This window comes from Lytechinus pictus, unplaced genomic scaffold (genome assembly GCF_037042905.1).
Source record: "Lytechinus pictus isolate F3 Inbred unplaced genomic scaffold, Lp3.0 scaffold_20, whole genome shotgun sequence".
Taxonomy (NCBI): domain Eukaryota; kingdom Metazoa; phylum Echinodermata; class Echinoidea; order Temnopleuroida; family Toxopneustidae; genus Lytechinus; species Lytechinus pictus.
The window spans coordinates 15894300-16022765 of NW_026974141.1; the positions used below are offsets into that span (position 1 = coordinate 15894300).

The window sequence follows — 128466 nt, forward strand, 5'->3', positions numbered from 1 at the left end:
GGGGGAGAGTAAAAGAGAGAGGAGAGAGAGTGAGAGGGTGAGGGCTGGTGGGAGAGAGAGGGGGTGTGAGAGAGAAAGAAAAACAACATGTGACTTCCAGGGCATTACATAAATTCAAATGATTGCACATAATATACCCCGACACAGGCAAATGACCAGATTACGTTTCTGTCTTCATTGGATACATATAAATGGATATTTGTTTCCCTCCACACATCATACACTCTCAGAAAGAAGAAAGAAAAAGCATTGGGCTGGTCAACACATGAATCCACCAACCGCTGGGCAAAGGAAATTGCACACGAAACGAATGCATTTTATCAATCAACAGTCGGAAGGCCCTTACGCCCACCAACGGCAATACATTGAACAAAATATCCCCGAGAGTGTATGCTATGGGGGGGGGGTCACATTTTGGAAATCCTCACAATAAGTCGTAGTAATTTTTTTTTGTTAAAATTATTTTTTTGTCTTACGGTATTTGGTTATTATTACATTATTACATTAGTGCATGGGTCATGACATTCCCATACGGGTTCCTCCTTGGCCGAATATATTACAAATGAAGAAGTGATGGCAAGTGACGCAAGTTTATCCCGAAAGGTCTTGAAAGGCACTGGTTTCCCACATAACGAGAGAAATTTCTTCAGCTTTTGTGAATTGTCGCTATTGATATAGCCCCTGGAACCTATTTCTATAGGAAAGAAAAGCACATCGAAACCATTGGCTTCTATGTCCGAAATCATAGGTGCATATTTATTTGATTTTCGTTCATTTGCCCTGATCAGATTTGTTTCGAAAGGAGCCGTGAGTTCAATAATAGTCCAGGATAGGCCCCATAGACAAGGGGTCGAACCTTGTTTTTTTAGATATACAATGTTTTTTTATGGTTTCTTGTCAATTCGAGGGTGCTGATTCCGAATCTGAATGATGCCACTCTTGTAACCTTGAGCATTTTCCGCAAATTGGCAAAATCCAATATGGCCGCCAAAATATGCAAATTACCCATGAAAATCATAAAATTGCCCACACATTAGCTATAAAATGCATGTAGTTGTTGTGCAGAAGTGAAATACCAATTGGAAAAGCGATATTTGACAAAATATTTATTTCATTGATATTCAAAATGGCCACCATAACCCCTGTATACTTTATTATGTAGAATATGAATGGGGAAAAATATTTTTTCAAACAAGAGCACTATTATTGCAGGTGATTGTGACCCGCGAGTGGACTACTGTCTGAAAACATGACTATTAACAAAACTATGTCATTTGTATACTATCTAATGTGATAAATGCTGTATTATGATATTCAAAATGGCTGTCATAGATCCCTTATACTGTGTACAATATATAAAAGGGGACAAATAATTTTCACAACCTTTGAATTTGTTTGACTTTAAAATGCCAATAACTGCGAAATATTGGTGTAACACTGTCTGACAAAAAGGATTTCTAACGAAACATATCATTTCCCTTGCAATTTCGGTAATTATGCTGCATGTTGACATTCAAAATGGCTGCCATAGGCCCTATCTGTATGATGACCAAAGCGAATGAAGAAACTAATTTTCACAAGAGTAAAAACAATAAAATGAATGTAATTGTAATCTACGAGTGAAATATTGTCTAAAAACATGTTTTCTGGCGAAACATATCATTTCCTTTTTCATGCATGAGATAAATGCTGTATTGTAAAATTCAAAATGGCCCCTATGGGCCCTTACAGTATTATCTAAAATGTAAATGGGGACAAATACTTTTGAAAGAATTAGGATTTGCCTGACTATGAAATCCATATAATTCTGTTGTATAAGGAAAATATTGTTTGAAAACGTGATTTTTTTTAATGAAATATAACATTTCCTCTTCCATGTAGGTGACAAATACTGTATTTTGACTTTCAAAACGGCCGCACAAGCCCCTACAAATTCTGTAACATGCATATAGGGAAACTAATCATCACCAGAATGAGAACCAAAAACGCACGTAACTATGTGATGTATAGGTAAAATTTGGTCTTGAACATGATTTCTGACTAAATACATCACATAATGGTTGAGAAGGTAATAAAGGCCTTACTTTGAAATTCAAAATTGCTGCCATAGCCCAAAGTAGTATGTACATTGTAACTGGGGACAGATAATTTTGACAAAATTTTTACTATGAAAATGGCTTAATTTTGATGTAAGTGTTAAGTATTGTCTAAACCCAATGATTTCTAACGAAATATATCATAGCTTGTGTCATAAAGGTGATGAATACAGCCTTTTAAAAATGAAAAATGGCCGCCATAGTCCCTTATCTTAATATGTAAAATTTGAATGGGGAAAGATAATTTCCACAAAGAAACATATTGCAGCCATTTTGAAATGTAAATATAGCATTTATCACCTAAATAACATAAAAAATGATCTATTTGGTTAGAAATCATATTTTCAGACGATATTTCACTCATACATGCAACACCATTTAGTCAAGCTAAGCCAAATTCTGTTAAAATTATATGTTCCCATTCACAAAGTACATAATAAGCCTACCGTTAGGGCCTGTAGCGGCCATTTTGACTTTCAAAATACATTATTTATCACCTACCTGGCAGAATGAATGATATATCTTGTTAGAAATTATGTTTTCAGACAATATTTTACTCTTAAATCACAATTATAGGCATGTTATGGTGCTGACTCCTGTGAAAATTGGTTTCCCAGATCGATTGTACATAATACAGTCAATGTCTTTTGGCGGCCATTTTGAAAGTCAAAATACAATATTTAACACAAATATGAAATCCGAATAATATATTTCGTTGCAAATTATATTTGAAGACAGTATTCCACTAATTTACCACAAAAAAATACGTTTTAGTGCTCACCTTGTGATTGTTTTTGTCCTCTCTCACATCGTAGATCATAATTTTAGGGCCTTTGGCGGCCATATTAAATATCAAAATACAGGGTTTATCACATACATGGCATGTTAAATAATAAATTTCGTTAACAATAATGTTTTTTAGTCAGTATTCCACTCGTTTATCTTAACAAAATGCATTTTAGTGCTCACTCTTGTGATTTTTGTGTGTCACCATTCACATTGTACATAATAGTGTTAGGGCTTTTGGAGGCCATTTTGAATATCAAAATACAGGATTTATCACATAACTGACATAACAAATGATATATATCGTTAGCAATCATGTTTTCAGACATTGCTTCACTCATAGATCATAATTACTTGCATTTCAGTGCTCAATTTTGTAAAAATTAATTTTCCCCATTCATATTGTACAGGGGTCTATGATGGCGGCCATTTTGATATCAAGAAAATAAATATTTTGACAAAAATCATTTTTTCAGATATTATTTCACTCCGGCAGCACAATTGCATGTACTTTATAGCCAATGTGTGGACATTTTTATGATTTTCATGGGTAATTTGAATATTTTGGCGGCCATATTGGATTTTGCCAATTTGCAGAAAATGCTCAAGGTTACACGAGTGGCATCATTCAGATTCGGAATCAGCACCCTCTAATTGACAAGAAACCATCAAAAAACATTGTATATATAAAAAAACAAGGTTCGACCCCTTCTATCCTGGACTATAATTGCAAGTTTCTTATCCCGTTTCCAAAATATGCACATATCTGGGATTAAGTCTGTTTGGGTGCATTCAAGAGGTACAGTAGACCGGACAGACCGTGCGTCACCTGCGAGATCACTTTGGTTATAAGAGTAACAATGGGCATTTGCCTATACGAGCGACATGAAAGCCATTCATAAATTCATGATGAAGGCTTAAAGTGCATTATAGGCATCTTTCTCAGATACATGCAGGAATCGTGATTAGACGTTCTTGCTGAATCCAGTTGCTGCTTCATGATGAAGCATCCATTTTCTGTTCTTTCCTCTTTGATAAATCTCCTATGGCAACCATCTCCAAATATTAAAGCTATAGTTTCTAAGTAAGTCGTATGCAAATAATAATATTAATGTCCTGATATTTATGGTAAACAGAAATTCCTCAGTGACACAATGAACAAACCAGATGGAGGACTAAGCCAGATTATTGCCTTTCCAAGAAGAGGACACAACACAATGGAACACCCTTAACATCACCATCAAATACCATCCAACATTGATTAGACAGTGTGTACCACTTCCAGGATTTATTTGCCACAATGTGTTACTCATCGGTATACTGTGAGGTTATCAAGAGGAATAAACCTTTTAGCAATTATGGTACAACTAAGGATGTTCTTCTGGAGGAATGCTGACTTTATAATAGTGTCATGTAGATGTACTTTGGACAATCATACAACTCTCTGTACTGAAATCCGACAAGTCGAGCATAGGAGACTGAATGCCAATCAAGAGGACTTTAACAAGAACACATCGTTAACCATGTCTTCTTCCGACACAAGTTGCCTCAATGGACAATGGACATAAGTTGTGTCGGAAGATGTCAAGAGTTTTAGAGAAAGGCTAGGAAGGCTTGCACATTTTAGTGCTCCAAAAGCATCAGTAAGGTAAAGCTCAGAATTGCTAAGAGGACCATAAGAGGGTTTGTAGACAAGCCTATAATACATAATTTGTTGACCGGATTGACAATGATCCAGGCTGTAACAATTAGCATGTTGGGAGCCCATAATATCAATAGCTATGACTACATTGGAATAGCATTATTAAAGGAAGGCAACGATTTTTAGTCTTAGTATTCACCACTGATCCGGCACTGATCATGATGACGATGATGATGACGCTGCTCTACAAGTCCTGGGACCCAGTCCTGACCCAGATATGGCCAGATAACATATTGTTTAGTCAAACAGGTGTAGCCAGACTACTGAAGAAATTGTAAAAAAAACATCCTGCTCTGCTACACTTCTTAATGAGACTACTCATCATATATTACCTGCCATAAGTTTGCTTTTCCTGGCCTCCCTTTATCATGTTTTTTACGGTGAATTTTCAACAAAGTATAAGTCGTTCCCATCCATATAAGAAAGGGTTGTCAACTCTAACAAACTACACACCAGTTCAAATACTGTGCTTTGTTCTTGCTGATCCCATCATCTTGTCAGACTAACAACGCGGCTTAGGAAGCGAAGAACATATTTCCAGTATATTTCCTTCAATAAAAATTATATTAGGATAGATTTGAATGCTTAGTGATAGCAGCATATTAATTTGAAAAACTGATATGTTTACACTGCAGTCAATGTGATAAAAATCAAAATTTCTTGACATTTTCCATATAAGGATACTTATTTGCATAATATGCAAATGAGGCAGATTTGCTAGCTTTTTTTAATAAAGACATTGAACTTATTTATTCATCATGAACTTTTGTTCAAAATTACTTGCTGTGGACATTTAATTTGTAATCTTTGGATTAATTTCTGCATTTTTTATTTTTTTTAAATGGCTTATTTGCATAATATGCAAATTAATTTTCAGGCATTGGGATGAATTCTCATGCTTAGTGATATAGTAGCATGTTAATGTCAACATTAATGAAATTTTTTCAAGCAGTCTATATGAGAAAAATCACAATATCTTGACATTTTTTCCATATAAGGATGCTCATTTGCATAATATGCAAATGAGGTAGAAATTTTTACACTTTTGATCAAAAACAGTTATTTATCATGAATTTCCATTCAAATTAAATTGTTTTGAACCTTTAATTTGTAATCTTTGGATTATTTCCCTTCTTTTTCTAATTTTTCATGGCTAATTTGCATAATATGCAAATTTCATAAATTTCCACTGCTTGGATTTCTTGGGACTTTTAGTATGTTGTTTAGGGGACCTTCCTGGAAAGCATTTCAGTGGAATATCTCGTGTTGCAATTAGTGGTGGGTTACCCCCCTATTCTGGCTAGATTGACTGGACTAATGGCCTAGCGTCCTTTGGCAAGGCGTCAATCCACACTTTGCCACTCTCACCCAGGTGCTAATTGGGTACTGGTAGGAAACAACCGTCATAATTTCATTGTGGTTGGTTTAGCAATGTTGCGCCTAACAGGCTGCTTGAAATGCTATGAATCCAGTGAACGGGTAATAATAATTGTGAAGCGCTTTGAGCAGTCGTAGATTGATAAAGCGCTATATAAATGCCAATTATTATTATTATCTTTGATATGCGATTCTTTTTATTTGGTTTTTCAAAATATAAGTCTCATAAATAAACATTTCAAATTTGAATATTACACACACATAATATGGCACAATGAAACATAAAACCGCGATTTCCTCAAAATAAAAGTTTGTGAAAACTATCAATAGTTTGAAGTTTTTTACACAACTTAAATTCTTCGATTTAAATTCTTTCATCCATCGAATGTATAGTAAATGTCCGAATGCCACAAATATTAAAAGAATTTTCAAATAAGATGGAAGATATCTCATTTCATGTTATCCGAAAGGAGACAATGTGTATTTTACAATGTGCGCATTTTGAATCATAATTACATGTGTAAGTACATACTAAGAGTGTTTATACTTTGGATAGCAAAATTTGCAATTTCTTGGCATCCCAGCTTAAAGCAGATACGAACCAATAGCGCCATCTCGAGTCCTCAACTATTCACACCTGGCCTGTTTCCTGACCCATAAAAGCTAGTTTAGTCTAGTAATATAGACCAACTTGAATGATAACATGCTAATTAACTACTCAATACATCATACCGCAGTAGTTATAGTAGAACAATTACCCTTCCTCTCAAAACATTTTAGTTTCTCCATACAAATACAATTATAGTTCAATTTATTATTATGATGATGATGATGATGATGATGATGATGATGCACAGCATTTGTATAGCGCCATATAGACATTCAAAGGCGCATTGGAGGTCTGGAGCCAGCCAATCTCGGTCGCCTCGAAGGGCGCGCACACAGAACTGTGACCCGCAGGTCTCTTAACGTTGCCAGATATTATGCTTTCTGGCATAATTTCGACCTTTTCAGCATAATTCATTATGCCTGGCATAATTTTGGCATAATTAGACTTTTTTCTGGCATAATTTCGACCCTTTCAGCATAATTTAGCATAATTTTGATCGATTTTTTTCCCCCCATATGTTGTTTTTCCATTTTTCACACATTTCATCGAAGATTGAAGGCCTTTTTTTTTTTTTTTTTTTTTTTTTTTTTGCTTGTCAAATTTTTGGGCGGACGGTTTTGTCCCCCTGTGGAAAATCCTAGGTCCGTGTTAAGGGTCCAAAATGGTTTGGCATAAATTTTCGCGATTTAGCATAATTTCGCTGCTCCTCTGGCATAATTGGATATTTTTCACTGGCCACACTGGATCTCCTCCCGATAACTGGTCGGGGAATGCAGGTGGACCACTATAGGATACACCGGGGTTTCCCCCTACTCTTATTCGAATAGTGTCATAGGCTAGTCTGCTGGGCATACCCTTCACTCGAGATAAAGGTCTGAATGTGCAGCCTACTCATGCCTTGTGTACTGAAGGTCTGGAACAGCAAGTTTTGCATTTGCTAGTCTTTGCGCGGAGGCACACTTGTTGATCAAAGTTCCAATCAGGGTCTGTGCCTGCAGACTAGTCATAGGCGGCGGAAGTGCCCCCCCCTAAATTTGAGGTGGGGGACAATTTTTTTTTTGCTTGTCAATTTTTTTCCTGCGTCCCCCCTAAAAATTTTTGTTTGATAACTTTTTTTTTCTTTTTTGCTTGTCAACAAATTTTGGTGGTCTCCACTCCCCCTCAAATTTTTGCCTTCCACCGCCAATGAATAGTGCAGTGGTTTCTTAACGTGCAAAGGTCGTGATTTTCCTCTACACGGGGCCTCCATTTAACGTCCTATCCGAGGGACGGAGTGTTTTCCGCTGCAACATAGCCTGCGCATCTCTGAAACAGGGGACAGACGTTTAATTACACACAACGCACTGGCTTCAGTCATCCGCCGGGGTGGACTCGAACCCACGATCTTTGGTTCGATGGGCAGACGCTTTACCTTAACAGAAGCGGATCTAGAGGGGGGGTTGGGGGGTTGCAACCCCCCCCAAAAAAAAAATCCGGGGACCATTTTTTTAAATCTTATCTTTTTTTTTAAACTTGTAATTTTAGAAAACGCCATTTTCACACACAGATTTTCAAAAATTTTCCCTACTGTGGGAGGGGGGGGGACACCCCCCTCCCACACCCTCCCCCCTCGCTCGCTCCGCTCGCTTGGACTCGGTCGCTACGCTCCCTCGCATACCACCCCAACCCCCCCCTTTATAAAAAGCTGGATCCGCCCCTGCTTAATTAGAATCTCAAAAGACAGGACTGGATTCTTCCGATCATTTCCGTACAGCCAAAACGTAAAACCAAAAGATGGCGCTATATAACCAATAACTCGTTTTGCATTTTGCCGGAATCGCTATTTATACGGGGAAAATTACCCTATTTTAGAGTGCGATGAGGTTTTCAAATTACCAATTGTATGATTTTATCCCCCAAAGATAAAGATATATATTTACACAAGTAAATCATAATCTCACTCAAATAACTTAGATCTTAGGGGGGGGGGTCACCTGGGGCGACTCCATTGACGAGTGGATACCATGTGTGACCATGCAGGGATTTCGAAAAGCACCCTAAACATGCTAAACAAGTATTTTCCATATTCTGAAAATGCACCCTTTAACAAGTATTGGCGTGTGAAACCCTATACACTTAACAAGTATTGGCAAAAAAAAAATTTGGGACAAAAAGTACAAGTATTTTAGTCTTTTTATACCCGTTGCAAATTGGATCGTAAACACGTAGCTTGCCTAGCGAAATAGACACATTTTTTCATTATTTTTGTGTTTTTGATACCCTCATTACGTTACGTACGTAACGTGTCCTATCTTGAAAAAGAGATCCCTTTTATGTGGTTTTTTTGGTCACGCGTATCCACTCGTCAATGGAAGTGCCCCCTCCCGGAACCATTTTTAGGATTTTCTACCATGCCGAGGTAAGACATGAACCTGAATTACCTTTCAGGTAATAATTAGGGCTTATTTCATTTCGTTTATTTTCAGTTCTCGTAAAAAAAAGATACGATATGGTCTCGGAATAGGCGCATAGTAAATGCTGTGTTTATTATTGCTATTCGAATATATACCTACCCCCCCCCCCCCCATTAAGAGAGTGAGAGGGGGGGGGGTAATAAATGTGTAAAATTTTTACGTACATGATTCTTTCATGAAATGTTTTTATTTTTGTTTCGTTAAATTTAGTTGTAAAACTTCATCCTCGAAATAATATGCTATTATTATAATCCCTTAATCATTTAATAATCGGTGCATATAGTTTACTTTATCTGAAAAGTATATGGTCTGTAATATATGGACACCGAAAATACTCCCGTCAGAGACCATATTGCATAATATTCACACCAAATTATGATAGAAATGAATTCACAAAAATCTGATCTATCACGTGTGAGTTTATTATTAATTATGACAGGTACAATTTTTGTGCAATGTATCTAGCAATCGTAAAAACATGCGTAAATGTATAAAATGAAGAGATTATTACTTACGGGATATAATTATGATTCAGAAAATTGAAAGATCTTGATTTATTGATTATTTCAGGATATGCCTTTTCAATTTGTAAAAGTGGAACACTTGGCATATAAGTGAGGGCGGGGGGGGGGGGTCGTGCAGCTTGGTGGATCGAAAAAGGCGTATAGCCCCAGGCCGACACACCCCTTCAGTGGCGTAACTACGGGGGGCATGGGGGGCACGTGCCCCCCCCCCAATCGGCTGACACAAAAAAAAAAAAAAAAAAAAAAAAAGAGGGAGAAAGGAAGAGAAACGAAGTGGGAAAGAGGAACTTCTTATTCATTATAATTTTATATTATAACTATGTTATGTTACAATACACAATAACCATTTTTATCATATCTTTATGAAACATATTTTTCTCAGGGCCTATGTCTTCACTATTCTTGGTGCTTGCATTGTCTGTTTAATGAGATATATAATCCTGTTGTACTAAAACCTCCCGTTTTCAAGTCAATATACACCAAATATATTTCCTCGCACTTCGAGTTATTATTGTTTTATGTATAGTGACATACGCTTCTTATCCATGACTATTTAAAATGATTGCCCCATGTTAAGGTCTTAATATAAATTATTTCCTGTCCGTGATTACGTTCGCATTAGTGGATAGATGAGATATGCCTGCTCTCCATGAATACGGATCAGTCCTTAAAATGTCCCTTTTTTCTGATGTGAATATCAAACATTTTCAGCTCGATCGGGCTTCGCGCTCGCATCACTTGATTAGTGAAATATGTATGGTCTTCGTGAATTCCTACAAACAAGCCTTAGAATGCCCCTCTTCAGGTCTGAATTATCTAAATTTTCAGCTCGCGCTTCGCGCTCGAAATGTTTGATTAGTGAGATGCGTATTCATGATTACTATGACTACAAGTGCTTAATGTGCTTAGATGTAATTCTAACAAAATCAGCAAGCGCTTGGCACTCGCATTAGATGACTATGGTTAGATATGTATACTCTAAATAGATTCCTAAATTATAGTCCTTTAAATCTTCTTGTTTGGGGTCAATATATACAAAAATGTCAGCTCTCGCTTCGCGCTCGCCGCGTTCGCATTGTTTAGCGAAACAGGTACGTATCATGATTACAAAAAATTTATTATAATGTCCTTTTTTAGGTCTGAATATTTTTTCAGCTCGCGCTTCGTGCTCGCATTATTTGATTAGTGAAATATATATCCGTTTAATGGCGTTGTCTTTAAAATGTCTCTATTAGGTTAGTATACCTGGCAACTATGAGCGCGCTTCGCGCGCTCATGAAGTGACTCAAATTTTTTGCTGGTGCCCCCCCCCCCCCCAATGCCGTGAACCACGCCCACGGTACGCCACTGCACCCCTTTCCTGATGATCCACCCCTCCAAATGAATATTTGATTGATGTCATTTAATTGTATGTAGCCCTTTTCCATTTTCCGTATTTTACGAAAGATCCAAGATTATTTAGCCCGCATTTTTGCTTTTTTTTACCCCGGACATCATTTCACAACCATTGACCTTTTTGGCGTTCAATGGCATCTGACAAAGGGCAAGGCCAATCATCGACTGGTAAAAAGAAAACATGGTCAGCTGCACGTACTCTTTACTGGTATCAGACACATCTTTTGAACTACTGTACACGTAAAGCGAATATCTTTGTGATAAAAGAACGGAGTACAATCTAGGTCAATTCATTATAAACAATCCAGGGATCGCTAGCTTGCTGCATAATAATCAGCGCAGATATGCACGCGTCCTCCCCCTGCGCTTCCCCGAGCGACGTGACCGATTACCCTATTCGCCCTAGCCTGCTGTGTGTGTGGTGTTGTTAATGTTCCTCACAGTTGCTTCTACCAGAAAATCGCCGATTTACTAGGCTCACGGTTCTTGTACGTATTTGATCAGTGAATTTTGATATTGTTTGTGACGATGCTTAATGTCAGTGAGCCAAGAATGGTTGTATAATTCTAGCAAGAACTTATTTTATTGTGTTTCATGTTGGTCTCGACTATCGCCTTTTTTCTGTCGTGTGTCTGGATGTGCACGCACTACGAATACGATGGTGTGGTCCCAAAAACCTGCGCACCTTACAATTTGAGATGAGATTTAACATGAATTTCTTTTTATTTCACAAACTTTTTCAGATAATAATGTTCCTTCTTATGAGTAAGTGTACCAAATATCTCTTAAAAAATTGAAAGAAATATATGATTTTCTTGGAAAAAACCTTGGGCACTGCAGTGCAGGTTTTGCACACGATTCGGGGATTTTGATGAGATAATCAGAAACTAAAAAAACTGCATTTTGAGTCCGTCACATGGAATGCCCAAAATTCATTATTTTCCAAAATTTTTGAGTAAGATTTTTTAATGAATATCTGTCTATCATGTCTATGTTAATGTATTGCATGTGTAAAGTTTGTGTTTGTTGCATAGAATAGAATCGCGCAGACAAGTCAAGGGGGACTGCGCAGATTAGGGGAACTTGCCATACAATACTCGTCATATCACATCCCATCAGGTACAGAAACGAAGGACTTCTCCTCTAGCCTTGTAGATTTTCCGGTCTTTACTTCTGGTAATTGATGATTATCTAGACAGCTTTAACTTGTGAAACTTTACGTGCATTGAGAAATGGAGGTTTTAAATCTCCCCCCTCCCAACCAGAATTTGTCCAACCATGCCAACAGATGTATAAACCTTTCCTTTTTTTTTTTTTTTTTTTTTGCCAGCCGATTGGGGGGGGGGGTAACGTGCCCCCATCCCCCCCCCCCCCCCGTAGTTATGCCACTGCTGACAATAGCTGTCCAGCCCTCTTTCATCCATGGACAATGGTCAAGCAGGAAGTTGTGAGGTGTTGCTCTATTCTATTGAAAGTCTTAAATTGGATTTTAAAGAACATTGTACTGAACATAATGAACTGTGTGTTTTGCATGGAATTTTCAACGAGGAAATTTAGTCTTCACCTGAAGAATGAGATGTTCTTCCTATTTTAAACAATATGAGTTAACCATATTTATGAATTTTTATGCCCCTGCAGACAAAGTCCGGAGGGTGCATTGCCCCTGTCCATACATCCGTCCCCCCACTTGGTTCCTGCGCAATAAATCAAAAAGTATTTAATGGATTTAAAAGAAATTTTGGCGTGTAGGTAGATGTCACCAAAATACAGGCTAAGTTCGAATTCAGAGTCCGCAGGTCAAAGGTCACAGCTCATTAAATATGCGAGTTGGTTTCCTCGCAATAACTCAAAAAATATTTTATGGAATTTAAAATTTTTTGTTGTGTAGGTAGATGACACCAAAATACAGGCTTAGCTTGAATTCAGCGTCTAAAGGTCAAAGGTCACAGCTCATTAAATATGCGAGTTGGTTTCCGCGCAATAATTCAAAAAAATATTTAGTGGAATTTAAGCGTTTTTGGTGTGTAGGTAGATGACACCATAATACAGACTAAGTTCGAATTCTAAGTCGGCAGTTCAAAGGTCACAGCTCATTGAATATGCGAGTTGGTTTCCGCATGATAACTTATGAAATATTCAACAGATTTAAAAACATTTTTTTGATGTGTAGGTAGATGACACCAAAATAAAGGCAAGTTCAAATTCGGAGTCTGCAGGTCAAAGGTCACAGCTCATGATATACATGTACATGCAAGTTGGATCAAAGGTCTAAATTTGTTCATTATATGCATATTGGTTTCTGCACGATATTAAGTTCAATAATGTTGAATGAATTTCTGATTGCGTTAAGTCGAGGCATCTGTGTCCTTTGGACGCATCAAATTTCTACTTGTAAAACCACTGTATTGTATGGGAGGGCATAACTGCGCACGGCGCTCCTACATGTAACTATTTAAGTTATGATTTAAAATGAATTTCTTTTTATTTCACAAAAAAATCAGTTGATAATGTTCCTTATTATTCTATGAGTATGTGTGCCAAAAATCTCGTTAAAAAAATTTAAAGAAACATATGTATTTTTTAGAAAAAGCCTCAACCATTTTCAGGGACTACTCACTTTCCTACATGTACATAAATTACCCAAAAATGTCACTTTCCACCAACGCTATTGAAAATAATATTCTTCATGAAGACAGAAGACATAAACCAATGTGTTATATTTTGATTAACTTTACCTTGTATTAAAGAGAATTACAATCCCTGATAATCAAGTATACAGCCTACATGTATATTAGAGAGTTGACTCTACCACTTGTCAATTTTTTAAAACAAATCACCAATTTGAAATTTAAATGATGCTATAGTATTTGTAATCCAGCCATAACCCTTGTCTTATTTATTTTAATCTCTCACCATTCTGTTTTGCTTATTTTTCTGCTCTCTCACACACAACATTTTATGACCAAGGTTGATTCAACAGGCCAATAATAAACACCATCTTTTGGATGCAGGGAATAATTTTGCTTTACAAATTTGAGTAGCATTTTTGGTCATAAAAGAAAAGCTCTCAAATATAAAGTTATGTACAATCCTGTGTAAAAGTATGCTATATACAAAAGACTTTAATACACATACATGTAGCAGTTTTTCAAATAAGTGGAGCAAATTGCAATTTGATACCAGGAAAATTATTCCCTGGGATGTATCAAAACATTGAAATGTAGGTTTTTTGTTTATTGTCTTAGATCTGAGGAAGGAAGATGGCAACTCTCACTAATAAGTTGATGGACATGGTCGTTGACCAGTTGGACGAGATATCACCAACCAAAGTGACCATCGTTGGTGTTGGTCAAGTGGGCATGGCTTGTGCATACAGTATAATGACACAGGTAAATGTAAAATGGGAAGGTAATAAATATTTTGTACTATTGCAGTAGATGGGAGGGGAAAGTCTGTTGAAAGCTGTACACTGGCCTACATACATGTACTCATCAAATCATATTCTGAAGAACTACATGTACATTTATGTTAAGATGAAAACCAACAGTCTGAACATTTTGTTGTTTTTTCCTTAATTTGTTGTGTTTCCACATGCTTTCCTTTTGGAGTATACTACTTTAGTAATTATTCTTATTCATTTGTTTGTTAATTTGTTTTATAATTCTGTCATTTATTTCATTGATAATAATTTCATATTTCATTCATTCAGGCGTGTGTGTGTGTGGGGGGGGGGGGGCTAATTACTTTTTCCAGGAGGGAACATACACAACATGAAAAATTGGTGCCCCTTTTCATGTGCATTCATGAAAATAACATTCTTTTATCAATATCAAATTTTGTTTTGTTTCATGGTTCAGAATATAGCTAGTGAGATAGCGCTTGTTGATGTGATTGCTGATAAGTTAAAAGGTGAAGTATATGACATGCAGCACGGTCTTGCGTTCGTCAAGGGATGCTGTGTAAAAGGAGATACAGGTATGATGATTGTTTTTAAAATGCAATAAACATTTTAAGTGGATCCAAATCCAGGGGGAGGGAGGGGTGTTCCACAAATATTTAAGTGTGACTACTGACTATAAAAATTGCACTGTTAAATTCATATTTGCATTCTTTATGAAATCCATCACCACATTGGTGAAAGCATAGAGGTAGATCTCTCTTCTACTATTTAATTTAGGGTCTCACACTAAGTTATAAAACAGACCTGCCAACCAGTACGTTTTTGGCGTATTTAGTACGTTTTTGCAACCAAAATACGGCAGTACGTTTTTTATTTTAAAAATAAGTTTTTTGTATAATAATTTTTTTTTTTTTTCAAAATCGGAATTTATTGAAAAAAATAATCTCTACATGTATATGTCTCAATTTCATAACACAAATATGGTTATTAGATTAATGTAATTTCAGGTGACTTGTTTTTTTTTTTTAATCATTTTGTTAAAACCAGGGTGAGATATACACATTTTTAATTTTTTTTTCATCTGCAAGAGCAGTGCGCATTTTAGCTTGCATGCAGCTTGAGCGCTGCGATGAGCAAGTGCGCCACGCATTTTATTATGAAATACACTTTTTTTGGGAAAATTACACTTTTTTATCACAGAATACACTTTTTCATTCCCAGAGGTTGGCAGGTCTGCTAAAATGATTTGGATTGCACATGAATTATCATACGCACATGTCAGCGTGGCTTTATGTCACACCTAAATCTTTGTGAAGCACCCCCTCACCCCCTGAATTAATTAAAGGCTATTGAATGCCGGGTCCTCAAATTCATTTATGTTAGAAATGCCTTGCCCTGAAAATATAAGTCCTGTGAATCCAATAACTGGATGAGAGCATGGACTAAAGGCGTTCAGTGTGCTTCAAGTCATTGGTCTTACCTTGTATCAGGGGATGCGCTGGGGTATTTTAATTGGGGAGGGGGGAGGGTGCAAGATGATATGGAAATATCCTGTTGGGTACCCAATAACGCCTGAGGGCCTTTACATGATAAAGCTGTTTGTAAGTTCAGAATGACTATACGCCCGACTGGTGACCCTTGTGCTAGATGATGCATCCATATGTAGCTTACTTGGCACTTAAAGGACAAGTCCACCCAAACAAAACGTTGATTTGGATAAATAGAGAAAAATCCAACAAGCATAACACTTAAAATTTCATCAAAATCGGATGTAAAATAAGGGAGTTAGGACATTTTTAAGTTTCACTTAATTTCACAAAACACCATATGCACATCCTGGTCCGTATACAAATGAGGAGACTGATGACGTCATTCACTCACTATTTCTTTTGCATTTTATTATATGAGATATGAAATATTCTAATAATCTTATTGTCAAGTGAAACAACATTTAATTCTGCCCTGAACATTTGGAATTAGCATTGTTTAATACTATATGGTTCAGTCAACTTGGTCCTTATTGTCAAATCTGTAAAAAAAGAAATATTGTATAATTCAAACAATAAAAACAAAAGAAATAGTGAGTGATGGACATCATTGACTGACTCATTTGCATGCCACTTAGTTGTGCATATCACTGTTTTGTGAAAAATAAGCAACATTTTAAAATGCCATAACTTTCTTATTTTATATCCGATTTTGATGAAATTATCAGTGTTATGCTAGTTTGATTTTTCTCTATTCATTCAAATCAAAATTTTCGGGGTTGGACTTGACTTTTAAGAACATGTTCCAGTCAAGTGTGAAATTACTTTACGAACAGCTCCACCTGGGTGGAGAGCAGCAAAGTGTGAATTAATATGTGGTGGGGTTCAACGGCAAGAACCTCTGATTATTAAGGCGATTAAAGCCAATGATCATTCCCCACTAAATGGCCTCCCGCAAAAGTTTGACTATCACCTTTAAGTTTATCTTCTCACATGTAGATGATCTTAGAATGCGAGCCATGTCACATTCTCTTAAGGTGATACTGTAGATTGATGTCTTTACCATGCCTTCTCAAGTGTTGTCTAGTAGAGATGCAATCATCTTACAAGCTGCCTGAAAAAATAACAGAAAGGAACAAGTGCCAATCTCCAAGTTTTAAGAATCTAGTATTAACATTTTACATTTTTAGTTACATATGCACATGTATGAGAAACAAATTCTCAAGATCTATATTAAAAAACTGGCATGATTGCCAATGGAAGTGTGACAAGTATTTACACAAGAGTTCTAATTCAATTTTTAGGAAATCCAAAAATTTAAGATGGGACATGTCCTTTTGTCAGATACACTCGGCTATTAGGATGGGATATTTAGAAGATGTTTATATAGGCTATAGGCTATAGGTATTCATAGAGGATGGGGGTTAGAGAGAGAGAGAGAGGGGGGGGGGAGGATGGAAGGGAGGAAGAAACAGTAAATTGAGGGGAGTTTAGGACAGAGGGGGGGGGGGGGAGAATGAACAGAGGTGGTTAAAGTGAGTAGCAAAGATATTATTTGTGAGAGTGGATTAAGGTAAAGGAACAACGTAAACACACACGCATGAGAGGGGTTGAGGGTATATAGATAGATTGAGAAAACTTAAAATACATGTATACCTATTTTTCAAACAGTATTTTTAATGAAATTTTTGAAATATTTGAAGCTCTGGATAAAGACATCACTTGAATACAGCTCCAAGTGTGTACAGCATTTTCTGTTTTGCCGGAGGTTGTAATGATACACTTATTACACATAGTTGGACATGTACATGTAACTTAAGTTAGATGGTGAAAGAGGTCTCTGTTTCTAGCTGAGATCTATGCATTATCCTATTACTATAGATATTATCTGTGAATGCTCATCTTTGGGTGTGATGACATTAACAAAAATGTCCCTTTACCAATCAAAGCTGTTAATTACTATGACATACCATTGGCAGACCTGCCAACCAGTACGTTTTTGGCGTATTTAATACGTTTTTGCAACCAAAATACGGCAGCACGTTTTTTCTTTTAAAATTTTTTTTTTTTTTTACAAAATCGTAATTTATTGAGAAAAATCATCTCTATTTCATAAAACTTACACAAATATGGTTATTAGACCAATGTAACTTCAGGTAAATTGTTTTTTTTTTCAATCATTTTGTTGAAACCAGGGTGAGATATACACTTTTTTAAATGTTTTTTTTTTTTCATCTGCAAGAGCAGTGCGCATTTTAGCTTGCATGCAGCTTGAGCGCCGCGATCATTTTCATTCCCAGAGGTTGGCAGGTCTGCATTGGTTGGTGTGGACTGTGGAGTATGTTTAATTGATGTGGCTGGAGCATTAAAGTTAATCTAAGGTTATTGAAATTCATCATGGTTGTTGATTGACCTTGATGCACCCCCCCCCTCATTGATTGGCCTTTGGGGGTGCCCTTTTTTATTTTTCTACTTGTTTCGAACAGGGATTTGTGAGTCGTATCAAAACATGTCTTTGTCTCAATTTTTGTTTTCATTTTTAGGCTGGCTCATTCAATTTTAGATTTAGATTTGTGAGGTGCTTTGTTATTATTACCATGATTTAGCTCAAGTTTCCACCTCCTGCACTGACTGCATGGAAGGAATAGATCCATTTTATCTTCAGGATCATGTTAGCTTGGAAGTGAATAAAAGTTTTCATGATATGAAATACATGTAGATTTATTGCAATTAACATGTACAAAATGTACAACATATTACATTTATAATAAAAGTACCCTGTAAATTTACAGGGAAGTTTGAAGAAGTTTACTGCCCTTGATTCACAAAAGAAATATGCTGGTACATTACACCGAGATTTCCTTCTTTATCATAATACATGTAGTAGAAAATAAATGAGGAAAACAAAAAATATAACTATGACACATTACAAATAACAACCACCCAAAATATAAGTAACCAAATTTACAATTTAAGATAAAAATTAAATGAGCAAATAATTGCATCATAATGCATTTGTCCGGTCATACATGTATATTGATACATGTAGAGTTTCTTGACTGTACAATCCACAAGGAAGTTACCTTCATTCTGTTGCATTATTCCAAGGCCAAAGAAAAAAATTATATCTGAAAGTGTTTAATTTAAAAAAAAGTGTATGTGTAACCTATAATTCTGACAGAAAGACATAGCTAAAAGTGCAAGTATCGATGTATTGTTGAGAATCTAATTTAGCAACATAGAAAAGGATGTGATATTGTGCATTTAAAGATAAATACCTGTTGTGGTAACGATCTCAAAATGAGTTTGAACAGAATCCAATCAATCTCCCACCAAAGTATTTGTATTTAAAAAATATGTGCCAAATAGCTCTGGAAGAAAATGCGTAAATTGCTGAGAAGTGAGCAAAATAAGCACGGAATTCCATCAAATGTTGGGTATTTTTTAAAGCAATATTAATACACTGTCCAACTCATGCTTTTCTGTGTTTGTGATCATCAAATTTATCAATTTTGAGTTAAGATTTAATGATTTTACAAAGATAGGTTTACATTAATGTACCAGATCTAGAATATTTGTACAATTAACCTTGATTTTAAATACTTTCTCATGAAATAATTGTTTGCTGCAACTTCTTTTACCTTTAACCCAACAGCATTTTTACGAAACAGTCCTTGTTATTTTCTTTTCAGATTACAAAGTAACGGCTGGATCAAGACTATGTATCATTACTGCTGGAGCTAGACAGAGAGATGGAGAAAGCAGACTTAATCTTGTTCAAAGAAATGTAAAAATATTTGAAGGTAATATTGACAATATCTATGTCAAAGTGTTTTTAAGATTGGTTTCAATTATATTCAGTTCTGAGAGACTTTTAATTGTACATAGTACCATTTTTGAAGTGTTTTTTTTCAAGTTTTCAAATGAGCCTTTCATTTGTAAACTAGAAAATTAGATCTATGCTCATTAATGGTTTTATTGCTTTTTTTGCCTCGGCAAAAAAAGGGGGAATGGGAAATGAAAGTTGTTGAATAAAAAGTACAAAGAGTAATTAAAACACAATTTCCAGGCTGAAGAGGCTATATAATAAAAAATGAAGTTAAAAATCATGTATATGAAGTCCCAAACTATGCCTCAGTGAGAAATTTGCTGATCAAACTTGTTTGTATTGCCTGTACAGGAAACTTGCATTTTTATAAGATTTCAGTTCATTTATAAGAACTTCATTATGTTTTGTACATCTCACAGAAGAAAACAAAATTTGATGATTAGAACATTGAAAATATAATTAATTTGCATTTTAGAAAACATAAAACGGGGGACATTTAACATGATATATTTGAATGGTACCATTCAGCATTGTTCCTCTATAATCATTTTGGGGTTCAATTCTTTGAACAAACATAACCTTTAATATTTTGAGGTAAAAGGCTTTGAATGCTGCCCTCACATGTCATGAACAAGGTAGATAATGAAGAAGAATGGTAAATGTATTTCAGAATGTTATCAATTCTCGCTATGGGTATCAATGTTGGATTACATGAAAATCTCTTAATGCATACAACAACTAAAAAACCAACCAAATATGTTTTGGCTGATTTGCCTGATGGACATTTAATTCCTCAAAAGATTAAGAGATATTGCTCTAAAAAGAGGTAGACCTTGACTGAATCCAAAGTAAACATCATGTTGAGAGCTTCCTCCATTATACTTAATTAAATGCAAGCTGATACAAGTTAAATTAAAATCATGTCATGGGATACAAATAAGGTTTTGAAAAGCCTCTACAAGTTTGTATCCCCAATAAAGATATAAAAAGAAAACAAGATATCAAGCATTGCAAATTATTTGCACATTAGAATTTGAGCATGATTTGAAATGTACTATATTTATAGATTTATGTTAGATTGAAAATAATTTATGATATAAACAATGGTAAAATAATAGAACAAACATAATGATATAAGAAAATATGATAAATTAAAATAATCCTGAGATATGGTAACAAAAACTGAATATGATATGACAAGATGTTATGAAGTGATTAATAAACAAATATTTTGGAGTATATTTATGGATATGGGAGATTGTAGAATCATTTGATATGACTGATTGAGAAGAAGGTGAGTCTTGAGTAATGTTTTGATAGTAGATACGTTTATGAGGTAGCATGATTCAATCTTTTTGAAGTTCTATAAAAAAAAATGTCATGATCTGATTTTACAAGGGATATGATCACCTTAGTATGTGTTTTATCATGGTCATTCCTACATGTACCTACCCCCTTGGCTGGTAAATTAAATTGACTTTCATTTCTAGTGCTTATAAAACATTAACATGTCTATGATAATATGTCTAGCTTTCAATGATAACCATATATGTAGTAATACATGTATGATCACTTTATAGTGTTTATTAGGGTTAATCTTTTTAATTTTTTTTTTTACAGGTATTGTTCCGAATCTGGTTCGCTACAGTCCAAACACAGTACTTCTAGTAGTGTCCAATCCTGTTGATATTCTTACATACGTTGCATGGAAACTGAGTGGTTTGCCTGCTAATAGGGTCATAGGTGCAGGGACAAACCTCGACACGGCTCGCTTCCGTTTCCTCCTCGGAGAAAAATTGGGTATTGCGCCCTCTAGTGTTCATGGGTATATCATTGGAGAGCACGGTGATTCTAGTGGTAAGTATTACACATGGGTGCTTCTTTTAACGTTAGAAAGTCTGACATTTTCTGTTTAAAAGATATTTTCAGTCATCTCAAAATGCCAATAATTTGACACTTTAGTGAATTATATGTAAAGTGTATTTTGGGGGTATTCCTGGTGGGTGTTTCATAAAACTGTTCTTAAGTTAAGAGTGACTTTAAGAATGACTGGTGAAGGTATACAGTGATTAATCACCAATAAACATTTAATGGTGAATATCATTAACCACAAGAAATGATCACCAGTCATTCTTAAAGTCTCTCTTAACTTTAATAACAACAGCTTTATGAAACAGCCCCCAGTTTCAGGATCTAATCCTAGTTTGTCTATTTAAGTTTGTCTAACAATCATTTGGTCTAATTGCTCTTTCAGTTTCCATTTTAGGCCCTACCTATTTCATCTAACATGTTCTCTAACACCAATTAGTCTGTATGTGCTTAGATGTAACTTTTACAGAGCTGCCAAGTAGTACGATTTTCCCGTATTTCATACGGAAATCAATTTAAAATACGGCAGTACGCTTTTTCATGATAAAATACGGGAAAAAACAAATTAGAGAAGAAAAGGTATTGTTCGCCCCACTAAGCATCCGGGTGGAGATTAATAAATGGCAGCCGTGTGTTGCTGGTCTATGTTCAATGACTTGTGCTTTCATCAAGGCTTTCCGATTAGAATTTTCGATATCCTGGCGAATCAATGCAGGTGATAAGTTCCGAGCACACGCACATAGATTACAAGCGCAAAGCAGCGGCTCAAATCGCGATATATAACGACTGGTAAATACGTCTGTAAGGATGATGACGTCATCCAACGAAAGGATCGAAGATGACGATGTTTCGATCATCATTTGAAAGGAATTAGCGGTAACTGCGGTCTAAGGTACGATATTTCTTAATTTCATAGATTTTTCCGTAAATATGGATGCAATTTCTTTTTCATAATGTGACATTTTATGTACAAAAAAACGATCGGAAAATCAGGTTTCCGTCGGATGTTAGATCTAACGTTACTGCTAATTTAGTACGTTGTCTGTATGTACGGGCCTCCAAGCTCTTCAGTCTATGTATTGGTGAGTGAGCCAACGCAGTTCAGCGGAACAACCAAAATACAGAGACTGAAGCTTTTGGTCTCGTGTGGGGCGCAAATGTAAGAAGTGATCGAACATGCATGCATATTTATCTCACACAGTAAAAATACGGATTTTTTTGTCAAAATACTGATTTTGGAGGATAAGAATACTGAAAATGCAAAATACAACTTGGCAGCTCTGCTTTTATGAACCAAAGTTTCATTTTTCAAATTTGAATTTAATAAGCTATTGAAGTGAAAATTAGACCAACTGGGCATTAGACTAAATTGAAATTAGACTAAAAGGGTATTAATAATCCAATGTGGTATTAAAGGAGAATGAAACCTTTGGAACAAGATAGCCTGTGTGAAAACAGAAAAATCAAAGAAACAGATCAACAAAAGTTTGAGAAAATAGGACAAATAATGATAATAATAATAATTGGCATTTATATAGTGCTTTATCAATCTGCGACTGCTCAAAGCGCTTCACAATTATTATTACCCGGTTACTGGATTCATAGCATTTCAAGCAGCCTGTTGGGTGCACACTTGCTAAACCAACCACAATGATGGTTGTTTCCTACCGGTACCCAATTAGCACCTGGGTGAGAGTGGCAAAGTGTGGATTGACGCCTTGCCAAAGGACGCTAGGCCATGGTGGGATTCAAACACACGACCCTCTGATTACAAGGCGAGAGTCAGAACCAAATAATGAGGAAGTTATGAGTGTTTGAAAATTGTGATCACTAATGCTATGGAGATCCTCACATTGGCAATGTGACAAAGATGTGTGATGTCACTTTTGAACAACCCTACTTAAGTATATATTTCACTTAAACTGCCTCTTTTATCACATCTATCAGTAGATCATGTGTTCTTTCTATAGGAGGGCATGTAATACAAATTTTTAAAGAATACATCATATATAAAGAGTTCGTATCACCATAAGAAAAAGCAAAAAAAAGACATTTTGGGTGTATTTTATAGTCCAAAGGGATAGTTGTTCACATGTGACATCACACATCCTTGTCGCATTGCCAATGGGAGGATCTCCATAGCATTAGCGATTGCAATATTCAAATGCTCATAACTTTCTCATTATTTGTCTGATTTTTCTCAAACTTTCTTAGTTCTTATTTTTTTATTTTTCTGTTTCGACACAAGCCTACTTGTTCCAAAGTTTTCATTCCCCTTTAACCCTTTGCGTGCGACGGGCTTCCACAGAAGCCCAGCGAGTCGTTCACTTAGCTACGACGGGCTTCTACAGAAGCCGAGATTTTTTTGGTCTAATTCGAAGAAGTTTTTTAGCTTTTTCGTAATTGTAATGTACTAAAACCTCTGCCACTATTTCCTTTATAAACCTATTTCGATAATAAAATGAAAAAAATATACAGCTACGTGGGGAAAAATCCCGAAAATAGGAAATCATTTCAACTTTACTCGATTTTTTCGTTGGATTCAGACGGGGACGAATAAATTTGGTGACGAGCACGTACGCGCGCGCAAAAGGCCTGATCACGTGATTTGTTCGGATCACGTGATTTGATCCACATCGTACACTAACATCTTTTCTGCAAGAACGTCACGTAATAAGCTACGCGTTTATTCACCATTTTCGTCTTATTATTTGTTTCATCAAGGAGATTTCACTCTAGAATGATATCTCCTCGGTTTCATCGATCGATTGTATTTTCAGAAAAACAAAAAAGCTTGTACGAGAGTAATGTCTTAGTACTTTGAGCTGATCTCGGTGCACTTTTGAACTTTTTCACTCCCCATGATATAATCATCTCTCTTCTTCTCATTATTTTTGTCTACTATTCTGTAAAAAAAAAGAGAAAAGGAAGCAGTTTAGCGCACCATTCATCTTATGCTCTTTTCAAAAGGGAAACGTCCATGTTTTTCATGATATCCACACTACCCGAACAAAAGAATGTCAGGGCGGCCACTCAAACAAATTCTTCCGAAAAGAGCAGGATACAGATGGTCAACACCCCGAACAAAAGGAAGATTAGTGTTTATCGAGAGGATGACTTATTGAATGCTTTTCGCACTTAGCAATACAAAAAGCTTTTATGAATACTTTTTATTTTATTTCGATTAACATACCGGAACTAAAAGCAACAAACTTTGTCTCATTTACCAACAACACGTAGGTGCTTATGACATCCGTCAGTGATTCAAAGCGCTTCCCCTTGGTGATGATGCATATAAGGATGAAAGAAGAACCATTTTGGGAAATTATAGAAAAAAAATGTTCAGATGTCACGGAGAATGAGAGAGAATGAGAGACAGAGATAAAAGGGTTAATAGACAAGTGCGCTTTGCTAAAATCCATGAATATCCACTTAAACGAATAACAACATGACTTTATTTTTGGTTATAGATTACTAAAAAAAATCCCACAACGTTTGTTTGTCGCAACTCGGTCCTCAGACCCTTGTCAAACTGGTGACTTTTTATTATTATTCTTCTTTGACATACCCCTTCCCCCTCCAGATAGAAATGTTCTGACCTGCACTCTAATATTACTTGTTTGTCTCCTCTCTCCGATTTTCTGTTTTTTTTCTTCCAATTTCTTTTTTTTTTAACCGGCGAAAAGCGTGGTAGAATAGATTCATTTAGAAAAAAAAATCCGACCCACCCGTTTTTGTTCCCGTTACTGCAAACAAACATTTGGGTCACTTACCCTGGTTAGCATCAAAACCAAAATATCTGATTTCTTACATAAAAAAAACAGGGGCCGCTGAGCGTTTTTGATAATGGAGGGGTTGAGCGGATAGTTGGAGGGAGTAGACCGGCCAAAAGAAAAATTACAAATTTATATAGACTTCGGATTTTTTGTACATGTTGCTGAAGGGGTGAGGATTGAAACTTCCTACCAACTCCGCCGCTTCTGTACTATTAGATTGAACGATTACAACGATAGAGGCAAAAATGAATTCTATTATAATAATAATAATATGCAACATTTATATAGCGCTTAATACAAATGTTTCTAAGCGCTGCATACTATTACTATTATGATTTGTTTTAATGATTTATTTATTACCATGATTACTGCATGTGTTTTTGGTTGTGAAATCAAGGAGACAAATAAAAAATAGATCAAAACGAAAGAACAAATAAAAAACACTTTTAATTGCAGATGTTATAATTTATTCAAGAAAAAATTATTTCTCTTACTTTTAGTAGTTGCTAGCATGGCTCTTTTTGAGGGAAAAGTAAGATAAAGAAAGAAACGTAGAAAGTGACAAGGAGAGAGTCGGGAGGTATGATTTCAGACTTACAATTTTAGTCACTCTTACTCGTGTAACTTTGAAATAATTTCAGGATATTACAAATCGAATACTGGTGAGCAAACTTCAGAAAGAAAATTATTTTACTATTACAATAGCTGCGTGGCAAATCAAATTAAATGAGACATATAATTTACGAAAAAATCTTTTTAAAAATGACTTTTAGTGAAAGATGGAGGCCTCTGTCTTGCCATATCCCTAAGCCCCAAGTTCACAAAAAATAGATTAGTCGTGCATTTTCTTTTGCGATAGATATCTACCCACGTTATTGAAAATGGAAGATGATATAGAATTTATTGTGAAATGACAGTTACAATAGTAGTAATGTAATGTAAAATGACAGGATACCGAGAAGAAATAAATCAGAGAGAATGGATAGAGGGGGATGGGGCGGGTATATACCTCGTAATCCAAATCGGGGAGAAGGAAGACGATACATATAAATGAGAAGAACTAAGAGGGAAAAAGGTGTAGACGGGAGGGGATATAGAAATACTTTAGATATAGGAAAGGGAATGAAAGCGGTAGATAATACATTCTGTTACAGGTTAGAAACCAGGGAAAGGAAAAACGAAAAAAAAAATGCCTTGGTACCGTTTTTCAATACATGTAGCCTACACTTTATATTGACAAATGCGCAATAACCCCCCCCCCAAAAAAAAAAAAAAAAACATCCGCCAGTCACATAAAATGATTTCAGTAGCTTTCCAGTGCCCCTGGTGCACTTTGAAACCCCCCCCCCCCCACGTTCTTTCATTCTCTCATCTTATTGCTATTATTTTTGTCTTCTTTATATTTCAAAGGAAATAAACAGAGAATAAAATCTTTTTAAAAATGACTTTTAGTGAAAGATGGAGGCCTCTGTCTTGCCATATCCCTAAGCCCCAAGTTCACAAAAAATAGATTAGTCGTGCATTTTCTTTTGCGATAGATATCTACCCACGTTATTGAAAATGGAAGATGATATAGAATTTATTGTGAAATGACAGTTACAATAGTAGTTTTAAAAGGTTTTTTGGGACTTTTTTTGAGAATCTGGGAGAAACCCCCCCCCCTCCCCTAAATTTTCGACATGATGGCCACGATGCAATAGGATGAGAGGCTCACAAATGCAACAATCTCCGATCAATACAAGTTGGCAAAATGGAGGCATATTCTCGGAACAATTTCCGATGAAGAGAGAGAAAGAGAGAGAGAGAGAGGAGGGGGGGGGGTTAGAAGTAATGTAAAATGACAGGATACCGAGAAGAAATAAATCAGAGAGAATGGATAGAGGGGGATGGGGCGGGTATATACCTCGTAATCCAAATCGGGGAGAAGGAAGACGATACATATAAATGAGAAGAACTAAGAGGAAAAAAGGTGTAGACGGGAGGGGATATAGAAATACTTTAGATATAGGAAAGGGAATGAAAGCGGTAGATAATACATTCTGTTACAGGTTAGAAACCAGGGAAAGGAAAAACGAAAAAAAAAATGCCTTGGTACCGTTTTTCAATACATGTAGCCTACACTTTATATTGACAAATGCGCAATAACCCCCCCCCCCAAAAAAAAAAAAAAAAAACATCCGCCAGTCACATAAAATGATTTCAGTAGCTTTCCAGTGCCCCTGGTGCACTTTGAAACCCCCCCCCCCCACGTTCTTTCATTCTCTCATCTTATTGCTATTATTTTTGTCTTCTTTATATTTCAAAGGAAATAAACAGAGAATAAAGCAATTTAGAACACCGTTTATCCTCTACTCTTTCGAAAATGAAAACGTCCTTGTAGTTCTTGATCTCGGCACTCCCCAAACAAAAGAAAGTAATGGCGGACGCTCAAACAAATCCCTTATAAAAAGAGCAGGGAACAAATAGCCAACGCCCTGAATAAAATGAAGATTAGTGATTTCGTCAGGATGACCTACTGCTTTTCGTATTTAGCAGTACAAAAAGCTCTTAGGAATACTGCTTTTCATATTACGACAGTAACATTTAAACAATGTAAATGTCTACTTGTTTATTGACAAAACATGCAGGCGCTTAAGAAATGGCAAGAACGTTTTCTTCTTGAGCATGACAGCACTTTATCAAAAAAGAAATACTTCGCCTTTTTGTATACGTTTCCTGAAGGGGGGGGGGGTGTATACTGCCGCCTCCTACCGACTCCAACACCCCTGTTCTGTTTTAATTGAACGATTAAAAAGAAAGAGACAAAACGGGATACAAATCTTTCATGATTTATTTATTAATTTTGTTTTCGACTGAAAAAACCCAGAACGGTTAAAAAAATGAATAAAATGGAGGAACATAATAAAACACTTTTAATTTAGATGTTACAATTTCATTTGATGGAAATAATTTACTTTCTCTCATTGTGACGAACAGTAGTCGGTAGCATGGTTATTTTGGAGGGAAAAAGAAGATAAAGAAAAATGAAACGTAGAACGAGACGAGGAGAGCGTTGGGAGGTATGATTTCAGACCCACTATATAATTTGAAACTTATTTACACCCTCACTCTTTGAAATTGCAACGGAAAACATATCGAATACTGGTATGTAATCTTCAGGAACAATTTTTTTTTAAAAATACAAACCATAATTTATGAAAAGATACCAAAGACGATATTTAGTGAAACGTTGAGGCCACCGTCTTGAAGGCCCCCCAAAAATCACAAAATAGTTTCGGACTTTCGTTGCGCGGTGTTAAATCATCATCATCGCACTTGCAAGGGAAAATTCGCGCTTTTTTATTCATTCTGGAAAATAAAGTTATTTGGTATGCTGTGATTTCACCCAAAACGGATTATCGTTGTAATTATACACTTTGCAAATGATCTCTCTACAAGGAGGTAAAGAGACAATTCATGAGTAGCAGGACAATAGGCAATGAAAAAAAGCACTAGAGCAGACAACAAAGCGGTATCGATCGAACCCGACCTGTCCGCGCGTGCTGATTGCCCTTACGCATTTTTGTACACAGCGCCTATTGACTTGGGGGAAAGCGAAGATTTTACAAAATAACACGACTTTTTCCTCATAAATTTCTTAACTATTCTGTTGATTTGAGAAGCGAAACCTGTATTTCTAGAAAGAAAAATGTCTGATCTTTCATCTTTACATTTACTAAAAATCCTGAAAATACATCAGTTTGGCGCAATTAGCAATTGATTGGGAAAATACCGCCACAGATCCAAATACCAGCAATGTACCAAAACGGCTCCGCCGCAGGGAGAGGTAACGGGATTCGCGGGTCCGCACGCAAAGGGTTAAACTATCTGAGAAGTATACTGATGTTTGTAGACCATTTGAACATAAAACATTTCAGATCCAATTTTTGCCAAATGAATGCTCAGTTGCTGAATTCACACGATTTCTTGAAATATTTCACAGATTGCCCCCGAAGGTGTGCGTAGTCTTCAAAACCCTTCTATCGATCTTTCACATGTCAATGGAACTTCCCTTGTTACAATAAATCTTTGATTCATAACTACATATACCAACCCACGCAAACGTTACGATCCTCAACATAAGTTCTTGTTTTAAAGAAATCCAGGGGGAATGGGCTTTTGCTCATATATGGCAGACCCTGTGGAATTCTCTTCCACATGCAGGGTTTAAAATTTCCAGCTATCAGCGACAACCTTCAGGGGCAACCTACCTGTATAATGGTGCTTTTAACAGACAATCATTTATTATCTATTGTTAGAGCTTGAACATGTATTGTATTTTTTCTTCATTTGCGTGTATTTTCTCTGAACTGCCTTGAGCATCCAATTAAGATGGTAAGTGTGCATTATAATTATTATTATCCACTTTCTGTTTAGTTGCTGTCTGGTCAGCTACCACAGTAGCTGGAGTAAGTCTTCAGAACCTACACCCTGAGATAGGAACTCCTAAAGATCCTGAAAATATGAACCAAGTTCATAAAGAGGTCATAGATAGGTAGGTATACACCTGGGCCCTGTCTTACAAAGAGTTACGATTGATCCAATCAACCTCAAGTATATGAAAATCCATCAATGTCATATTTTTTTTCTTTAGGAAATTTGCACAATGTCCTTTTAAAACAAAGAGAAGCACACTGAATTGTCAAGAAAAACAGTGAATGTATGAATATACATCATATCTAGAAAATATTTTGAAGAAACATGTATTATAGATGTTGACATTGTTTGCTTTCCATAGTTGATGTTGATTGGATCAATTAAAACTCTTTGTAAGTTGGGACCCAGGATAGTGTTCAATAAAGCTTATCCATTGGTCATAGGACTGATTTTAACAATTATCCTTTATAGGCGATGCAATCAATCATACAATCATGTCCTTTATAGGCGATGCAATCAATCATACAATCATGTCCTTTATAGGCAATGCAATCAATCATACAATCATGTCCTTTATATGCGATGCAATCAATCATACAATCATGTCCTTTATAGGCAATGCAATCAATCATACATTCATGTCCTTTATAGGCAATGCAATCAATCATACAATCATGTCCTTTATATGCGATGCAATCAATCATACAATCATGTCCTTTATAGGCGATGAAATCAATCATACAATCATGTCCTTTATATGCGATGCAATCAATCATACAATCATGTCCTTTATAGGCGATGCGATCAATCATACAATCATGTCCTTTATAGGCGATGCGATCAATCATACAATCATGTCCTTTATAGGCGATGCAATCAATCATACAATCATGTCCTTTATATGCGATGTGATCAATCATACAATCATGTCCTTTATATACGATGCAATCAATCATACAATCATGTCCTTTATAGGCGATGTGATCAATCATACAATCATTTCCTTTATAGGCGATGCGATCAATCATACAATCATGTCCTTTATAGGCGATGCAATCAATCATACAATCATGTCCTTTATAGGCGATGCGATCAATCATACAATCATGTCCTTTATAGGCGATGCAATCAATCATACAATCATGTCCTTTATAGGCGATGCGATCAATCATACAATCATGTCCTTTATATGCAATGTGATCAATCATACAATCATGTCCTTTATAGGCAATGCAATCAATCATACAATCATGTCCTTTATATGCGATGCAATCAATCATACAATCATGTCCTTTATATGCGATGCAATCAATCATACAATCATGTCCTTTATATGCGATGTGATCAATCATACAATTATGTCCTTTATATGCGATGCGATCAATCATACAAAAATGTTCTATGGTGATTGCTAAGCTTTGTGTTACGGGCTTCGGGATGCTGTTTTATAAAACTTAGATGAGATCCCTCAGTTTTCAATTCAATTCAGTTCAATTTTATTCATATCACTTAATAAACACAAAAAATATTGGCAACATCAAGTTTACAAATCAACACAAATTACATTATACATAACGTAGAAAAGAAATACATGTACATGTAGTAAAGATGAAGTGTGGAGGATGTGGGGGATAAACAAGAGGTCATTGACCTGTCAAGGTTAACCCCCGATATAGACAATAGCATATTTACAAACATATAGAGGAACACAGCTTGCATATTGATCTTGTTTAGCTCCTCAAATTGGCAACAATTGACTTTCTTTTCATTTTCATACTTTAAAAAAATAAATGGCATTTACCTCCACTCATTTGAATTTACATTACCTATTTAATACAAACTTGTTTTATTCTTGTGACAATACAATGAGTGAACATTGTTTTTCTTGACAGTGCATATGAGATCATCAAGCTTAAAGGCTATACCTCATGGGCTATTGGATTGAGCTGTGCGACATTAGCTTCTGCTGTGTTAAGGAATCAGAAAGGAGCATATGCTGTTTCTACAGTTGCTAAAGTAAGTTATCACTGATAAGGGGTATAAGACCTTCAATACATGCTGGAGTAATTGTTAGCAAATATTTTTATTTCATCTATTTCATTGAAAAAAAAAATGGCTGTAGCAAATTGCAATGAAGATTGCATTTTTGCTCTAAGCATTGAAGCCAGTGACCTATATTTTTTTTAAATACAAAAAGTGGTTATTTTTTATTTGCCCATATTATTATATTTTGTTGTTCTCTGGTGATTTAAGGTAATAAATACTATGAATACACAGGGGGGCAATTGAGGTACTAGATTTCATACATTTGATTACATAGTGATATTAAATGACTTCTTAGACTAGAAACAGTCAGTCAGCAAGCCCCTGCGTTAATGAGCAAATGAGCAAGATTTATCCAAGTCCTCTCTTGGCTGAATTCATATCCCTGCAAAATCTCGTGAATTGTGAGACTTTTTTCTCAAAGAATTTAACCATTTTCTCTTTGAGTAAAATTGATTATTCTTGTACCATGGGAAAGAGTAAACGTTACTCTTTTGTATTGCTTATTTCTTTTGAATAAAATATTATGATAAATGAGTGAATTTCAGGCCTGAAAAGATGCCTCAAAGAGAGTTTTCTTCCTCTGTTTTCTCTTGCAAATTGTGCAAAATTTTGTTTTGTGTTTTAGGCACAAACATTATTTAGATCATCAGAAAGCTCAAACTCTCTACTTTCATACAATGTGACTCTTGATATGTGACACCTTTTAGATGGGTCAGCAGTTAGCTTTTTCCATCAAGATGCAAGACGAGATTTCTGAAATTTCTGAGTAGCATAAAATCTAGAGTTCTGATTGGCTGAATAAGGTTTTCAAAACAACAGGCGTGGGTAATTTGAAGAGATTACCACATGGTGAGTGTGACCTTGTTGAGGCCCAGTGTGGGGAACATCGGAATTTGAGTGGGTGTGAGGTCTCTATGACCAATCAGAGTGCAGTATTTTTGTTTTTGAGCTGCTAAATGTACTTGGCCTATGCAAAGCTGGCTGCTGACCCATCTAAAATATCTCTTGTTATAAAAATTATATCATATTAAAGCTTGGATCTTCAGCTTTATCATGATCTAAAAATCATTTGGGCCCAAACAGAAATTAAGTGTAAAAACGCCAACTTTTGTTGCATGAAAATAATTATTTTGTTTCATGTTTTAGATCAAAAGTTTTCCCTATATTGCAACATTTTTTTTTAAATTCAAACACATGACCTGAAAGAATGATTTTTCTTCTTTATAAAGATACCAAAAACATGAAATTTGGTCAATATTTAGAGCATCAATGGCAGAATAAAAAGAGTTGTTTTGGTCCGCACCAAGCTCATTAACAATGCAAAAACACTCTAGTCATGAATATCACTTAGATAAAAGAAGCTACTTTTTCAGGGCTTGCCAACTGACTGGAAATGTAAGAATATATCATACATAAAGTGAATGTCAACATGATATCAGGTTGGTTTGAATGAAAATGGGAAAAAAAGAATTGGGAGATTGAAGGTTTGTCAAAAATTCATCAAAGAATAGCAGAGTTGTGCATTTCTACTTCGTAACTTTATTTTTCACATACAAGCCGCTTCCATGTACTATGTATGTCATGATCTTTGCACGCTGAATTAATTTTAGGGGAATGTTATCCTCTTTAATTCAAGATTTCCATATTGCACCATTGATACATGTACTTATAATTTATTGTGTAGATGTTATCCAAGAACTATTGCCTTTTATTAGCTTCTCTAATTTGAATCTAGGGGAGAAAAGTAATTATTATGATTGTTGAATTTAATTGTATGAATGTGCAAATTGCAACATCAGCGTGTAAAGGGTTAAAAAGACCATTATCTTTGAAAATTGAAATTGGTTTATTTCATTCATCATCACACACATGCTGTTCCTATCAGTTAAGTCATCATGAATCACGAAAAAACAAAACAAAATTAATTTATTGAATTCATATTACATGACATGACATTTATGTGTTTCAATCTACCTGCATGTGGGGACCCACTATTGATATTTTAAAATTTTAGGTCTACCATTCTTTGATGGATTTTTATCAAAACTTCATCGATATTTTCTCCCATTTTTGTTTTTATTACAGCCAACACGATATCATTGTGATTTCACTTAACCTTTGGATTATAAAGTGCAATATGCTCACCGTTATCCTTTAATCCTAGCCATAACCATTTGATATTGTCCAAAACTTCTCAAGAAAAATTCTGCAATAAAAGTTTGAGAGTTTGCATCTCATGCTGCTGTATTTTTATATTTTAAACTTGATGTTATCAATAAGAGGTATTTATTCTCTTGTACAATGAACAGAACAGCTGAATAATAAAAGGCTTATCTGAAATTTAACTGTAGCAAACTATCTGATTTCATTCAAAACTTGTTTAAGGATTTTTCTAAAAAGAACTTTCAAACATTTCTGGCCTTTAATTGTTCTTGTGAGTTCATTGAATTGGTGGGCTGCACTCTAAATATTTCCAGTGAAAGCTAACCTCATTAAATAATTATTTTAATAATCAACTCAAAATTTTGCTTTTGACTTCATAGAAAAGATGGTTTTCTCTTCCTGAGAGACCTGTTTTATTTCTGCAGGATATCTTCATGTATTATTGCTCCAAATATCTTACAGGAAATATAGCAAGTCTTTTGTAGGTAATACATGTAGATATCAATCATAATCCTTATGAATTATCAATCATAACCCTTGAAATCCTTCATAGTCCTTGAAATTGCAACTTTGTCATGAATTGTTGGTCAACTTCTTGCAAGAATTCAAATGGATCTAAAATTGATAATTCTGTAGTCTTTTAATCAAATGAAATCAGTAACATTCTTTATACTCGCACAAAGCTTTATTGATTAATCATAGGAATGATTTACATTATATTGGTCATTTATGTGCTATTAATCATGAAAAACCCGTTAAGCTTTGTGTGTATAGAGGCCCATTTTATAAAACTTGTTATAATAACAGATTTGTATTAACAGTTTAAAGCTACTGAAATCCATTCATTTGATTGGCTGATAGTAAACTTGTTAGAAATAATTCTATTGTTATAGTCTTTATGAAATGAGACTGGCATGTTTTACTCATCGATTGATTACTCAGTCATTACAAACAATATCCATAGAGAGATACAAAGACTAATAAATTGATTGCAGAACTTTATTGAGAAGTTTGATTATTATCTTTTCAGGGATTCCATGGTATTGAACATCAAGTATTCCTAAGTCTCCCATGTATTCTTGGTCAAGATGGAATCACTCATGTTATAAAGCAGACATTGAATACCAAAGAACAGGCTCAGCTTCAATCCAGTGCTAATACCTTGTGGGACATCGCCAAATCATTGGAGCTACGAGAGCCATCGAAGTAAGGGGCCTAGCTTCTTTATGAAACAAGGTCAATATTAATAATTCAGAAAACACAAACCCCTAACATAGCTTTCTAAGTCAAAGAGCTAACATAACTAAAGCAAAGTAACACCACTGCCCTTGCTTTCCCAATAACTTGCTACTACTTTATAGAAAATGCAAACCAATTTTTTTGCGGCATTTTTAATTCTTAACAGGCCAAGTTTAATGAGAAAGTCAAATTATTTTTTGTATCATTGTATCAATGTTCGCTTATTAACTAATTATCACTTACATGTACTTTAGTTAGGTTTTGTTGGTCTTATTTATAATCTTTTCTTCTGTTTCTTTTTACAAACTGTTGTGTTAATGGTCTGTTCATAGGGTTGTGCAGCAAAGAGAAAAAATTGGTGTGGTATTTAAGATATTTCTGGTGTGATTTTGGTTTTGTGAAAAAGAATTTTTCTTTGATACTTAGCACCTAACCAAAAATCAGAGTTGTTGAACTTTCCCTTGTAAATCTAGCAAGCAATCTCTATTCGTCACATTTTAGCATTGACCAAACAGTCTGCACCAAACTCTCACTATTCTTTGTAATCTCTTGCCTCCAGTCTTTGGAATAAACCCCCTCTTGATATCTGTAGTGATTCCTCACATGGCCTCCTCAAAAAAGCCTCTGGAAAAACTCCTTAATCTTGTTTTATGCCACAGAGAGCTCTTTCTATCCTCTGGAAAAAGCATCATAATAATAATAATACATGAGATTTGTATAACGCACTTTCCATCTTGATTAGATGCTCAAGGCACTTCAGAGCAGAACAACAAAAACTATTTACATATAATACATGTCTGAACAATAAGTCAATGTCTATTAAAAAAACACTCTTATACAGACCATGTTTTCAGGTTGCCCTTGATGGTGGTCACTGAAGTCTGGGTTTTCAAACTCTGTGGAAGAGAATTTGACAGGTTAGGCCCTGCGTGAGCAATGGCCCGTTCCCCACATGATTTCTTAGCAACTGGAATTTGTAAGAGATTAGATGATGAGGATCGTAAATTTCTTGCATCCAATCATCATTATTATTGGTAGTATATAGAGGCATTATAATCCTGCATTGGGCAGCTACATCGTCTTGTTTATGATGAAAATTGGGATTAGCGATGAAAAGCCAATTTTGGGATTCCTGTGGGACAGACATGGCTCTGACAGTTAAAGGTATTTTTGAAGTGCCAAAGTTTTCAAATTGAAGAGGTGATTTACATCAACATGTAATGTTGGTAAATGTTGCAGGGTTACAGTATAAATAGGTCTGATTCTTGAATAACAAGTGAGACCTGTGCAAAAGTAAGTGAATGATGATCCAGAGTTCGGTCACATTTGCGCTTTCACCCTGATGGATGGATTAATATGTTGGAATGAACGGGCATACTACTTTTTGACATGCCCTCACCAGAGTTAAAATCGCATGAATGAACAAAACTCAAGAATGAAACAATATATAGAACTGAAAAAGACAATTAATTCTAAATGATGAGCTGTGATTGGCTGTCAAGGTAAACAAATTAGTTAAAGGGGAATCCAGCCTTGGCCATAAAATGTTGTGTTGGGAAGGAGAAAGATAAATTAAACAGAATGGTGAAAGTTTGAAAGAAATCGGATAAGCAATGATAAAGATATAGCTGTTTTAAAATTGAGATCACCAATACTATGTAGATTTCAAATTGGCAACTGGGTTAGTAAATTATGACAAGGGGCAAGGACAACTTTCCCATAGGCCATGTACTTTATTATCAGGGATTTGTGGTTTTCTCCTAAGTACCCATTCCCCTGGGGCAGTAATCTAAATAAAACCCAGGTAGTATATTGTTTTATGTTCTCATGAAAGAAAAATATAATTTGAAATAAAACTTTTGGGAAAAATGACATTTTAGCCATAATATGTATTGGAGTACATAGAAGAGTAGTCCTTGCTTTTACATCACTATGACATCCCATATGCGGCCAATTTGAAGTCTCCATGGGTATAGTGATTACCAATATTTATTTCTTTCTTACTAAAACAAGTTTTTATTTGGGTTGGATTCCCCTTTAATAAGTTTTTTTTGCAAATTCTGTAAGACTCTATTTTCCCTATTATCTTTGACTTTATTGTCCCTTTAATACATACTAGAACCTATGCTATGAGCTTTGTCTGACCAATGCATTCATGTGTTATATACCACTTTATTAATGTGCAATTGTTAGTCGGACACAAATCTCCTTTTGAAACACCCCTTAAATTTGTTCTCAAATCTGTTTAAAGTGCTGTTATCTCTTATAGTTTCTTTTTAATACTTGTTTTCTGTCAGAACTTCTTAATCCTAACGGATGTATTTCATTCTGAGTCAAGTTTCTGTGAATCCTTACTCTTGTCTTTAACATACTCAGGGGCCCATTGGACAAAGAATTGCAATGAACATTACCTCATTGACAAGTCCCTCCTAAAACCAAGTTGCAATTGATTTATTTCTGTGCAGTGGTCCCTGGACCCTGTTTCACAAAGCTCATTATCATTGGCAAGGTAAATTCTGTTGCTGAAATGCTGCTATGTGATTAGCCTATAATCTAGACGGAGGCTGCAGTTATTGTCTTTGTTGTTATGCTGAACGTATAAAGCGATACGTCTGATCTGGCGAAGACTACGCTTTTGTGGCTGCGAAGCAGCCACCACCTATAGACTGTCGTCTTGCTTTGGATGTTGTTTTTGTCTCACCTGCATAGCAGAGTGAGACTATAGGCGCCGCTTTTCCGACGGCGACGGCGGCGTCAACACCAAATCTTAACCTGAGGTTAAGTTTTTGAAATGACAGCATAACTTAGAAAGTATATGGACCTAGTTCATGAAACTTGGCCATAAGGTTAATCAAGTATTACTGAACATCCTGCCTGAGTTTCATGTCACATGACCAAGGTCAAAGGTCATTTAGGGTCAATGAACTTAGACCATGTTGGGGGAATCAACATCAAAATCTTAACCTAAGGTTAAGTTTTTGAAATGTCATCATAACTTAGAAAATATATAGACCTAGTTCATGAAACTTATACATAAGGTTAATCAAGTATCACTGAACATCCTGCATGAGTTTCACATCACATGACCAAGGTCAAAGGTCATTTAGGGTCAATGAACTTTGGCCGAATTGGGGGTATCTGTTGAATTACCATCATAACTTTGAAAGTTTATGGATCTGATTCATGAAACTTGGACATAATAGTAATCAAGTATTACTGAACATCCTGTGCAAGTTTCAGGTCACATGATCAAGGTCAAATGTCATTTAGGGTCAATGAACTTTGGCCAAATTGGGGTATTTGTTGAATTACAGCCATAAATTTGAAAGTGTGTTGGTCTAGTTCATAAAACTTGGACATAATAGTAATCAAGTATCACTGAACATCCTGTGCGAGTTTCAGGTCACATGATCAAGGTCAAAGGTCATGTAAGGTCAAAGAACTTTGGCCACGTTGGGGGTATTTGTTGAATTGCCATCATATCTCTATAAGTGTATTGGTCTAGTTCATAAAACGTGGAAATAAGAGTAACCAAGTATCACTGAACATCTTGTGCGAGTTATAGTAGTTTTCAAAATCAGCACTGCTGCTATATTGAATCGCGTGATGCAGGTGAGACGGCCAGAGGCATTCCACTTGTTTTATTATCGAGTTTGAAATGACGCCAGTTTTTCTTACAAAAAATTCTCATGCATATGTATGAGAAGAAATAAATCGGACCAATCAGAAATACATTGGAAAGAATATAAGTCACGTGACATGACGTCACTTTCTTCATCCACGATGGCGAGTACCAAGTACACGCGAGAAAATTCTGCGAGAGTTTGGATTATGCTGCCGATAAACTCCGCATTCCTAGTGGAAAATTCTGAGACCTTTAAGAATCTGCCATTCGTAGCATTATTGACGACGGGAGGGATGTGGAAAAAGCGAAATCTACCAGGCAATCCCTCTGTGTAACGATAATATATTCGCTTTTATGATCTCAAGTCGTTGGCACACAACAGCAAGTACCGGTACGGATCCCGGTACCACAACATGTCAAATGACGAGATGAATACATGAATATTGATTGGGCAGACGGGAGTCGATAGGCGGTGGCTGCTTTGCAGCCACAAATGCATAGTCTTTGCCAGATCAGACGTATCGCTTGCGTTCAGCTTAACAGCAAAGACAATAACTGCAGCCTCCACCTAGATGATTGGCTGAGACCAGATTTGTCAATGATTTTCTATTAATTACCAGCTTTGTGAAACAGGGTCTTGTTCTAAATTTTTCATGAAAGTTTTTTTGTTTTGTTTTGTTCCGTTCTGTTTCTCTTCTCTCTCGTCATCTTTTCATCTGTTTTTTGCTCAGGGAGGGTAAAGTCGACTCTAAGCAGTAATAACAAACCGTGGTCAGTAAATGCTGCATGTTTATTAGAATAGCTGGATAAAATGTTACACATTGTTTTTTTTAGAAAGGTCTTAGTACATGTACTTAAAATCCTAAACTTCGATGTGTGTTGTCTTTGATATTGTTCATATGGATTTAAACAAGCACCCAGGAAGAAATTAAAAATGTCAAGACACTTTCAAGATATCTTTGACTAAAAAGATCACTTTAATTTATCTTCTTGGGACGTGTTATTTGGATGTATTCTGTTGCTTTTTATTTCACTTTTTTGAAGCATGTGATATACTGGTTTTCGGAAGCATATTTTCAGGGCTTCACTTTAACAATATATCACAGACACGTGATGTGAAAAATGGACCACAGCTCAATATTAACAATTCAACCATTAACAATATATGGACTTTCTCGATAGTTTGGAATGCCAATGTAAAAGGAATGACTGATATTGCACAAATATGGAAACTGCATGATTTAACTCAAATGTGAGCACCAGTTTTTCGGTACCTTTTTAAAAGTCAGCCACTCTATGCAATTTCGTCCCCTCAGCACCTTTCCCAACGATGATCTCTGACATTCTCTGTGCTGTGATTCCAATAAAGGATGCTGAGTGGGGTTGTCAAAAGATGAAGTACCTGGAATCTCATCTATAGCCATTTGACTTTTAATTTCCACATTGCTCTCTCCATGGTGAGGAAATGGGAGGGATTACAGTAAAAGATATATACTGAGTTGACACTCTGTTGAAAGATGAGGCGTAAAAAGGCCCCCGTCTATGAATCACACTTGGTGCCTTTAGTCATATAACTCCCCCATTGTTGTTTTTTCTATCCTAAAATGAGAAGGATTACAAAAGAAGAGCTGCTGATTTTAGTTGAAAGAACAGGCCAAAAGAGCTCTGACCAGGAATTTCACTCTGCAACTCTTACCTTCTAATTTCCCTAATGTTCTTTTCTCTATGGTAAAATGGGAAGGATTACAAAAGAAGAAATGCTGAGTTGGATTTATTTTGAATTATAAGGCAAAAATGACTGACTTTTAACAAGGTACATGTAGCTTAGCTTTCTCACTAAAACTCCTCGCACATTCCTATTTTTGTTTTTGTGATTTTTAAAGCGCCGTAGGCACATTATTGAGCTAGCTGTGTGCTTCCCCACATATGACAATATTAATGTTAGCTACTAATGCTTAATGAATGGCGTTTTGATAATAAACAAGATTATTGTTAGCAAAACTGTGATACACAACGAAATGTAAAACACTTAAAAAGTATAAAATTACTTTTTGAATGGCAATGATATTATAGGGGTATAGTGGGTTGGTTTGTTGTAGCAGTAATATCACTTTACAGAAGCTTACTAAGTGAACATACATTCCTATAGCTGTATGATAAGTTTGCCTGTACACCAATATGTATCCTGGGGTTTTTATCCCCTATTATTAACAATGACTGGGATTACCTTGAAAATTATGTTTTTCCAATGATAATAGCCACAAATTTCCTTTAGTGAATTTCTTAAGTATTATTGTCTAACACACCTTAATGGGAAGTTTATGGTTTCAGATAGAAATTTAGAGAATTGAGCAGGGATACAATAGAACTTAATCATGTAGTAGTCATTCCTAAACCAATAGGCCCGCATTCTGAGGTTGGGTTTAATTTAAACTCAGGTTTAAAGTTGTGGTTATGTATGGAAAGCCAATTGTGACATAAATCACTAACAAGAGATATAATATTTCAGCTCATTTGACTCTCAAATCATTCTAAATTGTCTAGGAATTATGAATAGATAATTGTCTTCACAATCAAAGAACCAGGAAAGAGCAGAGTAAACATAAGAAACATACAATGCAATACAAATTTTGACACTTTTGGCTTCCCATAATTTTAGCACAGAGTTAGACCATGGTCTAAGTTAAACCTGACTTTAGAATACGGGCCATAGAGTTTTACAATGCTAGTGAATACATTTCATCCTGTTCAGATTGAATGTATCTGAATAGAGGTTGTATATCAGGAAATTTTGTGAAGCAAAGACAAATATAATATTTTTGCATGACAATTTAAATTTCAATTATAGCCAAATACAGTATTGTAAGAATATACACTGCCAACTGACCAAGAAATTAGAACTAGATTTTTCACCACAACATGACTAGATATGGATTTATCCAAAGAGCAGTATTGCTTGGTGATATTTTTCAAAAAGATATTAGATCTTCATTAAAGACCTATATCTATCTAGGACATATCCCACTTTTCTGTGTTCATTTACATTTTGGAGAGAATGAATAATAAATCACTTTTGAAGGGGAATGATTCTGTGAATGATGACCTCTTTTTTTTTTGGGGGGGGGGGTGGGGTTGGCTCATCTAGGTTTGTTTGGGAAAAATGCACCCTTAAAACAAATCCTGGGACTGTTGGAGATAATCCTAAGCATACTGAATGCCAGGGTATATTTTATTCAGGTTTGATTAAATTTGATTAAATTTGGTTGAACTGTGTTGTTTTATCCAGTTTTCACTAACATAATATTATAATTGCTATTAGAAAGATTTCTAAGCTTGAGGAGAGATGATTTTTTGTTCTGCTTTCTAGTTTTTGTTTGCATAATCAACAGAGCTGAGCTGAAAATACCCAATTTATGTGCAAAGATTTGTGTAAAAGTAATTTCATACAATAATAAAGACTTCCAGTATTCATGTTTTGTGTTACTTGTAAAAAAATCCCTACATTTCATTTTGGAATTACTTTTAATCATATGCATCAAACAGCAGAAGAGGCGAGAAAGATTGTTATCAAACCAGCTTGAAATCAAATATTTGTTTCCTTGTTAAATTTCTCCTCCAACATGAATTTAATTTTTGTTGCGTTTGGTTCAAATTACACTTTTCATTTTTTTTGTGATATTCGTTTCTGTAGCTTCTGTGTTCCAGCTCCTCACACTGTCATTCTGTAAATCAGTCCTTCTTGTATTCACTTCCTTTCATTTTAGGACAATTATTTTTTAAAGAATTTCATATTTTCTTTTCATATTCCCGGGGCATTTAACACAATGCTTAGTAATGGGTTACATTTGATTTTCATAATTAGATTCTACAATATGGCCAGTGCAATCAGTTGTAAGAATCACTTCTTTGATCATTGCTAAACTTTGTCATGATATAGGGGCCCAGTAATCTTGTTTTGTTGAAAACTTGTGAAATATACAAATTAATTTGGTCGCTGCATTCCTTATTTTGTTTGGAGTGAAATCTAGTTTCTGCTGTGAATGTTTACCCTTACATAAGTAATTTGATTAAAGTTGATATAATTATATCTTGTAAGTTTGCAGTTATATGAGAAGGGTGATGTAGGCAGGGTTTGTATACCAGTTATATAGTCTGTGACATGATATTGTATCTGATTTGGCTGGATCTGCCACATAGAGGGGAGGGGGGGTCTGATGTTATGGTTTAACTAATTTTCTTCAATGTAATTGTTTGCTGGAAATTCTGTCTTTTTTTCATATATTGTAAAAACCAACCATTATGACATAAATAGTATAATGTTATTCTTTAAAAAGATATTTATCAATGGATTGATTAATTTACTGTAATTATTTATTCCCTTTGATTCATTTCATTTTTAATCATAATTTAATCAAATTTATTGTTATTTTTATTTTCAAAGGGGGTGGGGGTATCTAACTTTATTTGTTCAATTATGATTACTTAGACATTTCAAACTCCTCTCTATCTTCTTAGAAAAAAAAACAATATTTTCACTTACTACCAGATGTATTTAATCAGCAAAATATCTGGAATAAAAATCTAAAGCCTTTTTTTTTCAATTTCTATTTTCTTTCAGATACACCAACATGCTGATTGGCTTTGGTCATTTCTTTATGTGGACATTGGTTCCTTTGGTTGCTCTGATAGCTGGAAACAGGGCTGGGTAAAGCCAAGATTACCCCATATCCCTTTGTTGAAAAGCTCATGATTTAACAAAAAGAAGCATATTTTCTTTGGAACCACAGTGCAGAGATGTCAACTGTTCCTCTTTCGTAGTATTAAAAAATACTGAAAGTTTTATAAAAAAATACGATTTTTCACAAGTTGCAATTATGCACAGGTCAATTGGAAAAAGATGAAAATACTCTTATTTCATGCTCGAAATACTGCAATTATTTTTACTGGGTCGGTATCTTTGACAATGGATTATGATATCTACATTGCAGTAATACATACATCAACTGATTCCATTACATTTATAAAACTTCATTTTGTCTTTGAATCACAATCACAATTTTTTTTTTTTTAACCTTTAGTAAAATTGTTAGTTTTATCATATCAGAAATGTATGAATCACTTTTAGTAGGAAGTGTATAATGGAAATGCAATAAGCTAAGAAAGCAATCCCAATTTCAAATCCTCCAAACTTTGTGGATTTGCTTATATTTTAAATGTAGGAATCATGTAGTTAACTTGAGATTTGATAAACAGGGTGAAATATAGCATCAATTAGATTTTAAGATTGATTTTATTTCATATTTCTTTCTTCTGATTGATTGGTATTGATTCATAGTGAATCTAATTCTGGAGTATGAACAGGGTTAACCTTGGCCTAGTTCACACTTGTTACAATCTTCCTAAAAGAAATGACCTGTCATTGCAATATGTATATCACTGCTCTCATGGGTAAAATTGTACAAGCTCCCAGAATGATTAAATGGAATACAGTTTATTTGTTCTCATTGTAAATATATATTTGATAAAAAGAATCAAATATTTATGATAATATGTGTTGAGTACTTCAAAGATAGTTTACTTTACATTGTATACAGGTTGAAATTATTTTAAAGAAATATGGACTATGGTTGAAGAAATTGCTAGTGGATAATTAGTTTATTCTGTGTATAGTTGTTTTCTTATTTCTTTGCATGAATTGGAATTTAGTAAATTGTGATGTTTTGGTGTGCACTAGGGCAATACAGCCTTGTAACTTAATATTTTGTGAAATTGAATTTGTACAAGCCCTGGCTTAGACCTAGATTTCTCATGTGCCAAATGGCAAACTAAGATAATCATCATCCGAATGGAGTTAGCTATCTTAGATTGCATTGTCTCTGCCATATTATTGGAGTTAGCTATTGCATTGTCTCTGCTATAGCTCTTGTGAAATAGGGATTGAGCAAACTATCTTGGAGGAGGTGCAATATCTTACAAATCTTCAACGTTTTCACAAGTTGAAAGTTTACCCCCCACCCAAAAAAAAAAAATGCAGAAAGAGTTATCTGTGCATTGAATCAACTAATTATTTGCAAATCGAAGGTAATTCATTTTTCTGACTGAAATATCAGAATGTGTATACTCAAAAAGTTGCAAGAAATGTCTCTGCAAGAGACATTCAGCTCAAAAATCAATTGTGATTTTGAAATTGAGCTTTACATTAAAATGGGGTTCATGTGGGAGTTGTTTTTCTTTGTTTTTATTCAATGTACAATTCCAGCAGTTTGCTTGAATTTTGAAAAAAAACTACTTCCTTTTGTATTATTATGTTTTTTACTTCCTTTTGTATTATTTGTACCTAAGATTTTGATGTAGTAAAGTCTAATTAGGCATTGCAAGAAACATTTGTTTCATTTCCAAACCAAGTGTTAGTCCTAAATCATGCAGAAGTTCTTTACTTACCGTAAACACAAATCTGTTTTTGATTTGTGTTCTATCGCAATTTTGAGATTTATACAACTCTCCCTTGATTTGTAAATAAGTGTAAGTTTCTTTCAATGCCTCATTACTATTATTGCAGTACTAGGAATATTGTTTCATGCTGATCATATTCTACTTCTTTGAGAATTATCAGATTACACCATATTTATTACAAGTGGAATGTTAATATTTACCAATCAGCATTAGGGAAATGGGTCACGTGTCAAGGTGCCATTAATAGAGAGACACAGTTTAAGGAAATGAAGACATTTTGAAGGAATTTGATGCAGCCACCTGTAAATCGACTGGCCATAATGGTGATGGTCATGTGAGATCCAAGTAGATGGAGTGCAAAGTCTGCCAATCCAGCTTTGAAGTAAAAGACTTTGTGAATATAACAAGACTCTTCATACGTCCCTTCAGATTTCTGAGCTCTTATACACAGGTTGTTGTCATTAGGGTCAGTTCTTCTTGCCTCTATGTATGTACTCTTTCCACTCCCTGGGGAGTAAAACCCTCTCATTCTTTGTAAAGTTGAGCATGATTGGTTCATCCCGGATGGACATTTAGGCCTGAATTCACAAAGTTGTTTTGAAAACCATCGGAAGAACTCATTGTTTATGAAGATTTCCTGAATAAATTACGCTTATTTACTGCATATATTAAAAAAGTGTCAAATTTGACGCCTATTGCCATAATTAAGTATGCTATTTCATTCATGAGTCCACTGTTTAAAGAGTGGACTTATTAATGAAATAGCATACTCAACCATGGCAACAGGCGCAGTATGATTGAAAAAGCGTGCATCAGCTTTGGACATTCTTTCAATATATGCAGTAATTAGGCTTAATTTATACAGGAATTCTGCATAAATCATGGATGGTTCTCAAAACCACCTTTGTGAATTCGGGCCATTGAATCCAATGAAATTACAAGCACTTATAATAGATGCACATTAATCTTATAAACAACTCCGTTTTTGTTTTATGTTTTGATATTTGAGCACAACGATTTTTTACAGAATGTTTGTTTTATATTTATACTTGATTATTCCATCAGATGGAAGAACATTCATATTACATGTAGTTGTACAGTATTTAGCAAGAACTAAGTTCTTTGATATTGGTTTTATTTTTAATTCATTATATCATATCACAGCTATACATTTGTAGTTAACATTTTATCATCATTATGTGCTAAATGTGGTCTAAACTAGTCAACCATTTAATATAATACTATTGATAAAACTTCATAGTTTATGTAAATATAGGAAGATGAAATCTACTCAGTAGCCTTATGTTTTCATTTGGTAATTTGAAATGAAAGTGAATATATTTTGTCAAAATATCTTAAGTCAGTGCAACAGTCAGAACTGTAGAAAATAAAAACTTGGAGAACAGCAAACATGTACTGCACATGTGCAAAACAAAACAACACTGCCATAAGTGCAAAGCAATATTTTTGCCAAATAATCATCACATTAGTTGTGCCACAAATCTAAAGATCGTTTTTATTATGTCTCATCAATGGTACTTTAATTGCATGTATCCTAATGATTTATTCAATCTTTTGTTGTTAGTATTGTGATTAATAGTGATGCCAAAGTAAACTTTATTAGCCACCTTGCATTTAATTACCTCAAGTCAATTGTCTACTATGGAAATGACTTTATGCATTGCTAATTGTTGAGTAAGGTCGACATCTAACTTATACTTGTTTAATAAAATAATGGAAATTCAAGCATTATGTTAAAGAAACAGAACTTTGTAATTTAGAAGACATATTCTTTGCGTTAAAACTTTAAAGTGCAGATGTGGAGCTTTTAAGACATGCATTTTATTTGAAACTTGGATATCTCCCAATTTTTTTTTATCCTTTATTCAATTTTTGTTATTGTAATCATAATGATATGGAAAATTTATATAGTGTTGAATGTTTGTAAGCGTTGCATACTATATCCTTGAAGAGCAACCCTCATTGGATGAATTCCTTTCTACTGGTCACCCATTTACTACACCTGGGTGGGGAGTGGCAAATGTAGATAAACACCTTGCTCAAGGATGTGAGTGCTGCAGTGGGATTTGAACACTGGTCCTTGTGGTTAAGTCTGGGGACTTATCTCCTGAGCCACAACACTTCTATTCACTCATTCATGTATGTATCATATAACTTACACAGAATGAAAATACAATCTCAACAACAACTTTTGTAAATTGTATCTGTGATTATCACCCGTGTCAGACATCTGAGCTGGTCATTTACAAAACCGTATTTCCCTGTATTTTATTATTATCAGGAAGGGATAGGTATATTGTTTGTATTTTCCTCGGTCTCAATGCGCGCATTGACTTTGCATGCAGAGACGATGCAAAATATACCTTTGTATTTTCCCTGGTCTCACATCCGGGCCTTTGAGGATGCGAATGAAGTGATACGCTTCATAATGTTCCGCGCACCAACGATCTACGTCATAATAAAGACAACGCTGGATCTGGGCGCTTGCAAGTATGTCATAATGGTAAAGTGCAGAGCCTAGACACTGATATTATCATGACACAACAGAACTCTATTCTTAAAAGATATCACTGTTATGATTTTTGCTCTAGATATCTGATTTGGATGATAATAAAAATATTGACTGCCCTTCTTTTGGGGAACATCAAATATATTGCCCTTAAAAGACCCATATTGCCCTCGTCTAAAGACTCGGGCCAATATGATTCTTTTGCTGGCAATATATTTGATGTTCCCCTCAAGACCAGTCAATATTATATAATTAAATCATGATAAAGCATTATTAAATCTCAAGGGTGTTTTGTGGGATTCGCAGTATATTTAAGCTTTAAATAACCTGTTATGCAATTACATTACAAGGCACATGCAAAATCATATTTCATTGAATTGCTATGTACGTTTATAGAAAATCATTTTTGAATACATATGTAAATTATTGATATGATACCAAATGTTAAGCGCAGTAGAGAATATTAATGTTAAATAGTAGCTGCGCTATATAAATGGTCCATGATATCATAATCCGATGTATTCAAGCATAGCTTGTGAATTTGTTGATTTATTTCTTTTATGACTGAAAGAAAAGAAAGCTAATGGAAATGATTTTATCCACATTTTATGTAGCTGTTTGAGATTATCTATGTAAAGTTGAAATATTGATGTATTTATTGTATATGTTGTTATTGTGGGGTTAAGTGAAGTCAGTGCTATGCAGTGTTGTGTACAGCTAGCAGGATGGTTTGAAATGAGATACATGTAGCTTCCAAAGCATTTTCACCAGTTTGTATGCTATGTAATCTATGATTTTGTGTGTCTATCTTACTTCATCTTGAATTCTGTCTTGAGATTTCATGCTTTGTACACTATTGTTACAGTTGTCAGTCACAGTTGATGATCAGCCTCAATATCAAATTCTGAAATGAATTACTTAGCTGAAATTATTTTTAAATGATTGATAGATTAGTATTTAAAATTGATATGATTGTGCATGCATTGCAAATAAACACCTCATCTATAATACCCCCTATTTCAGTTTTTTTTTGTATAGTTGATAATGTCTGGTGAAGAAGAAAGGAGAGAGAGGGAGAGAGATAGTGAGCAGTGGCGGCACCAAGAACTTGGGGGGTGGCAAATAAATACCCCCATCCTTCAACAGTCAGGAAAGTTGCCTCCACCCCAGAAATTTTGAAAACTGAAAAAAAAACATGCATTGTAAATGCTGTTGAAAGCATCCTTCTAATGCTGTTAAGTGCTCCAAAACAGCATTTTTCACTCTTGAAATTTTGAAAAATTTCTTTCTGTCACTGTTAGCCCCCAACACTATTTTAAGTCTATATAACTGTATGGCTAATGGCTTGACTTATCTGACTATAAGTGTGTATCATGTCATAGGTTCAGAACTAATTTACTGTGATATGTTTCCCCATTAAACATTCTTGCTCTAGAGCTTCCGCACCCTCATAGACTAACAACTGAAATTAATTTTTCTCAGCTATGGGGTGTCGTATTTCATAACATTTTATCTATGTCATCAATCACCAAAGAAAAAGGCTGTATTTACAAGGCTATGCCAAGACACAACTATTTTGAAATAGAAATAAACTCGGATAGAATTATTCCTCGAAAAATACCGTTTATTATGCATGAAAAAATGATATTCGACCGTACGAAACGCTCATCACTGTCTAACACCAGATACCCACTTGACCCATCAAACCACCTGCATGGTCACGTGCTGGATAACAAAATTATCCATGAGTGGGCTGGGACAGTCGTATCAGTGGGATCATCTGCAGTAAAGCCAGCTAAACCCTTGTTTTACAAACCCCTATCGGTTTTCCTATTGTAAGACAGGCATACGTGCACAATTACTTTAAACAAAGCACATCTTCAATGCAAGGTCTCTGTGTATAGATAATCATTTCTGTCTTTTTTTCTTTCAATTTATTTTCCAGTATACACATTTAGTTTACATTTCATGTAACTTAAAACATTGTAAGTTACTGAAGGATTCAACAATTCAAGAACTGCTGTCATGTATCAAACAATTCAATATCTCCATCAGAATAAAATCTAAATTGCAATAAACCAAACATGCAGGAAATAAATTATATTTAAACCAAAACTAAACTTGGTTTGCTGCAAAGTCAGAGAGCTTGATGAAGATTTCATAGCAATAATATGATTTTTATAAACAACTTCACATTTATAGAAATGTGCCTTTAAAATATGTCCACTACTAGTATGACCTAATTCATATTGAATTTCATGAGTGAACTAGCCACAAACTAGATTTAATATCAATTGTTAGGATTTGAATCTAAATATATCTTAGATTTAAACCAAAAATAATTTTATTCAACTTGTCATGAAACAAAAGCTGATTCAGATTTTCAGGAGAGACTCAAATACCGAGGGAAGGTGAGTTAAAGGTTTCATGTATACTTTGGAATGATGCATGCATTGAAATTATCAGCTGTTTGAAAAAAAAAGATTTACAAAAACTTTTGTATCTAGTCTTTAATTTGATATCTGTGATGCATGCATATAAAAATATGTCAAGTCAAGGAAGCGGAACAGTTGTAATCTACGAAATATATGACAGTCTTGTTTAAAAATTTTGATTTTCCAAGTCCAAAAATTCATCTTGGCTGATTAATGATATAAGCAATTGTGAAGAAACAAACAGTATATTGGATGAATTAATGTCACATACGTTACCCACATGTTTAGAAACTCATAATTATACACATGCATGTAAATGTATTCCATATAATCTTTTTATGTTTTCGTCATTTAAGAATACGTTTTGTCAAAATGTTGAATATTTATGTTTTTATGTATATAGACATAACTGTTATCTTAAAACGACATGCCCACTAGTCATTCGCTAGACACCCGATTGAGTTTCCCGTTAATATTTCATTCCAAAATCCCACAATGACAGGTAATTTCAGTACCATATTATATTTGTTTATTTATTATGTAATTATCTCTGTTAATGTTTAAATGGCCTTAGCCGCAATGTTTTTATGTTTATTTTATTAATAAACCATTTATCTATCTATCTTACTGAAAACCTTCCCCAGCGACTTTATGTGAGTCTTGAGCTGAAGCTGTCAAATATTCTATTTCTTTCCATAATAATATCATATACAATATATTTTAGACCATTACAGTAATTGGCACATTCTCACGCATATAAATGAGGAACATTCCATTATACATTTGGGGGAGGTCATCAGGCCGTGGGAGAATGAGAACATGCAAAGTATAAAACTGCATAAATAAGTTCAAAAAATCAAACTACAGAGGAAATAGTTCTAGTAATATATACGCTTTGTATTCACATATCCTTGTAATATTAATCATTTGTAATTCCTCTACTCTGCTACTAGTAAAGTATTTAGAATGTGTAGTAAATCTATCTACAAAATACAGTGTAATACAAAGATAAGTTACATAATATACAAATAATCTTAAAAAGAGAAGTATGGTATATATTGTATTTTCATTTTCCTTAATTACATACAAATCGGCAAACAAGAAATCTTAGGATTTCAACGGCGAGGGATCATTTCAGTATGGCCAGTTGTATTTTGTGAGAAGGGGGAGGTGAGAGCAAGTGGATTCTTAGCTTTCAGGCTACATACAATAAAACAACTGTTTAATATAAGAATGACCATGGTTTCATTTTTAGTAATTCAAGAAAAACAAACTTATTTTGGTATATACATACATATTCAACAAGGATTTTGGTGAGTTTTTCACTCGTGTCTGGCACTTCTGTGTGAAATTCAAGGATGAAATTACACTTAAGATAGTCTCATGTATATGAGAAACAGTACCCCATGTTAATTCTAATCTGGCCAAGGGACAGACTTGGGTTGTTTTCATGGTGATATATGCACTCCACTTTCAATTGGGATGATTATGATTTACAGAAATCAATATTGTGTCGCATTCAAACCAAAAAGGGTATTATTATTATACATTTAATTGTCATCTGCTGCTTAGTGTGAAATTGACATCAATGTGAAATCAACTCTGAGGAAAGTCCATCAATCTGATTACTGCTGAGTAAACATGAAACTCAATAAGCTCAATGTCGTGATGCTCTTTCCTTCTATTCTTAATGATGTTCTTCATATTAACATTTAAAGAGACAAGAACTTATAAGAATAGGACAAAATGGCAAAAATAAGGTGGTAAATTACAAATATTGCTGCTGAACAGAACGAAAATCATATATATATTTTTCAAGTTAATTTCAATGAGATTGACTCGAGTTATGCTAAATAAATAATAAAGTCAACAATATGTTATCCATATAGCTTTAGCAATATCTTTAAGACCATCACTTTAAAAGTGAATCTATAGTAAGCATCTTTGCAACATACATAATATTTCCTCCACTATGTTTACATCCATTTTTTGTTGTTGTAATGCAGCACAATGACAATATACATTTTCCTTAGTTTAAAGAGATGGTAGAAATACTTCATGAATATTTTCAGTTATTGCCCATTCTCAAGTATATTCTAGAATTTCCCTCCTTGTACATGTACATCGTAACCACTTTCAAGAATTCACAATTTTTTCCCGGTATAATTATATATTTCTTACCTGAGCAGGGGCAAGAATGAATATTTGGAGGGAATTCAAAAAAAGTTAAAAAGTCATGTACAAATGCCAAAACTCACATGATATGTAAGTAATCTCATTGATAAACATGCACGGAGATGCTTTATATACTGTAAATGGGAATTAAAGTGTAATTTTAGAAATATTTAGTTTTTGTGAAACACCCTCATGGTCTCAAGAGAACAAAGATGAAGCAATATTTGTTTTTGACAATGCTTTGCTTTCAATTGCCAATAGACTTGATTTCTAGAATGACCCAAACCTCTAATGAGAATAGGCCTCTAAAAAATTGAGATTGCGCAAGAAAGCCTAGATCATATTGATTGAGATTATGACAGGTAGAAAGGCCCCTTTTTGAAAGGCACCAAAAAAGAAAAAGAAATACACTAAAACACATGATACACATGTATACTAGTAAATCAATTAATTGGGAAAAATGGCACCAAAGTTTTGGAACAACCTACCTCATAATATTAGATCAATAACAGATTTCAATAGATTGAAATCTGTGTTGAAACTATAAAGCATACCTTTTTAAGAAGCACATGTATTAGCCCTATACAAAACAATAATTCTTCCACACAAATAGAGATTATATGTTACAGTATTATGCATCTCTAAGACCTGCTTATTATCATTATGAAATGCACCTTATATAGGTACAAAATCATAAACAAGAATTGCTTAAAGATATAATGCAACTAATGTGCCACATAAATGGACTGATTATCAGATGAAATTTCAATGTCTCATTTAATAAGATGAACTACTATTAACACAACCTGAAATATTCAATGTAAATGTACAACTGAAGTAAACATCATGCAGGAATTAGCCCTGGGATGAATATCCTTTTGCAATTTGTTTACCATGATAAACAATCAAGATTCCTGCGATTGTGTTGCATTGATACAGCATTATGGTGTATTTGTCAGCACTGTTCCTATGTAATTTGATTAATAGGTGTGGCTATGGTCACTCACAATAAGTGAGCTTACTTAGTAGAGTGTGTCAATACATGTATATCAATACAGCTAGGTGATGAATGGTCACTAGCAAGGTCATCATTGTCATGTCTTGGAAGAGTTACAACTCTTAGAATTCATTTAATTTTAGTAAAAATTTAATTTGTTATCTTGCACTTTGTTGTCAAATGTCAAAGATTATAGCCACGCACTTTTAATAATCAAATGTCTCAAATCAGTAATCAACATCTAGCAAGCATTCAAATTAGTGTAAATAGTATTTGTTGTCGACTGGTAGTAAACTGATGTTTAAAGAATGTTTTGAGTTTTACTCCCATACCTAGCAGAATACATTGGTTTTCTCCCAAGAACTCATCACACAAACTGCTTAAACATCATGACAGCAGAATTGTTTGAGGACATATTAGCAGATTAAAGATACATGTACATTCCAAAACTTTGTACATTATAGCATGAAAACTGCCATAGGAATAAAGTCACAAAGATCACCATGCATTCAGTCAAAGTTCAAAGTATATAGACTGTGTAATCCCCTACTCCTCTACCCAAGAGATATCTCTAAAACTTGAAAAAACCTCATTCAAAGGAATGATGATGATCGTTGTAACCCATTAAGATATTGCAGATTTTATCTTAAAAATTAAGTTTGGATTCTTGATTTATATATAATGATACTAGAATAGTTTCACAAGAATGCTCAAGTTGTAACAGATGTTTTTCAATGAACCTTTTCAATAACAATCTTGCTGCTACTTGGGATTCAAAAGAATAATGTGAACGCAACATGGTTCAACTAATTTGAATATGCCCCCCCCCCCTCAACAAGCCGGCCCTGGCCATACACTGAATGACTCTTGGTTATTTTGAGACCACCGATACAAGGGAAAATGTGCCCTTTGAAAATCTAGGTCGGTATTGTGAAAATTATCTCATCTTTTATCTTATTTAATTGTAGCAATCTGAAGTCAGGTTTGGTTTTATTGCACACTTTTGGCTTGCATGCCGGTCCAGTGGCTGAACTTTCTACACTTCAACCAATCACTAAGGTGCCTTCACTGTTATGACAATTTCAAGAATGAAAATGCACGTAAGATAAAATAATTTTCAGACTTCCGGCCCTACACATTATGAAAGCCAAACCCCAAATTCAGTATTCAATAAGTTAATCTGTTGCCTACAAGATACAGCTGGTCCCTGTAAAAAGAATCTTTAGGCTAACAGAATTCAGTAGTCAAAAGGTTAACCATTGCATAATGGAACTAATTAGTAGTTGGTACCTGCACATAGCCTATTGGAATTACTGAAGTCAGCAGTCAACAGATGAACCCATTGCTTACTAGAACTAGGTGATCCCTGTACAAAGACTACTGTAATCACAGAACTCGATAGGTCAACAGGTTAACCCACTGCCCACTGGAACCACATGTTCCTGTATTAAATCTATGGGAATTACAGAATTCAGTAGCGTAGAAGTTAAAGGCTCATCACAGTTTCTAATCCTCCAAGCATCCACATCACATGAACGCAATAAGAAGAAATATCAGGTCATGCCTGTCACTGAAGTACACTTGACTTCACAAACATGAATTGCTCCCTCTATTGACCAGAGGCTGTATATTAGCAGCATCCTCCACTCTTAGGCTCCTCTGCATCTTCTACTATCGTTACACTTTTGTGTTTAGATGCTCTGCTACTGCTTCCTCCACCATCATCGAGAAAGTTCGATTCTAACATACCTAAAATTAAAAAAAAAAATTACAGGTTAATGATAAATGTCGGTTGTGAAAACAATATAAAATGAGTTTAAACAGAATAATAATGATAATAATAATAATATTGGAAGCGCCGTGGTGTAGCGGTTCTGACTCTCGCCTTGTAATCAGAGGGTCGTGTGTTCGAATCCCACCATGGCCTAGCGTCCTTTGGCAAGGCGTCAATCCACAATTTGCCACTCTCCACCCAGGTGTTAAAGGGGTACCCGGTAGGATGCGAAAGCCTATGTAGTATGCCTAGCAATTGAGTCTTAGAACTCTTGTTGGAATGCTCCCCAGGGAGTGGAGAAGGTGCATACATTGTATGCGGGCATGCAAGGATCCGATGACCGGGGTAATAATATATCTGTAAAGCGCTTAGAGACGTCGTTCCGATGTGTTAAGCGCTATATAAATGCGGAATATTATTATTATTATAGGATTTGTATAGCGCATGTATCCACCTTGCTAGGTGCTCAAGGCGCTACTATATTACCCCGGCTAAGCTAGTCTACCGATTCTGGTGCGCACAGCTTTTTGAGGAATTACTTCCTGCCGGTACCCATTTACCTCACCTGGGTCGAGTGCAGCACTGTGGATAAATTTCTTGCTGAAGGAAAACACGCCATGGCTAGGATTCGAACCCACGACCCTGTTTGAAAGGCGAGAGTCAGAACCACTAGACCACGACGCGCCCACAATCAGAGACCACCAAGTGTTTATATACATTAAAACAAAAAGTATGTGTCAAATGATTCTTCTAGGAATGGTATGTCTTCAGGTTGCCTTAGAAGATGTCACTAACGTCTGAGTATTCAAACTCTGTGGAAGATAATTCCATAGGATCTCGGCCCAGCATAAGCCAAGGCCTGCCCCCGCATGATTTTTCATAAACTGGAATATATTGTATAGTTATATAGTGCTAATATCCTCAACAGATTATAAAAATTGATTACCATAGACTTGACTTACGTTTGCTAAGATCTAGAAACATTTCTTCTATTCCCTTGTTGAGTTTAGCTGATGTGTGAAAGTGTTTTGCTCCGACTGACGCAGCATATCTAACAGGGAAAGACAATAAAAAAATGAAAAAAACCTGACTGACAAGAATACTGAACCAACGAACAAGACCCTTCCTGAAAGGCTCCTGAAGAGTGTTGTTACTACGTACGAGTGTTGACCAGTGATTATTATACAGTACTTGATACTTGTGTTTCTAAGCACTTTACACATTTTACCATTGATGTAATTAACCTGGTCTTTGGATCCGTCACTGTTCCTCCATATAAAGTGCATTATTTCCACTCCCTGGGGAGCATCCTGGCAAGGCAACCATTTTCACCACTGCACACATGCCAATCTAATCACAGTGATGTCCACATTTTACCAGTTGCATATTCATCACCTTTGTGGAGAATAAGTACCTTGCCACAAGAGATTAGCATAGGGTGAGACCGAACCAGCAACCAATATCTCTTTGAGTTAATTGACTGAACTATAACACCAGCTAATGATAACCAAACTATTAACAAAGGATGAAATGTCAGCATACTTACGCCTCTGCATCTGCTACTGATACATTTCTCTGCTTTTCCAGGTCAATTTTGTTCCCTTAAAAAAATAAAATCACAATCCAGAGAGATATAACTTTTTTGTAATTGAGTATCTATATATTCAATTCTAATGTAGCCCCCCCCCCAAAAAAAAAAAAAAACAGTTATACAAGCCAAGCTTCAAAGTTCTATGTGGTTATCTCAATATCCAGGTGAGTATTATGAATTCACCATAGCTTTTGGCTACAAATGAGAATTTATTCATTTCGGTTTTATATTTATAATAGGAATTGTATATTCAAAGTATTCTAATTTGTGTATTTTCACGACACTTGTATGAATATCGTACTTCCTTTCTCAGAAAAGATTAACAAATAAAAACTGAATCTGAATCTAAAAATGCAACACACAGAGTGCCTGCCGTCATTTCATTGCATTACACGTAGCATCTGTTATTCAGTGTTGACAAATATGAAAAGAACCTTAGGACTAAATTATTACTTGGCAATTGATTGAAATATCAAAATCATTAATTTTGAATGGAGAGGCAATCAACTTCAAAATACATCTGATATCAAGCTTCACAAATATCATACCTGACAAACTTTTAAAAATGTAAAATCTTACTGAAAAAGAAAACTCTTATACCAAGAAAACACACAAAAAAATTATTCTGCGCATGCATACAAATGTACTTTTGAAAATCATATTTCTGCTTTAAAAATCCCCCGCCTAATTTTGAACGAAACAAAAAAATCTCAACTATATCTGATAAAATCTTACTAATTGGTGGGTGTGTAAAAGACTTCTACTTACCAGCTATACATAATGAGATATCATTGCCTAGCATCTTCTTCAATTCCTTTACCCAGTTCTTAACCTGTCAAGAGATAAACAAGTAAATCTGATTTGGAGAAATTATAGCTTTCATTTCAGGAGTTACATTTTCATTGCGAAATCAGGCAATTATATAAATAGTATAGATCTTATATTTATGGCATGTAATGGCCTGCCATAGTTATGATTGGGTCAATTACACTGGGTCCTGGGGGCTGTTTCATAAAGCTGTTTGTAAGTTAAGAGCGACTTTAAGAGCGACTGGTGATCCTTTCTTACGCGCTAAACCATCGCCAATGAATATACCATTTACCACAAGAAAGGATCACCAGTCGTTCTTAAAGTCGCTCTTAACTTACGAACAGCTTTATGAAACACCCACCTGGAGATGAAGTTAAACTAAAGTAGATTGTTCATTACTATGGTTTATGATCCAGGCACCAGTTGCAGGAAGACTGAAATCAAACACAACTTAATTTAACCCCATTCGATTGATTATTTTGAGTTAGGTTTATTAGCCCTGAATCCAGTATCATGGCTTGTATGATCTTTAGACTTTCATCTGTATTTTGAACTCTGGTTTAGTTCAAACTGTGGTCTAAGTTTGAGGTTTAACTATGGATAGCCTATTGTGACCCAAAAAAATATATATTTAACAGTACACATTTAGATTACTACATACACTAGAATGAGTCATAGTTGTCTTAGAATAACTAAAATAATTTCATTTTGTAAACATTACTTTTAGCCTTTCCTTCCCATAATTTTAGTACAGAGTGAGGACCCATTCCACGGAGGGCAGACCTTTGAAGGACCTTTGAAAGACCAAAAATTGGCAAGGTCTTACAGCATTCTCCAACATCACTGAAATTTTTATCTATGTGGAATGGCTCAGAAAGAACTGTGAAAGACTGATTGATATTTCTTGTCTTACTGGACTTAGACAAGTCCTATAGATATATTTAAATGGTCTTTCAGAGATCTTTTAGGCAACAAGTGATCTTTCAGAATTCTTTCCATGGACTTTTCCTTGTCTTTCAATGATCTCTCATGTGTCTTACAGTGATCTCCATAAAAATCTTGAGAGACTGTCAAAAGATCATGGAAAGACTAGTAAAAACTTTAAAAGTTTATCGAAAGACCGCTGAAAGACCACCAAAAGACAGCTGACAGACTGTTTTGAACCATTTCAAAAAGGTTTGGGAATCATGAGAAAAACAAAGACCACTACAAGATCCATCAGGAATCGTGAAAGAGCTCGGAGATCTTTGAAAGTTCGTTGAAGGACCCTTGAAAGATCAAGCAAGTTTCATGGTCTTACAGCAGTCTTTCAGAAATCTCTGCGGAATGGGGGTTTAAGACAGCCTATTACTGGACTTCAGAATCAGGCTTTTGAATTACCTTTGTGAATGAGTCTTCATCTGTTATATCATACACTAATATTGCCCCATTGCTATCTCTGTAGTAGATAGGTCCTAATGCATGGAATCTCTCTTGACCTGCTGTGTCCTGTATATCAACAATAACAATGAAGTTAAGAAAAATACACAGGGGCAATGGCAATTTATTTCCCAAAATATTGAGTCACAAAACTGAAGGTTGCAAAATTGAAAAAAAAAAAAACTTGATCAAATATTAAACCAAAGAGATTAAAATAAAAATTAGGGAAAGTCCCTCACTCAATACAATGAACAACTCATCACTAGATTGTAAATAGCAAGAAACAAGTGAGCAATAAATAACATTTAAATTATTAGAATTCTTTAGTAAAATTGTATTAAAAAAAATTTAAATAAACATTAGTCAATTCGGGATTGTAAATCCAATAACAATACACAAAGAGACACAAAGAAAGAGATATCACTTCAATCATCATTACCATTATCCTCATCACCATCACAATAACATCAAACCATTGTAATCATCAACGCCATCATTATCAGTACCACCACCACTACCACCACCAGCAGCAACATCATCATCAGAATGGTCACCACTTCAATCAGTACAAACATCCTAATCACCATCATCATCTTCATCATCATCATAAAATAAGGAAAAGTGAGGGAAATATAAAGACAAAAGACAGAAGACGAGCTTACCCATATATCAAGGTTTACGCGTTTGCCTCCTATATTCAGCTTTTTGTTGAGAAATGATGCCTGGAAAATACAAACACAAATTTAATGGTTAAATGTGTCAGAGAGCCGAAAGTTTGCAACTCAAGAACCTCTGCTGAAGAGTGTAAGTGGAGCTCACAGATTACCGACACCGTAGGTTCGTTCAGTTGACTCTGGTTTACTTTTTTCTGGAAAACTTTGCACACTTTTGTATGAGGTCACAGTCACACTTCGTAGCATGCTATTATTGATCGCCATGGAATTCAAGATCATCATACCACCAACAAAACTCTTTGACCTTCTTTCTTTTTGAATAAGTTTGATTATACATGTAGTTTATTTGGGGTGAAATACAAGAAATCATTGATCAAATATCAGACTACACTTTAAAAATCAGTGAAGTTTGGACACCCCTTCATATCTAGGCAGGAGTTTGGAGAGTATTTTATTCTCCTAGAGGCTAGACACCTGGTGGATGTTTCATAAAGCTGTTTGTAAGTTAAAAGCGACTTAACGGAAGACTGGTGAACCTTTCTTACGTGCTAAATAATCACCAATGAACATTTGTGTGAATGTTTGGTGAATATTATTTACCACAAAAAAGGATCACCAGTCATTCTTTAAGTCACTCTTAACTTATTAACAGCTTTATGAAACACCCACTGACCTTTGTTCACAAGTATCCATCGCATGTAGTAAACAATGCATGTAAATGAGATCTGGAAAACCATTTCCTGCTTGCAAATGGTAAAATAAAACTTCAAAAAATACAATAACTATTCTGCATGATTTGACATGATACAAAGTCTATTAAACTTGTCTTCACAAAATGCCCGTGGGGGCCACTAACATTGACGAGTGGATACCATGCGCGACCCAAAAAACACGTAAAAAGGATGTCTTTTTCAAGATAGGGCACGTTATGAACGTAACGTGATAAGGGTGTCAATACACTAAAATAATGAAAAAAGGGTATCTATTTTTGCTATGAAAGCTACGTGTTTAGGGTAAAATTTGCGAGGGTGTAAAGAATTAAGACTAAAATGTTTTTTATAAAGGATGTACTTTTTGCCCCAAGAGTCAACACTACGTGTTTAGAGTACGATTTGCGCGAGATGAGAGGTGGGGCTGTGAAGGTAAAACCGACGACCGACGTCCGTGACATAATAATAAAAATATCGCTGTACTTGTTAAGGGGGATTCAGGGAACTTGCCAAGAGTATCGTTTTGTTTCCAATACTTGTTAAGAGTAGGGTTTCACGCGCCAATACTTGTTAAGGGGTGCATATTCAGAAAATGGAAAATACGTGTTTAGGGTGCTTCTCGAGACCCCATGGTCGCACATGCTATCCACTCGTCAATGGAAGTGCCCCCCCCCCCCCGGGACAAAATGCTCAGCCCTACCATAGAACCTTGCATGGTTTCATAGCTGACGTTCAGACCCAATAATTGCATGATAGTTTTCCAATGCAAAGCCTAGATATAGATGGTGGTGTAAACATGAGCATTTTTTCCTTGCAGTTTCTTTTTAAACAAGATCTATCATTTTGCTATGAAAAGTCAGATTTTAATAATCATTTCGATATCGAAATCTGAAAACTCAAAACATATGAAATAATTATTGTACTTTTACAATTTTAAGTTAATCATGTGCTTGCGGGAACTGGTTTCCATGACATTCTTTTGTGCTTCTAGTACCATGATTACTAACTTAACAACTAAAAGCTATTAATTACAATCAAGTGCTAAATTCTTTGCTTTTCCTTTACTCTAATAAAAATGGCTCTTGTCATGGCCATGGAGGCCCCCCCCCCTCCATGGCCATGACAAGAGCCATTTTTTAGAGCCCTGCCCCCCCCCCCCCGGCAGGACATGTACCGTAAGTAACGGTGTATTAACCGCACCCGTGTATAAACCGCACCCCCAACTTTGGACTAAAAAAAAAAAAAAAAAAAAAAAAAAAAAAATCCTCACATTTACATGCATATTTGAGGTACGAAGAAACAAAAACTAAGTTAAAGATTTCAAAGTATTCAAAGAGATTACCAGTATGCAGAAATCTGCTGTTCTTGATCAATTCATCTACAAATGTTAGCAAGAAAGAAAGGTCCCGCCAATATTGGCAATTTACACACTCACTCACCTCACAGTCACAGTGTACACACACACAGCACTGCCTTTCTTGTACATGTACATTTCAAACTTCGATACGGTACCACTACCAGTACATCTTATCAAATTGTGATCTGTGTCTTTCACATTTCTTGCATCACAACCTCACAATCACTTTCAGAATTTGTCTAGCATTCGATGTCTTAGCATGAATTTTGGATACGGGATTACAGGAAGGTTCAAGAAACAAAGAAATTTGTATTTTTTCCAGTTGTTTGACGGCTTCGTGCCGTCTCTATCGTGCGTGGTGCACGGTGTACATGGTATCTTATGAAAAGCAAACGGGAAAGAAAAAAATAAGCTGGCGCGAAACGGGACTTTGAGGGGTTAAATTAAATGAATAGCGCCAGCTTAAGTCGCACTAAAACCAAAATACAATGCGAGCTAGCTCTTGGCTCTCGCTCAGCTGTGACAAATTATTACCGAGAATGCTTGGCGTCTCTATGAACTTAGCCAGGGAACTTCGCTGCTTTGAATCGAGAATAAAGTCGAAATTAGTGTCATGAAGGTGGGTGCATTTGTTACGACAGTATTTGATCATAAGATCATAATAATCGCTACCCATTACCCGCGGCTCATACCCCTCTAAACGACATTGCACTGGGCGGCTACGGCCGGCCACTCGATGTGTTGTGAACTGGCAGACTTCTTACATGTTCGGGAGGGGCTACGCGGGCGGGCTCAGACCCGTCACCGTGTATAAACCGCACCCCCGACTTTTGCTTATATCCCGCCGAGAAAAAGGTGCGGTTAATACACCGTTACTTACGGTAAATATTTTTTGAAGAAACTGGAAAGCAAGTTGAAGCGAACAAACTTGTCATATGGGCGCTTTTGCATTTTCTAAAGTGAAAACAAAACTTTAAAATGTCATAACTTTAAATTTTACATCCGATTTTGATGAAATTTTCAGTGATATGTTTGTTGAATTTTTCTCTTTTGATTCAAATCAACTTATGGATGGGATGGACTTGTCCTTTAACAAGTATTGGCGTGTGAAACCCTACCCTTAACAAGTATTGGAAACAAAACGATACCCTTGGCAAGTATTCCCTGAATTGAACCCCTAAACAAGTACAGGGATATTTTAATTATGTCACGGACGTAGCTCGTTGGTTTTACCTTTATCTACATCATTGGGTTTAGTACGGCCCCACCTCCAACAAATCGTACTCTAAACACGTTGACTTGTGTTGACCATAACCTTGTTCATTGAATAAGTGGTGTTGACTAGCTGTTATGGCAAAAAGTACATCCTTTATAAAACATGTTAGTCTTAAATTTTTATACCCTCGCAATTTTGACCCTAAACATGTAGCTTTCTTAGCGAAAATTGATATCATTTTTTTCATTACTTTAGTGTTTTTGACACCCTTATTACTCACTATTAGTCGTTATCATGTTACGTACTATGTTAGTATACTAATACTAACCTCGCAATACGTGTGAGTGGTTACGTACACGTGCACGCAACGTTCGATCCCTATCATGGCCTATATTGAAAAAGACATCCTTTAAAAAATTTTGAATCATACATGTTTTTTGGTTGCGCATGGTATTCACTCGTCAATATAAATTATATAACTAAGCATTGCTAAGAAGACTAAGTGGCCCCCCGGGTTCTCATGACTGTGATTTGTACTAGCCGTCTCAGGTCTTTTATTCTAATAATATATTTGGATTGAATGAATGGTTGAACAATCATGAAACTATGCCTGATGATAGGCACTGGCATGACTGGGGAATCCCCAGCCCCAGCCAGGGCATTTGCTCACTCACAGCTCAGCTTCAGTCACGGGACCATGTCCCCCAACATAGCACAGCTCAGTCACACACACAGTCATTCTCACCTGCAATGTTGTAATGTGTTTATCATTGAATTTGTTTTCTACGTATCGCAATACCAGTGACGTCTTTCCGACGCAGCCTTCTCCGAGCAAAACCACCTTGAAGTTCTTTCCTCCGGCACTGCTAGCCGCCATTTCATGTGTTTTTAAAGTAAGTCTTTATAAAGCTTAATATCCTCAAAAAGGAGTTCTAGCTATTCAATCACAGATTGTTGAAATCTAATGTTTACAAATGAAGAAATTCGATCCTCCCTTTCTCTTCTCACGGACAGCCTTTCGCAGTCATACATCGGTAGGCACTTATGATCCAAGTTTGAAAGGAGACTCGTAAAATGACGTCAGTCTCGCCGATGAATATTCATTAGATCGTGGTCGTGCGTGTTCAATACACACTGCGTGCAGGCATGCAGATAGTTATATGCGAGGAACTTTGGCTCCAGAGACAAGTTGTCAAATAACGTGTGTGTGTGTGCGTGTGTGTACCATCGGCTGGTAGTATGCCATGCTGTCTAAGACTTCAAACGCGTCGGAGAGCTAGAGTGCATGGCAATTCGGTAAAACGAAGTTTCCGATATAAAGAGATAATAAAATAACACTATGTACAGTAGGCCCGGGGGGGCCACTTATATTGACGAGTGGATACCATGCGCGACCAAAAAAACACGTAAAAAGGATGTCTTTTTCAAGAGAGGGCACGTACGTACGTAACGTGATAAGGGTGTCAAAAACACAAAAATATTGAAAAAAGGGTATCTATTTCCAGTACGTTGAGAGGCAAATGTCAGATCAGGGGAGGCAGCTGGAGTACAATCAGGTTTTTTTAAAGGGAAGAATAGTGTAGAATAAAATGTATTATATATAGCCAAATGATCTAGGTGAGGGAAGTGAACAATGATGTTTTTAAAAAAAAGAATGAATATACCTTACCTGAATATTATGGTGAAGCCAATTTAAAAGGAGGTGAGACAAGTTTCAATGGAGGTTTAAAAAAAGAATAAACTGTATTATGGTGAAGCCAATTAAAAAGGAGGTGAGGCAAGTTTTAATGGAGGTTTTTAAAAAGAATAAACTGTATTATGGTGAAGCCAATTTAAAAGGAGGTGAGGCAAGTTTCAATGGAGGTTTTTTAAAAAGAATAAACTGTACTACAAATTATGGTGAAGCCAATTTAAAAGGAGGTGAGACAAGTTTCAATGGAGGTTTAAAAAAAGAATAAACTGTATTATGGTGAAGCCAATTTAAAAGGAGGTGAGGCAAGTTTCAATTGAGGTTTTCAAAAAGAATAAACTGTATTATGATGAAGCTTAAAAGGAGGTGATCCAAGTTTCAATGGAGGTTTTTAAAAAGAATAAACTGTACTACAAATTATGGTGAAGCCAATTTAAAAGGAGGTGAGGCAAGTTTTAATGGAGGTTTTTAAAAAGAATAAACTGTATTATGGTGAAGCCAATTTAAAAGGATGTGAGGCAAGTTTCAATGGAGGTTTTTAAAAAGAATAAACTGTATATGGTGGCCAATTTAAAAGGAGGTGAGGCAAGTTTCAATGGAGGTTTTTAAAAAGAATAAACTGTATTATGGTGAAGCCAATTTAAAAGGAGGTGAGGCAAGTTTCAATGGAGGTTTAAAAAAATAAACTGTATTATGGTGAAGCCAATTTAAAAGGATGTGAGGCAAGTTTCAATGGAGGTTTTTAAAAAGAATAAACTTATATGGTGAAGCCAATTTAAAAGGAGGTGATGCAAGTTTTAATGGAGGTTTTTAAAAAGAATAAACTGTATTAATGGTGAAGCCAGTTTAAAAGGAGGTGAGGCAAGTTTCAATGGAGGTTTTTAAAAAAGAATAAACTGTACTACAAATTTAAAAGGAGGCGACGCAAGTTTCAATAGAGGTTTTTAAAAAGAATAAACTGTACTACAAATTATGGTGAAGCCAATTTAAAAGGAGGTGAGGCAAGTTTCAATGGAGGTTTTTAAAAATAATAAACTGTACTACAAATTTAAAAGGAGGCGACGCAAGTTTCAATAGAGGTTTTTAAAAAGAATATACTGTACTACAAATTATGGTGAAGCCAATTTAAAAGGAGGTGAGGCAATTAAGTTTTAATGGAGGTTTTTAAAAAGAATAAACTGTACTAAGAATTATGGTGAAGCCAATTTTAAAGGAGGTGAGGCAAGTTTCAATGGAGGTTTTTAAAAAGAATAAACTGTATTATGGTGAAGCCAATTTAAAAGGAGGTGATCCAAGTTTCAATGGAGGTTTTTAAAAAGAATAAACTGTACTACAAATTATGGTGAAGCCAATTTAAAAGGAGGTGAGGCAAGTTTTAATGGAGGTTTTTAAAAAGAATAAACTGTATTATGGTGAAGCCAATTTAAAAGGATGTGAGGCAAGTTTCAATGGAGGTTTTTAAAAAGAATAAACTGTATATGGTGGCCAATTTAAAAGGAGGTGAGGCAAGTTTCAATGGAGGTTTTTAAAAAGAAGCTGTATTATGGTGAAGCCAATTTAAAAGGAGGTGAGGCAAGTTTCAATGGAGGTTTTTAAAAAGAATAAACTGTATTATGGTGAAGCCAATTTAAAAGGAGGTGAGGCAAGTTTCAATGGAGGTTTTTAAAAAGAATAAACTGTATATATAGTGATCGCCAATTTAAAAGGAGGTGATGCAAGTTTTAATGGAGGTTTTTAAAAAGAATAAACTGTATTATGGTGAAGCCAGTTTAAAAGGAGGTGAGGCAAGTTTCAATGGAGGTTCAAAAAAGAATAAACTGTACTACAAATTTAAAAGGAGGCGACGCAAGTTTCAATAGAGGTTTTTAAAAAGAATAAACTGTACTACAAATTATGGTGAAGCCAATTTAAAAGGAGGTGAGGCAAGTTTTAATGGAGGTTTTTAAAAAGAATAAACTGTACTAAGAATTATGGTGAAGCCAATTATAAAGGAGGTGAGGCAAGTTTCAATGGAGGTTTTTTTTAAAAGAATAAACTGTACTACAAATTTAAAAGGAGGCGACGCAAGTTTCAATAGAGGTTTTTAAAAAGAATATACTGTACTACAAATTATGGTGAAGCCAATTTAAAAGGAGGTGAGGCAATTAAGTTTTAATGGAGGTTTTTAAAAAGAATAAACTGTACTAAGAATTATGGTGAAGCCAATTTTAAAGGAGGTGAGGCAAGTTTCAATGGAGGTTTTTAAAAAGAATAAACTGTATTATGGTGAAGCCAATTTAAAAGGAGGTGAGGCAAGTTTCAATGGAGGTTTTTAAAAAGAATAAACTGTATATATAGTGATCGCCAATTTAAAAGGAGGTGATGCAAGTTTTAATGGAGGTTTTTAAAAAGAATAAACTGTATTATGGTGAAGCCAGTTTAAAAGGAGGTGAGGCAAGTTTCAATGGAGGTTCAAAAAAGAATAAACTGTACTACAAATTTAAAAGGAGGCGACGCAAGTTTCAATAGAGGTTTTTAAAAAGAATAAACTGTACTACAAATTATGGTGAAGCCAATTTAAAAGGAGGTGAGGCAAGTTTTAATGGAGGTTTTTAAAAAGAATAAACTGTACTAAGAATTATGGTGAAGCCAATTATAAAGGAGGTGAGGCAAGTTTCAATGGAGGTTTTTTTTAAAAGAATAAACTGTACTACAAATTTAAAAGGAGGCGACGCAAGTTTCAATAGAGGTTTTTAAAAAGAATAAACTGTACTACAAATTATGGTGAAGCCAATTTAAAAGGAGGTGAGGCAAGTTTTAATGGAGGTTTTTAAAAAGAATAAACTGTACTAAGAATTATGGTGAAGCCAATTATAAAGGAGGTGAGGCAAGTTTCAATGGAGGTTTTTTTTAAAAGAATAAACTGTACTACAAATTTAAAAGGAGGCGACGCAAGTTTCAATAGAGGTTTTTAAAAAGAATATACTGTACTACAAATTATGGTGAAGCCAATTTAAAAGGAGGTGAGGCAATTAAGTTTTAATGGAGGTTTTTAAAAAGAATAAACTGTACTAAGAATTATGGTGAAGCCAATTTTAAAGGAGGTGAGGCAAGTTTCAATGGAGGTTTTTAAAAAGAATAAACTGTATTATGGTGAAGCCAATTTAAAAGGAGGTGATCCAAGTTTCAATGGAGGTTTTTAAAAAGAATAAACTGTACTACAAATTATGGTGAAGCCAATTTAAAAGGAGGTGAGGCAAGTTTTAATGGAGGTTTTTAAAAAGAATAAACTGTATTATGGTGAAGCCAATTTAAAAGGATGTGAGGCAAGTTTCAATGGAGGTTTTTAAAAAGAATAAACTGTATATGGTGGCCAATTTAAAAGGAGGTGAGGCAAGTTTCAATGGAGGTTTTTAAAAAGAAGCTGTATTATGGTGAAGCCAATTTAAAAGGAGGTGAGGCAAGTTTCAATGGAGGTTTTTAAAAAGAATAAACTGTATTATGGTGAAGCCAATTTAAAAGGAGGTGAGGCAAGTTTCAATGGAGGTTTTTAAAAAGAATAAACTGTATATATAGTGATCGCCAATTTAAAAGGAGGTGATGCAAGTTTTAATGGAGGTTTTTAAAAAGAATAAACTGTATTATGGTGAAGCCATGCAGTTTAAAAGGAGGTGAGGCAAGTTTCAATGGAGGTTCAAAAAAGAATAAACTGTACTACAAATTTAAAAGGAGGCGACGCAAGTTTCAATAGAGGTTTTTAAAAAGAATAAACTGTACTACAAATTATGGTGAAGCCAATTTAAAAGGAGGTGAGGCAAGTTTTAATGGAGGTTTTTAAAAAGAATAAACTGTACTAAGAATTATGGTGAAGCCAATTATAAAGGAGGTGAGGCAAGTTTCAATGGAGGTTTTTTTTAAAAGAATAAACTGTACTACAAATTTAAAAGGAGGCGACGCAAGTTTCAATAGAGGTTTTTAAAAAGAATAAACTGTACTACAAATTATGGTGAAGCCAATTCAAAAGGAGGTGAGGCAAGTTTCAATGGAGGTTTAAAAAAATAAACTGTATTATGGTGAAGCCAATTTAAAAGGAGGTGAGGCAAGTTTCAATTGAGGTTTTTAAAAAGAATAAACTGTACTACAAATTTGAAAGGAGGTGAGGCAAGTTTCAATGGAGGTTTTTAAAAAGAATAAACTGTACTACAAATTATGGTGAAGCCAATTTAAAAGGAGGTGAGGCAAGTTTCAATTGAGGTTGTTAAATAGAATAATTAGTGTCATAAATATTATGGTGAAGCCAACTTGAGAGGAGGTGAGGCAAGTGCACAATGATGTTTTTACAAAGACTGTGGAAGATGGTTGCACTTGCATTGTGTTTCACTTGCAAAGCCACCACAGGCAAAGGATGACTACATATGCCCCATTTGCACTGCTCTCTACAAGTAACTTGCTTTAGTTTACTTAAGTTTTAAGAGATGTACATTATCATACGCTAGAATGTGAACTTGCTATATATGGAGGTTTGATGGCATTTACTCTGTAAAGTCAAAATCCCTGAACGTCTTAGGCTAGATGTTCTTCTACTATAGTTGTTTGCCATCAAAATGATTAATAATCAAGCTTGCATAGCTGTAACTTTTCAGGCTGAAGTCCAAATTCAGACTTTCACGCATATTTTTTTTGGGGGAACTAAACGATTTCCACTAGATGATTTTCAGACTTTTATTTTATCTCAAGTGCACCCACCAGACGTGAAGGCGAGACTTAAAGATCCATATATCGTCTGTCCATCTGTCACGAACCTTATGACACAAAACTCCACAACCATAAGTCACTTTTCAACCAAACTTGGATGGTAGATGTACTTAAGAGACTTGCACGTTAGGCTGCAGTCGGAGGTCACATGGTAAGGTCAAAGGTCATTTTCAGGTCAACGCTGAAGTTTACATGCAAGGCCCTCTTATGACACCTAACTCCGCAACAGCAAGTCACTTTTGAACCAAACTTGGATGGTTGATGTACTTAGGAGACTTGCATGTTATGCTGCAGTCAGAGGTCACATGGTAAGGTCAAAGGTCATTTTCGGGTCAAAGCTGAAGTTTACATGCAAGACTCTCTTATGACACCTGACTCCACAACCACAAGTCACTTTTCAACCAAACTTAGATGGTCAATGTACTTAGGAGATCTGCATGTTATGCTGCAGTCGGAGGTCACATGGTTAGGTCAAAGTTCATTTTCAGGTCAATGTTAAAGTTTCCGTGCAAGACTCTTTATGACACATAACTCTGCAACCGTAAATCACTTTCAACCAAACTTGGATGGTAGATGTACTTACAGGACATGGTAAGATTGAGGTCAACATTAAAGTTTACTTGCAAGACTCTTATGACAAGTGTTATTGCAGCCCAGTCATTTCACAATCAAGTTTCGATATAATTCTGTTGCGTGCCCTCGCAAATCACCATATTTCTGGTTATCTTCATAAGTGGGCGAGACACAAAATCGCTTTTGTCGTGTTTAATCTTTAGGCCCAGGAGCTTGCCTTTTATTGTGATCATTTTTTTGCATATCACACAATTATTTTTTTTTTTATGTAAACAATAACGTGTATATACCTGAGGAAACCAAAGTATGGTGTCTGACTATGGGCCTGCCTATAGGGTTTGACCTTCAATTGTTTGCTGTAGTAAAAATTATCTTAACTCTACTTTGACTTATGATTGGTACATTGTTAGCATTACAGTTACATATTTCTATGGTAATGTTGTTTTTTTTAATGTCAGTAGGTGGTGATTGCTTTGAGTATGATCGGTTAGAGTGAGCATAACAACAATTTTTTATAAATATTTTCTTAGCAGTCCTATGGGACAAATTATGATATCAAGTTTCATGTCTGACCATCCATCAACCTGTAAATGTGTTAGCTTCTGTTTAATTTAACCTAGGCTCTTATAATTTGGTGTGTATAATACCAGCATGGATCCCATAGCAGGAAGCCTATTGATTTTGTGGTCCAAGGTCAAACTGACATACTCTTCTGTGTTAACTTCAGTTTAACTTAACCTTAAGTCATATAATTTGGTGTGTATGATACTAGCATGGATCCCAGGAAGCTTATTGATTTTAAGGTCAAAGGTCAAGGTCACAATGACATGTTTTCATCTTACCCTTCTGCAGTCTTTGTAAACGGAATAACTTCAGTTTAACTTTACCTAGGCTCATATATTTGGTGTGTATGATACTAGCATGGAGAAAGCATAACGATTTTAAGGTAAAAAGGTCAAGGTTACAATGACATGTTTTCATCCTACCCTTCTCAAGTCCTTGTTAAGGAAATAACTTCAGTTTAGCTTAACCTAGCTAGGCTCATATAATTTTACGTATATGATGCTACCATAGATCCCAGGAAATCTATTGATTTTGAGGTCAGAAGGTAAAAGGTGAAGTCACCACCTTTCTCATTTCTTGCTGGACCAATTACTCTATTTTCCGTGTTACAGGTGGGGCGTATTATGAGCGTGCCTTAGCGACACAATTGTTTTTAAATAAAGTGATTTTAATTTTTCAACCAGTATCTCAAATTTCTGCCATCTTATCTAAAAATGTATTCATTTCGTGAGAAAAATTAATAGATATTAGACCATAAGGGGGCACTCAATATCATGAGGATACATTTTGGGGGAAATTCAATATCTTGATATCTTTAACAGTTTAATGTATTGATACATTATATTTCAACATAGGATGGACCATTTGCTAAGTTTTCATTAATAAATGCTCTCCTTGCCATTGTCAAATGGCCATGACCAAAGGATTTTAGCAACATTTCAGCATGCTATACATATGCATGCAAGACCAAAAATTGCTCAAAAGCATGACTTCATGTACAGACACAATACAGATTCTGTTACTTGCCAAAAATTAATGTATCATTATTTATACTCGTACTAATTTAAAAAAAAAATCATATCATGTTTATAAAGAAGGTTCCAGCACCCCCTCCTCCCCCCCAAAAAAAAAATAAACACTCAGTAAACAGAAGGTAATTAGACAAATATATAGAAATTTATTGAACAGTAAATGAATATAAAAATCATTTTCAATTTTTTTTCTCTCTCTTTCATAGTAAGTTTTCTATGAATGGCCAAAAATACCAGTAAACAGAAGATAATTATCGAGAGAAATATATAAGAAATTTATGGAACAGTAAATAAACATAGAAAATGGTTTTCAATATTTTTTTTACATTATGAGTTTTCTATGAATCGCAAAAAATAATAAACAGAAGATAATTAATTAGAGAAATATATAAGAAATTTATTGACCAGTTAAGAAACAGATAATCGTTTCAAATATTGTATTTTCTTTGCAGTAAGATTTCTATGAATGGCAACAAAAAGCAATAAACATAAGATAATTAATTCTAGAAATATATAATAAATTTATTGAAAAGTAAAATAAACATCGAAAATTGTTTTTATCTTGTAATTTGTCTTCCTAGCAGTACAACTTTTGCTTCCATGATCAGAGCAGATCTAACATAGACTTTAGACAAAGCTCCATGTCTGATATAACATGTATTTCATTGCCTGATGTCTCATGACATCGGGCATCAAAAGTGTGAATCGGCGCATCGGCATGCTCATGGATAATTCATAGCAAGCAGTAAAAGCAAAAATTTATAAGGCTTCGCAACTGAAGTTGCTTGATCTCGCATGTGTCCGCAGGTTTTGCCATTTCTCTTCTTCGTCAAACTAACCTTATTTTAGCCACTACTTGAAGAAGTCATGCTGCCTTGTCAAAAGGCTAGATCTAATAAATAAAGCATTATCTCCTTTGATGATGCGTCACCATTCACATTATGCAAATCCAGGTGAAGATCAATGCTGTGCTGTTTCTCTTTCATATTATAAACCATTTATTTTTTATGTGATAGCAAGATTGGTATTTTTACAAGCATTCTTTATTTTCTTCTTATGAAATTAATTTATACCCTGGGACACTGTTTGTGACTTTTTCTAGTAAATATTCAATGACTATGCAATTTGTGTAAAACAGGTATTTCTTTAAGGCAGTTGGCAGCTTAAAGGTCAAGTCCACCCCAGGAAAATGCTGACTTGAATAAATAGAGAAAATTCAAACTTGCATAATGCTGAAAATTTCATCAAAATCAAACGTAGAATAAGAAAGTTTTGACATTTTAAAGTTTCGCTTATTTTTGACAAAACAGTGATATACACAACAAGGTGAGTCAGTCGATGATGTCAATCACTCACTATTTCGTTTGTTTTTTACTGTTTGAATTATACAATATTTCATTTTCTATAAATTTGACAATAAGGACCAACTTGACTGAACCATATAGTATTAAACAAAGCTAATTCCACATGTTCAGGGAGGAATTAATCGTTGTATCACTTGACATTGAGGAGAAAATTAGAATATTTCATATTTCCTATAATAAAATACAAAAGAAATAGTGAGAGGATGACGTCATCAGTCTCCTCAGGTGCATACAGACCAGGATGTGCATATAACTGTTTTTTTTAATTAAGCAAAACTTTAAAATGTCATAACTTTCTTATTTTACATCCGATTTTGATGAAATTTTCAGTGTTATGCTTGTTGATTTTTTCTCTTTTTATTCAAATCAACTTTTTGTTGGGGTGGACTTGTCCTTTAATGTAATTGTTGTAAAACAGTACTAAATTACTCCATAACAGTATCTCTTGTGAAAAAAATATTTGATTTGTATTAGGTCTACTCTGTGATTGTGTAGTTATACCTTGTTTCAATAAGTTCATTACAAGTTGAACATTAAACTACATCACACCAATGACAAAAGGGGTAGAAGCATAGTTTTGCAACCTTTACTTAAAAGTTCAGCTCTTTCAAGAAAAAGCTAATCTTCACCATACAAAATGTGAATATGGATTGTTTAACAACTATATACAAGATTATGTTCTGCCTTCTTGAAATGGTTGCAGGAGGCTTATTCCAGCTTGTGTGGCTAATTTTATCTCCCGACAGTTTATTCTTTTTTAAAAACTTCCATTGAAACTTGCCTCACCTCCTTTTAAACTGGCTTCACCATAATACAGTTTATTCTTTTTAAAAACCTCCATTGAAACTTGCCTCACCTCCTTTTAAATTGGCTTCACCATATATACAGTTTATTCTTTTTAAAAACCTCCATTGAAACTTGCCCCACCTCCTTTTAAATTGGCTTCACCATAATACAGTTTATTCTTTTTAAAAACCTCCATTGAAACTTGCCTCACCTCCTTTTAAATTGGCTTCACCATAATACAGTTTATTCTTTTTAAAAACCTCCATTGAAACTTGCCTCACCTCCTTTTAAATTGGCTTCACCATATACAGTTTATTCTTTTTAAAAACCTCCATTGAAACTTGCCTCACATCCTTTTAAATTGGCTTCACCATAATACAGTTTATTCTTTTTAAAAACCTCCATTAAAACTTGCCTCACCTCCTTTTAAATTGGCTTCACCATAATTTGTAGTACAGTTTATTCTTTTTAAAAACCTCCATTAAAACTTGCCTCACCTCCTTTTAAATTGGCTTCACCATAATACAGTTTATTCTTTTTTAAAACCTCCATTGAAACTTGTCTTACCTCCTTTCAAATTGGCTTCACCATAATATTCAGGTAAGGATTCATTCTTTTTTTTAAAAACATCATTGTTCACTTCCCTCACCTAGATCAATTTGCTATATATAATACCTTTTATTCTACACTATTCTTCCCTTTAAAAAAACCTGATTGTACTCCTGCCTCCCCTGATCTGACATTTGCCTCTCAACGTACTGGAAATAGATACCCTTTTTTCAATATTTTTGTGTTTTTTACACCCTTATCACGTTACGTACGTAACGTGCCCTCTCTTGAAAAAGACATCCTTTTTACGTGTTTTTTTGGTCGCGCATGGTATCCACTCGTCAATATAAGTGGCCCCCCCCCCCCCGGGCCTACTGTACATAGTGTTATTTTATTATCTCTTTATATCGGAAACTTCGTTTTACCGAATTGCCATGCACTCTCTCCGACGCGTTTGAAGTCTTAGACAGCATGGCATACTACCAGCCGATGGTACACACACGCACACACACACACGTTATTTGACAACTTGTCTCTGGAGCCAAAGTTCCTCGCATATAACTATCTGCATGCCTGCACGCAGTGTGTATTGAACACGCACGACCACGATCTAATGAATATTCATCGGCGAGACTGACGTCATTTTACGAGTCTCCTTTCAAACTTGGATCATAAGTGCCTACCAAATCACCTCATACATCTACGCCTCCATTTATTAAAGTGGATGACGTCACAGTCTAAAGTTAGTTTTGTTTTCATGCCAGATTGATCTGGAGTGGCCAGAAAATTGTGAGTTTGAATTCCTTTCATAAGCATTTGGAAGGTTTCGACGAAAACATTGTTCATTATATTTATCGATATAATTTGATCAACATATTTTATGCCTGTTTTATTCATTATATTAGAGCAGATAAAAATTATTTATTTACAAATCATATTAAATCTCATTTGGGTCTGAGCTGAGTCTGAAGACAGAAAACTAGCAGATTATTATTTTTTTCGCTGACTCGATCCTTTTGCCAATTTGATATATGGTAATGTAGTAAAGATCAATGTATAATTCCCTCGTCGTTACAATGGAGAGGAGTGAGAGAACGGGGGATAAATTTGGTTCACAACTCGAACAAGTTTCAAGTTTATTTTATTGATTTCAAATCCAAACATAAAGGATTACAATCAAAATAAAATGCACGATTATTGTTTACAAATTATCGAACGTAAGTTACAATGATAAATTAACATTTCTAACAATAAACAGAGTCACAAATTAAACGAAACGAAAACAAAAAGAAAAACACAACAAAGCAAATCAAATGTAGGAAAAAATCAACTATATGCTGTCAGGAACTGTTTCATCAGGGCATAATTATTCTTATCGAAACAATAATTGTACGTCGTTCTAATTTATCGACTGCAAAATTGTCATATAATTTGTGAAATATTTGTTATTGCTTTAATTTGAGGCCATGCTATTGATATACTAATTGGATCGCAATTCATACATTTTATTTATTCCAGTGATGCATATCTTAATTATATTCGTTTCTTTGGGCGCTAACAAAAACTTAACTTTTTCAACATCATTGTATCTAATAAAATCAGGTATTCTTTTATCTTGGCAAACAGGTTGGTACGGGGATTATCCAGATGCATTGGGTAATAAAGTGATATTCATCTTCAACATCAAGATGACAAAAAGGACAGAGCCTATTTTCTACTGGTATCTGTTAATGTCTCTCTTGTTCGATCATTAATTTATTATCGCTTATTCTGAGTTTGATGAAGGTTGTAATGTCCTTTTTGTCGATATCCAAGAGTAAATAATTTTCCAATTCATAATTATATTTTAATTTATTGTATACTTTGAGTTTCTTGTTGTATTCACTATTTTCGTCAAGACTTTCTTTCCAATATTTTATATATCTCTCTTCAAATTTGTCAATTAATGCTCTTTCTAGACATTTTACCAAAAATGTATTCTGATTTTCCCATACATGTGTAAATCCTGCTACATCAAAAAGTTTTTCCATATTTTTTGTGAGAGTTGTTTTATTGTCTAATCCATCCATATATGTCATTTTAATAATACTTGTGTCTGGGGCTTCGATGATGTGATACCAGAATCTAATAACAGATTTTATAACAGAATAGTGACATTAGATGGCGACCAGTTTCTGATAGGACTGCATTATTTACCATTTACCGCACTTTTGTTTAAACCAAGGGTGTATTCTATTAATCTTAATTGAATATTTTCTGGTACAAAATTAGTCATATAATATTTTTCTATTCTTTTTCGAAAATGTAAAATCTTTTCTAACCCCCAAACTTCGGAATTATACAAAAGAATTGGTTTAATGCAAGCATCGAATTTTTTAAAGTTTTCTATTAAAGACAGTCTATTTTGGGGGAATATATCATTTACACTAAAAATTGCTTTCTTAGCTTTAAATACCAAATGCTCTTATGCTTGACCAGAAGCGGATCTAGAGGGGGGGTTGGGGGGGTTGCAACCCCCCCAAAAAAAAAAAATCCGGGGACCATTTTTTTAAATCTTATGTTTTTTTTAAACTTGTAATTTTATTTTATTCTATTTCTATGTATTTATTTCATTTATTATTATTATTATTATTATTATGCAAGAAAACGCCATTTTCACACACAGATTTTCAAAAATTTTCCCTACTGTGGGAAGGGGGGACACCCCCCTCCCACACCCTCCCCCCTCGCTCGCTCCGCTCGCTTGGACTCGGTCGCTACGCTCCCTCGCATACCACCCCAACCCCCCCCCTTTATAAAAAGCTGGATCCGCCCCCGTTGACTGCAGCGGAAAAGGTTCCAGACGGTTTAAAAATAGTTCCTAAGTATTTGTAAGTGTCCGTAATTCCTATTTGCGTGTCCTTAATAAAAAAATTATATTTTTCAATCATTCTGCCAGATTTATTAAAAATCATTATTTTAGTCTTTTCGGCATTTATATTTAAGTCCCATTTGTCACAGTATACACTAAGTCTATTAAAATCTGGTTGTCATTGGCAGTCTCGGACACTATGGAATTAAGTCGTCGGCGTACATGAGAGCGACTGCGACAAGAGTGACTGCGACAATGAGGAAGGGAAACTAAAACTAGGAGGATGACCACGCAGGTGACCCGTTCCAAAGACCCCCGTTTTCACAAACATTTGTAGTTCCGAGGCCCGTGCCGAGCTAGCTATATAGGGGCCTCCTTTTTACAATAAACCCGCTCCAGCTAGAGACCCCGTTTTTTTGTCTCTCGTTATCTACCACTTTTGTGGTCGAGTACCCCCCCCCCCCGGGGGTGGCTAAATGAATAGATGTTGAATTGAATATCTCAGTTCAAGTATCTATCGTTCTTGGAGTGATAGTCCCATTTTATTTTATTTTATTTCATTTTGCATTGTTGGGCTGGTTGGAGCCACGGAAATAATTTCCGTGGGTGGAGCTGGCGTTCTGGCACTTGGTCAAAAGTTGTGACTGCTATACGGGTTTGTTTTGTGAACCTATATTTGAAAAAAAATGAAGTGATCAGGCGCGCTGGAACACTGTCAGTTTTGCGGGGTCATTAAACAAAATCTTGAAGGGGCATATAATTTTGAAACCATGACAGCGCACACTCGGTGCGAAGTGTGTAGAAATATTTTCATCCTCATTTCTATAATTATTTGAAGCTGATTGTTTTGATTTGTCTTTTGGGTGGCCTTGAGAGGGTAGGTCCACTACGTACCTAAGGGGGGGGGGAGGGGGGCAGACTGCCCCCCCCCCCTGACGAGTCACAACTCATGCAGGGGACGTATCCCTGCCCCCCTGATGAGTCACCACTGCCCCCCCTTTTGAGAAGCCAAATTAATAATTTGTAATGTAAAAATGCAATAAAAACAGACGTGTATCCCCTCTTTTTAACCTTAACCCTAAAATGGCCGGGGGGTTGAATCAACCCCCCCCCTCAACATTTGCTGCGATCATTCTGCCGCGCGAAATTTTCTGACCGCGCCACTCGCAGAGTTTATACTTTTAAGTCTCGCGTATCTTTTGAGACCAAATTTACGATGCCCGGGTACGCGGTTCCGAAATTACGCAACATTTTGTAAGTGCATGTCAGACCAAAAATTGTTCCAAAACGTGATTTTGTGTACAAAGTCAATGCAAATTGAGTTTTCTCATCTTATTCATAAAGATATGATTATTTTTACTTTAAACAGCTGAAAGCAATTTATTTTAGCATGATTATGCTTCAAAAAGGTTGTGCAATAAATCTGGTGAAAAAAAACAAGGAAAAAAAAGTTGAAAAACAATGAAATACATAAGAAATTCATAAAACAATAAAATACATAAGAAATTGATTTCTAAACCAAAGTTTTTTTCAATTGCCATTGTTAAGAATGCTACTAAGAATATATATTTACCAAAAATTAGCATTCTAGGAGCTTTATTTAGTGAATTAGAGCAAAGAGTATGATTTACGCATAAATTAGCATAATTAATTCATATAAAATAAAATCTCATTATTTTGGAAAATTTTACCATACAGCCTTGTAGATTACATCGCACACTACCAGCGTGCAAATTTTTGCGGCGCTCGCGCGATCGGCGGCCAAGATCTCAGGGGGGGGGGGGGGGTTGAATCAACCCTCCCCCCCCCCCGGCCACAGAACAGCCAAAAAAGCCCGGCCTAGTTAGGATTAAGACCTTGTTTGTTTGTTTTTTGTTTGTTTTTTGCTTGGCAAATTTTGTTCTGGTAAGAAATCCTTTTTTTGGTTGAAGACCCTTTTTTTTTTGCTTTAAATTTTTTTTGTGGTAAGAAATCCTTTATTTGTGGTTGGAGACCTTCTTTTTTTTTGCTTGTCAAATTTTGTGTGTGTAAAAAATCCTTTATTTGTGGTTGGAGACCTTTTTTTTTTTGGGGGGGGGATTGTCACATTTTTTCGCGGACGAAATATCCTCCAACTAAATTTGCCCCCCGTGGGTAGGTCTATAGACCTAGTTAAAGGAATGCTCCGGGCTGAAAATATTTATATCTTAGAGTAGAAATCACTGAGCAAAATGCCGAAAATTTCATCAAAATCAGATAACAAATACTAAAATTATTGAAGTTTAAAGTTTAGCAATATTTTGTGATAACAGTCGTCATGAATATTCATTAGGTGGGCTGATGATGTCACATCCCCACTTTCCGTTTTCTTACGTTATGACATAAAATCATACTGATTTTTTCATTATTTCATACTTGTGTGAATAATATGTCTCCCTTATAATGAAATAAGTTGGAGCAATAAATATCTAATGCACTAAATCAATTTTTCTAGTTTTTTGAGGAAAAATTTTGAATAAACTTAAGTTCATATAACAAAATACAAAAAAAAAACAAGTGGGGATGTGACATCATCATCAGCCCACCTAATGAATATTCATGATGACTGTTTTCACAAAATATTGCTAAACTTTAAAATTCAATAACTTTGTTATTTGTTATCCGATTTTGATGAAATTTTCGGCATTTTGCTCAGTGAATTCTACTCTATTTATTTAGCTACCAAGACAGACTTTCAGCCCGGACCATCCTTTTAAAGACTGTATCATGCTTATCCTAACTTCTTACAAATGAATAGGCCTGTATTGAGAACACGCACATCACGAGCCAATGTGGACAATTTATCATTGCACTATAGTTTGCTTGAAAATTAGGAATTTTGAGCTGGTTATTTTTGTTGTATATTATAAACCATTTCCAGCGAAACATTAGTTTTGGGGTTGCAATATGAGTAGGGCCTACGTATATTAATTTTCGTTTTCAATTAAATTAAAAATGAAATTTTATATTGCATACATCGTTTTATTTATTGTTGTTGGAAACGAGGAAAAATAAAACTATAATTGAACTGAACAATGCGTATCAATGCGAGCGCGAGCTGATTTTTTAATTGTTTGATATACTGACAGTGACATTAAAACAGGTGCCGCGGGGGGGGGGGGGGGCTTCAGCCCCCCCCCCACTTTTTTCCAAAATGAACCGTGTGCAAAAACGTAAAAAATTACCATATGATTGTGATTTTTTGCATGGTCAGCCCCCCTCCCTCCACTTTGAAAACCGTTCCGCGGCCCCTATAAAACGGGTATAGGGCTGTACATATTATTTCACCAATGATCAGACAATGCAAGCAGGTAGCAAGAGTTGATTTTTTTTTCTTTTACTTTGTAATCATGAACAGCTCGCGGGATAGTTTTGAAAGTAGGGGGAGAGGGAGGACTGGGCCAATTAAAAGTGGGGGAGGGGTCAGACCATGCAAGTATTCAATCAGATTTGTACACAGTTTTTTTTTTTTTTGGGGGGGGAGTGGGGCTTAATTAAGCCCACCCAGCCCCCTCCCGTTTCCGCGGACCTTGCTTATCTCGCTTAAAGAAGATCTCCAGCAGAAAAAAATTGTCAAATATTGTCTTGACAACGGAATATTTTAAACCTGATTATAGATTATTTTCTCTTTCAACAATCAACACTGCGAGAGCAATTAAAGCACGAACGATTAATTTTACATTTGTATAATTAATTAACAGAAAGCTTTAATTCTTTTTCCAATTATTACCCTCCCCTTGTTTCAATGTTGAATTTTCTTCCTCCTCTTCTTAATCTTATGCTGCTCTTCTCATTCCCTTTTTTTGCGCCGCAAATAGGGGGGGGCGGGGCTTCGCAAAATCCCACTTTTATACGGTATCAGAGCCGGCGACATGCCCATCTCTATACACTGTTTAAAAAAAAACCTTATTTTACAGAAAAAAGAAGATTTTGCAAAAAGCAATAACAGAATCATTCTGTAAATTCATGAAACAGGAATTTTTTCTGCAATTTAACAGAACAGGTCTGTTTAAAAAGGTGAAAAGGGTGTTTTATTTAAGGAAATTTTTAAGATTCCATACACCAGCAAATACCAATTTCCTGTAAGATTACGCAATCTGGTAGATTACAGGTGTTCTCGAGACTCTGTTGCAGGAACTTCTTTTATTTTAAGGATAAATTTTCTAACAGTGTATAAGTTGGTATCAATCATTTCTAGCGTATCTCAGATGGGGGAAAGGCTCAGGGAAGTGAAATAGGCCTATATGTATATTGTTTTAGAAAAAAAACCGTTCAATTGTATTTTCAAGTAAATTTAATATCAACTTTAGAAAGATTTTTTTAAAGAAATGTTATTTTGCCCGATACACCATGTACTTCTTCGTTGTTGTTGTTTTTTTTTTTTTTTTGGGGGGGGGGGGGCAGGGGGCTCAAGACTGTTAAAAAAAACCCGGTTACTTATAGGTTATATCCACCCAAGAAAAAAATGAACAGTATAGCTGAATCAATAGAGAGAGAGAAAAAAGGGCAAAACGTTGAAACTTTCATCAAAATCGGATTTGAAATAATGAAATTACGACGTTATAAAGTTTGGCTTACTTTTCACGAAACAGTTACCGTATATGCCTAACTCAGTGATATGCAAATGAGAGAGTAGATGATGTCCCACACTCATTATTATTTTTTTTATTCTTTATTTCATTTTTACATTACATATAGGTCTATAAATTACCAATTTGACAGAACCAAAAAATGTTAAAACAACAATATTCCACATGTTCAGGGATGAACAAAACTTTGTTTCACATGACAATGTGGAGAAAATTAAAGTATTTTATATATTATTATATTGTATTTTATTACATTATATATAGCAGACTATTTCTATATATATATATCTTTTGACTACATTTTGACTATATATATACAATGAAGTAACCAACAAGCGGAATCCACTAAACATGACATACTCCATTCATGATCAACCTTTACAAAAGGTCAGCTCTGCAAAATACCTTGGTGTTCATATTCATCAGAACATGAAGTGGAACCACCATATTAGCATGGTCACCAAGAAGGCCAACTCTACACGTGCCTTCTTGCAACGTAACCTGCACTCATGCCCAAGAAGCGTCAAGGTTCTATGTTACAAATCTCTCCTCAGACCTGTCCTGGAATATGGATGTGAAGTGTGGGACCCCTTCACCAAGGTAACACCCGGCCGGAAGCTGGAAATGGTGCAGCGACGATATGCTAGATTCACCATGGGAGACCATCATCGCACTAGTAGTCTCACCGATATGCTACGACAGATACAGTGGCCCACCCTTGAAGAGAGAAGAGCCCAGTTCAAGGTGGTGATGGTTTATCGCTTGGTAAACACAATTGCTGATGTACCAACGGTTCAGTACTTCAACCAGGCTGCTACTTCCACCTCGCTTCGTGGTCATCAGATGAGGTTACACGTCCCACATGCTCGCACTGTTACTTATCAGAAAACTTTTATTCCTGATGCCATTAGACTGTGGAATATTCTCCCTGCCATTACAGTTAACTGCACTTCAGTAGCCAGCTTCAAGGCTGAGGTGCAGAAAATCCAATTTTTTTTTTTTTCATAATTATACAAGTACGATGATACACCAACCTGGTGGACTGTACTTTAACGGATGATGATGAAGTACAAAAGTAATAGTGAGTGTGTGACGTCATGAGTTCCCTGATTTACATATACCAACCGTGATGTGCACATAATGATAATGTATCTCGCCATGTCGACATATAACTTTTAAGTCGACTTGGCTAGATAACGTATCTCGCCATGTCGTCATTTAAGGCTATTATATTGACATGGCAAAATAAAGTATCTCGTCAAGTCGATGGCCTTTAAAGGCTCCGTATATTATTGACATAATAAAATGATTGATTTAAAGGTATTGTTTAACTTTGTAGGCAGCCGATTAAAAAAAAATTCTCAATCCAAGATGAAACATGTGTACAAGTGCATGTATTAAGAACTAATAAACCCTGAAAACAACCATTATTGAGAATGAAAAGCTAAAACTACAAGACAAACCCCGATTTTGTAAATAGGCGTCTTATAGACGCCTAAATAGTACACATAAGTGTATGGGATGAAATTAAGATGGTGTTTCCGGTCACTTTATATTTCAATTTTTGAAGCACTAAATAATTATTTTTGAACGCGATTTTTTCTGGGCTTCATTTTTATAACATATCACAGACACAGGTGACAAGTGTGACCTTCTAGCTCAGATTTTTTTAAAGTCAAACCAATTAATGTTATAACCAATCACTTTAAACTGTTTGACGGGATTAATGAAGAAAATGCGTATCTCTTTTTTCTGTGATCAAAATGCAAGCACGAATTAGCGCGAGTTAAAAAATTTGTTATTCTTAATCCTATACCTTTTATTATACTTGTTGTAATCATGGACAGGATGATGCCTATCCAAGGGCCTCTCGCCTCCCGGCAAACTCAGTGAGCACTGCATGGCCGTATAGACGGGGGGGGGGGGGGGGGGGGGCTCCCTGTATTCAGCGGAACCCCGCTGCTTAATTGACAACAGCAGCAAAAAAAGGGGGAGAGAAAAAAAGGGGAGAAAAGGAACGAAACCATGCAGCTAGGGGCATGAAATATAATAATAATGATAATACATAACATTATTTTATAAGGCGCTTATGATCATACTGGTGTTTCTAAGCGTCCTGTTCTCTGTTTATAGGTTGTACTTGGGATATACAAAAAACGTGGCAGGGGAAAATGACAAAGCTAATGCAACTATACTAATAATAAAAAAATCATAACTGGTGTGCTGTGCACCTCCAGTTGACCGACCCACAACTGTGAGTCATCTATTAAACAGGTTGGTTAATTTTTGAACTGATTCACAGACTTGGCATTATGTAAGATGGTATCTTATTCCAAAGGGAAATGAGAGGCGATTGAAGAAAAAGCGCGGTCACCATACTTTGTAGAGGTATATTCGATGTCCCGTTTTTAAATTGATTGATTTATTTCCTTTCCATTTGCTTTCTTTCCTTTAACACTCTTTCTTCTTGTTCTCCTCTTTCTACCTTCCTAATTCACTCTCTCTTGTTCCCCCCGGCCCCGCCCCCGCCCCCCCTCCCCCCTCTCTCTCCCTCATGTCCTTCTCTTTTAGCTCTCTTCCTTATTGTCTTTTCCTTCTCCCTGATCCCTTTTGCTGGCTCTCGGCTCCCTCTCTTCCCCTTCTCTTTCCCCCTTCCTTTGATCCTTCTCCTTACGGGGGAAGCATCCTGATTGTAAAACGTTAATCTATAAAATGTGGATTGAGCAATCTAATATAAACCCGGCAATCCCCCGGCAGTGATGACTTAATGGGAACATCGCTACACAGTCAGTCCGCAAGCCCCTGTGTTAATGAGCAAATGAGCAAGATTTATCCAAGTCCTCTCGTGGCTGAATTCATGTCCCTGCAAAATCTCGTGAATTGTGAGACTTTCTTTCTCAAAGAATTTAACCACTTTCACCTTGAGTAATATTGATTATTTTTGTACCATGGGCAAGAGTAAATGTTACCCTTTTATATTGGTCATTTCTTTTGAATGAAATATTTTGATAAATAAGTGAATTTTTTACCTGAAAAGATGCATCAAACAGAATTTTCTTCCTCTGTTTTCACTTGCAAATTGTGCAACATTTTGTGTTTTAGGCACCAACATTATTTATATCATCATAAAGCTCAAACTCTATACTTTCTTACAATGTCACTCTTGATATGTGGCATCTTTTAGATGGGTCAGCAGCCAGTTATTTCCATCAAGATGCAAGACGAGATTTCTGAAATTTCTGAGTAACATAAAATCCAGAGTTCTGATTGGCTGAATACTGTTTTCAAAACAAACAGGCGCGGGTAATTTGAAGAGATTACCACATGGTGAGTGTGACCTTGCAGAGGCCCAGTGTGGGGAACATTGGAATTTGCGTGGGTGTGTGGTCTGTATGACCAATCAGAGCGCAGTATTCTTGTTTTTGAGCTGCAAAATGTACTTGGCCTATGAAAAGCTGGCTGCTGACCCATCTAAAATACATCTTCTTATAAAAATTATATCATATTAAAGCTTAGATCTTCAGCTTTATCATGATTCAAAAATCATTTGTGCCCAAACAGAAATTAAGTGTGAAAACAACAACTTTTGTTGCATGAAAAAAAAATATTTTGTTTCATGTTTTAGATCAAAAGTTTTTCCTATATTACAACATTCTTTTAAAAATCCAAACACATGACCTAAAAGAATGATTCTTCTTCTTTACAAAGATACCAAAAACATGAAATTTGGTCAATATTTAGAGCAGCAATGGCCAAATAAAAAGAGGTGTTTTGGTTCGCACCAAGCTCATTAACTATGCAAAAACCCTCTTGTCATGAATATCACTTGGATAAAAGAAGCTACTTTTTCAGGGCTTGCGGACTGACTGTACAGTGCTTTTCTTCCTTTCTCAGTTGATCATTAAGATTATCTTAAATTGACCACGTAGTACATGTCCAGATCCAATCCAGTATTATTGGTTAGCTTCAAAATCAGCTGCTCAGCTCAGCCTTGTTGTTAATGTTTTGTACGTACCGTACCGTACACATATACAATTACAAGATAGACAGTGCATCAGAGATCATTTATTTTTATGTTAGCTCCTCTTGCTGTTCGCCTTTCAAGGTACAGATCCACATGTAAGTACAGGCAAGAGTTGTTGATGCCCGGTTTTTAATGGAGATCTAGACCTACAGTCAGTAGACATGAATAACCGTCGTTTCTTGGGATTTATTTAACAATTTCTGACATTTTTATTTTTACTATCAGTACTATCAGTGACACTCAGTCTCAGTACCGGTCATGCCGGTAGTTGTTGTTGTAGTTGTTGTTCGTTGTGGGTCGTTTCCACACCCTATATAGTCACGTATTGTATTACCGGACACTATTGTGATTCCGGACGCGCATATAAATGCGTTCGAAAACAATTTCGTACCGTAAGACTTCCGCAATTCATTTTCACAGATCAATACATAGAACAAGATTGCAAAAACAAGGCGAAAAAATCAAATTTCTACCTTATTTATCTGTAAAATGACAGAAAATGCTTAAAATATCATATTACATAGTTTTGCATTAACAATTTAATGAATTGATATATTTTCTAACGGAAATATGGGCCTGATTTGCCGAATTTCAATCTCGTCGGCTTCTTCGATCGAATGATGAGGTGAGGTGTATTGTGGGTGATCGTCGACGGCTAGTTCTCAAGGTACCGTGCGCGAGGTTTACCGTGAGTATAGAGCCGTCGACGATCGGCTGCGCATCGATAGAACTTGATGAGCGTCACGATACGAACGAGCATTGGAAAGTGCCATGAAACATGCAGCTAACCAAAAAATAAATTAAGTTATCAAACACGAATTTATTACCAACATCTGCTCAGATTCGATATAAAAAAAGCAAACAAAAAGTTAGAATTTATTCATGATATGATATAAGAAGAAAAAAATCACAGAAATTTATTCTTACATCATTAATCAAGGATATCTTTACCCGTCCGGCGCGCGTCCGGAATCATGATGTAATTTGTCGCGCACGAAAATAATTGTTTTTCGTGGAGGGGTATGCGGCAGGTGCGATGCAAAGAAAATGGTTGGTAGGGGTAAATATAAAATAATTTTATCATATTAATAATTTTCATAATATTTGGAATAGCAAGTGCGAATTTTTCTTGATTGTATTTCCTCTAGTTGTCATTTTTAAAGCACTGAAATAAAGGTGTCCGGCAATACGATACACTGCCATACTATCAGTATCAGTATCACTTGTATCAGTATCATCATCATGATGTCTCATCATCCCCATTCAAATCTGAAAATTTGTGTACAAAACAAATGGAGAGTTGTCCACAAAATCAGCCATTTATTTTTGAAGCACGTTTGCCAATTTGAGGATCCCCATAGAAAGTACAACAAGAGTCAAGAGTCAAGACTTTTTAAACGTTCATAACTTGCTTACCGGGTATTTCATAACCGATTTTTATTTAAATTTAAAGTTTAAACTTTTTTTCTTAAACTTAATTAGCCAGGTTTTGGTTAAGCCTTAAGCCTAGCCCTAGGGCCTAACTGTTAGGCTGTAGGCCCCCTAGGCCCTAACCGATTTTAAAATCGGCTCCCGAATTCACCCGATTTTACCACAATCGGCGATCACCTCCCGATCTTCGATCATGCCCCTTGAAGGAAAAAATCGGCGTAGATCTAGTTTCAGTCATGTCAGTGCGTGATCGTTCAGAACATATTTCAAGATTTTTTTGAGGTGCTAACTATTTAGAGGTCGCATTAATCAGGCAGAAAGACACGGTAATTAGTATTATCTCTGACGATGTTTACGAGGATAGATATCTTCTCTTCAACCTCGTGGTGATAGTGGATGGACGCCGCCGTGAAATTTTTAATGGTCGTATTACTGACGGAGATCACTGCGCTACTCTCTTACCTAATTTATGATGATAGACATCTTCTCTTCAACCTCGTGGTGATACTGATAGTGGACGCCGCCGTGAAATTTTTAATGGTCGTATTACTGATGGAGATCACTGCGCTACTCTCTTACCTAATTTATGATGATAGACATCTTCTCTTCAACCTCGTGGTGATAGCGGACGCCGCCGTGAACGTTTAAAGATCGTATGGTCAGTTCCCCCATGTCTGCGCGGTCTCCCAAGTCTGCGCACCTGCGTATCTGCACGATTCTAGTAAAAGAAGATACGCAACGAGCACGAACTTTACACATGCAATACATAGACAGGTATTCATAAAAAAATCTGACTCAAAATGGTGGAAAAATAATGAATTCAGGGCATTTCATGTGACGGCCTCAAAATGCAGCATTTGTCATCAAAATTCCTGAATCATGTGTAAAGTGAATGAGTGCGCAGACATGGGGTACCATTTTTTTTTCAATCTGAAAATGACTGCCTGAAGGTTTTTTCAAGAAAATCTTATATTTTCTTTCATTTTTTAATGAGAAATTTGGTACACTTACTCTTAATAATATAAGGAACACTATAAAAGCATTAACCAAAAGATTATGTGAAATAAGAAGAAATTCATGTTAAATCTTAACTCAAATTGTTACTTAGGTGCGCAGACTTGGGGCCCACCATCATACTACTGACGGAGCTCATTGCTTTACTCTCTTACATCGTTTAGGATGATATACATCTTCTCTTCAACCTCGTGGTGAAAGGGGACCCCGCCGTTAACTTTTAGTTCGTACTTAAAGTTTGTATTACTGAGGGAAATCATTTTGTTACTCTCTTACCTCCTTTATGATGATAGACATCTTCTCTTCAACTTCAATTTATTTGTCTTTGCAACTTTGTCGGGAGATGCTTCTTTTATATTTCTTCTTGGATATCAAAAGTTCATTTCTCAAGATAGTAATAAATTAATTTGAAAACGCTAGCTCCTCAAAACATTTAAATAACATGTTCCGAATCATCGCGCGTGCTTGCGACTTCTACTACGTTTTAATTGCACTTGTGACTTTAAGATGATGCGTCCTACGAGATCAAGAGATCATTCCAATAATTCTATTAATCGCTAGCACCTAAAAATACTTATAAAAGATGTCACGCCGATCGTTCATTAACTTGTGATCTATGAGAATTAATTTCATTTTATTTTCCTTTGCGACTTTGCTCGGAAGATGCGTCATTCGTTTATCTTTCTAATAAATATCACTCGGTTTATTTTAAAACACTAACACCTCAAAACCCTTTTAAAACATGTTCCAAACGATCGCGCATGTTGGCGACTTCCATTCCAATGCATTCGTCTTTGTGACTTTGTCAGGAAGATGCGTGCGACCGCGAACAAAATTTTGATGTATTCCTTTGTTTTTAAACATCGCCGATTTGATTTTTGATTTTAGAAGGTTAACTGCCGATCCGATTTTCGATCTGATTTTTTATCCGATTTACAACATTAGTTTTGGTTTCCCTAGGCCTATACTACTTAGCTATCACAGCCGGTTCAATTTACATTCTCGTATCTGTCACCGTGTTAAATTGGTGAGATCAATAACATAATTTAATATAACACTAAAGCTTTTTTTAAAATATAAAAGACATGCTCGTTAACACACAAAATTATTAGTACATTTAAAACTTACATTGTGTACTTTAAAGCCTTTATAATAATCCATTTACAGAGACGATCTTGTCACTCGTACATCCCCGAAAAAGTCGCCATCTTGAAAATATCGAGTTTCGCGAGATTTGACTTCCGGTTTTTTTTTTCTCTCTCATATCATTGCCATTCGATGAAACATCATATTTCTTTCTTTGCGAGCATGATTTCGAGTTTGAAAAGTTCTTTTGATGCTGGAAATACGAAACGGGTGAGCAAAATTGTGTTTTTTAAAGTGATATTTTGTTTGCATAATTCATGAATATTATCAATTTTTGTTCGGCCTTTATTTATCTTTTATTTCTCAGGCAACGTTTTCTTGACGCCAATGTATGAATTAAGGAAGGTTTTTTCTTCGGGCGATGGTCATTTTCCGACTTCACAAATGTGTCGCATATCGCCCTCAAGCGATGTCGGACTAATGAGTCATAATTTTTCTTGAGTTTGAGCGAGGATGAACTGGCATTAATAATGACCCTTTTAAAATTGTTGTTTGATATTTTCGTACCTCTAATGAATAAGAAATGTCGCATTCAACTTGTGCAGTGAAGTGAAATTAATGGGTCGAGCTCTGTGTGTCTCTAGCTAGTACAGTGGTCACTGGTAGAACATGTACTGCACGTTGCCGTTGGGTGTGTGTTTGCATGTATAGAATTACAAGTCATGTGCAATCATCAGGTGTGAAGCCAAAGGAGACAAAGGGGGTATGTTAGCCCCCTCTTCAAATACAGTATATATTTTTTGACAGCAATTGGGTTATATATTTTCAAATATAGTATTGAGACCAGGGGTGGATCTAGGATTTTCCAAGGGGGGGGGGGCACATTTTCCCAAGGAAAAAATTTGACAAGCAAAAAAAAAAATGTTTTCAATAATAATAATAATAATAATAATAATCCGCTTTTTTATATAGTGCTTAATACATCTGAACGACGTGTCTAAGCGCTTTACAGATATATTATTACCCCGGTCATCGGATTCAATAATCAGTCATTCCCGCACACAATGTGTGCACATCCTCCACTCCCTGGGGAGTATTCCAGTCAGTCGCCTGTAAGGCGCACACAGTACTGGACAAGCTACAATGACTTTCACATCCTACCGGGTACCCATTTAGCACCTGGGTCGAGAGTGGCAAAGTGTGGATTAACGCCTTGCCAAAGGACGCCAGACCGTGGTGGGATTCAAACACACGACCCTCTGTTTACAAGGCGAGAGTCAGAACCACTACACCACGGCTCCTCCACTTCAACCAAAAATGAAGAACATTTCTTCAATTAAAAAATCTGACAAGCAGAAAAAAAAGTCCTCACTTTCAAAGGGGGGGGGGGCACACTTGTGTTTTAAGTTTTAACAGCATTTACATACAAATTTTAATTGTGCCTCTCAAAGGGGGGGGGGGCACGGGCTGGCTGTGCCCCCTTGACACCAGAGGTTAGTTACACCCCCCCCCATTTAAATGCATGCCCTGTACATGACCAGTGGAGGATCCAAGGGGGGGCACATCCTACCCATTCCCTTGAGAGCCATTATCAACATTTTTAATGTAAAATGCTGCTTTTACACGTGTACCCTCCCCCCTTTCATTGGTGGCGGAAGCCAAAAAATTTAGGGGGGGGGTCCACCTGAAAAAAAAAGAAAAAAAAGTTATCAACCAAAATTTTAGGGGGGGTCCACCTGAATCTAAGGGGGACGCAGGGAAAACATTGACAAGCAAAAAAAAAAGGTTATCAACAGAAAATTAAGGGGGGTCTGCTTTTTTTACTCCTCCCCCCTTCATGCAGGTATATCCTGGACCCGCCTCTACTGCAGCCTTTGAACAAAAAAGCTTACACAGCTTGTAATACAATCATACAAATTCAAGTTTATTGGTATAAAATCCTGACATTGAAGGATCATCAAAAACAAAGAAACATAAGAAAAAAAAATAATACAGCATTAATAAGCATAAAACATAGTAACGAGGTACACACAACATACACACAACCATATTTCATATTTTGCTCCCCCCCCCCCCCCGGCTCTCTCCCCTCCTCACGCATAAAGCCTGAATCTCCCCACTTTGTACTTGCATCAGTCAGCCACTCTCGTGATCACATGACACATGCACACACAGCATATCCACATTCAGCATTGCTGGAGTCATAGAGGTACATGTACAGTGCAACATGCAAATGAGTGTTGGCAGCCAAAAACATAATCTCATGAATAAATTAGCATGAATATGCTCCCCCCATTTCTCTGCAAAAGATCATGATAAAATTGATATGGCAACAAAAATTTACAAGATGGTAGAAAAATGACGTTAACTTCTTGATTGTAGAGCTAAACTTCACTGAATATATATATTTACATGTATATACTTCATTCTATATGAACTAATTATATGCTAATTTATTCATAAAATCATATATTCTGTTCTAATTCAATAATTAAAGCTTGTAGAGGTTATTTTTGCTGTACGTATTCTTCATGGCATTTCTAACAATAAAAAAAAAAAAACTGATACCAAAGACGTTTTCTTATTTTTCCGCTTTTGAAAATTGAATCCCGTATAGCATTTTTGGGGCTGACATGTACTACTAAATGTTGCATAATTTTAAAACCGCATACCCGAGCATCATAAATTTGGACTTAAAAGAGACCAATTGCTGGATCGTAATGATGACTGCAAATAATAATTATAATTATGTTTTTCTATTCTTTCTTTCTTTAATAAAGGACAAGTCCACCCCAGAAAAATGATGATTCAAATAAATAGAGAAAAATTAAACAAGCATAATGCTGAAAATTTGATCAAAATCGGATGTATAATAAGAAAGTTATGAAATTTAAAGTTTCGCTTATCTTTCACAAAACAGTTATATGCACAACTCAGTGACATGCAAATGAGAGAGTTGATGATGTCCATCACTCACTTTTTCGTTTGTTTTTTATTGTTTGAATTATACAATATTTCAATTTTTACCAATTTGACATCAAGGACCAACTTAACTGAACCATGAAATATTATAACAATGGTAATGCCACACGTTCAGGGAGGAATAAAACTTTGTTTCACAGGACAATTAGGACTTTAGGAGAAAATTAGAATATTTACTATTTCATATAATAAAATACAATTTTTAAGAAATAGTGAGTGAGTGATGTCATCAGTCCCCTCATTTGCATACCGACCAGGATGTGCATATAAATGTTTTGTGAAATTAAGCGAAATTTAAAAATGTAATAACTTCCTTATTTTACATCCGATTTTAATGAAATTTCAGTATTATGCTTGTTGGAGTTTTCTCTTTTTATTAAAATCAACTTTTTGTTGGGGTGAAATTGTCCTTTAAACACTCTATTATTTATCACTTGACACCCCCCCCCCCCGTCTTTTTCTTTTTGGTCATTTTATTTTCATTTTATCTTACTATTTTTATTTTTATTCTTTTTCTACTCCATCATTTTCTGGTAACTTGATGCATTTTGATATATTTTGTGTAAAACAATCTATGTAATAAACATGTATCCCGTTTCCACATTTTTTCGCTCAGAGTAACAACTTATATTTTTTCCCAATGGGAGCCTAATTTTCTACAAGCTCTGCTTTTTATTTAGGCTCCTCACTTTTTTACATTTTGTAGTGTACCTTATGTTAGATAGTTAATTTGATCATGTATATTATGTTATTTGTAATTAAAAGTGGAATAAATAAATGAAATTAAACACAGAAGTGGACTGACGCTGCCTTGAAGCCGCCCCGATTTCGGTCCACCTCTGGAGGTAGTTTGAGGTCGCCTTCGAGGCGGCGTGATGGCGCCTTCTCGTATGTGTAAACCAGGGAATAAATTTCCTGGTATCGCATGGCAATTTGCTCCAAATTTTTGAAAGACTGCTATGCATAAAGTCTTTTGTATAGCATGTTTTTACATAGGACTGTACAATGTACATTACTTTATAGTTGAGAGCTTTTCTCTTATGAACAAAATTGCTATTCAAATTTGTAGAGCAAAATTCCCTGGTAAACACAAAGGGGACTGAGAGTGGCTTTCGGGAGTCACATGCGCAATAGTTAGGATACGTCATGATCTAGCTCTATTGCATTGACCTCGATATCGCGCCCTTTCAAGTGGACCTGCTGTGGGCCGCCATACCGTATGTGTAAACGGGGGGTTGTCAAGACGCCTTCAAAGGCGGCGTCAAGTCGACTTTTCTGCTATGTGTAAACACACTTTCGTGATTTTTGGAGGCGGCTTGAAACCGGCCCATATATGGGTTCTATGAAAGTAAGATTGGTCCTTATTGAGCCATACTCGTCCCAAAACTATGACTGGTCAATAGAACTTTAATACTGTCAGTCATTAGCAAATCTACCTGTTACATTTAAATGACTGGTCATCTGATTTCTGTATTGATTATTATATCCCTTTTTTCTTTATACTGTAGATCCTGTGGAGGTTGAATTAATAACAGAGAAGGACTGATTAGAATACCTACTAACTACTCACAATGAGTTCCAGTGGCCAGTTTGACTCTTATGTGAAACAACACCTTGGAAAGGTATGACAAAATATGTATCAATGTGAATGGATTATGCTTGCCATCATGCTGTTTTCTCACTGATGTCAAGCCGTCTGGATGATTCCAATTCTCTTTTGATTAATATTAACATTACTTCAGACACACATGTCAGCAGACTGCAACAAATTAAGAATCGTGCAGCTTGTATCATTTCATTGACCAGAAAGTATGATCATGTGTCTCCGTTGTTCAAAGAACTTCACTGGTTACAAATTAAAAAAAAGAATATACGATTGCTTAAATAACCCGACACCATAATGAATTACATGCTTGTTTTCTCCAGTCCAACAATCTCATCGTGCATTAAATTCTAGAACAGACCTTTTTCGTTTACTAATCCCTCAAATTAACTCTGAGAATGGTCAACGATGCATAAGTTTCACTGGTCCCAGTCTGAAATAGTCTCCCCGGCAACGTCTCTGTTCACGTTCTTCAGTAAAAGTCTTTTTCAAAACAGCATTATTACAAATTTTAATAGAAAAGGAAGAGTGATGAATTGTGTGAGATTTAATGATACAATATGAGTGTGTACAAAATAGTCTGATTGTGCATTATAAAGAGGGCCCTGATACTTTTAGGCTAGATCTGCTATAATCTTCATTGGGTATCAAATGGGTGAACTCCCTGGCAATCTGCACTAACATGGGTTATGAGAAACCAAACCTTCATGATAATGTTTCAAATGATATATTTTGTTTTTGTTTTTACAGTACACTAATAGAGATCAGACACACCGAGATATCCTCAATGTGTTTGCTGCATTCAAAGATCTCAGACCAAAGATAGATACTCATGGTAAGTATCTAACATGGGCACTTTGGTATAAGTGACAGGAGTTCATTTGTAGTCATTTTATATGTGTGCATGGTCTGTAATTGCAGATTTATGCCATCCAAGATTGAGTAAAATGGTGAATAAATTCACAGGAAAGCACAGAACACCGGCTTGTTTTACCCCAAGGTGATTGCGTTGCATCTCAACTGCCTTGTTGCCCCAACAGTGGTTCCAAGGAGATTTACTCTACCATATTTTTACCAAAACTACATTACAGACACCCTGATTTAACTTGGGTTTTTTTTCCTCCTGAATTCTATGATGAAATAGGGCCTTCCCACAGGTGAATCTTGAATCATCATTAATGTTGATTGCAATTCGTCTTTAGAATCATCTGACCTTTCACAGGGAAAATTTGTACTGTAATTAGAGCGAAACTTACCTGGAATTCACCTCCGGAGTAGAATTTGAATTTGTGATTAGCGTTTGTGCTTCGAGTTTGGTTTCACATGTGCTTAAAATTTGTCATTAGCCATATTTTTCACCGGAATCATCATTCAAATTTTCTTGCCGTGTGAAAGGGCGGTTATTTACTTGCAATATAATAATAATAACAATAATAATAATAATAGCAGTATATTTACCCAGGGTAGCCACTTCAATTCCAAAACAGTTCTCCCAGCGGGCCCTGCTACTATTATTACCCCTGCTATAGCTTGGCTACCTAGGCACTCAAACCTTCAAGGAATTTCTTTCTACCAGGTACCCATTCACCTCACCTGGGTACAGCAAACTGGGTAAAGTTCTTGCTAAAAGAAACACAAACCATGGCTAGAAATGGAACCCAAAGCCCTCAGATTGAAATATAAAAATCATAACCACTAGACCGTGACGCCCACCACAGAACACCATGTTTTTACCAGCTACATACACTGTACAGACATTCTGATTTAACTTTGGTTTTTCCTAGTGGTACCAAATTGTATGATGAAGTATTTACTTGCAACCTGAAGGGAGACTGTTCATAGCAAGTTGACAACAATCATAGTTTTTTTTTAAGTTCTTTATATCAATTACAGAAAAAATTGATAAAAAACATACTGCATAGGAATGGTTGTCAAATGCCCTAACAGTCAAAGTATGACCAAGAATTAAAATAAATGTTTTGGTCAGATACTTTTGTATGTACATGTAGTCCCATTAATGTATTTCTGTGAGCAGTGCATACAGTGACTCGGTGCATTGTAAACTTGTGCTGGTCATTTTGGTTTTAAAATATTTCAGACTATTTTAAGTTAGGGGCATTTAATCTACATTCAATTTGAGGTAGCCCCCTCCTACATCTGTAGCTTTCGCTCTCAGCCTTATACGGTTTGTGAGATAAATATAAGACCCAAAGAGTCAAGGATTTTTTGGAGGACTTGCTTTTTGACAAGCCCCCCAAAAAGGGTCATTACTCCCAGATGGAAGCAGATTACAAGTGCGCCCTCACCTCCCTGTGCCTGTATACACAGTTAAAGTATCACTGATTTTTATGACTCATGCACTCACGTAATCATAGACGCTATTAGTGTTCTACTTTATTTCCTTGTTGATGTTTGTGGTTGATATCCAGTGCTATATACAGTAATTAATACAAATGTTAATGATGTCTCCTACATGTACCATTTGCTCTGTGTATCAAAAACACGTACATGTATACATGTACAATGTATTCCCAGCTTGCAATCATATTCTTTCTAATGTATTTCCGGTAACAAGTACCCAATTTATAGAATAGGCACTTGCGTGTACGTGATGTGGATAATTGAAGAATACATGTACATACCACTTTGATTTAATTGTCATCAGGTTCGGATACGTGGATTCTTCTATATCTTTCACGGCAATAGCTTATTGACTTGTTAATGATTTTCATCTCATGACAAATAGTTTAAATGATTCTTGATTTTAAGGACATTGCTTGCTTTTAAAAGTAGGAGTGGATCTTCTGAAAAAGAGGGATATAATAAGAGAATAAATTGTTTGGATGAACAATGTTTATTTGAATGAACTTGAACAAGTAGATGTATATCAGGAATAGTCAGCACTCTCAGAAATAACATTATGATGGGACGAGGTGAGCATATTATATTTAGAGAGAGAGATATATGTTTTATATGATATTGATGTAGTACGTTTTATGATAAAAATATTTATTTGGTGATTGGTGATTGGTGGGGATTTTTTACCTGATTGCTAAGAAAGCATGAATGCTTGTAAGCAAGCAACCAGAGGACCGACGGCTTAAGGTCCTCTCCGAAGGACCTGGTAATGAGGACTAATGCCTTACCAAAGGGCACTAGCGCACCAATTGGGAATCGAACCCAGGTCACCGGAATACGAATCCACCGCTCTACCGACTGAGCTATCGCGCCTCCCTTATATATATATAATGTATGCAAAGAATGTACTTTTTTTCCTTGAACCTTGAAGAGTAACGTTTGTGATGTATATTTCTGATGTTTTTCAAGGAGATTTCTATAGTATTGATAAAATCAAGTATAACAGTGAAGTCAATGGCCCGAAATCACAAAGGTGGTTTTGAAAACCCACGGTTGAGTCCATGGTTTATGCAGATTTCCTTTATAAATCACACTTAATTTAGCGCGTATCGGGCGCGTGTATAAAACATGTCCAATGCTGATGCGCGTATTTGTCACAGTGCGCCAAATTGACGCATGTTACCATGGTTAGATACGCTATTTTATTCATGAGTCCACTGTTTGAAGAGTGGACTCATGAATAAAAACAGTGGACTCATGAATAAAATAGCGTATCTAACCATGGTAACAGGCGTCAATTTGGCGCACTGTGACAAATGCGCGCATCAGCATTGGACATGTTTTATACACGCGCCCGATACGCGCTAAATTAAGCGTAATTTATACAGGAAATCTGCATAAACCATGGACTCAACCGTGGGTTTTCAAAACCACCTTTGTGAATGCGGGCCAATAAGACTATGTATTTTCCAATAATATAAAGTCCTTGATGACATGTATGGCTCTTGTACATGTATATCCGTGATTTTATTGGTTTTGCAAGCCTTATAATGTCAATGTTAAGGGCCATTTTTCTACTAGGCACCTTTCTCATATTACAGCACGAACATGCAAAAAATATTTGATTCCATCGAGAGGGGCGTGAAATCCAGTTATCTTGTGCATTGTAATGTCTTGAATATTTCCAGTTTTATCAGTAAAATATTATATTTTTTCTCTCTTTGTTTTTCTAGTTTTTAATGATGGAAGGAGACAGGAGCTTATCTGTATAGATGGAACAATTCCTGTACTCTACAAAGGTTTGTATGAGGTTCATCCTGATGTAGCAACACATTGCTTGGTTATTTGGACCCATCTCCCAACCGAGGGAGAGGGGGGGAGCAGATTCCATCCCCCCCCCCCTCTCCGAGATCTCAGCCGTCGTTTGTGTGAGCACTGCGAAAATGTGCACATGGGTACTAGTGTATGATGAAATCTACAAGGCTGTATGGTTATTTTTTTCCAAAATTTATTTTTATGGATTGATTATGCTAATTTATGTGTGAAGTAAAGAGTTTACTCTAATTCACTAAATACAGCCCCCAAACATTTCATATTCTTTCATTGAATCTGTGTAGGAGTTCAATCAAATGTACTTAAAAAAAAAAATAAGTATTGCAATATTTCATTTTTCTAATTTATGTTTTTCTTTTGTTTTCCAGCTTTTTGTTTTTTTTATTGCTGTTTGGAGGAGGAGGAGCAGATTCCCATCTCCCCCCTGTCCTTTTAGATTTAAAACATTTCATGGCAAACATGAACAGTCATTTATTATGTCAACGCAATCTAAATCCAATTATGGAATTTGAGTTTGGATATTTTTTTGGGGGGAGGGGGGGGGGGTCTGTCTCTCCAGGAGGGACACAACAATATTGGAGTCAATCAACATTGGCAAGCCAATAAACTTTTGCCTTTCTCACAGTGCCATATTACTCCATATTAGAGCTGACCACTGGCTTTTAAGCTTAGAAAAGAAGCACAATAGCATTTAAATTATTATCTATGGCATAGAATGTATTTTTATGTATGCCTATAAGAACGACAATTATCATTAGGTTTTTTTTTTTTTTTTTTTTTTTTTGCTTTGCAAGAATATGATCCTAACCGATAATGTGATACATGTCCCATATGCACACATTGATGTTAGTAGTTTAAAGGATAAGTTCACCCCAACAAAAAGTTAATTTGAATAAATAGAGAAAAATCTAACAAGCATAACACTGAAAACTTAATCAAAATTGGATGTAAAATAAGAAAGTTATGACATTTCAAAGTTTTGCTTAATTTCACAAAACAGCTACATGCACATCCTGGTCGGTATGCAAATGAGAAAACTGATGCCATCATCCACTCACTATTTCTTTTGTACACTGTATTTTAGTGCATGAAATATGAAATATTCTAATTTTTTCTCATTGTCAAGTGCAACAGTGATTCATTCCTCTCTGAACATGTGGAATTAGCATTGTTTAATACTATATGATTCAGTCAAGTCGGTCCCTATGGTCAAATCTGTAAAAAATGAAATATTGTGTAATTCAAACAATAAAAAACAAAAGAAATAGTGAGTGATGGACATCATCGAATGTCTCATTTGCATGTCACTGAGTTGTGCACATCATCGAATGTCTCATTTGCATGTCACTGAGTTGTGCATATCACTGTTTTGTGAAAAATAAGCAAAACTTTAAAATGTCATAAACTTTTATTTTAAATCCGATTTTGATGAAATTTTCAATGTTATTCTTGTTTGATTTTTCTCTATTGATTCAATTCAATATTTTTCTGGGGTGGACTTGACCTTTAAACATCAACTGGAATGTTTTGAAATCAAGGAGTTATTTTTTTTTTACATTTTCACTTAGCCTCATTCATACTTTAACATGACTTTTTTTTATTGGAATTTTAATCACAATCTGTATTTATTTAAATTGTAAAATTAATTCAGATGAGATGCACATTTAGCTAGCTATGATCTGCAAGTATTCAAGACTGAGTGTAAATCAATCAACAGCTTGATTAAGCAGCCTGCAGTTCAGGCAAAAAAATATTATCTTTCATTTCCAGGGGCTCCTTTTCACAATCTACTCTGAAATCTTCAACGTTGGATAAACTGTAGCATTGCAGTGGATGGGGATTTCTCAGGGATCTTTTTGAAGAAAAAAATATATTCCAGAGTTCTGTTGATCCTTTGGTGCAAAAACACCTCAAGCCCCTGTTTTCTTTGCTGCAGTAACCATAGTCCATTGTGATCTCTTATTATATTTCAGCAAACACATACAACATACCAATCTGTGTGTGGATCTTAGAGACTCACCCCCACAATCCTCCACTCTGCTTTGTAAGACCAACTAGCACTATGTTAATCAAACCTTCTAAACATGTAGATGCCAATGGTAGAGTCTACTTACCATACTTACATGACTGGAAACCAGTAAGTTCATTCACCTCTTTTGTTATCTACCTTTGCCCGATCGAAACAGTTTTCCATGGAAAATTACAGGGTTTAGTCTGTAAAACATATTTTCATTTCACATCCTTGACATTATGACAGTTATTACATTCATATAATCTCAAGCCAAAGATTATTAAAGAATAATTAGAGTTTTATTCCAAGAATGGCTACCAGATGAATGTTTCTTGAAGGAATATTCTATCAGATCGTTTGTTACCAATTTAACTGTGCTTCTTGGCCAGTTAAAAACAAGGAAAGTCAAATTGTTAGCTGACGATGTTGAAGAATGTTCCGCAGGTCAGACCCCTCATCTGCTGTTTATGGATTTTTTTTTTTTTTTTTGGGGGGGGGGGTTACCTTCAATTCATGGGTTTGTGTTTATTCTTAATTTTCTCTTTAGGGATTTTCATTGTCTTGATTCATATTCCAGCTGTATTATAATTCATATCTTCTTGTTTCTTTCCCAGAACAACTCTGACCTTGTTGGGCTAATTCAGGTTATGACAGTTGTCTTTGGAGAGAGTTCACCTGTCTATGCTAAATCTGCAGGACAACCACCACCCCGCCCCTCTTATACCCCAGGAGGGGGTGGTATGCCGGGTTATCCACAATCCCAGCCACAGTGTAAGTTGAGGCTTTTATCGGTGTTCAATTTTATAAAAGGATGTAAACAGATAGCGAGTGTGCATGCATGCGTGTCATGTGAATATACTTTTTATTCTGTGCTAACTCCCAGTCGCAAATTTTTGGGATGCAGCACTGTATTTTTTTTACCTCTTGCATGTTATAACTGGGACCCCATCCGGATCACAGGTTCTCTCAAGGCTAATAGCATGCAGATGGATGTACTGTATAAGCTTGTGGTATCGTGTATAAAGCAGGATGCGTAGTCCTGCCAACCAGTAAGTTTTTGGCGTATTTAGTACGTTTTTGCAACCAAAATACAGTAGTACGTTTTTTCTTTGAAAAATATGTTTTGTGAAAAAAAAAATATATATATATATATGTTTTTTACCAAATTTGTAATTTATTGAGAAAAATCATCTCTATATGTCTCTATTTCATAAAACTTACACAAATATGGTTATTAGATCAATGGAATTTCAGGTAACTTGTTTTTTTTTCAATCATTTTGTTGAAACCAGGGTGAGATATACACATGTTTCAATGTTTTTTTTTTCATCTGCAAGAGCAGTGCGCATTTTATCTTGCATGCAGCTTGAGTGCCACGATGAGCGAGTGCGCCACGCATTTTATTATGAAATACACTTTTGGGGGGAAAAATACAGATTTTTTTTAATCACAGAATACAGTTTGTCATTTCCAGAGGTTGGCAGGTCTGCATGCGAAACATCAAACATTATTCTTGGGCTTTTTTAGCTCAGCCACTCTAAATTTTCTATATATTGTATTACAGATTATCTTGAATCCTACAGGTATTTTAGGGGCTCTTGTTTAATCTTCCCAAGGGCATTTCAGGGGCGAATTAAGCCTGAGCCCCCATGTCATTTTTTCCCTTGGAAAGCAAATGTTCATCTTTGCCTGTGGGACCATTGTTCACAGTGCCACCCATAGACAAACATTCATCTATTATCCTTAGCTGCTCATTGGATATGATGTGCAGTGACCGTTCATGATTAGTTGGAAGTGAATTAGGTTTGGCTTTGTGTTCATAGAATGTTTTGTTTTACTTATCCCAAGTACCTCAGTGAATCTATTCCTATAACTGACATTCCTCTGTATGATATTGAGCATTAGAGTAAATTTGATTTGGTATACATGTAGCCCTGAGTGAATTACCATCTTGGTTATTTTGAAATGAAACAGTATCTTAATTCTAAACCCTATTTGTATGAAACAACTATAAAATTATAGATAATACATGGATATTACCATTTCAAAAAAGAAAAATTGTTCCTAACGGCAATTCCATAAACTATGTATGTCTGACCGTTGTATATAAGAACTTGTTGAGGTCCTTTGTCCCTGTTTCTAGTTCATATTCAAGGTTTATTGCTCTCAAATTATAACAGTTCATGAAGTGATGTAAAGCTTAGAATAGACAAAATAAGGATTGGCATATGAAAAGATGATTATTTTGGAAAGCTGTTATAAAATAAAGCTCTGGAATCTATCTATTTGTAGCCTCCTACATGCCAATGCCGATGCCTACCCCAGTTACTGCATCCAGTGGTTACAGTCAACCCCAGTACCCACCATCTACCAGCTACCATCCTCCTGCTGTAGGGGGTAGTGGATTCAACCCAGGATACCCTGGTTCATCTAGTTACCCTGGCTATCCATACCAGCAAGGTCAATCAACACCAGGTCAACAGAACCAATCATACAATCCTACTTCTACCACCACAGCTAGTACAACAGGTGAGATCAATCACTGTTAGCTTCATCAACAGTTCATTACCAATTAGTCTTCACTCTCTTTGTCTCCTGCCCGTTTGGTCTCATCTCACATGGTCTAATCTGACTTTGTCTACTAATGTGTCTATACCTATTTCATCTAAATATCTGCTTGGACTGACACCACTAACATGATCAGATGAGCTGTTCCTCAACCATGTTTTTATTTGATGAATAAGTAGATGAATTGGAAATAAGACATATCGTCCAAGAGGCAATATTTACAAAATTGCCTTTGCCCAACGATCTGTACCTGAATTGACCATGTCATCCTTCTTAGTAAACTTGAGCACTATGGAGTGCGCGGAGTAGCATTGGCTTGGTTCCAAAGCTATTTACAAGATCGTACACAATATGTCATGGTTGATGGTGTTAAATCGCAATCTGATAATATTCATTATGGTGTGCCCCAGGGTTCGGTACTTGGTCCTTTGTTATTTTTAATCTATGTCAATGATATCATTAACTCATGAAATGTGTTTTTGTATTCTCTGTTTGCTGATGACACAAGTTTACTATTGTCTAATAGAAATGTTGCTACTTTTATTTCAGTTGCAAATGTAGAAATTAAAAAGTTACTTGCATGGTTCTGTTGTAATAAACTTTTGCTAAATGTTAAGAAAACTAAATGTATTATTTTTCGATCACGAGGCAAAATTATTCCAGACGTTGTCAATATTCTTGATGTTGGGGGCCACAATGTTGCTCGTAGTGAGCATATTCAATTCCTAGGAGTAATTATTGATGAGCATTTGACTTGGAAACCCCATTTAGAATCAGTGTGTACAAAGGTTTCTCGAGGTGTAGGTGTTATATGTAGGTTAAGGTGTGTTTTACCTGGGTCTATTCTAAGAATCTTATACACCAGCATTGTGCTTCCCTATCTGACTTACTGCAATGTTGCATGGGGTAATACTTTTCAAACTTACATTGACAAACTAAAAGTTTTACAAAAGAAAATCATAAGGCTCATCACCAATTCGACTTTCAGACACCCTAGTAAACCTTTATTCCTTCCGCTAAAATTGCTCCCTTTTGACGAGTTAGTTGCATTTAATTGTCTGATTTTCATGTTTAATCTTCATTTTTGCCCCCAAATTTGCCTACTAAAAGACTTATTTCCCCTTAACTCTCAGATACACAATTACAATACACTTCAACATAACTTTATCCACCGACCTTGTGTAAGAACTAATGTATCCTTAAATTCTTTCATAACATAACAACTGTACAACTCTTTATCGGTTTAAAGTGCAATGTAAAAAATACCTCTTTGACAATCTATTATCTTAGTTAAATTAGAAAGTTTTTTCTTCCGCAGAGTCTATTATGTTTTACATGTATCTCGTAGTTGGCCACCCTAGTCATGTGTGTTTGCGTGTGTGTGTGTGTGTGTGAGTGTGTTTGTGTTTATGCTGACACTTGTTTAATGTACATTTTGTACATATTTGTAGTCGATATATCTGTTTATTATGTATTCTCCTTTGTCATTTTTTACATTTAGATCTACATCTTATTTAGAGGTATAGGGCCCCACTCACAAGCCGTGCTTCTTCGGGGTCCTAGAAAACCGTTCATATTGTATCATGTATTCTTTTGTACCATCTGATCATTGATTTGTACTCATAATATGCCTGGTTTTTTAATAAATTGAACTTGAACTTGAACTTAAACTCCCTCTTCAAATAGTTAATGCAGATTCGCTTGACAGCTTCCAACAGCTTCTGCAAAATCACCTTGAAAATATCCCTCACTCCTCCTCATAACGTGCATCCAAGTTTAATTTCATCTTCATGCTGAGCCCTTTGAAGATTACAGCAGATGATGATGATGATGAAGACCATCTTTTCATTACACTAAATAAACAATGTGGTGATTGGATTGAATGGTATTTGTACCAGAGTGAAAGGCAGGAGTCATAACTACAGTAGACCACGATGCTTTCAATAGTCAAACTATTACCATATTTGTTCCTTGCAGGTTCCCATCCACCTGTTGCTAATCAGACTAGTCTCTCTGATGATGCAATCAAGGCTTCACTACAATCTGCAGTGGAGGATAAACTCAAAAGAAAACTCAAGGAGAACTCTGAAAAATTCCAGGTAAAATAAGATATTGTGTTTAAAATCACATGTAGAAATATTCATGCTAAAAGTATATCTTTGTATGGTAATCATTTCAGTGTCCATTTTAGGAAATCATTTAGGCACCATATCTCAATTACATCTCAATTGATTTTAATACAGACCTTTATGTATATGTGGCTCAGGGTGTAATTATATAATCTGTATCCTTTTCTAGGCTACAATTAGACCTTGTATCTCAAATTTTAGGGAAGGTGAAATTCAACAAGAAACCTGAATCTACCAAGAATTGTACTGAAATATATAAATGATTAAATCTAGATACTCCTTGCCATAATTCACAAAGAATGTATTTTCTTGCATTGATTGTACCTTATCCAGCATGCTCATGTATATTGAAGTATCCGATAATAAATAAATTTATTAACCAGGACTAACATTCATGCCTGTCACTATTACTGTGTTAATTTGCTTTCTAAATATATGAGCTTAGCGTAACGAATGCATGAAATCTGCATAACCCTTATAAAACTGACCCCCCCCCCCTCAACAAATTTCGCCGCTACGCCGCCGTGCAAATTTTTTGACCGCGCCGCTCGCTGACTTTTTACTTTCAAGTCTTGTGCATCTTTTGAGACCATATTTGAAATGCCGGGTACACGGTTCCGAAATAACGCAATATTTTGTAAGTGCATGTCGGTCCCAAAATTGCTCAGAAACGTGATTACGTGTACAAAATCAATGCAAATTGTGTTTTTCAACTAAAAATCATAAATGTATGATTATTTTTACATTTGTTGGTTTAGATGGATTTATTTTATGTTATTTATGACCGCAATATGGTCCCCGACAAAGTTCATCGAAAAAAACAATAAAAAAACAAAGAAATACATAAGAGTTAAAAACACAATAAAATACATAGGAAATTAATTATTTTTCGGCAAGTAATGTGAAAATCTATATGTTCACCAAAAATTAGAATTCTACTAGCTATATAAATTGAGTTAAAGGCAAAAAAATACACAAATCACCAAAATTAGGGCAAATTTCATACGCTTATTTACATATTTAATTGATAAAAAAATATAAGCAATTAATTTTTTGAAAATGTTACTATACAGTCTTGTAGTTTACATCCGGCTCTACGCGCGTGCAAATTTTTGCAGCGATCACGCAATCAACGGCAGAGATCTGAGGGGGGGTCAAATTAACCCCCCCCCCCCCCCAGTATATGTTGGTCTGAAATAGCCCAGTTAAGATAGGGGTAAACCATGACTTCAAACCAGAATACCTTTGTGATTCAGTGGCTGTAATAGCTATGACCAACCAAATACCTTGAACCTAGTTTCTGTATATCTTTAATTAGGCGGAGATGGATTCTTTGACAGCTACCAAAGAGAAGCTGAAGAATGGTCAGAGGAAACTAGAAGATATCATCAACCAGTTGGAATCAGAAACGGTTTGTAATATTCAGATATAGCTACAAGGATCATTCATTATGTACTCTGCTCAAGTGTTGTCATTAACATCATTTTAGAATTTCTTTTCAAATAACCTTTTCAGGTAATTTTCTATTATTTGTAATAATAATAATAAAAATGTCATATTTTACCCAGGGTAGCCACTTCAGTTCCGAAAACTGTTCTCCCAGTGGGCCCTGTGTTGAATATTTTTGTTCATTTTTGCGGTCATTTTTTTTTATTATCTGTACCAACAACCATCCTTTTTCAATGTACATACAAGCAATGATTGAATATGTGAGAAGAAATTTGAATGATTTTTTTTAATCTTAGGCTGAAGTTCGTCAGAACACTGAGATAATAAAACAGAAGGATGAAGAGATAAAGACAGCTCTGTCTAAGATGGAAGGCCGTGATGAATTAGACCTGGATGATTCTGTAGTACCAACAGCCCCTCTGTATAAACAGTGAGTAGCCGTCGAGGACCTAGTTCAGTTTGCCCCTGTTTATAAACATGGGGTAGCCGTCTAGGGTCTAGTCCAGTTTGCCCCTCTTTAAACACAGTGGGTAGCCATTAAATACCTAGTCCAGTTTGCCCCTTTAAAAAAAAGTGGGTAGCAGTCTAGGACCTAGTCCAGTTTGCCTCTCTTTATAAACAGTGAGTAGACATCTAGGACCGGGTCCAGTTTGGCCATGTGCGTGACCTACACAGACGGACCAAGTCCTAAGTTTACTAAACCAAAGCCACCCTGTCAGATTCCAAGTATGCCGAGAGGATTGACACTTGGTTATGGAGTCAGTCCCTTTATATTAGCTTTGGGAAAGTTAGCTTCCAAAGCTTCCAAAATGACCTTGATGGATGATTGGGTAAATGCTTATTATTCACTTGGTATACAAGCAGTTAGACTACTTCTCAGATAGTCTAATATCACATGGGCTAAACCCATTTTGTGTATGTTGTCTATCTGTTGTTTAGTCTACACTACACTTGGTATCATACCTCTGTAATCTTATTCTCATTTAGTCTTATGTCCAGTTCATCTAATTTCCTCTTCTTTAACTATTTGGGTTTTTTTTTACGTAGTCAATTGAAAATTTAGTTTTAAAAACATTTCATCTAATTATATCTGACTTAGTGGTGTTAGATGATGTTAGAGGGTATAGTATTGGGAATGAGAAGAAATTATTCTGAGTGGTAACTACTCCAAAGGTTAGTAGATGAAATGAGCCCAAACGAGCAGTAGCCAATTGGAAGTATTCCAATCAGTAATGTACCAGGTTAATTGCCACTTAAGTCTAAACCCACAATTGTCTACTTTCCATTTGGTCTCTTCCACTTACTGTAATCTTAAGTTGGTCTCTTTAAAGGAGAATGAAACTCTTGGAGCAAGTTAGATTTTGTGAAAGCAGAAAAATCAAAGAATAAGATCAACAAAAGTTTGAGTAAAATAGGACTAGCAATAGAAGAGTCATGAGCATTTGAATGTCGAGATCACTAATGCTATGGAGATCCTCCCATTGGCAATGCGACCAAGATATATGATGTCACAGATGAACAACTCTCCCCTTTTGGACACTGAAAATATACCCCAAAACATCTCTTTTTGCTCATTCTAATCATATGACAAACGATTCATCAATGATATAATGTTGTGAAACCTCTGTACTTGTCCTCTCATAAAGAGAACACCTCACCTTGTGATAGACTCTATGAAAGTGAGAATATAAGTGAAATAAGTACTAAAGTAATGAGGGAGTTGTACGTGTGTGACATCACAGATCTTGGTCGCATTGCCAATGGGAGGATCTACATGGCATTAGTGATCTCAATATTCAAATGCTCATAACTTTCTTATTATTCATTCAATCTTCCTCAAACTTTCAACAATGTGTTTCTTTGATTTTTCTCTTTGATATGGATTCAGCTGGTTTCAAGGGTTTCATTCTCCTTTAACTATTTTGGTTGTCTAATTGCTCTCTAGTCCAGTCTTTCATTTGTCCAAAATCCAGTAAGGCTATATTTTGTTTAATATCCATTATCCATTTTGTCTGTCACACATTAGTCTGAATGAACTGTATGTGAACCAAATTCTCTTTTGATAAAAGTACAAAATAATAAATAGACTTTAGACCATCTGGGGCGGTATTCTGAGGTCATTTTATCTTTAAAATATTTTATTTTATCTCTTAAAATGAAATTGGTATTCTGAGATGACATTTTATCTCTCAGATAAAATTTGAAATTTTATCTTGCGAATAATTTTTATCTTGCGTATCTATGACGATACGCAATACAGAGCAGTGGCTACGTAGACATACCCATCGCGTATCTGGGTATTGCAACGCGGATGATGTGCTTGCGCCCAAGTTACTTTGAAGAAAAAAATAAAATAAACTTAAAAGAGGGTAGGGGCTATTTTATCTCCGCGATGTTGATTACACCAATATTTCTAGGTGAATTAACCCCAAATATTGACATGAAAATGAAGAAAAATTAAATATTTATTGAGAATACCACCTTAACGTTATTCCTGTACAATCAGAAAGTATTTCATAAGGCTTGTCTTGACTAATATTGTCTTTGAAATGATGCTTGAAAAGATGCGATATAGACTTCGAAAAAAGATGAGAGTATTGTCCTCTTTGTTAAAAAGAAGTCTCTATAAAAACGCGCAAGCGTATAGTGCAAGCGTATTTGAAGTCAATAAATTGACGCAATCTCACCCCTTTGCCACTCCTCCTGGCGGAATGGATTTCAATTGGTTGAGTGACACAAGAGAGCTATAAAAGCGCGTTTCTAATTGGATATTGATTAAAAAGTAGGTGTGTCTTACAGAGATAAAATGAAGATAAAATTGTTCTCAGAATACCAATTCGGAGAGATTTTAAGGGTATTTTATCTCACTGATTTTAACGGAGATAAAATATTTTATTTTATCTGAGATAAAATGGATCTCAGAATACCACCCCTGGACATTAGATTAATTCACAGATCAAATGATCATTAGACCAAATTGACAATAGACCAAGTGGGTTTATCCATTATGGTCTTTGATGACCTTAGAATTAGACCATCTGTTACCTTACCAAGTTGATACAAATTAACAGACATCCAAGCAACTTCTTGTTTCATAGATACTTTATATCAAGCGCTGAACATGCTGTAGATTTGAAACATGTCTTCATGACAATTTTTCTAATATCCTAAATGTCAGATTTTTGCTGGCTGAATTACCTAGAATAAGGTAGTATATTTTGATTAATTTTTGTGTCGCCTGCATAGCAGAGCGAGACTATAGGCGCCGCTTTTCCGACGGCGACGGCGGCGGCGGCGTCAACATCAAATCTTAACCTAAGGTTAAGTTTTTGAAATGACATCATAACTTAGAAAGTATATGGACCTAGTTCATGAAACTTGGACATAAGGTTAATCAAGTATTACTGAATATCCTGCCTGAGTTTCAGGTCACATGACCAAGGTCAAAGGTCATTTAGGGTCAATGAACTTAGACCATGTTGGAAGAATTATTTTCAAAATCTTAACCAAAGGTTAAGTTTTTGAAATGACATCATAACTTAGAAAGTATATGGACCTAGTTCATGAAACTTGGGCATAAGATTAATCAAGTATAAGTGAACATCCTGCTCGAGTTTCAGGTCACATGACCAAGGTCAAAGGTCATTTAGGGTCAATGAACTTTGGTCAAGTTGGGGGTATTTGTTGAATTACTATCATAACTTTGAAAATTTATGGATCTAGTTCATGAAACTTGGACATTAGGTTAATCAAGTACCTCTGAATATCCTGTGCGAGTTTCAGGTCACATGACCATGGTCAATGGTAATTTAAGGTCAATGAACTTTGGCCGTGTTAGGGGTATTTGTTGAATTACTATCATAACTTAAAAAAATTATGGATCTAGTTCATGAAACTTGGACATAAGGTTAATCAAGTATTAGTGAACATCCTGCCGGAGCTTCAGGTCACATGACCAAGGTCAAAGGTCATTTAGGGTCAATAAACTTAGACCATGTTGGAAGAATTATTTTCAAAATCTTAACCAAAGGTTAAGTTTTTGAAATGACATCATAACTTAGAAAGTATATGGACCTAGTTCATGAAACTTGGACATAAGGTTAATCAAGTATTAGTGAACATCCTGCCGGAGCTTCAGGTCACATGACCATGGTCAAAGGTCATTTAAGGTCAATGAACTTTGGCCGTGTTGGGGGTATTTGTTGAATTACTATCCTAACTCTGAAAGTTTATGGATCTATTTCATAAAACTTGGGATATAACAGTAATCAAGAATCATTGAACATCCTGTACGAGTTTCATGTCACAAAACCAAGGTCAAAGGTCAGTTAAGGTCAATAAACTTAGGCCATGTTGGGGTAATTGTTAAATTGCCATCATAACTTTGAAAGTTTATGGATAGAGTGAATGAAATGTGGGCATGGGTGTAGTTGACAAGTCTTAAGTCACCGTTCAAATGTCATCTATGGTCAATGAACGTGGTATTATGTCATTATATGAATGGTATTTTATAGTAGTTTTCAAAGTTAGCACTGCTGCTATATTAAATAGCGTAATGCAGGCGAGACTGCCAGAGGCGTTCCACTTGTTTGTTCTAAAATTGTATTTCATCTATTCCGATGATGAGTGTAATGATTTTTTTTCAGATGTTCATTTAATGTGAATTTTACTATCATGTTTATCTTCTGTTCCCCCATCCAGACTACTCAACTTGTTTGCTGAAGAGATGACTATTGAGGACACCTATTATTATCTAATGGAAGGACTAAAAAAAGATGTCATTAGCATAGATGACTTCACAAAGGTGAGATCACAATATGAAATGACAAAGTTGATCCATATCAAAGTGTTAAAATGCAAAATAATTATTAAACATATTGCAAGTTAGACCATGTGCTTGTTTACTTGATGAATATAAACCAAACATCATGATTGTTTTTTATTTTGTGAAAAGAACGTCAAAGGGAAAGATCTTTTGCCAGAAAATGGGGAGTTGAAGTCTCCGTTCTGTTGATATAATCTAATCCTATTCCTTTTCATTTTCTCTTCTGCAGAATGTTCGGGAGCTGTCCAGAAAGCAATTTTTACTCCGAGCTCACATACAGAAAGTCAGACAAACAGCTGGACTACGAGAGATAACGCCATTATGAGACCAACATTGACATGAAAGATTTGTATATAATAATACAATGTATAATACATTGAAAAAAAATTTAATAAATCATTATATCGTATGGAATGTTATAGGGGTACTGAACTTTTTTATTTGAACAGATAAGAGTAAAATCAGACAAACAAAGTTACTCTGAAAATTTCCTCCCAACTTTCGCCAGGAATAACAAAGATTTGCACTATGTCAAACAGTTCTATGCATGTCAACATTATTATGCCTTGAGCAAGCTGATGATGTCATATTCTTTGGTGTATTTCATTATTAGTTTATTATGCTCTTTCAAATTTCACCTCCAAGAAATCATAAATATGATTGATTGCTTCTTTACTGTGTAAGATAATCATTGCTAAACTTATTTTGCTACAAGAGAGACATGTGTTTACAAACAAAGCTTTTTATTTCAACAATGAAAAGTATATCACATGACATTGGTACAATGAAATACAACACAGTAATGAACATATCCGGTAACAGTATAGATTGAGCACCCACTGAACTGCTAGGGTCAAATAAAGTTAACTGAATTACTATAGTCAATAAAGACTATTTCACCCTATCCTTTGAGTTCTTACATAAATGAAAAAGCAGATAAAATAATTGAATGTGAACAAAAGCGTTAATGGACAATTAGCATGCTTAATATATCTGTAACTTAAAGGGAAAGTTCACCCTGAAGAAAAGTTGTTGTACAAATAGCAAAAAAAAATATATATATTGATGAAGGTTTGAGGAAAATCCATTAAAGATTAAGAAAGTTATTAGAAATTAAGTTTCGGATTTGTGACGTCATAAACAAGGAGCTACCCCATATGTTATGTAATATAAAATGCATAAATTTCAATTTTTTAATGGTTCGTGATGACTTATTTTTGTTTTCTTTTTAGGGACGGGTGTGAATTGTGAAATGATTTATCAATTGATATACTGAAGGTACAGTAAAATCCATTTTCAATTTTTTGAGAAAATAAAATTTCATTGATTTTTACCATATGATATGTAGGAAAGCTGCTCGCATATGACGTCACAAATAAAATAATTAAAATTCTAATAACTTTTTTGTTCTGTGATAATTTTTTTTCAAACATTAGGCAATATTTTTTATGATTTTTGCTATTTATACAATAAACTCTTTTTCAGGGTGAACTTCCCCTTTAATTTTTATTTCATGTACTAAAAAAAAAATTAAAATAAGAATATGATGTCAATAGTCCACCTATTGCATTTTTATGATGCCATAACTGTTTTCACAAACTATTTTAAGATTTGTGTTTACCTCGACAGCCAATCACGGTTCATCGTTTAGTATCCATTGTCTCTTTCGATTCTAAAATATATTGCTTTGTTTGAGCGTTCTGTTCATTCATGCGATTTTACTCCGATAAGTGCATGTCGAAAAGTTTAAGTATGTCCATTTTTAAAGGACAAGTCCACCTTAACAAAAAGTTTAATTGAATAAAAAGAGAAAAGTCCAACAAGCATAACACTGATAATTTCATCAAAATCGGATGTAAAATAAGGCAGTTATGACATTTTAAAGTTTTGCTTAATTTCACAAAATGGTTATATGCACATCCTGGTCGGTATGCAAATGAGGAGACTGATGACATCACTCACTATTTCTTTTGTATTTCATTACGTGAAATATGAAATATTTAAATTTTTTCCTCATTGTCCTGTGAAACAAAGTTTGATTTCTCCCTGAACATGTAAAATTACCATGGTTGAAAAATTTTGTGGTTCAGTAAAGTGGATCTTTATTTTCAAATCTGTAAAAAATTAAATATTGTATAATTCAAACAATAAAAATAAAAGAAATAGTGAGTGAGGGACATCATCGACTCTCTCATTTGCATACCACTGAGTTGTGTATATAACTGTTTTGTGAAAAATGAGCAAAACTTTACATCCGATTTCGATGAAATTTTCAGTGTTATACTTTTGGGGATTTTTACTTTTTTATTCAAATCATTATTTTTCTGGGGTGGACTTGACCTTTAAAGGACTAGTCCACCCCACCAAAAAAAATTGATTTGAATAAAAAAGTAAAAATCCCCCAAAGTATAACACTGAATATTTCATCAAAATTGAGAAAGTTATGACATTTTAAAGTTTCGCTTAATTTCACAAAACAGTAATATGCTTATTATGGTCGGTATGCAAATGAGACTGATGGTGTCATCCACTCACTATTTCTTTTGTATTTTATTACATGAAATATTCTAATTTTCTCATTGTCAAGTGAAACAAAAATTAATTCCTCCCTGAACATGTGGAATTAGCATTGTTTAATACTTTATGGATCAGCCAAGTTGGTCCTTATTGTCAAATCTGTAAAAAATGAAATATTGTATAATTCAAACAGTAAAAAACAAAAGAAATAGTGAGTGAGGGACATCATCGTCTATCTCATTTGCATGTCACTGAGTTGTGCATATCACTGTTTTGTAAAAAATAAACAAAACTTTAAAATGCTGTAACTTTCATATTTTACATCAGATTTCGAATGAAATTTTCAACATTATGCTTGCTTGATTTTTCTATATTGATTCAAAACATGATTTTTCTGGGGTGGACTTGACCTTTAAGGCTTACGCCATGTTACGATTTTGCGGTACCAAACATTTTATATTGTCAAATTTTAGAATTCAATAACTTCATTATTTTGTTATCTTCCATAAGTCATGCTTATTACAATATGTATATAACTAGGAAGAAAGCTGAAGGTGACCTTTATGAACGGGTCCTTAGGACAGGACTAAATAATCATGGAGAATGTTAAAATCCTTATTCACATTTTCACCACTGTTTATTAGGACATTGATTGTAACACATTAATACTTTCCAAGGAAGAAAAGATTAGTGGTGTTAGTAGGCAGGGGGCTTTTATGGACAGGTTCATTAAAGCATGCTCTAGCTTCACCTATGCTTGGTGTATTTGTCAGAAGTCATGGGACATTAATAAATACAAGCATGGTATCTTTAGACCTTAAAGGAGAATGAAACCCTTGAGACCAGCTGAATCCATATCAAAGAGAAAAATCAAAGAAACATATTGTTGAAAGTTTGAGGAAGATTGAATGAATAATAAGAAAGTTATGAGCATTTGAATATTGAGATCACTAATGCCATGTAGATCCTCCCATTGGCAATGCGACCAAGATCTGTGATGTCACACACGTACAACTCTCTCATTGCTTTAGTACTTATTTCACTTATATTCTCACTTTTATAGAATCTATCACAAGGTGAGGTGTTCTCTTTATGAGAGGACAAGTACAGAGTTTTCACAACATTATATCATTGATGAATCGTTTGTCATATGATTAGAATGAGCAAAAAGATATGTTTTGGGGTATATTTTCAGTGTCCAAAAGGGGAGAGTTGTTCATCTGTGATATCATAGATCTTGGTTGCGTTGCCAATGGGAGGATCTCCATAGCATTAGTGATCTCGACATTCAAATTCTCATAACTCTTCTATTGCTAGTCCTATTTTACTCAAACTTTTGTTGATCTTATTCTTTGATTTTTCTGCTTTCACAAAAGCTAACTTGCTCCAAGAGTTTCATTCTCCTTTAATGGAAAGATTTTTATGACAGGGTTTTAGCCTGAATAATCTTGCAGTTTGGTAAATTCCTTTTTCATATTGTCAGCAATATTTAATCTAACTCTTCTTCTCAAAAGTCATGGCACATAACTTATTAAAAATCGGTCTAAATGGGAAGAAGGTAATATTAAAGACTCAAAAAGTGACCTGTATAGGCCGGTTGTTTTTATGGACATGTCTTGGGACAGGTCTTAAAATCTTGGTGTTTGGTCAATTTCTTACATTGTCACCATGTTTAATATTTACATAAGTCATGGGAAATTACTGCCCATTGAATGCAACAGTGATCATTATGGACAGCTGACCTTTCTGGAAAGGTTCTAAGGGCAGGTTTCATCCTGAATAATCTTAGAATGGATTTTATTAGACTGTAGTTTATGATGAAGTTAGACCACTGTAGATTCATTAATGATAGATATGCTTGCTATGATAAAATAACATCCATGATTTATTTATTTTAATTCATCAATTCATGATAGTATAATGAAAATGGCCCGTTTTCTGAACCATTGTTTGATTAAACTCTAGTCTAAAGTTGAGATTTGATTTTGTATAACCAATTGTTTCAGGAATCTGTAACGGTACAAGTTCAATTTATCAGCTCATTTGACTCTTAAATTATCCATATCTGTTAGGAAATGATAACTACAATTGATTTCTTCACTGTTAAAGCATGGGGAAGTGAAAAGTTTACATATGAAACAAACATTGTTAAACTTTTTGACATTTCCAGTTTTCCCATAATTTTTTGCGCAGAGTTAGGCTATGGTCTAAGTTAAACCAGACTTTAGAATACGGGCCAATGTGTTTAGTTCATTTTTACATTGATCAAATCACAAACACTTATCATGACTAAACATGTATCATCCAAATTAGAGTTTGGTATATTACTACATCCTGTGGTGAAGAATTATTATTATATATTTTATATGAATCATGCAATTGTTAAATATTTCTTTCTGCTTGAAATATGTAAAATGTTTATACATGTATCTATTCATTAAATACAAACATTAAACAAGAATATTTCATTTGATTTGGTGTCTGCTTAAATTAAGCTCTCTTATGACACCTAACTCCGCAACCGTAAGTCACTTTTCAACCAAACTTGGATGGTAGATGGACTTGAGAGACCTACATGTTATGCTGCAGTCGGAGGTCACATGGTAAGGTCATTTTCAGGTCAACGTTAAAGTTTACATGCAAGACTCTCTTATGACACCTAACTCCGCAACAGTAAGTCACTTTTCAACCAAACTTGGATGGTAGATGGACTTGGGGGACCTGCATGTTATGCTGCAGTCGGAGGTCACATGGTAAGGTCATTTTCAGGTCAACGTTTAAGTTGAAATGCAAGACTCTCTTATGACACCTAACTCCGCAACCGTAAGTCACTTTTCAACCAAACTTTGATGGTAGATGGACTTGGGGGACCTGCATGTTATGCTGCAGTCGGAGGTCACATGGTAAGGTCAAAGGTCATTTTCAGGTCAACGTTAAAGTTTACATGCAAGACTCTTACATGTATGACACCTAACTCCGCAACCGTAAGTCGCTTTTCAACCAAACTTGGATGGTAGATGGACTTGGGGGCAGAGGCGTCGATCCTGGGGGGGCAGGGGGGCTATCGCCCCACCAATGAAAATATTGGGGGGGCAAACATCGTTTTTCCCCCCTAATAATTCTGCATACATGTGCAAAAATAAAATAAGATTGTAATGTTTCACAGAAATCAGCAAGCGAGTTCGAGATACAAAACTCGTTGTAATGTCCGCTTTTCAGATTGGAATATAAAAAATTTCAGCTTGCGCTTCGCGCTGGCATCATTTCTGTAGTAAAAACCCATACTTTTCATGATTAAATAGGTGAATAGAATGTCCCGTTTTCAGTTCTTAACCTCAAAAGAACTCCCGCTTCGATTTGCAATAATCCTTTGTTGGATATATATCTTGTTCTTTATTAAAAACGATTAAACTGTCAATCAATTCTTTAAGATCGAAATATCAAAATTTTCAGCTCGCGCTTCGCGCTCGCATCTATTGTTGTTTTAGATATATCCATCTTAATCTTTGGTACCAAAATGCTTGGAATATCAAGCTTTCAGGTCAGAATATGAATAAATTTCAGCTCGCTCTAGGGACTCGCATTATCTGTTTATGTATCCTCATGAGTTACTACAAAGAGTCGTAAACAGGTACCTTTTCAGGGTTTCAGGTCAATATACTAAAAAAATTCAGCTCGCGCTTCGCGCTTGCATTAATTTGATGATTATTTTGTTGGTGAGATATTTGTCTCTTTAATATATATGTTTACGTATATATATATATATATATAGGCATAAGTGTGTGTGTTTTTGTTTTGTGTGATCGAGCGCCTTTTGGACGTTGATTCATGATTTTGCACCCCCAATCTGAAAAATGGATCGACGCCCCTGCATGGGGGACCGGCATGTTATGCTGCAGGCGGAGGTCACATGATAAGGTCAAAGGTCATTTTCAGGTCAACGTTAAAGGTTACATGCAAGACTCTTTTAACACCTAACTCTGCAACCGTAAGTCGCTTTTCAACCAAACTTGGATGGTAGATGGACTTGGGGGACCTACATGTTATGCTGCAGTCGGATGTCACATGGTAAGGTCAAAGGTCATTTTCAGGTCAACATTAAAGTTTACATGCAAGACTCTCTTTTGACACCTAACTCTGCAACCGTAAGTAGCTTTTCAACCAACTTGGATGGTAGATGGACTTGGGGGACCTGCATGTGATGCTGCAGTCGGAGGTCTCATGATAAGGTCAAAGGTCATTTTTAGGTCAACATTAAAGTTTACATGCGAGACTCTCTTATGACACCTAACTCCGCAACCGTAAGTCACTTTTCAACCAAACTTGGATGGTAGATGGACTTAGGCGACTTGCATGTTATGCTGCCGTCGGAGGTCACATGGTAAGGTCAAAGGTCATTTTCAGGTCAACATTAAAGTTTACATGCAAGGCTCTTATAACAAGTGTTATTTCATCCCAGTTATTTCACAATGAAGTTTCGATACAATTCTGTTGCGTGCCCTCGCAAATCACGATATTTCTGGTTATTTTCATAAGTGGGCGAGACACAAAATCGCTTTTGCCTTGTTTCAAGGTTTTTGAACGCTTAACCGAGTTGCTGTTATCACGAGGTTTGATGGTTTATTTTTAATTAGTCTCATGCCAATGCGTCCAATTGCCAACTCGTCTACTATCACTTGGTCTACCATCAGTTTGTCCACTCACCACATATGGTCTACAGCCATGTAGTCCATATACCATTGGGTCTAATAGGACTAAGTGTTTTAAAAATGAATGAAAATGAAATGGATATTAAAGTTAGACCAACTGGTTATGAAAAGAAATGGTCAGACGAAGTGATGATTGGACCAAATAGTTGTTAGACGAAATGTTGATGGACGGAATAGCATTAGACTAAAGGAAAGTAGACCATGAGGTGAATGTCGACGAGTTGGCAGTAGACAAATTGGCAATTTACCGGATTTGATTAAGGAATCTGTGAAATCTTGTTGACTTCTGTAAGCTAATGAATCCTAAGTGTGATTTTGTGAAAACTAATCTTTGTAATAGACATAAAGATCACTCACACCTCCCAATTTATAGTCTTTGTCGAATTCCTTGAGTATCTTAACTACTCTAGCTGCTGCTGTCGTGAGGTTTGATAAGGGAACCTCGACAAACTCCTTGCCCTCTGTTATAAAGTTAAGGATTCCCCTGTGAGCTGTGACATGAATTATTTTGCTGCTATTCCAATGGAAATCATCACGAAGACCGGTTCCATCCGGATTTACTGACCGGATTAACTGCCTCCCGTAATCTGTGAAAATCACACGTGATTCTGTGTTGGAAAGAACAAATATAAATCAAGAAGAAATAGACAATCATTTATTTTATACACATTTCTATGAGGTGAATTCCACCTCAACAAAAAGTTGATTTGAATGAAAAGAGAAAAACAAGCATAACACTGAACAATTTGATCAAAATCGAATGTACAATAGGAAAGTTAAACAGTTATAAAATTTCACCTACAGTTCATCAAACGATTACATAGTAATATGCAAATGAGATCGATGATATTACACTGTCACTCGCTCACTATTGTATTTTATGGAATTATACAAATTTCATGCTTTGCAGATTTGGCAATAAATCATCAAATCATATAGGAGGCTACAATTTTTCACGTTCAATGGGAAATTGAACTTTGAGGAGAAAATGATCAGTAGTGAGGGGTAATATCATTAGTGTATTCCAACGAGGATTTGCAAGATTCTGGAATTAGGCAAAGTTTAAAATGTCATAACTTTTCTTATTTGATATCCAATTTTGATGATTTTTTTGCGTTAGGCTTGTTTGATTGTTCTCTTTCTATTCAAATAAACTTTTTATTGGGTGGACTTGATGCCCTTTAACTTCGAAAAGAATATTGAAATCCCTTGTTAGATATTTTTCTCTATAATGTTTTAAATTCGGGTAAGGGTGATGCAGGCATAAAGGAGATTTTCCATGATGGTGGTCCTTTCTTTTCCATTCTATTTTTTCCTTCTATTCTCCTTTTGGTAATGCATGGTGATTAATTGCCCGTGGCCCCATGCAGTCACTGTAATGTAGCTCTTAATTGATTGTAGATTAAATTAACAGACTCATTGTCCTCGTTTGATGTATAATAATGTTGCAAAAGACATTAAATGGCATAGCCGGAAAGGCACCCAGACATTCATGGCGAAAGCATAAAAAATTAGGGGAGGATGAAAAAAATTATATATTTATCCACAATTTTCCTAAGCGGCTGCGAAAAGCTGTTTTTTAAATGTATTTTAGAACGTATAGTCCCCACTAAAGTCTGAAGTTTTATGTGCATCTTAAAGGTTTTTTTTCTTACAAGCAAAATAAAGATATATAATGAGCGCGAAGAAAAGTCTATATATTCTTTTTTTTTTAGAACAAATTATACGAACGTCGGGCGAGAGTGGAGATTTTTTCTTTTTTTTCAGATGTAGATCTTAAACTGGATTTTCTAATCACTTTTAGGTATCTATTTGAACAATACTGTTTTATATTTTGATCTGAAAAACTGGACAGTTTAAGCACCTTTTTTTACATTAGAACAAAGTATCGAAGCGCGAGCTGAGACTTTATTTGTAGATTTAGACCTTACATGTAAAACGGGACATTCTAATCACTTTTTGTAATCATAAACATGATATGTAAATGAACCATTATAGCACGCGAAGCGCAAGCTTATTTTTTGATAGATCATTACCTAAGAACGGGACATTCTATACACTTTTTAATCAAAATGATGGCTATCTTCCTGAATAAAATTTTTGATACTCTAATCTGAAACATGTTTTTTAATTAAGAACAAGCTGTATCTTATTTAATGCAAGTGCAAAGCTCGAGCTGAAATTTCTAATATACTGACCCATACGGATTATTTGAAGCACTTTTTAACATCCAAGAAAATTGTGAAGAAGATATATAAATATAATTAATCAGAAAATTGGTACGCGAAGCGCTAGCTGATTTTTACATATTCATCTATTTGAAAATCCATATTTTATTTGTTTATTGTTCGAAATATACATGAAATGTCCAATTGATCGTGGGCCCGGCAGCGCCAGATCGATGAGGCTCTATCCCTTTAATCGTTGAACGCCAAACAGGGTAGCAGCAACTAATATCTTTTAACGCGGCCGGGGTTTGAACCCCCGACCTCCCGGTTGTGAGACGGACGCTCTACCAACCTGAGCCAACACACCGGTTTGTTATCAATATAATGATTATTCTTTTTTGGGGAGGAGCTATAGAGGTAATTTAGACCTTGCCCAAGAGATTCTATTCACTTTCATAAACATGAAATGTATGTAAATAAACAATTAGAGCTAGTGCGAAGCTCGAGCTGACACTTTTTGATATTTCGAACAAAAAAAAAACAATTATAGGAAGCACGAAGCGCGAGCTGATTTTGTTTAGATTAAGACCTAAAACGGAACATTCTATAGGGGAAGGCGGGGTAAGTTGTGACACTTTTTGCATTTTGCATGTTAGAATTGGTATGACTAATAATATTGAAGAAATAAGTACCAAGACTTTAGATTTGATTATTGGGAAATATTTTTCACCTATATATAACTTTCTACCCCCACACTAAAAGTCATTGTGACCTTTGAAAAAAATGGTGTCAAATGGCTCAACATGCCCCCATCTGTGGGGGTAAATTGTGCCACCTTCTGTGGTAAGTTGAGCCACAAAAACTATTTACAAAATGTATGCGGGAAGAACCAGCATGTCAATTTTTCATTTAAAGTCTTTTCACTTGCTAATTCTCTATAAATACTAACATCTTCTAAAAGTAAAAGAACTGTCATGTGAATTTGCTCCTTTCTGCCTGCATATCAATGGCTTTTTAAGGTTTGTTTCTTTTTTATTATACATTACCATAAGAATTACTATGGCCCAACTTGCCCCATATTGGCTGGCTCAAATTACCCCAGTCTGAACTTAATGCGATATTTTCACATCTTCACATATCTTATGCATCCATCATGTTAAAGACTATGACAAGAATGAGAATCCATACCTGGACTAACAATATTGTTCTTATTTCTTTATTATATTTAAAGACATGTGCGGGTAAAAAGCACTGATCTATTTCACACCCTTCTTTACTTTTTTGGCTGAAATTTGTATTTTTCCCTAAAAAAAAAAACTTTTTGTTTCAAAGTTGAAAACAATGTGGTGGGGTTAAGGGTTATGTAATGGGTCATCAATACATGACACCACCACAATGTCTGACTCATTCATTATTGGCCTGGGGCTCAACTTGCCCCTATGCTCAACTTACCCCGCCTTACCCTACACTTTTTGTAATCATGAAAATTATGGGTATCTTCCTAAATAAATGTAGAGAACGCAAAGGGCGAGCTGAATTTTTTATATTCCAATTTGAAACACGTTTTTTTATTTGCAGAACAAACAATACGAGCGCAAAGCGTAATTAAAAAATTCTGACAAGCTGGACAGATATGAAACAATTTAAACATGAAATTTCCGACAGACATAATGACATGGCACTATTTAGAAAGCGGGGGTGCTGAATCGGCGCACCCAAGATATTTTTTTTTTTTTGGGGTGTAGCACCCCCTAGGAATTAGGTTAGAATCCTAATAATGTAAAGATTTGACACAAAATTGCCTTCATTTTGGTGCGAAAAAGAAAAACTTTTTTTTTTCTTTTTTGCTTTCCCTTTTTTCTGACCAAAACTGCATAGCGAGCGAGTATAAAGTTTTGTAAATTTAGATTCCTCAGTCAAAACTTATTATTCGCTATTCTGGTTTTACAGTATTTCTAGAAACGAGTTTACTCGTTATTGTTTTTATCTTATTTCTTTATCCCTTTTATTTTCCTTTCTTTCTTTCTTTCTATGTTTCTTTCTTTCTTCCTTCCTTCCGTTCTGTTTTTTTTTCTTTATTTCTTTCTTTCTTTCATTCATTCTTTGCTTGATTCTTTTTTTTCTTTCTCTCCCTCCCTCTTTCTTTTTTTCTTTCTTTCTATCTATCTTCCTTCCTTCCTTTCTTTTTTTCTTTCTTTCTTTCTTCCTTCCTTCCATTCTTTTTTTTCTTTTTCTTTTTCTTTCTTTCTTTCTTTCTTTCTTTCTATCTTTCTTTTTTTTTCTTTCTTTCCTTCATTCATTCATTGCTTGATTCTTTTTTCTTTCTCTCCCTCCCTCTTTCTTTTTTCTTTCTTTTTTTCCTTCATTCTTTGTTTGTTCCTTTTATTCTTTCTTTCTCTCCCTCCCTCTTTCTTTCTTTCGTTTTCCCCCTCTTTCTTTCTTTCTTTTTCCCCCTCTTTCTTTCTTTCTCTTTCCTTCATTCATTCATTCATTTTTTTTGTTTCTTTACATCTTTCTTCTATCTATCTATCTTTATTTCTTTCTTTCTTTTTTTTTCTTTCTTTCTTTCATGCATTAATTAATTCATTCTTTCTTTGTTTGTTTTTTTATATCCTTCTTTCTCTCCCTTCCTCTTTTTTTTTCTTTCTTTCTTTCTTCCTTCCTTTCTTTTCTTTCATTCATTCTTTGTTTGTTTGTTTCTTTCTTTCTTTCTTTTTCCCCTCTTTCTTTCTTTCTTTTTCCTTCATTCATTCATTCATTTTTTTTTGTTTCTTTACATCTTTCTTCTATCTATCTATCTTTATTTATTTTTTTTTTCTTTCTTTCTTTTTTTCATGCATTAATTAATTCATTCTTTCTTTGTTTGTTTTTTATATCCTACTTTCTCTCCCTTCCTCTTTTTTTTTTCTTTCTTTCTTCCTTCCTTTCTTTTCTTTCATTCATTCTTTGTTTGTTTCTTTCTTTTGTTCTTTCTTTCTTTTGTTTCTTTCATTCATTCATTCTTCGTTTGTTTGTTTCTTTTACTCTTTCTTTCTTTCCTTCTTTCTTTTTTTCCTTCATTCATTCTTTTTTTGTTTCTTTATACCTTTCTTCTATCTATCTATCTATCTTTCTTTCTTTCACTCTTTCTTTCTTTCTTTCACTCTTTTTTTCTTTCTTTCTTTATATCTCTCTTTAATTCATTCTTTCTCTTCTCTTTCTTTGTTTCTTTCTGTCTTAATATCTTTCTTCCCTTTTCTTTCCCTTTCTTTCATTTTTTACTTTATTTATTTTTTTTTTTTTGGGGGGGGTGGGGGGGACTGAGTTGGAAGAAAAAAAAGTCAGTGGCGTACAGATCGGGGGGGGGGGGGCTTGGGTGCGCTTCCCTAAAAAAAAATTTTTTTCGAGACCAAGGGGGGGGGGAGGGAAAGAAGGAATGGTGAAATATGATATTTTTTAAATATTTTGTAAAAATCTATCTCAAAATTGAATTTTTGTAATAAAAACGTCGAAATTTTTGCTCGCTTTTAACTATAAAATTTTGCTTGATACGCGATATCTGGACCCCATGAATTTTTGTAGCTCATTACTTCACAGGCAAAAGCCACCCCCGCCCCAGTTCAGCGCCCCTGTCAGTACGACTTTTTTGTCCAACATAAAACGTTGTGAAACGCCTCCCTTTCTATAAAAAAAGGGGTAGGCCTACTCAAGGCTGAAAGTTATGTGATTGTGACAGAAAAATAATTCTTTGGCTTTATGTTGGTGGAACAATTCACGCCCTTATGAATATGCAATGAACGAAACAACGGTGTCATATCCCCATTTATAATTGTTGTTTATGCAAAATTGTATTGAGTTAAATATTCTCCTAAAGAATTTAAAAGTAGGATTGACTGCTGATTTACCATGTTTTGTACGATAATCATTGTTGAAACCTATTCTTTTTTACAAGGGAGACATGTTTTGACACATAGGTAAAATGTGAAATAATTTTGATTTCATGTACCAAGGGAATGCAGGGAGATGTGATCTTCAACCAAACTATTGCATATTCATGAGGGCATACATATAACTGTTTTCATATATTGCCAAACTAAAAAATTCAACCACTTCCTCATTTTTCATCAAATTTTAATAAACATTTTTGCATGTTAATTTGTTTACTCGGATATTGATTTTATCTCGGAGTATACTAACCTTCTTCATAGAAGAAGACGCGACCAGATGGTGAGGTATAACCCACTGCTAGGTTCATCATATTAGTACCATCCAGATCAAATCGGTTAACATTCCATTGTTCTCTCACAAATAATTTCCTGTAAAATGTAAAATTGGTGTAATACAGTAGACTGTTGACCTTCCGTAAGTCAATTATTAATTGAAGCCTTTTTTCAGTATATAGGTTCACATGTAACATTTTAAATCTTAAAAGCCAAGTCTTGCTTATAGTATAAAGTCAAACAGATCTATGTGCTCCGAAAATAGATCCGACTAGGCAGACAGTATGAGTGATAATAAGCTTGAGCTTTTATATTAAAGTACAAAAAATGACCCAAAAAAGCCTCCGCAAAACCTTACGACTGGTCCACGATGCGATTTTAGAACAAATCACATTTTGCTCATTTTCTGAAAATGTGAAGGAAAATGATCTTTTTATTTCAGGTTCACATTATCTGTAAGAATAGTAATATAACACACTTGGATAAGCCTTTATTTTGGAGTAAAGTCCAAGTTGGATGTTTCGAATCATAGTCAATATTGTGATTGCTGTGACGTCATTTCCGCTAGATGTCATAGTCACAAAGTTTGACATGAGTATTCGTATGATGATATATATAGTACTTTAAACAGCAAGATGTTACCATTTCTCAATATTCGCACTCACACACCCACCTAAAAGAGTGCTTGAAGTCGGAGAAGGCAGAGCATGAACTACACAGATGACGAGTGGTTCATATTGATTCATATATTATAATGAAATGCGAGTTTCAGACAACTAATTAGTTAGAACAATAAACAATTCATGAGGTTATTAACTGTTTATTGAATAGATAAAATCAACGACAATGGGAATGGGAAAATGCCTTCTTCCATATTCTATTATGACGTACGTGTCATTTTGACAATTTGTTTTCTTCCAAAAACCATGGCGGTTGAGGATATCATGGCCGAGTGAAGCGAGAGAAGAGAGGAGAAATATATGTATATATATATATTAATGAGGCAAAGTGGTAATGCATTGTACTTAGTTCCAACAGTTTATTTTGAATTCCAAATTTCGACGTTAAACATACGTCTTCTTCAGGGATACAATAAAGCTCAATGACAAGAACTGAAATAATAACATTCATGATTGTGGTAGTCATGGAACCGCGCACAAAACAGCATCACCATCATAATAATAAAAAAAAAGCATATTGGAGTCGCAGGCTGTAAAAATTATCGCATGAGAATATCATTGTTGTCATAATCACTTATTATGACGCCACCACAATCATGAAAATGCAAGAATAGAATGGATAAAGGCTTATATATCAAGAAAATAAATTACGATATATATATACAGTGCGTCCCAGAAAAAACGAAACCGAGATTAAGCGATGATTTATCATAACTTAATCACAAATACAATAGACAAATCAATGTAAAGCTTAGAATCTCCTCTTTCATCTGACATTACTTAGATTATTCCCCATTCACGCATGAGTGAGCAAAATCAATTTGAAGAAAGGATACCAAAAACTCATTTGGCGGGGGGTATCTGAATTTCAAAAAGAAAATCACATGCATAAAAAGTTCAATATCTGCTCTTTTATTTGATACCTTAATTACAAAAAATGGTCAAGAAATAAAAAAGTTATGTTCCCTCGAAACAATGCTTGTATTTCCACAATTTCATGAAATAAACGTGTTTTCATCGGTTACCCACAGAAGCTATCGCATGGTTAACAAAAGACTTAATGCATGGCTGATCGTCAACAAAACGGAGTGTCAAGTGAGTTTGAACGCAAGCCTGTAGAACCTCTTAATTTTATGAAATTATTGAAATTCAAGCCTTATTTCAAATAACCAGAACTTTGTTATTTCTTGACCATTTTCTGCAATTGGGGTATCAAATTAAAGAGCAGATATTGAACTTTTTTAAAATGTGATTTTCTTTTTGAAACCCAGATACAGCCCGCCAAATGACTTTTTGGTATCCCCTCTTCAAATTGTTTTTGCTCACTCATGCGTGAATGAGAAATAATCTAAGTAATGTCAGATGAAAGAAGAGATTCTAAGCTTTACAATGGTAGGTCATTTGTCTATTGTATTTGTGATTAAGTTATGATAAATCATCGATAAATCTCGGTTTCGTTTTTTGTGGGAAAAGAAAATAATAATCAAACTAAATGAAGAATAGTCAAAGAATGCTCAAATATTCCACTTTAACTAGTTTCGTCTTTAATTCTTCAGAAAGTGAAATATTGATTCACAACAAATTCATACAAAAATTGCGCTCTAGCGCCATACACTAAGCATGTATACGCTGATGAGATGCGTTGCGGAATCATTATGTTATCATCATTACGTAATTTACGTCATAATCTGAAGCGCTATGATCAAAAGATATTTCATTATTATTTACACCCATTAAAAGAATCAATGGTTAGTACATTTCCATTTTTATTCTTTATGAATAATATAATATTAAGGCCTATTCAACTCCGGCTGAAATGTGTCAATGAAATGTTTCTCTTTTGTTTTACGTTCGTTTTCATTGTCTGTTTTTAACATGTAAAAAGGTATAACATGAAATTCTGGAGTTATTCCTTTTGAACATATTGATATGTGTTTACTTACATTAAGAATTTGATATTTTTTCTCTCTTATGTGTTGACGGTGGAGGGTCATTCTATTCCTCAAAATACCTCCTGTTTCTCCGATATATTGTTTTCCTAATCCGATACAGGTCAAGCATTAAATCAAATTCCGAGATGTGCATGAAAATGAATCTTTCAATTTGAATGTTTTTTATTATCATTGTTTTTAAATTCTAACTTATCCGTAGTAGGCATATATGGGCACATTTTACATCGTTTATTATCACATTTTTTCGTCCCTCCTTGTGATTTGTCTAACGATGCTTTTGTCAAAATTTTCTTCGAGTTAGGAGCTTGTCTTTTGCTTGCAACATAATTAATTTTATTAAATACCCTTTTAAGGTTAGTGGATCACCGGAGAAAGGAAACTTTCAAGCTCGGAAGTCAGAAGTACCGATAATTGTATAGGTAGATTTTATTCAATCTGCAAAATCAGAAAAAGAAATGAAGAACACATCATAGGTATGCTGCAAAATACACTTATTTTGTCAAAAACATTATTTGACTCAATTTGTTTACGATTCGATTACCTAAATCTAATTATAGTTCAACATTCATACCTTGATCTTTATGACAGCTATTTTATGTATTTAAACTGAATTATGTTTATATGTAACACCTTATCATAACTCCTTGCTATGTTGTCATTTACAAATAAATTTGTTCAAACTAAAATCAAGTCTTTATTGACTAATTATTTGTGTACCGAAACTCTCTTAAAGAAGTAGTTCCTTTCGTCTAAATATTAAATGTAAACATTCCTCAAAAGAATTCAGTACCTCTTCTGATGACTCGTATAATTATTCATGAGTCTGATAAGCAGTAAAATAGGGCTTATTTTATGTACAGTATCGCCTTATATCATTTGCTCTCAAAGCCTTATCTAATCCATTCTCAATAGTCCTAAATGGTTTTGTCTTTATCAAATCCTGTGAGAGCTGATAAGCTACAACTAAAATCACCCTCATGCTTTGCACATATTAAATAAACTGCTAGCTACATCACCACCATCATGGTTTATGAATTAATGCAAAATGTTTATATATTCATTCCTCACTTTAAGCTAAAGGTCAATTTCTCCTGATAGGTCATAAGACTTCTTTATCTAAACTTCATTCTCAGAATCTGTAATAAACTAACATCCATTCACCAAATACGGTTTGTTTACATCTCTTACGCCCTCTACGTCTTTACGCTACTATACTCATTAGCATAATTTGCCCGATTTACTTTC

The 128466-nt window shown here is 35.2% G+C and overlaps 3 protein-coding genes across 7 annotated transcripts; 2 read left to right on the plus strand and 1 right to left on the minus strand.

The window, feature by feature from the left end:
• Positions 1-11174: 11174 nt before the first annotated feature.
• Positions 11175-48786, plus strand: LOC129283066 (L-lactate dehydrogenase-like). Of its 4 annotated transcripts, none has more exons than XR_010296812.1 (10): positions 11236-11431; positions 14189-14332; positions 14801-14918; positions 19523-19633; positions 21280-21516; positions 29721-29838; positions 31613-31736; positions 34960-35165; positions 39525-39564; positions 43412-44811. XR_010296812.1 is itself a non-coding variant. In XM_064115063.1 (10 exons), exons 2-9 carry the CDS (start codon positions 14204-14206, stop codon positions 39550-39552), a joined length of 1041 nt encoding a protein of 346 aa, XP_063971133.1. In that variant the 5' UTR covers positions 11334-11431; positions 14189-14203; the 3' UTR covers positions 39553-39564; positions 43412-48786. The 4 variants fall into 4 exon arrangements, 3 of the variants coding, with proteins under 3 accessions (XP_063971134.1, XP_063971132.1, XP_063971133.1); XM_064115063.1 differs by having other exon boundaries at positions 11334-11431; positions 34960-35135; positions 43412-48786; XM_064115064.1 differs by lacking the exon at positions 39525-39564 and having other exon boundaries at positions 11175-11431; positions 43412-48786.
• An 883-nt stretch (positions 48787-49669) lies between these two features.
• LOC129282360 (ras-related protein Rab-21-like) lies at positions 49670-64016 on the minus strand. Its single transcript, XM_054918249.2, has 7 exons — positions 63680-64016; positions 59640-59699; positions 58939-59046; positions 57517-57580; positions 56704-56758; positions 56120-56208; positions 49670-55132 (listed from the first exon to the last, which is right to left on the minus strand). Exons 1-7 carry the CDS (start codon positions 63809-63811, stop codon positions 55014-55016), a joined length of 627 nt encoding a protein of 208 aa, XP_054774224.1. The 5' UTR covers positions 63812-64016; the 3' UTR covers positions 49670-55013.
• A 21517-nt stretch (positions 64017-85533) lies between these two features.
• LOC129283200 (tumor susceptibility gene 101 protein-like) lies at positions 85534-113700 on the plus strand. 2 transcript variants are annotated; one of them, XM_064115065.1, is made up of 12 exons: positions 85534-85802; positions 93729-93842; positions 94574-94658; positions 97915-97980; positions 99988-100151; positions 100640-100796; positions 102318-102554; positions 104571-104692; positions 106041-106133; positions 106468-106601; positions 110873-110975; positions 111226-113700. In XM_064115065.1, the coding sequence occupies exons 2-12, from the start codon at positions 93792-93794 to the stop codon at positions 111319-111321; spliced, it is 1308 nt and encodes a 435-aa protein (XP_063971135.1). In that variant the 5' UTR covers positions 85534-85802; positions 93729-93791; the 3' UTR covers positions 111322-113700. The 2 variants fall into 2 exon arrangements, with proteins under 2 accessions (XP_063971135.1, XP_063971136.1); XM_064115066.1 differs by lacking the exon at positions 85534-85802 and adding an exon at positions 89320-89508 and having other exon boundaries at positions 111226-113694.
• Positions 113701-128466: the final 14766 nt, after the last annotated feature.

Coding starts and splice junctions, on each gene's coding strand:
- LOC129283200 (XM_064115065.1), top strand. CDS start 93,792: ATGAGTTCCAGTGGCCAGTTTGACTCTTATGTGAAACAACACCTTGGA. Junction 94,659..97,914: donor ACCAAAGATAGATACTCATG/GTAAGTATCTAA, acceptor TTGTTTTTCTAG/TTTTTAATGATGGAAGGAGA. Junction 100,797..102,317: donor TCCACAATCCCAGCCACAGT/GTAAGTTGAGGC, acceptor ATCTATTTGTAG/CCTCCTACATGCCAATGCCG.
- LOC129283066 (XM_064115062.1), top strand. CDS start 14,204: ATGGCAACTCTCACTAATAAGTTGATGGACATGGTCGTTGACCAGTTG. Junction 14,919..19,522: donor CTGTGTAAAAGGAGATACAG/GTATGATGATTG, acceptor TTTTCTTTTCAG/ATTACAAAGTAACGGCTGGA. Junction 21,517..29,720: donor AGAGCACGGTGATTCTAGTG/GTAAGTATTACA, acceptor CTTTCTGTTTAG/TTGCTGTCTGGTCAGCTACC.
- LOC129282360 (XM_054918249.2), bottom strand. CDS start 63,811: ATGGCGGCTAGCAGTGCCGGAGGAAAGAACTTCAAGGTGGTTTTGCTC. Junction 59,047..59,639: donor GCGTAAACCTTGATATATGG/GTAAGCTCGTCT, acceptor GTTGATATACAG/GACACAGCAGGTCAAGAGAG. Junction 56,209..56,703: donor TCAGTAGCAGATGCAGAGGC/GTAAGTATGCTG, acceptor TTTCCCTGTTAG/ATATGCTGCGTCAGTCGGAG.